The sequence below is a fragment of the Arachis stenosperma genome, chromosome 5, assembly GCF_014773155.1.
Source record: "Arachis stenosperma cultivar V10309 chromosome 5, arast.V10309.gnm1.PFL2, whole genome shotgun sequence".
NCBI lineage: Eukaryota > Viridiplantae > Streptophyta > Magnoliopsida > Fabales > Fabaceae > Arachis > Arachis stenosperma.
The window spans coordinates 128685750-128829928 of NC_080381.1; the positions used below are offsets into that span (position 1 = coordinate 128685750).

At 34.1% G+C, this 144179-nt stretch overlaps 8 protein-coding genes across 13 annotated transcripts in view; 4 read left to right on the forward strand and 4 right to left on the reverse strand.

Annotated features, from left to right (window-relative positions):
• Positions 1-1837: 1837 nt before the first annotated feature.
• Positions 1838-12811, forward strand: LOC130982514 (uncharacterized). 4 transcript variants are annotated; one of them, XM_057906551.1, is made up of 20 exons: positions 1838-2061; positions 2215-2252; positions 2372-2394; positions 4363-4469; positions 4561-4612; positions 4714-4798; positions 4982-5072; positions 5273-5311; positions 5443-5510; positions 5639-5701; positions 5820-5875; positions 5970-6043; positions 6213-6305; positions 6396-6497; positions 6722-6802; positions 6903-6994; positions 7104-7119; positions 7922-8032; positions 8119-8233; positions 12448-12811. In XM_057906551.1, the coding sequence occupies exons 1-19, from the start codon at positions 1936-1938 to the stop codon at positions 8230-8232; spliced, it is 1431 nt and encodes a 476-aa protein (XP_057762534.1). In that variant the 5' UTR covers positions 1838-1935; the 3' UTR covers position 8233; positions 12448-12811. The 4 variants fall into 4 exon arrangements, with proteins under 4 accessions (XP_057762534.1, XP_057762533.1, XP_057762532.1 ...); XM_057906550.1 differs by lacking the exon at positions 12448-12811 and adding an exon at positions 11671-11694; XM_057906549.1 differs by lacking the exon at positions 12448-12811 and having other exon boundaries at positions 8119-8490.
• Positions 12812-20020: 7209 nt separating this feature from the next.
• LOC130979418 (serine/threonine-protein kinase STY13-like) lies at positions 20021-24686 on the forward strand. The gene is made up of 6 exons (XM_057902860.1): positions 20021-20653; positions 22106-22227; positions 22948-23144; positions 23239-23413; positions 23742-23876; positions 24184-24686. The coding sequence occupies exons 1-6, from the start codon at positions 20350-20352 to the stop codon at positions 24388-24390; spliced, it is 1140 nt and encodes a 379-aa protein (XP_057758843.1). The 5' UTR covers positions 20021-20349; the 3' UTR covers positions 24391-24686.
• Positions 24687-45763: 21077 nt separating this feature from the next.
• Positions 45764-50359, reverse strand: LOC130979415 (peptidyl-prolyl cis-trans isomerase CYP38, chloroplastic). Of its 2 annotated transcripts, none has more exons than XM_057902855.1 (7): positions 50053-50359; positions 49008-49295; positions 48691-48890; positions 47660-47895; positions 47184-47326; positions 46418-46489; positions 45764-46332 (listed from the first exon to the last, which is right to left on the reverse strand). In XM_057902855.1, exons 1-7 carry the CDS (start codon positions 50245-50247, stop codon positions 46105-46107), a joined length of 1362 nt encoding a protein of 453 aa, XP_057758838.1. In that variant the 5' UTR covers positions 50248-50359; the 3' UTR covers positions 45764-46104. The 2 variants fall into 2 exon arrangements, with proteins under 2 accessions (XP_057758838.1, XP_057758839.1); XM_057902856.1 differs by having other exon boundaries at positions 49008-49255; positions 50053-50291.
• Positions 50360-50641: 282 nt separating this feature from the next.
• On the forward strand, positions 50642-53938 carry LOC130981379 (uncharacterized). Its single transcript, XM_057904969.1, has 4 exons — positions 50642-50711; positions 51334-51801; positions 52028-53020; positions 53115-53938. Exons 1-4 carry the CDS (start codon positions 50642-50644, stop codon positions 53936-53938), a joined length of 2355 nt encoding a protein of 784 aa, XP_057760952.1.
• A 21227-nt stretch (positions 53939-75165) lies between these two features.
• On the forward strand, positions 75166-80220 carry LOC130982781 (proteasome subunit beta type-3-A). The gene is made up of 6 exons (XM_057906864.1): positions 75166-75461; positions 75561-75668; positions 76353-76442; positions 77511-77595; positions 78748-78842; positions 79863-80220. Exons 1-6 carry the CDS (start codon positions 75274-75276, stop codon positions 79909-79911), a joined length of 615 nt encoding a protein of 204 aa, XP_057762847.1. The 5' UTR covers positions 75166-75273; the 3' UTR covers positions 79912-80220.
• A 23234-nt stretch (positions 80221-103454) lies between these two features.
• On the reverse strand, positions 103455-109443 carry LOC130981380 (bidirectional sugar transporter SWEET6b-like). Its single transcript, XM_057904970.1, has 7 exons — positions 109401-109443; positions 109251-109287; positions 108540-108756; positions 108263-108424; positions 107751-107873; positions 107535-107671; positions 103455-103878 (listed from the first exon to the last, which is right to left on the reverse strand). The coding sequence occupies exons 1-7, from the start codon at positions 109441-109443 to the stop codon at positions 103455-103457; spliced, it is 1143 nt and encodes a 380-aa protein (XP_057760953.1).
• Positions 109444-127752: 18309 nt separating this feature from the next.
• LOC130983188 (bidirectional sugar transporter SWEET6b-like) lies at positions 127753-133144 on the reverse strand. The gene is made up of 6 exons (XM_057907373.1): positions 133102-133144; positions 132949-132985; positions 130267-130483; positions 128279-128440; positions 128065-128187; positions 127753-127986 (listed from the first exon to the last, which is right to left on the reverse strand). The coding sequence occupies exons 1-6, from the start codon at positions 133142-133144 to the stop codon at positions 127822-127824; spliced, it is 747 nt and encodes a 248-aa protein (XP_057763356.1). The 3' UTR covers positions 127753-127821.
• A 6290-nt stretch (positions 133145-139434) lies between these two features.
• The window catches only part of LOC130981650 (probable cyclic nucleotide-gated ion channel 20, chloroplastic), an 8918-nt gene continuing 4173 nt past the window's right edge, over positions 139435-144179 (reverse strand). For both annotated transcript variants that reach the window (XM_057905271.1, XM_057905270.1), the window contains 8 exons: positions 143577-143816; positions 142980-143240; positions 142469-142614; positions 141944-142021; positions 140906-141035; positions 140372-140621; positions 140129-140282; positions 139435-139782 (listed from right to left, as the gene is read on the reverse strand). In XM_057905271.1, coding sequence (XP_057761254.1) covers positions 139674-139782; positions 140129-140282; positions 140372-140621; positions 140906-141035; positions 141944-142021; positions 142469-142614; positions 142980-143240; positions 143577-143816 — 1368 coding nt within the window. In that variant the 3' untranslated portion in view covers positions 139435-139673. The remainder of the gene's footprint in view (positions 139783-140128; positions 140283-140371; positions 140622-140905; positions 141036-141943; positions 142022-142468; positions 142615-142979; positions 143241-143576; positions 143817-144179) is intronic.

Consider the following 144179-nt stretch of genomic DNA (forward strand, 5'->3'; position numbering starts at 1 on the left):
TCCTCTAATGGTTCCATGAAACAAGACTTAGCAATTTCTATTTGTTTAGTAAGATTCTTTTTATCCTTCTTTTTTGGATATTCATTTGCATAGTGTCCTTCTTCTTGGCAATACCAACACTTACAATTTTCTTTTTTATTTGGGCAATAATTATTTTTTTGTCTTTTGTTTTTATTGTTATTTTCCTTCCTAAAATACCTCTTTTTTCTCCAGTTTGGATAGTATTTTCTTTTTCTAAATTGATATTTTCTTTTTCTTTGAAAGTTTTTATTAAGACCATATTTTTGAGATATCTCTTCATTATCCTGACAGCAAATTCTAATTATATTTGCAAATCTTTTTTGAGTCGCTTCTTGCATACAACGTTCTTTTATTTCCTCTCTTATTGCAGAGGTTGCTCCACCAAAATTATTTTCAATTGTCCCTCTATTTATTTCTCTTATAAATCTTCCCATTATAAATTCATTAGTAGGATATGGAAGTTTTGTTATATACATACTAAGATAATGATTTTTATCTTCTTCTTTTAATTTGTAATAATGTATTCTATATTCACATATATAAGATTCCACATTACATAGATCATATATCTGAATATTAGCTAAATGGTTTTTTGCTTCTTGATATTCTTTATTATAGACTTCTTGTCTATGATCTATAATATTTTTTCCAAAAAATTCTTTATATAGAATCATCATTATATATAATATCTTATCATAAGCTGTTGTTTTTGTTGCTAAATCTTCTATTATTTGGTTTTCTATTGATGTCATATAATCTCTTATACTTCCTTTAGTATGAAACCCTATGTAATTCCAAATATCTCTTCAAGACAAATCACTAAACTTTGGATTAGTAAAAGCTTCTAATAAAAAGGAATTCAACCAATTTTTGAAAATTTTTTTTTCATTCTTTTTACAGTCTAAATCAAGCATTCTTTCTCCTTCCATTTCCTGAATTTTAGGAACGTATTTTGATGGTATTTTTGTATATTTTGAATCTTTATTTATAAACCCTTTTTTAAAAGCATAATTATCAAAACATGTTTCCCATTTAAATTGAGATTAATTATCTTTAGATATTCCAGCTTCATTTTTTACTTGTATTGGAATTGCTAGTTCTTCGTCACTTAAATAATCTAGGATGTGTTCTTCATTTTCTATATTTTCAGAATTTACTAATTCTTCTTCTATTTGAAATTCTTGTTCCATAATATTATTTTCTTGAGCCATTTTTAATTGTTTAAAAAGCATTGTAACTTCTTCTAATTTTTCCTCAATATTCATAATTTTAGTGGTGGTTTTACTTTTAAATCTGTTATGTTGATTATATTTTGAAATTTTTCTTCTTTGGGATTTTCTTTTTCCTTATTTCTTTGAAATTTTATGGATACTAATATTTCTTCAAGCATATCTACTATAGAATTTAATTGTGGGTTAAAAGTATGATAAAGATGTGGGGAATCATTTTCATGGTAACATTTCTTAGAAATTCCGTGTGAAAAATAAGTTTTTTCAGGTTTTTGAAATCCTTCAATAAAACTTATAGTAAAATAAAGATTTTGAGAAAAATCATTTTGTATTGATTTTAAGAATTCGGTGTCATTACAGTTAACATTAGTTAAAATCATTAATTTTTGATCTATTAATTTTGATAACTTAATTATTTCTTCTCTTAAATCTTCTAATTTACTTTTTTCCATTAGATGATGCTTTTTTTTTGTAAAGAATTACGATTTAAAATGAAAAGTGTGGCTTTAAAAAGTGTGATGTAAGCAAATCTTTAAATTTGTATGATTTTGTGCTCTGTATACTAAAATTCACCTAAAAACCCACTATTCTGTTTCTTTTCGAGCCACACTCTCACTCTTTCCCATAGACACGGACACGCGTTTGCTGAGTGAGCAAGCAAACAAGAAGAAGAAGCAGCAGCAGCATGGGAGCTTGCTGCAACGGCGATGTTTCGTCGTTGCCTCACTCATACGACGCCGTTTCCGCCCGCGATCTCAGGCCCTCCAAGCATGTCCACGACAATCTCCATGGCAACATTTACCTTGATAACGTAATTCAATTTTTTTTCCCTTCTCCTCTTTTCCATTTTTCCCTTCTTCTTATCATTAAAATTCTTTTGTGATTGAAATTTCGAAAACTAGAAATTCTCCGCCATGTTACAATGCAAAAGGCGTTTATTGTTGTGATTGTTCTGTTTTTGCAGCTCAGTTTGAAGTTCATTGACACTGAGCAGTTTCAGAGGCAAGTTCGGGACTTTGTTTTCTTCGTTCAACTGTGTCACTTCCAGAGTCTTATATTTTTATTTTTTTGTCCCTTCGTTTGTTAATTTTTGTTTATTTTTTATTTGCTTGTATTTGCAGGCTTCGCGAATTGAAACAACTCGGTGAGTTGAATCCCAGTTTATTTAGTTCAATAGATATTATTCAGGAAGTGGTTTAGAAGCTAATTTGCAAATTGGAATTGAGATATGCTTGAACGCTTACATGTTCTGAATTTTGTTTTGGAGCATTATGCATTGTTGTTGAATTTTTTTACTTCTATATGCTAAGATAATCTTTGGAATGGATGAGTTTAGAGAGAGGATGAAAAGAATTGATTTTATTTTATTTATTTAATGAATAAATGATAAGAATCTTTAACGCAATGGTGAAGACTGTAGATAGCTTAGAATTCTTCATGCCGGTGATTGGCGTACTGAATTATCTGCATAGAAGTTATGGAATGTATACAATTGGAAGGGGAAGAGTGTGGACAACGAGGTTAGTTAGATTAGACTGGGCTGGGCATATAAAATTAATTATTAATTAATTATTAACTTGCTTATGCTGTGGCAGTTTGTATCAGTTTATCACTGCATTAAAATGGAATAAATAACAGACTATTAAGTACCAGATAGCAGCTTATATTATATAATGGAATAGATAACAGACTGTTATAACTACTTATTAGGATATATTATATGTCATTATAAATGGCAGTTATGTGACTCTACTTTTGAATAGAGGATAAGTTTGTTTGGTTCTATTATTTCCTCAGTTGAAGAATTGCATTGAAATGTTGATGTTGCTACTGTACTCTTAGGTTTTAAATGTATTATTCATAACCATTAATACCAATTTTCATTAAAGTTAGTGTCTATAGTGAACTGAAGGTCTTTGAGTTAGTGCATGGTGGCTATTTCTATTTTTAAGAAGCTTTATTAGTACTTGTATAGTCGTATATGTTAGCAAGACCAAACTTGGAAGCAAATGATTTTTGTAAAAGTAGAAGTAGAATGGAGTATATGGAACATAAATTAGTGATAGATGCACAAATTCTAATATGGATGAAAATTGGGACAATACCATACCACAAGCCAAACAATTTAAGTATCTTGGATCCATTGTCCAGGATAACAGAATTAGAATCGTAGAATTCAAGCTACATGGATGATATGGAGGATGCTGTAGGCATTATTTGTAATAAAAGAAAAAGTATCTTTCAAGATCAAAGGAGAAATTTCTGCCCACTTATAAGACCAAGGATTTTGTGTGGGATTGTATATTAAACAATAATTAAGTGACAATAACCTTAATCTTGCAGGGTTTAGGATGCTAACGTGGATGGGTGGACATACGATAGACAATATTGTATTAGGAATATTGCATTAGAGAAAAAAACCTAGTTAGTGTCTTTTATGGAAAAGTTGGTAGAAATTTTTGTTGAAGCCATAGTACAGAACGTAACTAAGATGGAGGGTGTTTAGTAGCTAGAGGCAGACAGAGATCTAGATGGTATAAAGGAAATTATTGAAAATTATTAAATATGTATAAATGGTCTCACCCTAAATATGATATATGATAGGGCACAATGGGATAAGTCTTTCTTCTTGTTGTTACTAACTATTAACATTAATTAACATATCTCTATCAATTGGAAAAGGACGGACATTGGCGTCTGTGATTAGATAAGAAAAGGATCTTTAGAAGTATTTAATAGGTCTCTCATGAGAGACTGTCAGCAAAGTGCTTTCTTATATTTTTCCTGTTACCACTAAAAGGAGGACTGTTGGAGTAAGCTAATGTTTGAAACTTCCACCTGGTTTGATATCAGTTTTTTGAATTTTAAGTAATACAGAATCGAAAAGTCAGAGAAGTAGAGAGAGAAAGAGAGAAGAGATTGTTTTTTTTTTTCTTTCTCCTGACTTGTGTAATATGAAGCTGAAGTCCATAATTGAGTGACTTCTCTGTTTATATACTAGCAGAAGGTAGTTACTGCTGCCAGTTCTCAAAGCCTAGCTGAGACTTTCTAGCTTATTCTATTATTAAGTTTGTATGAACTCTTCAATAGATCAATTTGTTTTGTGTTTCAGGTTTGGCAAATATGGTCTATCCAGGTGCTGTCCATTCTAGATTTGAGCATTCTCTTGGCGTGTATTGGCTTGCTGGTCAATCCATTGAAATGCTTAAAAATTTTCAAGTATAAATTTTATTTTCACTGATTTTTGAGAGTATAAATAGAAATTTTTGAGAGCATACTCATAAAGGCATGTGTATTGTGATCTTTTCAGGGCTTGGAACTTGGTATTAATAGATTTGATATGCAAACAGTTAAACTAGCAGGTATGCAGTGGTTCTTAGGACTGTTTATGATTCTTATCCAATATTTAGTTTTAAGTGATCTCGTAATCTTTTTTTCTTGTTTTTTTGTTTGTTTTTTTTAGGACTTCTGCATGATATTGGGCATGGGCCTTTCAGTCACTTATTTGAACGTGAATTTCTTCCCAAAGTTACTAATGGTTCTCAGTGGTACTCTTATTTCTCTCATGTTTATAATTATATGTTCTTGAATACAATAGGCTAATTTAGAGATATGTATTTTATTTGTCTGAAATCCTTAAAAAAGTTATCTGCATTTCATCTGGTTTTTCTTGATTTCATTTCATGATCATCATTATTCACTCAATATGTTCTATATTTTGTATGTTCTAGGTCACATGAACAAATGTCAGTCAATATGGTAGATTATATTGTTAATGAACATCACATTGATGTTGATCCTGAGATGATAAAAAGAGTCAAGGTATGCCAAATGCCAATATTTACAACGGCCATTTTCTTGTTTTATTAGGTGTCTTTGAATTATTATTTCCAAAGCATCATTACGTAAATTAGTATAAAGTTATCTGTATGAGAACATGGTGCATCACTCATTCACTCCAACAAATAAAAGTTTGGAGTAGGTTTGTGTCTTTTTCCTTGATGGGTTGTTACTATTGACAGGAGATGATACTAGCAAGCTCTGAATTTACTCTTCCCCGAGTAAGATTTTTTATTGTTGTATTTTAAAATATCTATTCTCAATACATATTGACTGATTTGTTTCTTATAATAGGTGTTAATTGTGAATCTTTCTCTTTTTCTTGTTATCTTTCCTGTTTTGGGTTATTTAGAGCTCAACTGAGAAAGGTTTCTTGTATGATATTGTTGCAAATGGTCGAAATGGAATTGATGTTGACAAGTAAGTACGCAGAAAAGTTATAATTATTATTATGTGGTATATATACTTTTTTCTATCCTTCCTCTTTAATGCAGTGACTGTGTGTGTAATGGTTTTTCTTTTTGTTAATATATATTATTGATTTGCAGATTTGATTATATTGCCCGTGATTGTCGAGCTTGTGGTCTGGGTTGCAACTTTGAATTTCAGAGGTTTCACGAATTTATTGAAAACAACTTTCATGTCACTTATTAGATCATTTTCCTAGCAAGAAAGTAAACTGAGGTTACATATCATTTCTGGTATCTTAAATTATAATTTGACTTTCAGATTATTGGAGACCATGCGGGTTTTGGATGATGAGATTTGCTATCGTGCAAAGGAATGTTAGTGTATATCAAACATTGTTTTAGTGCCTTTGTTCCTAATTTAATTATATTGTTCTAATTGTTCTGGTCTTTTGGTTGTGTAATTTTGTAGATTTGAGCATCCATAAGTTATTTTCCACTCGAGCTGATCTGTACAGAACAGTTTATACTCATCCAAAAGTAAAGGTATGATATTTTAAGAGGAAGCCAACAGCTATATTTCTTTGTTATGGCAGATATTCTTGCTTTTCTTTGATTTCTCTTGTCCAAGTCTTTAATATCCATAAACATAACCGTATTGGACCGTATTGGCTTTTACTGTTTCTAATCCCGTCTTGATATTTTCACTTTTCAGGCAATAGAACTTATGGTGGTTGATGCACTTGTTCAAGCAAATGATTATTTGGAGATCTCATCTCACATTTTGAATCCTTCTGAGTACTGGAAGGTGAATAAGCCTGTTTTAAAAACATGCATATAAAATCTTTGATCGAGCCATAAAATATAAAATTTATCTGGGAATAAAAACAAAATGCAGCTGGATGACACAATAATTAAAACAATTGAGACAGCACCTAGTCAGGAACTAAAGGAATCTAGAGAGTTGATCCTGCGCATTCGAAGAAGGAATCTGTACCAGGCATGTTTTTACTAGTTAGTTTTCTGTGTTTAAAATTCCATGCAATAATGATCCATTGACGAGTATCTTTTCACATATGTTTTGCACAAACTATGCTAAGTCTTCTGTGTCTGTATCTAAACTTGCATACAGCCTGAACAGTTAGCGTGGATCATCTATTTCTGTCTATTCAATTATAGCTACGTGTTGTTGAAGATCAGGTGCTTATCTTGTTCTTTTTGTAGTTCTGTAATGAGTATGCTGTACCAAAGGATATGGTGGAAAACTTTAAGAAGGTCACTGCCCAAGATATTGTTTGTTCCCAGGTACCTAATCTGTTTCAAACATTCTCATTGGCATATACTTTTGCTTGTTTCTAAATTTCAATCAGTGGACTAAATTGTTTTCATGTAAATACCATGACAGAAGAGTGGCGGAGGTACACTCAGAGAGGAGGACGTCGCTGTTTCTAATGTAAAAATTGATTTAACTCGTGGGAAACATAATCCTCTTGAAAGGTATTCAATGATCAGCAACAACACTTGTCGAAATACAGTTTTTTGTTTAACTTCCTTTTAGCATCAACTAATCTTCGTCTCTACCTTTTGTTGTGTGTTTCTCTTGCAGCATTAACTTCTTCAAGGTACAGCAATGAACCTTATTTTATTTTACCGACACATTTCATCAATAAGCTTAATATATTTTATTTGGGTTTGGTGGTGCCAAGATCTTTGGACTTGTAAACCCCTTGCCTGAAGGCTATTTGACATTTATAATTTATATTTTCTTTTAGTTTTCTTGCTAGCTAATTAGGTCTACTTTGTATGTATTACTAAATCTGTTGGGATATACACCAATTTAGTTATCCAGCTTCTACTTTGCTCTTGGAAGCATTTCTTTTAAATAAATAATTGAAAAAGTAACTTCTGCACAAGTGTCCACATACAAATGTTGCTGTGAGAGCTCAAAAATGTATTTAGTTGCATAATCAGCTTATACTGAATAAGAAGGCTGGACGGACACTTTCATTGTTCAAAGTTGTTTAGCACACTCCTCCCTGAAAGCATACAACTATATGATTTAAAGTCTTTGATTGAGCAAGTTAAGTTGCATATCAAAGCAGTAGGATGGTAGGTGGTGTTTCAGGATTCTTCACATTAATATATTCTTGTACATAGTTTCATGAATGTTTTGTGGGAAAAATTTTTAAGCTTCTGCCAGGACAGAATTTATTAAATAGTTTGGCAATATACTGGATTTCGGCAAACTCTGTTTTTATTATCATTAAATTCTTTTTTTTTTAAGTTTTCGGAGATGAGCAATAGTGTTGTTTAATTGAAAGTTTGAAGTTATACTTTCAAGTATGGAAAACCTGAAGGTGTATTTTGTCTTTTGCCACCTGCTATATTACATTTAGTCATTAACTTGTTAAGTAATCCATTCAGGATTATGATAGTGATGAGAAATTTACAATTTCCAATGACCGCGTAAGCCACCTGCTGCCAACAACATATCAAGATATGATAGTTCGGGTGTATGCCAAAAAGCCAGAATTGGTCAGTGGAATCAAATCCATTTATACTCTGATCTTTACCTGTTCAAATCGGCTGTCACTTATGTTCTGCTTTGTGCAATCCTGTAGGTGGAAGCTATTTCAGATGCTTTTGAAAACTTTCAGTTAAGAACATATGGGATCAAAGCACAAGTACACTCAACACCAGAGAAGAAGAAACGTCGATACACTGCATGTATATGAGGTCTATCCACTTTTTTTGCCTTTCATTTTCCCCCTTTATTTTTGTGAGTAAACTGCTGCTTCTCTTCCTTATTTAAGTTTACAAGTACTTACATTTTTCCACAATCAAAATATAGCTGAGTCAATAGGGTCACTGTATTGTTTGAAAGATGATTTTTAATGTTATTTTCATACAAGAAACGTGTGCTACACTCTGGAGACTCTAATTGAGTTTACAAATTAAAGTGTTAATTAATGTATAGCAGGAAATTTCTTCAATGGTTTTTAGTGTATTACAATTTTCTTTAGCTGTGAATGTCAGTGGGAGCAATCTTTTCTTGTGTTTGTTAGTTGGCAGTTGCAACTTGCAAATGTTACCAACCTTTGTTCCTGAAAACGGCTCCAATTTTAATGAGTGAGAATGACCAAAAAATATCTGATGACCAATGTAGATATGCATCACTACCAGCTTAGGTGCTAAGACTAATTTACAATTATGTCTAGTTGACAAACTTTCGTGTGATGCTATTACTAGGGTTTAAATGTCAGATTTATTTCCTTAGCCCAATCACGTCATTTCAATTCACAAAACAAAATTATGAATTTGATTCTAATGCACTTGATAGGTCAGTTTTTTTGTTTCATTCATTTAGTTTTATACAGAGTAAATTATACTAATCGCTAACACCTCTTTATTTGTATTTAATAAAATTTGAACACTAATTGTTCCTATAAACATGACATGATCCCCCATCTTCTTGGGAGGTTAGTGTATGCATGACAAAACAAAGGGCACTGTATAGAATATAACCTATTATAGGATAGAATTTTGCATAATTCATCCTATATTTTATATTAGCAAAAGTGTTTCACCTTTATCTCTATGAGTGCATTGACAGTTTAAAACATTTTACACAGTTGTCTAATCACATTCATTTTTTTGAGTGACCATTCACTCAATGTAAAAGGTAGTTATTTTTGTTGATGTGGCGTTATATAATTGGATGCACATGTAAACTGTTCTACATTAACAGTCCACTAAAATTAGATTCTTATCTCTACTATCTCATATAGTATAGCATAATATAATATTACATGACATTACAAAAAAAATTTACATTGTATTGCATTGCATTGTTGACTTGTTAAGGCAGATAATCCAATTGCATGTGCGTCCTGTGACCGTGAAAATTGTGGTGCTGAAACTAGACCACAATGCATATCTTACCATATTTGATGTCTGCATACATCACATATGATCTTATGTGAATTTTTTTGTTTTAATTATATGAAGGTTACTTTTTCCTCCATCACTCTTCTGGAGGCGCCATTGTGTGTTTTGTTGTGAAGGGTTTCTTTGCTAGTGTTCGTATTTTTTGAGATCACGGGTGTTAAGTGTAAATAAAAATCTCTAGTGTTTTTCCTTCTATTCAGTTGAAACTTGGCATCGTGATTCATGAGTATGTCGAGGCATCTTTTTGTGGCACATTAAGTCATAAAGTAGGATTTCACGGGCAAGCATGATCATACCAACCTAGAAATAATAAGCGTTGCCTCTATTTTATCTTAATTTACTTGCACTATTAATGTCTAAATCTTATGATTTACCCACAAACCTTTTTTGGTCGACCTTTAAACAAGAGATCGATAAAGACATGAGGCATGCATGATAGATGAACAAATGCAGAACCTGTTTTTCTAAAATATCTTGTTAAAATTTGAAACTCGGTTTTCTGTTTAACAGGATTGTTGACTTCATATGCAAGTTATTAATTTAAGATTGCTTAAATCTTAACCAACTTGTGCATAACTGCATACCACTTATTTTTTATAATGTTATTCTGCATATGTATTTTTTTATACTGTATGTTTGCATAAATTTATAAAAAAAAGAAGTGACAATATCCATTTCCCAAATTTATTATCGATAATTCATTTGGTGATGTATGAAGTTTCTTTGCTAAAGAAATGCTAAATTTGTTATAAAAATGTGCATTACATATTATATCTCTATTCTTGGGCAATTTACACCTTTAAAATAATCAGAGCTTAAATTTACACAAATACAACATTTTCAGATAGTTTATAATTTAGTTCTAACTCTAATCTATGTAAATCACTATAAGCTAGAGAGTTATTACAATTTTTGTGTAAACCGCTATATCCTAATGCGGATTACGTGTGAGCACTAATAAACATCTGCAGCCTAAGCAGGATTAAGCACGAGAATTGAAGTTCATAAATTGTTATAGAAATCGTTACGTAATCTGCTATAGTCTGTAGTGAATTATGTATTGAATATTTTTTGGATAAATTAAATTTTTTAAGTTAAATAATTTCATAATTTTATATTAAATTTTATAGTAAAAAGTTTAAAATTTATTTTTTGTTATCTAAATAAAATTTAAGATAAATATGAAAATTTTAAAAATTCTGTAGCTTATAGTGGTTTATATAGATTAGAGTTAGAAGTGAAATATATTTGTGTAAATTTGAGCTTTAATTATTTTAATTGTGTAAATTACCTTTTATTCTTTTTCTTTATTATAAAAAGGATAATATTCACTTTTCATTGAAAAACATTCTTCATCGTAGCATCCCCGTTAGATTTATGGGAAAAGCTCTACATCCATGTAAAAATTAGATGGATGATATCTATGTAACTTTTATTCTACGCTCCACACTCCCACTTATTTTATACGCGCCTCTTATAATCTAGATAATGAATCCTTATTTTGTCCGCGTTATCAACGTTTTTCAACGTAAATTTTTTCATACAACGTAAACTTCTTTCGCGTTTTTCTTCTTCATGTTCCTTATTATTCTTCAACCTAATTAAATTCCTTGTTTTACTCTTTCGCGTTTTTTTCTCTGTATTATAGATTTGGATTGATTCAACGCAATTATCTTCGTCGTTCATCTTCTTCTTCGTTTTCTTATTTGATCTGCACTTTTGAATTGAAACAATGAATGAATCAACTTCAAATCAATTGAATGAGTGTGATTTTGATGATTCTTCTCAAACGCATCAATTTGATGAGGTTTGGATTATTGAATTATGAATTGAACTTAATGGAATGAAATTTCTAATTTTATTTGAAGTGAATTGAATGGATTGAGGTGATCTACATCTGAATTGATAATATGTAACTATTAGTAATTGTGAGTGTCAGTAATTGTGAGTAACTCTGAGTAAATGTAAGTAACTTTTCGGTTCGGTAAGTACTAAAGAGGTGGTTCATCACTTTTATGTTTTTGGTTCGGTCCGCAAAAAGGAGTCTAACAAAAATTAGACCAATATGTTCTGTTTTCTTCTTAAGCACTATATAATTGTTTAACCGTAATTAAGATTTCGGTTCACCATAACTAAGATTTCGGTTCACCATGAGTACTGTGTTCGGTTCATTCTGCACTATTCAAAACTCTTCTTCCTCACCTTATACTGCTTCTTCACCAGAGAGAGAAGGAGGAAAAGACAAAAAATACAGCAGCAAGTCAGTAACAACAAAGAATGATGATAAGGTTTTAGGGTTTAGAGTTTTAGGGTTTAGGGTTTATGGGTTCAGGGTTCAGTATACAAGGGTTCAGTATGTTTCAAACTTTCGGTTCGCCCCGTGTATTAATTTCGGTTCACCATGTTCATGGTTGAGGGTTTAGGGTTAGGGGTCTAGGGTTTAGGGTTCAGGGTTTAAGGTTTTAGGGTTTAGGGTTTACGATAGGGTTCAGGGTTTAGGGTTTAGCGTTCAGGGTTCAGAGTTCAGAGTTTAGGTTTCGGGTTCAGGGTTTAGGGTTTAGATTTTAGGGTGTAGGATTTAGGGTTTAGATTTTAAGGTTTTAGGAATTTAGGGTTTATGGGTTCAGGGTTTAGTGTTCAGGGTTCTGGTTTTAGGGTTTAGGGTTTAGGGTTCAATGTTTAGGGGTTCATAATTTTTTGGTAAACAGGAGAGCGATTTGGATATCTATGACAAAGTTTGGATTATTCAATTTTGAATCAAATTGAATGGAATGCAATTGCTAATTTGAATTGAATTAAATGGACGGAGATGTACTGAATTGAATTGATAATATGTAAATTGTAGGAAGATTTATTTGAATTTGATTTTATATAATGGATTATGTTTCGTTCACTCAGTACTATACAATTGTATTGTTTTTGGTTCACCATGAGTACTGTGTTCGGTTCATTTTGCACTATTCAAAACTCTTCTTCCTCACTTTCTACTGCTTCTTCACCAGAGAGAAGGAGGAAAAGACAAAAAAATACAGCAGCAACAACAACAAAAGAATGACCATAAGGAAAAAACACGTGAAGAAGAAGGAGCGCGAAAAAGGAGGAGAATGAGGAACGCGAAGAAGAAAGCGAAGAAGAAGAAGAAGACGCTCTGTGCGTAAACGAGCGTGAGAAGAAGCGCGGGAGAAGAAGAAGAAGCGTGGGGGGAAGAAGCATTGAGCGATTTCGTGTGTATTGGACGCGTGTATTTCACATTTCATTTAATGGTATTGGACTTTTTTGGTGTTGGGTCAATTTGGTTACATGGTTACATGGATGTGTAGCATCCATAGATTTATATAGTAAGAACTTCGAAACTAATAAAAGTTGTATGTAATGTTAAGTCATGCTCTCAAAAAAGTTAAAATTTGAGGTTTTTATACTGTGAAGTAATTATCATAATCAAATAGCAATATTGTTGTCATCATAAAAGTAATTCTCATAATCAAATACCTAAAATTTTGTTGGCAAGCAGTACACGAATTACTACTTTCTCTTGGAAATAAATATCATTTTTCCATTTAGTATATTGAAAAATTAATGTTGGTTTCTTAAGGGCATTTGTTCTCCCTATTAGTAAAGAAAACAGCTAATCTTTTATGCATTATTGAATTTTATCACTCAATTAGTGTTATATTCAAAAGTAAAATCCAAATTCTCTTTCCTAATGTGCTTTTGTTAAAAAAGGTGGTTTTATAACTAAAAGAAATCAGCCATTATTAATTTTTTTATACATGTTGAATCATTTTTTTTAACAAATAATCATCTATTCAAATTGTTAAATTTATTACTATACAACTCTTTTCAGCTACCTTTATATTTCAACAATTGATTCTTCTGTTACGTTTTAATAAATGCCGATTTATCGTGAGATTTGAAATGGATACACTATTGAGTGCAATTTATGTAAACTATCGTTGAAGCATAATCCAGTACAGGCTTTATTCAAGTTCCTGATACCTTTTACTCACCCATGATTCCAGTGTGTAAGACACCGACTTAAGTGATCATTTTAAAATTCAAAGCATCTTAAGGGGAAAGGGGAGATCAATTTTTAAAGTAATCATTGGTTATGGTCCATCCACATAAGCATTTCAGCTTTCAATCAATCATGATGATGATGATGATCTAATGTTCTGTAACCAACTCTTCTATCAATGCCATAAAAGTTAGTTTTGATTCTTGCAATTGCAACAACCTATTTCTTTTGAGACCTTGAACTTTATCGTATGTGATTTCACAAGAATAACCTTCCTCTTATTACTAGTATATGATTTTCTATTTCTTAAGCTAACATAGAATAACACATTTAGCGGCTACAAAGTACTTAAGATGCAACCTTCCCCAGATAATTTTTTTTTTTAATCTTGTCATTGAAATTCTATTCACCAAAATAAGGGTTTTTTTTTTAATCAAAGATCAGGTGCCATGTTTCTCTTAAATTAAGCCAGTGCTAGAGAGACATTTGGCATGTGAAGCCAATGCAGCATGATGAATAAAACACACTGAAGAAACTAAAACTGAAATGTACAATAGGAGAAAATGAAATTATGAATAAACAATAATAAGTAAAATAAAAATAAAAAAAATACGAATCTGCATATGTCACCTGAATGGAATCATTATTGTCTGAGAACTGAGGACATTTATATTAGCAAGTGGAGTTTTATTGAAAAATCAATATTAGCAAGTGTACAAGTATGTTACTATTTTGTTTTGTTTTCTACAGATGAATATCATTGATATTCTATTGTTTATTTTATCTATGGTCAGAAACTTGAATGTCTCAGTCAGCAATTGCCCATAGTTTAATGGTGTGATGCCCCATACATATTCCTGAAAGTAATTATCTCATTTCAAAAATAGCTCGTCAATGATTTCAAACAGTGCAATATATACCGAGAAATATCTTAATATGTACTTTTGTAAATGTGTTTCTTTAAAAAAAAAATCTAATAATAGTAGCGCAACGAGTTTTCTTGTGAGGGTTTCCTTATTTGTTAAGAATATAAAAGTAAAATGTTTTTTTTAATATAAGATTTTAGAATATATAAGGATTTTAATACACTAAAATTATTTTTTACATAAAATTTATATTTATATTTATATTCTTAATAAGTACCTTGGTAAAATCCTTTTTATTATTCCCTTAAAAACGTGCCAGTTTCATAACTACGATTTCTCCTTACCAAGTGATACAAATGAGTAGCTGACACTAACTTGTGGTTTATTCTTTACTTCTTTAACCTTTAAGGCTTTAAGTAGGCTTTTTTAAATGCATTATTGTGTTATAATTTTTTGGAATTATTGCAATTAAGACCATATTTCGATATATATTCTAATTCCATTTAATTGGCCCAAACAAAACCGATGGTCATAACTCATAACAAGATAAATATGGGAGTGACACCAACAGTAGCAATGACATTTGTATAAAATTTAATTTTGTCAAATAAATAAAGTGATTACTTTAACCCAGATATCTTTATATAAAAAATAATATTATGAACTGTTAAATAATTTAATATATTTTATTAAATCATATAATAATTCATAATATTACCTAAATATATATGTTGAACTATTTAGGGTGTGTTTGGCAAACACGTTAGGGAGGAGAGAAGTACGTTTAAGTTTCTTGAAAGTTTCACTTTTTTGTTTAGCCATTTTTATCTTCCTGAACGCAGAAGTGATTCTGCTTCTAAACGCACGTTTAGGAGAAGCTAAAATTTGTAACTTCTGCGTTTCACTTTCATGGTTAATTGTTGTCTTTGGAAAATTAGATGAAATTTTATTTCTTTTTTACTAACCCTACCCTTCATTTTCTTCTATAAAAAGATACTAATAACTATTACTTTCATAATAATTTTTTGTAGTTCTTCTTACTTCTTCATAGTTATTTGTTCCAATTTTTTTTCATTAAAATAGTTCAAATTTATTTTAATCACTAGCAAATTGAATATTTCAATTTCTTATTATTTTTATTACTTATTTTTATATTTTAATTTTTATATTTTTTATTGTATTTTTTACTTATATTTTTTATTATATTTTTTATTTATATGATAAATATTTTTATATTATTTGTTAGTGTTCTGATTCATGTTATGTTTTTATGAGTTTTTTTAATCATTTATTATACTATTTTTTATATGTATTTTTTATGAAATTTTTTTATTTTTGTTTGACTTTTTTATTTATATCATTGTATTTCTTTTATTCATATGACAAATGTTGTTGACTTTTTTTAGGATATTTTTATTTTTTTATATGAATTTTTTTTTCTATCCTTTACTGTATTATATTTATGTTGCGTATGAAATTTTTTATTTTTTTAATTTTATTTATACGAATTTTATTTACTTTTTATTATATTTTTTTGTTCATATGATATATGTTGTTGATTTTATGGAATTTTTATTATTTCTTATGTGTATGATTTTTTTCTATTCTTTGAAGTACTCTATTTTTGTTTTGTATTAATTTTTTTTATTTTTTATTCTGACTTTGTAAAATTTGTAATTGTAATTATTATATACTACGTTTATTATCAAAATTTTGTATAATATAAATTATGATCCTATAAAAAAGGACAAAATAAATAAGAAATTAATTATAAGTAACAACAAAAGCATAAATAATGAAAATTTATAGTAAAAAATAATACTAAATTAAAGAGTACTAACAGTACTAAAAAATTATAGAATATTTTTTTTGTTTGACATTATAAAATTTATAATACTCCCTTTTATATTTTTATTTTTTTATTATATTTATTTTATTTATATGATAAATATTTTTATATTATTTTTGTTAGTATTTTGATTTTGCATATATAAAAAAATTATTTAAATTGATGTCTCTTTTAGTAATTTTTCATCTAAAAGTGATTTTGAGTAGTATAATCCAAACAACATTTATTTTACTACAATCAATTTTAATATAAAAATTGCCAAACAAAAATTACGTTAGTCCAAACTTACTTTTCATCAAAATCAATTTTGCAAAATCACTTTTATGCAAACTCCCGTTTGCAAACTGAAATCCAAACACACACTTAATGGTTCATAATATTATTTTTTGTAAAAATATTATCATAAAAATAACCACTTAAATAATATTATTTCCAGTCACGTATTATATTATACTTACTATAAAAAGAAGTGGGGTATTTATAGTTTAGTAACTACTTGTAAAATTTATTGTAAATAGTGTAAAATTTAAAAGTATTAATTTTTTTAACTAACAAGTTATCTATGAAAATAACTTCTCATTGTTCGTATCTTCATATTCAATTCTCCAACCTTCATGGCCATGTCCACATTCTTTATTATGGAATTGAATCCAATATTCAATTAGATTTATTACAAATTTTTCCCGTTCTTTTGGAATTAATGTGTACTTTTTTGGGGGTTGTTTTGTTTTTTTGGTTAATTTGTGTCTTTTATGAGATGTTTGTGTCCTTTATGGGATGTTTTCTTTTACCTTATTAGATTAACACTAATTGTACTCTTTACCCTAATTTGTGTCCTTTCTGAGATGATTTTGTAGCTGATTGCAAGCTGTATTCACTCTACAAACACGAAGAACAAGAAAAAGAAAAGGTAAAAAACAAGAAGAAAAGATTTAAAGTTTTATAAATATTAATTTTCTATAAATTTATATTTTTTTTCTCTGTGAGATTTAAGATTTTGATATTGGTTATATTTCAATTTTATTGGAGAATTTTAGTCTCTTATATTGCTGGTATTAACGTCTTCTTATTTTAATAAATACATCTTATTTTTAATTAAAAATTATTATTTTTATATTATTGTGTTAAATAAAAAAAAAAACAATTTTCATGGATGTTGGTCTGCTAGTTATATTAAAGAGAAAATTAAAAAAAAATTATTTATGTAAGAATTTTTTAACATTTTACAAATATTTTACCCAAACAAAGTCCTTGCTCTGTCCACGTCAGCATAGTAATATGGTCAAAGAGAGCGTTAAACCAAAATAAATTTGATTCTGTGAAGTGTTGGAACACTCTGAGGGGCAGATTGTCCAAGTCACTAATCATATACTCATATGATTACAATTTATGTATTTATTTATTTGTTTGTTTGTTTTTGAGCCTATAACTGTTTGCATGATCACCCATTGATGAAGCCAAAGCTTCTTTGAAAGAGATGGTATTGTGCAAAAAAGGTACAATGACCGTGAATCCCATAAATGTCACTTTTAATTAAAAAATGGAAACAAAAAAGAAAATAGGAATAGTACCACAAAACAATACCCTAAAAAGGGAAGAGCCACATACACAGAAAAGAGAGATGTTTGGTTTCAATAAATTAAAAACAAGAGAGAGCAAGTGGAGGCGAGATAGGTGGAAAAAACCCAACATATTTTTAAAGTAAATTTAATTTTTTTAAAGAATTTTTTTGTAGGTGATAGATAATTTATTTTTTTGTAAATTTTAATGACTAAATTAATTTATAAATTTTATTTTATTAAAAAATTAATATTTACATTAGATTTTTCTAGAGTTAAACCCAAAATGGTCCCTGAGATTGACGTTTTGCACTGAAATCGTCCCTGAGATTTCAATTGCACCAATTACGTCCCTGAGATTGAAAAAAATGCACCATAGTAGTCCCTGACCCATTTTCCATTAACGACGTGATGACATGGCATGGTGACGTGGACTATAAGTGACACGTGTCACTTCATGATTTGGCCACGTGTAATGGTAGGATGATGTGGTGACCAGTGACACGTGGCATGCTGACGTGTATAGTTGTGCCACGTGTCACAATGTTATTTGGCCACGTGTCCAGTTGTGCCACGTGTCGCAACAGTATTCGTCCACGTGTCATCTATTATGCCATCGTTGTATATGCACCAAATTAGTCCCTCACTTTGTATTAAGTGACTCATTTTAGTCCCTGAAATTGAATGTCGTGCACCAAACTAGTCCCTTCACCAAATTTTTCTCATTTTTTTTAAATTTAATATTTTAATATCTTGAATACACTAATTTCAATTCTATTTTTTCATATATCGTTTAAATACAAGTGCTTTTATAAAAAAATTTAAGATTTTAGTTTTAATTATATAATTTTTTTAATAATTTAATATTGGTAAATTTTGTAATATATAAGTATGTTATTATAAAAAAATAATTATATGATTGATTAGACACATTTTTTTCATAAAAAACATGAGTTTTTAACAAGAAATTAATAGTTAAAATAAATATTTTTTCTTATAAAATACACGTTTTCGTTATGTATAAATGAGCTAGATTGAAGGTACTTCAACCACCCTCACTATCACTTTTGATCTCTGCAGTCTAAACGAAAGAGGTCGGAGATGATAATGAGGAAAGCTTGAAATGCCTTCACGTCAACTCCAAGACGGCGGCTATTAGAGGTATCCGCAAGAAAAAAAATATTTTATAAAAGTACTGAAAAAGGTTGGAGATGGTAGTGAAGATGCTTGAAAAGCTTTCACGTTAACTCCAAGTCGGCAAATAGGGTATTCGCAAGAGAAAAAACATTTTATAAAAACACTTTTATTTGAAGAACGTGTGAAAAAATAGAATTGAAATTAATGCATTCAAAAATATTGAGAATTTTGAATTTATAGAAAAAAATGAGAAAAAATTAGTGAAGGAACTAGTTTGGTGCACAACATTCAATTTCAAGGACTAAAATGAGTCACTTAATGCAAAGTGAGGGACTAATTTGGTGCATATACAACGATGGCATAATGGATGACACGTGGACGAATACTGTTGCGACACGTGGCACAACTGGACACGTGGCCAAATAACATTGTGACACGTGGCACAACTATCCACGTCAGCATGCCACGTGTCACTGGTCACCACATCATCCTACCATTACACGTGGCCAAATCATGAAGTGACACGTGTCACTTACAGTCCACGTCACCATGCCATGTCATCACATCGTTAATGGAAAATGGGTCGGGGACTATTATGGTGCATTTTTTTCAATCTCAGAGATGTAATTGGTGCAATTGGAATCTCAGGAACGATTTCAGTACAAAACGCCAATCTCAAGGACCATTTTGGGGTTTAACTCATAGCTAGTAAATTTAACGGAAATAATTCCTATTGCTATTTATAAGAACAAAAATGCTAAATAAATACCAAAAATAAATCACTATTATATATATTATTTAAATATTTTTATTGTATATTTTATATTAACATATAGTTTATATAAATAATTAATTTAATAAATAATTTTATATACAACTAACATCTTATAATAAATTTTAAATTAAAAAATAAAAAATATTAAAATTTATTATTTTTAATTAATAATTTAATTATTTTAATTAATAATCTAACAACATATTTTACATCATATTTTTAAACAATTCAAATAATAAATTAATCACTAGAAATAATAAATTCTCACTGTGGTATAATATTTTTGTAAATTGTTATATATATGTAAAAGAAGAGAGAAAGAGAGAGCAAAGTGGGTCAGAAAACACACGTCGTGTTCAGGCAAAATCCATGTGCCCACATGGATGATTGAGAGAGAGAGAGAGAGACTGTGGTACATGTCTTTGTACACAACACACAGCCCCCATTATTTATATTTATGACCTCAACATCAGCACAACAACAAAGAAGCCAAAGAAAGAGAAGCAGCAGTGGCAGCAAGCACCATTACAACACAACATTCACAAACACACATATATAGACCCAACAAGGAAACACTGCTCAAAAACTTAACTTGATGCCAAAGTTTGTAACTTTTCATTTTTCCTAAGCAACTTTACCATTAAAAACGGTAACGGGTGTGTTGTGATTCTTGCTTTTGTGAGCACTAGTGATAGAGAGAGAGATGAAGAAGAATGAGAGTGGTGGTTATGTAAGAGCGGATCAGATAGATCTGAAGAGCTTGGATGAGCAACTACAAAGGCACCTGAGCAGAGCATGGACGATGGAAAAGAACAAAGAGAAGCAGCAGCAAGAAGATGATGCTGCCATGGCCGCTGCTGCTGCTGCTGCTGAAGGAGCAAGGTCATCATCAAGAACAAGGCAAGAATGGGAGATTGACCCTTCCAAGCTCCTAATCAAGTCTGTCATTGCTCGTGGAACTTTTGGCACTGTTCATCGTGGTGTTTATGATGGCCAAGATGTTGCAGGTAAAAAAAAAAAGGAAAGCAGTGTCTTTCTTAGGCCGTGTTTGGCAAGTGTCTCAAGAGTCATGACAGTAAATGCAAAAACAATGGTATAATATAGGAAGAAAAAGTTTGTGTTTTTTGTTTATATCTTCATTGTCTGCAGTTTTTATATGAACAGAAAATCAGGCTAATTTTGTTAAGAGAGAGATTTTGCTGATTTTTTTTTATATCGGTATCCTCTTTAAAAAACAGTTTCGTGTTTCTCATTATTGCTGTGTTTCTGTTCTAAGATAACTGCACAGGAGAATCTGAAGTTGTAATGTTTGTTCTCATAGTTAACTGTTTCAAGGTAGAATCATGCACAGCTTAGTTCATTACCCTTTTCTGCGTGTTTGTTTTTTTTTTGGGAGTGGCAATTTCGGTATTTGACTTGGAGAAACCTGATGTTTTTTTCAGCTGACAATGTTGCATGTGTTGTTCTAATGTCATCAACCTTCCCTCTTTCCCTTTTAATGAATATGTTTTAGTAGGTTGATGAGTTGCTATGCTCTTCTTTCATGTAAAATGCCAAGATTCCAAACAAAAAGAAAATAAAAAAATGGGGAAATGTATTAATACCTTTCATCAAATTTATGCAGTTTCTAGCTCTAAATTTTATATGAAGTTTTGTTGAACATGATGTTTCAGTTCAAAGTGTGACACCTATGTTACTTAGCCAACAGATCCATTGATTTTCAGCTTTTCTGGTTCTCAAACTTTTTTCTTTATACTTATTATTTCATCAGTTTGTAACTTAATAGAAGTGTTGGACATGAGTCCATATTTCATTTCTTTTTTTATTTCCCTGAGTTCGTTTTTTAACGAGCAATGGAACTTTGTAGATCTAGATTTACTGAATCCGTGATTCACAAGATTGTGTATCTTTTACTTCTTTTTTTATTATTATTTTTGTTATCTAGAATTCACAAGATCCAGTTGACTTGGTAGTTATGTGCATGAACTTTAATATTCTTCTTATCTTTTTTAAAACTTTCATGTGTTCTTTCTTGTTTGTTTCTGATATGCACCTAATTTTACTACTTTGAGTCAATGTAAGGCTGAGAACAAAAGTAATAATAATAATAATAATAACTGAAACTTGTGGATGGTAATGGCCGGTTGTTATGCTGCCACATAATAAATTTCTCTGATTAGAATAATAAAAATAATACATTTTTTTCTCCTTGGAGTTAGCTACAAGTACTCTTCAAGTTAAAGTCATCATTAATGTTAGTGCCCTTGTTTTAGTTTTTCAAATGTTATATTTTAATATGGTGAAGATTTTATCCTTAATGATTCATGTGTGCTGAACTCAACCCTGTAACTTTCATCTGAATTTGAATAAAAGAAAAATTCAAAGTAAGTAATGAAGACAGTTCTCCAACTGATGTAATAACGAGCAATTTATCCATAATTTTCATTTTGTTTTTTCAGTTAAGCTTCTTGATTGGGGGGAAGAGGGCCATCGTTCCGAAGCGGAAATAGCTTCTCTGAGGGCAGCTTTTACACAAGAAGTTGCTGTTTGGCATAAGCTTGACCATCCTAATGTGACCAAGGTAATGTTTAGGTCCTCAATCCTTGGTATGTTCTTTTATGTTAACCGATTCCCGGTTGCTTCCCATTATAGGTTTCTAAAACCATGCCATTTTCTACTATGAATCAAATGAGATAAGAGAGATCAAACAAAGAAACATAACTAAATGGGAAAGATGCATAATGGCATAAGAATTGGATGTTCTAGGAGACGAATATCATCTTAAACTCGGACTATTTGCTCTCGCCATGAATGCATGTGATATCAAAACGATTTTGGTTCACATTTTTATTTAATGAGTTTCATTAATGCTTATTTTCTTTTCTGTTGCTTTTTCTATTATTTTGGGGGTTGGGAGCGGGATTGGCCGGTAGTTGGGTGGGCGAGGGCAACATTATGATCCAAACTGTGGAAAAATATACAGGGCTAAAGAGTGATCCAATCTATGGTACATTAAGTTTTTGCCATAGTTAGAGATACAGAATAAAATTTTCTGTACTTGTATATTCTTCTTCATGGACATTGTTGTTAGTGTAATTACTCATGCATTTGATCCCTTAATTGCTTACATCATTTGATTACATCCTACTTAGCATTGTATTGTATTATGGAAGTTAATTGTGTAAACTGTAAAGTGCTTAAGGCCAGAGGAAATTGCTGTCATTGGTTTTTCCTTCTAGAATAGATTTCAAATAAAAAGCATGGGATTTCTCTTATTCCTCATGTCACATCCATTTTGCAGTTCATTGGGGCGACAATGGGAACATCGGATCTACAGATACAAACAGAGAATGGTCACATAGGCATGCCGAGCAACCTCTGTTGTGTTGTGGTTGAGTATTGTCCCGGAGGTGCGCTGAAGTCTTATCTCATTAAAAATCGGCGAAGGAAGTTGGCTTTTAAAGTGGTTGTCCAACTGGCACTTGACCTTGCAAGAGGGTTTAATCCCTATGCCTAATCTTTGTTATAATATTAGACTGTTCTATAAACTTTCTTTCTGAGTCTGACAACCTTTTTTTATTTTACTTTTTAGGTTGAGTTATCTCCACATGAAGAAGATTGTTCACCGAGATGTTAAAACGGAAAATATGCTTCTGGACAAGACGCGAACCTTGAAGATAGCTGATTTTGGTGTAGCTCGCATCGAGGCTTCCAATCCTCATGACATGACTGGTGAAACCGGAACTCTTGGTTATATGGCTCCTGAGGTATTATACTTAAAAACGTTTCCCACGTGTGTTAAAGGTGCATTTGAAGTATCTGATAGTTGAAAATTGTTAGATGATTTGATATGTTACTAAATTATCATCTAACATTTCTCAACTATGAACTTTACATTAAAACAACTATATGTGATTCTAACTTTGAAGCTACCAAGAATTATATCATTAAAAAATGTGTATATTCAACTTGGAGTTTAGATACATGATCCTCAGCAAATATATCCTGCTATATTTCTAGAATCAATTAACATGTAATGTATCATAATTGGTTCATGTTGAGCTTAAACATATCTGAAGAAACTCTATTGTGCAGGTTCTAAATGGTAATCCATACAATAGAAAGTGCGACGTGTACAGTTTCGGTATATGCTTATGGGAGATCTACTGCTGTGACATGCCATATCCTGACCTTAGTTTCTCGGAAGTAACATCGGCCGTCGTACGACAGGTATATCGAGCATACTAAGTGTGGGCTTTTTTACCAATGTGCCACTTTTTTCCGAAACTTATTACTAAAATGTCATTCTCTTGAAACTAATTACTCAGATGTGACTTTCTATATTTACTAAAAACAACCATAAAATGAAATATCAAATCAGTTATCACTGTGGTAAAAGGGTAATAATTAGTTACAAAAAAGTGACATTTTGATAACAAATTTCGAAAAATGTTACACATTGGTAAAAATTCAACTGTGTCTCTACCCTTTTGTTCCCAATTGACCATGCGTAGTGGTGGACTATATGAAACTGCAGAACCTGAGGCCGGAGATTCCGCGTTGTTGTCCAAGCTCTCTGGCAAATGTGATGAAGAGATGCTGGGATGCCAATCCCGATAAGCGGCCGGAGATGGACGAAGTGGTGTCGATGCTGGAAGCTATCGACACCTCAAAAGGCGGAGGTATGATCCCTCTTGATCAACCTCAGGGTTGTTTATGTTTCCGGAGGTATCGAGGACCTTGAACAAGATTTTTCATACTATCAAGGAATCTAATCGATTGCAAGAAAGGGAAGCTATACAAAATCAGTTTGTAATTTGATTTTCATTCAAAGGATAGAAGAAGAAGAAGAGAGTGAAGAAGAGTGTGAAAGGCATAGGTAAATGAAGAAGAGCTCTAATATATACTTTTTGTAAAGCTAATTTGTGCTCTCCTCATTGCATCCATTTTTATGATATAATTTCTATGTAAGTTCCTCTCATACACTCTTGGAAGTAGTAGCACTCCAACACCAATATCAAGGATGGTTGGTTCAGTTCATGATTTTTCTTTTGCTTGCAAACTGATTTTCGTTTACTTTTCTTATGTTTTTCTCATGAAGACATGTGATAATGGTAATTAAATTAGTATTAAATAATAGAAAATAGAACAGTTTATACATAGCCAAATGCTTAAAGGGAATATATACAATTACTTTTATAAACGTATTGTTAGCAAGATAAGCAAGAAAATATTTTTTTAATTATTTTTTTTTAAAAGAATTTATAAAAAAATAAAAATATTTTTATATTTAGATATTTTATATCAAAAAATATTTTTATTTATTAATTATGTTTGGTTATAATTATATAAAAATATTTTTTTTATTTATTATGTAAAAATTAAATTGTAATTTAAAAAAAAATTAGTATTTTTATTTTTATTATTAAAAATTTATCAAATATGTTAAAAAAATAATTTTTTATTATTTTTTTTATCAAGTTAATAACACTCAAATAAATATAATAAACATGATAATACAAAGGAAAATTTTCTAGTATGAATCACATGAAACATCCTTACATATGAATTTGTTGTGGCAGTTAGCATGTTGTGACGCCTAGCTTTCTTCCTCTGTGGTACATGCGAAATGGATCTTTTCTATTTTTTGTTATTAGAGAGAATAAAGTATGATCTTTTATTTTTAATTTTATAAGTAGGACAAAAAATTAATGAAAAAGATAAAATAATAAAAGGTAAAATTTTTTACTGAATACCATCTGTTCATACCCTGGCCCAATGATAAGGGTCCAAGTTCAACTAAAAGGCCTAATCCGATGGATCAAGCCTAGCTAAGCACCGACCTTCACATAAGAAGTCGGTGTCCACTACGACTTACTTTAAAGAAGTCGGGCATGAGATTAGCTGGCAGATAAACACTCACTCAAGTGAGTAACCGCCCCTAAAATCTCTCTAACCGCTTCATAAAGCCATATCTTAACCTCCCTAAGATAATGGGACGGTTAACACCTTAAAGATACGGCACTACTCCAACGGTGGTTATTGGCTCACCACTATAAATACACTGACACTCCTCAGGTATCTCTAAGCCCAATACTCTCTAGACCTGCTCACACTCTTGCTAACTTAGGCATCGGAGTGTCTTTGCAGGTACCACCCCCCATTCACTCGCGAGCGCAAGTCGGAAGGAGGCTCCAACGTGCCAACCAGCTCGGAAGCCACTATCCGCAGACGATTGGGCCAACCTAAGCCATCCATCTTATTAATCTCCGGTTACCCACCGTAACATTGGCGCCGTTGCCGGGGACCCGAGAGATTATCCATTGATGGCGGACAGATCCCACGAAGAAGGTCATGTGGAAACGGATTCTGAACAAGAGAATCTGGACACGGGCAATAACGATGTGGACCTAGCCCTACACCAGGAAGTTAACAATCAGCATAGAGAGGGCACCTCCGGGGTAAAAAACCCGAAGGTAAATTCCTCAGATGGGCGCGCATCAGAAAAAGAAGGACCATCCCATGTAACTGAACTCATGGGGTTAGTCCACAACCGCCTGGAACAGCTAGAACAAGAGCGGGAGCGGCAAAAGGAAACTGAAAGGTACCTAAAAGAGGAGATAGAACGGCGAAAAGAGTTAGAAAGGAAACTCTTAAAGCTGGAATCTTCCCTCAAGAGTCACAACTCCCGCGACGAACAAGAGGAGCCGCTCTTGGGTGAAGAGGATCCCTTCAGCGAGGACATAATGAGGGCAAAAGTTCCGAGAAACTTCAAAAGCCCGGATATGGACCTCTACGACGGAACCACGGATCCAAAGCATCACCTAAGCAACTTCAAAAGTCGGATGTACCTAGCTGATGCTTCTGACGCTACGCGATGCAAAGCTTTCCCGACCACTTTATCGAAAGCAGCGATGAAGTGGTTCGATAGCCTTCCCCCGAGATCGATCACTAGCTTTGAAGACCTTTCAAGGAAGTTTTTGATGAGGTTCTCAATTCAAAAAGACAAGGTGAAACATGCACCGAGCCTCCTGGGAGTAAAACAGGAGGTCAGAGAATCTTTACGAGCCTATATGGAAAGATTCAACAAAGCATGTTTGGAGATCCAAAACTTGCCCACAGAGGCAGTCATAATGGGGCTAGTCAATGGGCTCAGAGAAGGTCCCTTCTCACAGTCCATATCTAAAAGACACCCCGTTTCTCTAAGCGATGTACAAGAGAGAGCTGAAAAGTACATCAATATGGAAGAAAACGCCAAGTTAAGAGACCTGAGTTGGCGACCTGGACCTCCTCCCTCAACTAAAGAGAGGGAAAGGGAAGCCAAGAAAAAGGAAGAACTCGGTCTCGAGAGGCCAAGGAAATATCACTCTTATACTCCCTTGAAAGTTTCTATAGTGGATGTATACAGAGAGATTTGCAACACTGAAAGACTGCCACCCCCTAGACCCATTAAAAATAAAAAAGGGGGAAGCCGCAGCGACTACTGCGAGTACCATAAAATATATGGTCACTCCACTAACGACTGTTACGACCTCAAGAATGTGATAGAAAAGCTGGCTAGAGAGGGTCGGCTTGATAGATATCTCATAGAAAGGTCGGACAGTCACGGAAAGAGAAAGCGAGATGATATGGATAGAAGAGACCCACCACCGCAGACCCCAGAGAGACATATCCATATGATCTCAGGAGGATTTGCGGGAGGGAGACTCACCAAATCCTCTCGCAAAAGACATCTCAAAAGAGTCTACCAGGTCGGGGAAGAGTCACCCGACCTTCCTACCATTTCATTCACAAAAGAAGATGGGCAAGGAATAATCCCTGGACACGATGATCCAGTGGTAATAACTATGATCCTAGCAAATGCCCATCTCCACTGAACCCTAGTAGACCAAGGAAGCTCGGCGGACATTCTCTTCAAGCCTGCTTTTGACAAGCTAGGGTTAGATGAGAAAGAATTAAGAGCCTACCCCGACACCCTATATGGATTAGGGGACACGCCAATAAAACCACTGGGATTTTTGCCCCTCCACACCACTTTTGGAAAAGGGTAAAAATCAAAGACTCTGAGCATAGACTTCATAGTCATAGATGTAGGGTCAGCATACAATGCTTTGATCGGCAGAGCTACCCTTAATCGACTCGGAGCGGTGGTATCCACTCCCCACCTCTACATGAAGTTCCCGACCTCAGCGGGAATAGCAACGGTAAGGGGAGATCAAAAGTTGGCAAGGAAATGCTACAACGAAAGTCTAAATCTGAGAGGAAAGGGCAAAGAAGTTCACACAATAGAGCTCGGCGGCACAAGGGCCAGAGAAGAGCTGCGCCCACAACCGGGAGGAAAAACCGAGGAGATACAGATCGGTAAAGAGGAAGGAAAAAACACTTATATAGGAGCCAACTTAGGGGAAACTCTAAAACAAGGGTTGGCTGAACTCCTAAGAGATAATTCCGACCTCTTCGCCTGGAAGGCCTCCGACATGCCTGGGATTGACCCCGAGCTCATGTCCCACAAACTCTCGGTTTATCCAGGGTCCCGACCTGTACAACAAAGAAGACGCAAGCTCGGCACAGAACGAGCCCTAATAGTAGAAGAGCAAGTACAGGCGCTCCTGGAAGCCGGCTTTATTAGAGAGGTCAAGTACCCAACATGGCTAACCAATGTAGTGCTAGTCAAAAAATAGAATGGTAAATGGAGAATGTGCGTCGACTATACTGATCTAAATAGGGCATGTCCTAAGGACCCCTATCCCCTACCAAGTATCGATACCCTAGTAGACTCCAGCTCGGGGTACCAATACTTGTCATTCATGGACGCCTACTCGGGATATAATCAAATCCCGATGTATGAACCCGACCAGGAGAAAACATCATTCATCACACCTAGAGCTAACTATTGCTACGTGGTCATGCCATTCGGATTAAAGAATGCAGGAGCCACATATCAAAGGTTGATGAATAAAGTGTTTTCCTCTCACCTGGGGACCCTGATGGAAGTATACGTTGACGACATGCTAGTAAAAACCAAGAAAGAAGTCGACCTCTTATCCGACCTCTCACAAGTCTTTGACACCATAAGGCTGCATAAGATGAGACTAAATCTCGCAAAATGCGCATTCGCGGTGGAGGCAGGAAAATTTCTAGGATTTATGCTAACACAAAGAGGGATTGAGGCCAATCCCGATAAATGTAGAGCCATCCTAGAAATGAAAAGTCCGACTTGTTTGAGAAAAGTCCAGCAGCTCAATGGCCGACTTGCAGCCCTCTCCAGATTTTTGGCAGGATCGGCACTAAAATCCCTTCCACTATTTTCCTTATTAAGAAAGGGATGCCAATTCGAATGGACTCCGGAATGCGAGGAGGCGTTCCAAGAGTTCAAAAAGTTTTTAAGCCAACCTCCTATCTTAACCCGACCAGTACCAGGGAAAGACCTCGTTTTGTACTTATCCGTAGCAAACAGGGCTGTCTCGTCAGCCCTGATAAAAGAAGACGAGGTCGGACAACACCCAGTCTACTTCATCAGTAAGGTCCTACAAGGCCCTGAACTAAGGTACCACAAACTAGAAAAGTTTGCCTACTCCTTGGTAATAGCCTCACGAAGGCTACGACCTTACTTTCAAGCTCACACAATAAGAGTCCGTACAAACCAACCCATGAAGCAAATCCTCCAAAAGACGGATGTTGCAGGGAGAATGGTTCAATGGGCAATAGAGCTCTCCGAGTTCGATTTGAGATACGAAACTCGGACAGCAATTAAAGCCCAGTGCCTCGCCGACTTCGTGGCAGAATACGCAGGGGATCAAGAGGAAAAGTCGACTACATGGGAACTCTATGTAGACGGATCCTCCAACAAAACAGGGAGCGGCGCGGGCATAATATTGGTAGATGAAAGAGGAACCCAGATAGAGGTTTCCTTAAAATTTGAATTTCCGGCTTCAAATAATCAGGCAGAATATGAAGCCTTGATCGCCGGACTAAAGTTGGTAGAAGAAGTCGGTGCTACAAAGGTGATGATATACAGCGACTCACAGGTGGTGACCTCCCAAATAAGCGGAGAATATCAGGCAAAGGACCCTAATATGAAGAGGTACTTGGAAAAAACTTTGGAGCACCTTGGGCGCTTTGCAGAAACCGAGGTCAAACACATAACTCGGGATCTAAACAGCAGAGCGGATGCCCTATCCAAGTTAGCAAGTACCAAACCAGGAGGAAACAACAGAAGCCTGATTCAAGAAGTCCTCCAAGAGCCTTCGGTAGCAAAAACAGAAGATAAACAAGAAGTACTTGAGGTAACCGGTCTGAACCTCGGATGGATGAATCCCTTAGTCGAATACATGAAATTTGACATCCTCCCTAAAGAGGATAAAGAAGCCAAAAAGATCCGAAGGGAAGCACAACATTACACCTTGGTGAGAAATATCCTTTACAGAAGGGGGATATCGACACCATTATTAAAATGCGTACCGACCTCAAGAACCGCCGAGGTATTGGAGGAAGTACATAGTGGGATCTGCGGAAATCATCTCGGAGCAAGGTCACTAGCCAGAAAAGTAATCCGAGCTGGATTCTACTGGCTGACCTTGCAGAAAGATGCCACAGAATTTGTGAAAAAATGTCAATCGTGTTAGATGCATGCAAATTTCCACGTGGCTCCACCAGAAGAGCTCATTAGTATCACTTCTCCATGGCCTTTTGCAAAATGGGAAATGGATTTGTTAGGTCCTTTTCCCCAAGCGCCAGGACAAGTCAAATACTTGATCGTGGGAATAGATTACTTCACAAAGTGGATAGAAGCAGAACCATTAGCCACTATCACCGCTCAAAGAAGTCGCAGGTTCCTCTACAAAAATATCATCACAAGATATGGGATACCTTATTCCATTACTACGGATAATGGAACCCAATTCACCGACGCTACCTTCAGAAGCTTAGTAGCCAGTATGAAAATCAAACATCAGTTCACCTCGGTAGAGCACCCACAAGCCAATGGGCAAGCCGAGGCAGCCAACAAAGTCATACTGGCAGGACTAAAAAAGAGACTACAGGAAGCAAAAGGAGCTTGGGCTGAAGAGCTCCCTCAGGTGCTATGGGCTTATAGGACAACCTCCCAATCCGCCACGGGAGAAACACCTTTCCGACTAGTCTATAGTGTAGAAGCCATGATTCCAATAGAGATCAATGAGCAAAGCCCAAGGGTAATTCTCCATGACGAGGTCGGAAATGTACGGGGACACAAAGAGGAGCTCGACTTGCTCCCCGAAGTCCGAGAAGGTGCCCAGATAAGAGAAGCGGCATTGAAACAAAGGATGACTACCAGGTACAACAAGAAAGTCATTCGAAGAACATTTACCCCCGATGACTTGGTCTTAATCAGAAACGACATTGGAGTCAACAAATCAGGAGAAGGAAAGCTCGCCGCAAATTGGAAGGGACCATACAAAGTCAATGAAGTTTTAGGAAAAGGTTATTATAAAGTAACCGACCTGAACGGCGCTGAGTTACCAAGGTCGTGGCATGCTTGTAATATGAAAAGGTACTACAGTTAAAAGCGAACTCTACTCCCTGATGTACTCTTTTCCCAACTTCATGATTTTTTCCCAAAAGGGTTTTTTCTGGAGAAGGGTTTTTAACGAGGCATCATAGTAGAGGCTAAGGGAAAATAGGCTATTAAGACCCTTAGCAGCAAGAAGGTACATCCTCAATTAATAAAGATCTTTTTTCATCTACAATATCTCTTATAAAATCCTTTTTTCTTTTTCTAAGTCTTCCTACGAAACGCGCCGACTTAAGCTCGACAAAACGTAAAAATCCCATGAACCAACCTAGATGGTCGTCAGGATAAAACGACGAGGTACAAGTCGGTGTAAAGAGGTTATATGAGTTGATCGTAAAAAACTCGGGAATAATCTGACTCACAGGTCAGAACGAAACTCCGAGTAGAAAAGCTCAAAAACACTTCGACTCAAAAGTCGGAATGAAGAACCGAGCAAGAGAAAAACGCATCGCAAAAATAACCTAAGTCATAAAAACCCAATAAAACGTGGTTGGGCGTAAAGAATAACAAAAGAGATCGAAAAACCTAGGAAAAAGTTTAAAGGCTGCCTAAAAGTCCTTAAACAAAAAGGTTCGGAAAAACAGACGAACCAATAGGAAAGGTTTTTGGAAAAAGATCAAGAGGATTTTGAAAAATCAAAATTAGAAAAGCATACACACATAAGGTAACTTAAACCCTTATCAAAAAAAGGGTATTTATTTTGTTAATTTAAACCCTCATTCAAAAAGGGCACTTGCGAAAATATTTTGTTTACGGCCTTAAAAGGCCAAAAGAAATTGTTCAAACTGCACAACCAAGAACAAAATAAATAAAGAGTTTAAAAATGGGGGGCCCATAGGCCGGACCCCCAAAATAGCCAAAGATCATTTTTTCACAGCAGACGGGTCACCACCACCAGAATCGGGAGGAGCGCCACCAGAAGCATCCATGGGAGAAGAGGAAATCGGAGGAACATCTGAAGAACTCGGAGCGTCCTTAGATCGTGGAGGGGACTCAATAATCCTCTGCCCACGAGTCTTCAATTCTGACTCGGAAACAACTACGGGGGCAGGAGGATCCACGATGGCACCATCAATAACAACTTTGTCAGGATGTAAAGGAGAAAGATCCAAGTCGGAAGCAATGACCCTGACTTGCTCCAAGAAAATCCTCCAAGACTCCTCGGCGCCATCAGCAATTGAGTCCTCCAACTCATCATATGCCTTCCGAGAGTTCAGCAGATCGTTCTTCACAGACACAAGGTCCTTGAATAAGCTTTGATAACTGGCCTGCGCCGTTTTCCTCAACTCCATCTCCATGTTGTACTGGGCCTGCAAAGCCTTCCCCTTCTTCCGAAAGGTATCTCTCTCCTCCCTCAGCTTGGCGATTTCTTTCTTCAACTCTCCCTCATGCTCCTGATATGAGCGAAGCCTCCCCTCTAGCTCCTCGACCTTCGAGGTCGTCCCTAAAGAGCTGAGGGGAGCCTTCTCAAAGATATCCAAGAGCTTACCACAAACCCCCGCCGCCTTGAGACTCTCCTCGACCATAGTGGTAAGGTGACCCCGAACAGACATATCATCCATGCCTATACGAACATGGGGATAGATATTCTTTCGGACAAACTCAATGGCATCCGCCTTAACCTCAGAAGCACCAGACTCTAAAGTCTTGCGCTTCTTTGGATCAGGGGAAGGTCGGACGACGGGGAGCGACTGAGGGGGAGCTGAAGAAGAAATTACGATAGGCTTGGAAAGAGTCCCAATGTTCCGAGGAGGAGGAGGAGGAGAGATAATCCTGGCACCACCAGACCGAGCGCGAGACTTAGCTTTAGCTTCCTGGACCCTCTGAAAAGATTCTTGAGCGTTTGTCTTTGCCATTTCTGAAAAAGAAAACAATAGCTAAAGAATCAAACAAGTCGGAATGATCAGTTAACAAGTCGGAAATTTAGTAGACCAGAAAAAACTACCTAGCTGTGATTGGACAAAGGTCGGAGACCCTTGGAGAAATTTTTTAGTATCCAAATATGGGGCCCTCCCCCACACTTCTCGGAGGAACCCCACGACGGCAGCCTCTACTTCATCCAGGTCATCCAGACCATATTTCTCACAAGGGGAGGCCTCCAGCCAGTATAAAGGAAAGCGAGGAAAAGAATTATCATCTAGAAAAAAGGGGTGATGACCCTCTACAGCTTGCACTTTGAAAAAGAAATTTTTAAAGTCATGAAAAGATTCATCAAAAAGGGTAAAAATCCTCCGACCTTGTATGGCTCGGAAGGAAACCCATTGTTGTTTATTATTCAGCCCACTAAAAGGCTTGGTCATATGAAAAAGATGGAAAAAGATTTTCAGAGAAGTCGGGAAATTCAGAGCATGGCTAATAAATTGGTAAATTTTCAAGAAACCCCAGGAGTTGGGATGAAGCTGGGTAGGGGCAACCCGACAATGCTGCAAAACAGACATCTCAAAATCTGAAAAGGGCAGAAAGACGCCCAGACGGGTGATCATGCACTCATACATAAAGAAGAAATGGGGAGCCGTTTCGTTGGCTCTCCCATGACAAACTCGGTCCTCTAAACCGGGAACAAGCAACTCATATTTAGGCTCATCCTCATCCGAAGTATAGAGCCGGTGATGGGTGCGAAGGTGAGTAATAAACTCCGCATCAACCAACGGCTCGTCCCCCAGAACAGTAACGTCAACCCAATCTACGGAGGCCATTTTCTTCCTCTAAGAAAAATGAAGAAACCTACAAAGGAAAAAAAAAGAAAAGGAAAAAAATCAAAAAACAAAGGTCTCTAAAAGAGGAGGAAAAAGAATCAGGCACAAGTCTACAAACCTATTTCTCTACAAAGCAAAGTCATACGAAAAGTGCGAAGAAGGAGAAAGAAACTAACCTCTTTTTGGAATAAGGGTAGGAAGAAGCAAAAGTCTCCGGAGCACAAGAATGTAGTACGAGTGAATACGACACGTACAAAGAAAGAAGAAGTTTGAAAGATTGCAGAAACGGAAAAAGGAAAGAGAGGGAAAGTATTTATAAACATGCTAAGGGGCATAGTGGTAAAAACGAAGCAGTCATTAATGAGAGTGCACCGTTACCAAAGCCATCAATCCCTAAGTGCATCCCTAACGGACACGACGCTTGAATAGACGTAACTGTCAGAAACAAAAGGTCGCGATAATCACGTCGGTTTCAAAACCCGTGAAAGTCGGCTACGAACCCGAGTTAAATACTTGAACCCAAGCCCTAAAGAGATCTTGGGCTCAAGTAGGGGCACTGTTCATACCCTGGCCCAATGATAAGGGCCCAGGTCCAACTAAAAGGCCTAATCCGATGGATCAAGCCTAGCTAAGCACCGACCTTCACATAAGAAGTCAGTTTCCACTACGACTTACTCTAAAGAAGTCGGGCATGAGATTAGCTGGCAGATAAACACTCACTCAAGTGAGTAACCGCCCCTAAAATCTCTCTAACCGCTTCATAAAGCCATATCTTAACCTCCCTAAGATAATGGGACGGTTAACACCCTAAAGATACGGCACTACTCCAACGGTGGTTATTGGCTCACCACTATAAATACACTGACACTCCTCAGGTATCTCTAAGCCCAATACTCTCTAGACCTGCTCACACTCTTGCTAACTTAGGCATCGGAGTGTCTTTGCAGGTACCACCCCCCATTCACTCGCGAGCGCAAGTCGGAAGGAGGCTCCAACGTGCCAACCAGCTCGGAAGCCACTATCCGCAGACGATTGGGCCAACCTAAGCCATCCATCTTATTAATCTCCGGTTACCCACCGTAACACCATCTAATTTTTTTTCTACTGGAGAGATCCACTCCCTGAAAAACTACGCACCTAAAAAGATTGGCAGCGCTGTGGTTGTAGCAAATGATTAGTAGAGTGTGCCGACGGTATACATTAGAAAGATCTATGTGTGTGTGAATTGTGATTGTGGTATTTTGAAAAGTAGGCTGAAATTGTTTGGGTTTCTTTAGGGTTTATGGGATTTTTGGTTTTTTAAGATAATATGAGAAAAAGAAATTGGAGTTGAAGGAAAAAAAAACGTTATGAGAATCTTTATTTTTTATGCTAAATAAATGTATATTATAATTAATCATATAAAGTTGAATGGTTTTTTATTCTGATTCTTGAGTGTGAGTGGTATTTTTCAGGGTGTTAAAGAACATTTAATGATATAATTTAAGTTTTAAGAAATCTTTCATGACTTAAATGTAAGGTGTGTAAGTGTTGATGCATTTTATTTTATTTTATTTTTTTGTCTGCTTTAGACCGATATGATTTTTTTTACATTTTTTTTAGTTTATATAAAATGTTTTAAACTTTATAATGTTTTGTGTAAGTATTATTTTTACTGTTATTATTATTATTATTATTATTATTATTTTAATTTTTGGTTAACGAGTACATATTAATTAATGTTTATCATTGTTAGTGGGTCAGTGAATAAAATGGAAGAGTAAGAAAAAAAAATAGTAGCAAAATTGGGCCTTTTAACTTCCGTTGATATCCTCTGTTTATTGGTCTTTATTATGACTATTTATGGTTGGTTTCTTTATTATGACTATTTCATGTGATCCATATTAGAGACTTTTCCTAACACAAAAGAAGGGCAATGCAAAGTATTTTGGAATATGTAAAGTTCGAGGAAAGGCTCTATTCAAAGGATGTAATGTACTCGACATAATATGATAATTATAGTTTGAATTTGTGGTCTTAAGGTTATACAGAAATAACTATTGTTTAAAGATTTTTTTTGTATTCATATTTTTCTAGGCATTATATTCATAATTACATATTTATTACATCTAATATTATTAAATTATTCTAGCAATAATTAAGAATTATAAAATAAGGTAATTTAATCACTACAAAAAATTATCGGAATAGCGATTGATTTTAGCGACTAAAAAAATTGGTCGCTAATAGTGACTCATTTAGCGATAATCCAATATAAGATTTCTAGGTCCAAAAAAATGTTGATCGCTAAATCGGTCACTAAGTTTTATTCGGCGGCCAATTTTAGCAACCAACGAAAATAGTCACTAATAGCAATCGATTTGGCGATTGATAATATTTTTCTTTGACCAAAATGGAGTTGGTCGCTATTTTTTAGTTTAGCAACCAAAACAAAAAATTTCGTCTTTAGTCACAAAATCGATCGCTATTTTTAATTTAGCGACTGATTTAACAACCAACAAAGAAATAGGCTAAAATTAGTTGGTCACTAATTCGGTCGCTACGCTAAATTAGTGATCAATTTTAGTGACCAATTATAAAATACTATTTTAAAGATGTTGATCGCTAAATTGGTCGCTATTTCTAAATTTAGTGATTGATTCGGTGACAAAAATACGAAAATAGTGTTATAAACTAATCAGTTGCTAAATCCATCTCTAGTTTAAATAAAAGGGAAGGTACTCGGTTAATCTAACCCTATTCTAGCCACATCATCCTCAAATTTTTCACACTTCTCACTAACCCTAATGTGACCACCGCTGGAAGCACAACACCCTCTCCATTTGGGCCGTCGTCTGCTGCCTAAAGCCTTCAACCTTCTTCGTCATTGGCTCACTGTTTCTCACTTTCTTCGTCACTGGCTCACCGTCTCTCACCTTTTTCTTGCTGTCAAGCTCTTACGATTTCTCTCACCTCGATCTCACTCTAAAGATCTCTCTCACCTTGATCTCGATCTCACTCTCTGCTGCTGTTTCTAACTCACATCGCCTTTCTTTATTGTTTTGTCCCAAGAAGGTATTCTCCTTCTCTCTCCGTCGATTTGAGTTTTGTTATGTTTCATATGTTTTCTGTATAAATTAATGTTTCTAATTTTTACTAATTTTAAAATTAAACTTCGAATAAAAAAATAAGTATATAATTGTTGTTGCAGAACTTTGTTCCTTGTTGTTGCATATAATCTGAGGAAGAATTTGGTGCAGCATGGAGAATATGAGTGCTTGCTGAACACTATGAAAACGTGTGTCATTGATGCCTGGCCTAAATTAGTAAGAAGTTAAAAGATTAAGAATTTACTACTTGCCACTTAATACTGATTATTAATTAACTAATTAATTAATTGGATGTTTTTTTAGTTGAGAATGAAGATTGAGGAGTATTATGGTTTGTTGAAAAAGAATGTTGTTAATGTGTAGTTACAAATTTTCTTGATTATTGGTTGCATAATCACCTAATTTTGGTTATACTTATTTTAGTATTCTTTTATTATAGTTGTATGGATTTGTTTGTTGGCCAATACTATGGATTTGTTTGTTTACAAACGACGCGTGTTAATGTGGATATGATAGGATAAAAGATGAACTCAGTGAAAATAGCAATTGATAGAAATTTGTCGGAGACACATGAGGTAATTATATCGTTTATTATTTTTTTTGTGTGAGAGAGAGGAGTGTATCTTACATTGATGTGAGAAGAGATGAGTTTTACTCTGTTATGGTTTGAACAAATCGGTACCTCCGATTTGTTTCATTTTTTAAATCAACAATCACAAATCGGACGGTCCGATTTGTGTTTTTGAAAATAAAAAAAATTTAATGTTAAAATTGGACCGTCCGATTTTTATTTTAAAAAATAAAAAAAAATAAAAAATACAAATCGGACCATTCGATTTGTAGTTTATTTTTTTCTCCAAACAAATCGAAACCTCCGATTTGTAGTTTATTTTTTTCTTCAAATAAATCGGACCGTCCGATTTGAATAAAACACCATATAAAAAAAACACCTAATCTTCCAATATCAATGTATTACACATATATTTAACCAATATAAAAAAATTAGCCTTATTATGTGAGGTGTTAATTGTTTTTTAATTTTTAAAAGAATTGGTCCTTTTTATTTTTTTTGTGAAGGTTGTGTGTGGGCTTTCTTTGAAAGAAAAGTCTCTGTATAAAGACTTCTATATAGTTTGAGCATAACCTAACTTATTTATATCTCAAGACAATCTCTCATAATACATGATAGTCACGTGACACATAAATAACAAAGTCTAATTGTAATAAAATGATTTAACATCTAATTACAAATTAATTATTTGATTATCACAAAATTCACAGAAAATTCCACTGTAGAGAATAAGTTTAACATAATCTATTTTTTAATATTTTATCACAATAATTCAAACATGATTTAATTTAAATTATTTAATTAACATTTTTGAATGTACTGTTAGAATATATTTTTTAAATTATAATGCTTTCAGACTATATCAATCTTATAATTAGTTATAGACAGAGATAAATCCAAAAATTTTAATATGGAAGAACCAAATTTTAGATGAAATATTTTAATATTTTTTTATTATATTTTTTATTCTATAAAAATAATTAATATATAATTATTAAGTTAATTTTTTAAAAAATTTATCAATATATACATAAAAAGTTATAAATTCTTTTTCACATCAACAGTATAAATATAATAACTTCAATAGTATATTATAAAATTATAAAATACAATAATTGATAGTGTGTTTAGTTAAAAAATTATTATGTATCTTATTAATTAAAATTAATTTTTTTAAATTTTGAAAAATTTAAAAATAAATTATAAATAATTAATTATTTGAAAGACACGATACCCTTATAAAATATAAGATATATTTTCTTTTAACAACGTAGATTAAAAAAATGAGTATTTTTTATAAAAAAAGATTATCTAAAATATACAATGTGATTATCAAAACATAACTACGTAATTTATTATTAATATTCTATATAATAATATAAATATTAAATATGTTAATATAAAAAAATTTAAAAAAATAGATATAGAGATTATTATATAAAAACTAATTTAAAAAGTATACAAATTTAAAGGTATGATATTAAATTATTTAAATAAAAAATATTAGTGAGAGACATAAATTTATCACATAGTAAAAAATAATATATATATATATATATATATATATATATATATATATATATATATACTAAATTATACAATATTTTTTATTTCTTTAAACACATATTTTATATATAAATATAATTTTTTAAAATTTTGAAAAAAATTCCTCTAAATCCGTTCCTAGTTATTTTGGTTTCCCACGGTATCCCCCAACCCGATAGGCCAAGGACTAATCTGTCATCGACTACCGCGGTACTGAGCTCTATTTAAGGGTTTGTCGCTGGCCAATGTAATACTTATTTAAGTATTATTAAGTTATTAAAAATTATTTTTTATGTAATTTTTTAATTTTTAGTGTATTTGATAAAATTTAAACAGTAAAAATAAAAATACTAAAAAAATTTTAAAAAAAACTTTTTTTACCTAAAAAAATATTTTAAACATAATAAATAAATAATCATGAGAGACTCTTGGGGGAGCAGCTACATATAAGTTAGTGGAGAGGGTTTTATGGGCTATGCTCAAACCATATAAAGATAATAAGGAGAACTTTCTTTCAAAGAAACCACACACAACCTTACAAAAAAAAAATCCAATTCTTTTAAAAATTAAAAGATAATTAATCACCCAATTCACTTAATTAATTACTCACGTAACTACCTCATGTGTTCCGACAAATTCTTAGCAACTGCTGTTGTCACTCAATTCATTTCTCTTCCTATCACATCAATACTAACCCGCGTCATTTATAATATGTTTTCACATCATTTCAGCATGTGCTGAAAAATTTTTATTTCAGCACCATAGCATGACCCTTGTTTGTTGCGATTGTGTTTATCAATGGTAATTATATCGAGAGTCATGCTATGGTGCTGAAATAAAATTTTTTCAGCACATACTGAAACGATGTGGACACATATTATAAATGACGCGGGTTAGTGTTGATGTGATAGGAAGAGAAATGAACTGAGTGACAACAGTAGTTGCTAAGAATTTGTCGAGACACATGAGGTAGTTGCGTCGGGACACATGAGGTAGTTACGTTAGTAATTAATTAAGTGAATTGGGTGATTAATTATCTTTTAATTTTTAAAAGAATTGGATTTTTTTTTAAGGTTGTGTGTGGGTTTCTTTGAAAGAAAGGTCTCCTTATTATCTTTATATGGTTTGAGCATAGCCCATAAAATCCTCTCCACTAACTTATATGTAGCTGCTCCCCCAAGAGTCTCTCATGATTATTTATTTATTATGTTTAAAATATTTTTTTAGGCAAAAAAGGTTTTTTTTAATTTTTTTAGTATTTTTATTTTTACTGTTTAAATTTTATCAAATACACTAAAAAATTAAAAAATTCAATAAAAAATAATTTTTAATAACTTAATAATACTTAAATAAGTACTACATTGGCCAGCGACAAACCCTTAAATGGAGCTCAATACCGCGGCAGTCGACGACAGATTAGTCCTTGGCCTCTCGGGTTGAGAAATACCGTAGAAAACCAAAAATAACTAGGAACGGATTTAGAGGAATTTTTTTCAAAATTTTAAAAAATTATATTTATATATAAAATATGTGTTTACAGAAATAAAATATATATATATATATATATATATATATATATATATATATATATATATATACATACTAAATTATACAATATTTTTTATTTCTTTAAACATATATTTTATATAATATATTATTTTTTTATTATGTGATAAATTTATGTCTCTCACTAATATTTGAAATTTAAATAATTTAATATCGTACCTTTAAATTTTTATACTTTTTAAATTAGTTTTTATATAATAATCTCTATATCTATTTTTTTAATTTTTTATATTAACATATTAACATATTTATATTATTATATAGAATATTAATAATGAATTACGTAGTTATGTTTTGATAATCACATTGTATATTTTAGATAATCTTTTTTTATAAAAAATACTCATTTTTTTAATTTACGTTGTTAAAAGAAAATATATCTTATATTTTATAAGGATACCGTGTCTTTTAAATAATTAATCATTTATAATTTATTTTTAAATTTTTCAAAATTTAAAAAAATTAATTTTAATTAATAAGATACGTAATAATTTTTTAACAAAACACACTATCAATTATTGTATTTTATAATTTTATAATATACTATTATAGTTATTATATTTATAGTGTTGATGTGAAAAAGAATTTATAACTTTTTATATGTATATATTGATAAATCTTTTAAAAAATTAACTTAATAATTATATGTTAATTATTTTTATAAAATAAAAAATATAATAAAAAAATATTAAAATATTTAATCTAAAATTTCTGAATTTATCTCTGTCTATAATTAATTATAAGATTGATATGGTCTGAAAGCATTATAATTAAAAAAATATATTCTAACAGTACATTCAAAAATGTTAATTAAATAATTTAGATTAAATCATGTTTGAATTATTGTGGTAAAATATTAAAAAATAGATTATGTTAAACTTATTCTATATAGTGAAATTTTCTGTAAATTTTGTGATAATCAAATAATTAATTTGTAATTAGATGTTAAATCATTTTATTACAATTAGACTTGGTTATTTATGTGTCACGTGACTAACACGTATTATGAGAGATTGTCTTGAGATATAAATAAGTTAGGCTATACTCTTTTTTTTTTTTTTGGACGTGGCCTTGGACCAGCCATTCCACCCGGCCCCAGGCACCAGAAGCTAACCGACCCGCAATGAAACCCAAACCCCAGCCCGACTCGGACACAACCTTGCCCAGCCTGGTCTTCTCCCTCCTTCACAACGAACTTTCCACCGCTTTGTTCTACTCCTTCCAACCATGGTGCATGTTCCTGATTCGAACTCCACCTCTCCCCAATGGCTATGGCGTCCCTTATCCTGAGAGTTTTTTGTTGAGTTAGGTCCCTACTGTGTCTTACCTCAGATTTTCTTCCAAATCTGCCTCCCGAGTCCCCCGTCCAATCGCCGACCCGCGCGTCACTCCTCCCTCGATAGCCTTCCACTGGATTTGCCGTGAAGCCTGTGGTGAATCATTGGGTTGACCATCGTTATCACATCTCCGGCGTACCACCATCTGTGACTCTGCCCGATCGACCGCGCCTCCTCCTCGATCCTTGTGTGTCCTGTCGGAGGCTTCTTTGTGACTATCGTTGGTGGGTAGGTGCGCTGCAACAGGGAGAAGCTTCTCCTTGCTTTTCACTGGTGGCTTGTCCCGGGTTTCCGTTCCCACCCCTCCAGGTAACCTCTCTTTTAATTGCAAACCTTGATGGCTGGTTGAAACGGAATTGTTGCTGGCTAGAATCTGAATTACTTGAATCTGTGTACCTTGAATATGTTGACATGATGCGAGACTTGCTTCTGATCTGATTATATTCCTTACTTGATTAGGTGGGTTCGTTGTTCACTGTCTCCCAAGATTATTTCCCGCCGCCATCGCTACCAGTTGGTGAGCTAACTTGTTGCCATCTCTTGGAGTCCATGTAGCTCCCACATCTGGAGCTTCGTCCAGCAGTTGGAAAAAAATTTTAAAAAAAGACCAATTCTTTTAAAAATTAAAAAACAATTAACACCTCACATAATAAGGCTAATTTTTTTATATTTGTTAAATATATGTGTAATACATTGATATTGAAAGATTAGGTGTTTTTTTTTATATGGTGTTTTATTCAAATCGGACGGTCCGATTTGTTTGAAGAAAAAAATAAACTACAAATTGAATTGTCCGATTTGTTTTTTTTTATTTTTTAAAATAAAAATCAAATGGTCCAATTTTAACATTAAAATTTTTTTATCTCAAAAACACAAATCGAACCGTCCGATTTGTGATTATTGATTTAAAAAAAAGAAACAAATCGAAGATACTGATTTATTCAAACTACAACAGAGTAAAACTCATCTCTTCTCACATCAATGTGAGATACACTCCTCTCTCTCTCACACACAAAAAATAATAAGCGACATAATTACCTCATGTGTCTCCAATCAATTTCTGTCAATTGCTGCTTTCACTGAATTCATCTTTTATCCTATCACATCTACATTAACACGCGCCGTTTATAACATGTGTCCTCCTCATTTCAGTTTCATTTCAGCACCATAGTATTGACCATTTATTTTCCTCCGAGAGCATGGTTTTGCAGCGCACATGAATATTGCTCTCATACCATTGGACTGCTTTAGAGTCCACCTCCTTTGCTGTAAAATAATATATCATGATCACAAGACTTCTCATTCAGATTTGAGGTACGTCAATTTCCCCATTTGGATTTTGATTTTAAATTGGTCTAAAAAAAGCCTTTTGGTCTTCTAAGAATAATTTTAAGGTAACAAAATATATCACCTTTTTCATGACACGATTTATGTATTTGATTTTGTTTTTTGTTAGAATATTTGAAAAATTATTTAGAACATTTATAAAAAATAAAAAATCAATCTCAGGATATTTTTCAAGCTTATTTTTAAAGTTTTTGCTATTCACTTCAAAGTCTTTAAAAAAATTCACTCAACATGACATTATCAAATTTAAAAGATTTAATATTTCTTTTTTTTAAGTATACTTATAAAAAACTGCATTTTCCAGTTTTTTTTTTGAATATTTTATTGTATTTAGTGCATTTTTTCAATTTAGAGTAATTTGAGAGCGCTAAATATGAATTTTTTTTCTCTACATTATTTTGTCAAAAATTGAATTCTTTTTCATGGTCAAAATAAATGGTTGCATTCCAACCTTCCTGTTCTTCCACAGGTTCTGACACTACCATTAACATTTTGATAATAGCCATCAGAGTTCAACTTAGGTGAAGTTTGAATGGTTCAGTTATCACTTGGTAGTGACTAATGAGTATAGTTCATCCCATCCTTATTCAAGTTTAAATTATAAGATAAAATAACAACGACCTCCCTGAAGTTAAATTAAATTACAACAGTTGCCCTTGATTTGCCATGTGTAAGTGACTACGTGTCATAATAAAGATTTCAATTTCATTTTATAAAAGGAAAAAAGACAAATAGGTCCCTGACTTTTCAAACTTTTGACAAATACATTCCTGACAAAATTTAAATACAAAAAAGTCCCTGACTTTAACAAACGGAGGACAATTTAGTCCTTCCGTCTATTTGCCTCTCATACACCTAACGGAACTGGCTGACGTGGCTGAAACGGTGTCCAGGTATCCGCTACGGTGCCACGTTGGAAGGGGAAAAAAGTTCAAAGGACAAATAAGTCCTTGACGTCATTTTACAAATAAAGTTCGAAGGACAAATAGGTCCTTGAGAATTTTTTTTTTCAAAATTAATAAACTCATTTCCTAAATTCTCTCATCTACCTCTCTCCATTTTTATATTTCTCTCTACTATTTTTACTCTATATATAATTATCTTTTATATTAGTAATTTGACAAATCAAAATATGTCATTCGATATTTTTTTACAATTAAAATATTTTAAATGTAAAATTATACACATTAAATTATTTTAAATTTTAGATAACGAATGTTAAAATTAATTACTAATAAAAAATTAGACTTTTTCATATAAAAATAATAACTAAAAATCTTATTATTTAATTTTTTATCTGCAGATATCTTGGTCTTCTTAGTCAAAAACTTTTGTCAACTTACGACTTTTTTGTAAAAGTAGTTTGATTTTATAAATCTTTTGTGTCATGCATAATTTATACTGTTAGAACAAAGTGAACTATAATTTAAAAAAATATATTCTCGTAATGTTATTATGCATAAAAATACTAGTTCTAATATAATACACAAATGCACTAATGCTAACTTAATACATGAATGATACACAAATGAACTAATGCTAACTTGATGCATAAATGAATTGATGCTAACTAATGCCACTGGTATGATGAAAACTGAACTAATGCAATTTAACAAATTCTAATATAATACACAAATGCACTAAAACTAAACTAATGCAATTTAAGAAAAAGAGTAGAAACATAACAAGCCCAATTTCTACAATTTTAATACAAATAATTTAAATTGTAGAATAAAACAAGTTAACTAGATTTCAAAATACAAGCATAATTTTATCAGAAATTATTTTTAATATGGAAAGAAAATTGGTGTTTTGGTTGAATATTGACATTTGAAGTGTATTACAGTATTGTGGAAATTATTCAACACGCCCACACGTGTTGGCTAAGATGCTGCCACGTGTTCAACACGTCCCCCACGTGTTGGCCAGAATGATGCCACGTGTTCACCACGCCCCTCACGTGTTGACATCCCACAAAAAAAATTCACCCATCTATAATTACACCACATTCTCCCATTTTCAACAAAAACACCAATATTTTTTTCATACAAAAAAAAATTAGCCTAATTTTATAAACTAAATTCTCATAATAGAAGTATAATGAAAAAAAAAATTTTCAAGGACCTATTTGTCCTTTGAACTTTATTTGTAAAATGACGTCAAGGACTTATTTGTCCTTCGAACTTTTTACCCCTTCCAACGTGGCACCGTAACGGACACCTGTACACCGTTTCAGCCACGTCAGCAAGTTCCGTTATGTGTATGAGAGGCAAATAGACGGAAGGACTAAATTGTCCTCCGTTTGTTAAAGTCAGGGACTTTTTTGTATTTAAATTTTGTCAGGAATGTATTTGTCAAAAATTTGAAAAGTCAGGAACCTATCTGTCTTTTTCCCTTTATAAAATACATGGATACTGAATATCAGAGGATAGCTCATAAGTTCCCCTAAATTTTAAATACAAAAATATATCACATCTTACTCATACGAACAGCTCTGGTACATGGATACAAGAAATTGTATGGCCTATAATTTCCTCATAGAACAATCATTGTTTGTGATTTTTTGAAGAATTGGTTGAAACAAAGCTACAATGGTTTCTGAGAACAATAAGAACAAACTTGGGAGTGAAACTATGCAAATGTTACATCCTGGTTTTCCCTAATAGCCTTGAGAAAGCTAAGTTCCAATAAACACTCATGTGAAGTATTTAATTTAATAATAGCAAAAAGCACATAAATTAAATTAAAAGACTCATTTAGCCAGCAATCTTGTAGCTTGGATTAACCAAATTATCAAGGCCAGACACTACTTGCATTGATTCTATGACATCACCAACCTTGAGGTCCGCCAAGAAATCCTCGTTTTCTGTTACATAGCCGAAGACAGCATATCGGCCGTCTAATATATTGGCGTTGCTAGGAGTTAACTCGCTTTCTTTCAGTAGCCAAAATATCTGGCTAGAGCCCGAGTTGTTCTCAAATTCCTGCTCAACAACACGAAAGGAGTGAATAAAAGTGAAAAGGATTGGAATACTTAAAGATTAGTGATGTTGAAGAATAGATTCTTACATCTCTTGCCATTGCCATTGTTCCGAATGCATTAAATGGAAGCTTTGTTTGAGCTTTGTATAGACCAAGCTCCTGCGCAAACCGGATCATTATCAACAACAAAATATCAAGGTTTCAGCTGTGAGACGTTTTAACAAGATAGTTCCATTTAAAGCAAGTATTGTTAAAGCCTCGATGGTTTCATCTTCTTGTACTGCTTTGCTCAATTTGGGTGGGACTTTTCAACTTTGAGAAGATATGTGAAAGGTTTGAAATGGTTCCACAAAGGGTAATAATTTGAGATAAAAAAAAGGGGGATGCACTTCGGCATGTTATAATTTATCTACACGTAGTAATAAATAAAGGGTTTAGCTAATGTGTCCTAAGGATACATGTTAAGATTATTAGTAAAATTTTTTAAACTTTTTACTTTAATAAATGCATAACAAATGCATTGAAAACTTAACCTTTGTCTATTTTCCATAAAAGCGTTCTCAATCGATAACCTTAACATGTACCCTTAGCTAAACCCATAAATAAGTTAGCTACAAAGGAGCAGATAATTAATGTGATGTGATAATAGCAAATATTTAAGATTATCTTATCACTTAAAAAAATCACAACATTATATTTTAATCCAATGGCCCAAATTCATTTATCCCACTCTCACAATTAGCCACTACTGGACTCACAAACACTTACATCATTGATCATTCCTGGCCTGGCTTCTTAACACAATAATAAACAAGCATATAAAAAGCACTAACATTAATAAGTTTTAGCTTACCTCTAGAGTTGCTCCATAAAATGGTTCCTTTTCCCCATTCACCATAATTTCTAAAGGTATTGTCCTGGTTTTCTCTGTGCTTGGATCAATAAAACCCTCAGCAGGGCCTTCAGGATCACCAGTTTGGACAACGAATCCATCGGCTGCAGCAAAGGGGGGAAAATGAAAAACTTCAATAGCGTCTCTAGATGAATGAAAGATGTAGCAACTAGCAAGACAGAAATGCTCAATTTGAACATCCATGTAGAGAATTTACAAATTCAAGTGACAATACAGTATCCATGCAAGTTCAACAGAAATGAAGTGCTGTCAATAACATTTTTCTTAATTGGTAATAGTGTTAATTTACATAGAAGTTTCTTTTTATGCTTGTGTTTTCAATATTCTAAAACAAAGACCAAAAAGATTTAACATATTCTTACCAAATCACATTCAATTAGAAGGGAATAGTATATGTACAGTAACAGATTTATTACCTCTCTGGATTTCCATGCCGTCGTAGAAGTGCCTTTCTACCAAATCGACAAAATTTCCAGCAGTTACGGGGGCATTATAACCATCAAGAACTATATGGAAAACACATTCCTCAAGATTTGGATTGTCCTTGATCTTGACCTTCATATCCACTGCTGCTCTCCCCTTCAACAATGGCATATTTCGGTATTCCTCGGGAACTTCATATGGGAATCCATTGACCATGTCTTCTTCAACACTGCAGAAACGCAATGCCCCCTCAGCTGCAGTCAATGAAAGGTTATATATGAGAAAAAATCTTTCTCAAGGAGATTAACTTTTCCAAGTCTGCCTCAACTTCCAATTTTTTACAGAGGATACAGGCCACTAAACTAGTTACATATCTGACTGCAGCCATGCCATTCACTTAGTGACTTGATGAACCCGGAGCCGAGGCCAGCCAGTGTACTAATTGGACTGAGATTGCATTCTCCCAGTCAAAAGTAAATCAAAAGCAAGTTTTCATCACCCAAATCAGCCCTGACGGATCATCCTAAAACTCATAGGATATGTTGTTGTCTAAGTTTCTAAATAAAAGAAATGTATCAATATACAGGTTGCAAATTTTGTTTGCAATTAAGGTCACACGCCCTTTTTACATGAAACTCCTCGAGGCCTAGACCGAGAACTCTTTCTAGCAGTTCCTATGTTGGCCCACTGGTTGAACCTAAGGCTCAGCTCATTTACAGGGTCATGGTTTGGTCCGGGCTTAGTAACTTGCCCCATGGACTTAAGCTAAAACTAGATACTAAATAATATAATTGAAGCAACCAACCCTTGATAGAGACCTCTTTTGGAAAGTTAGTTACTATGAATCTATGACCAGACTAGGGAACAAGGAGTGCTTTATGTTGTCATATCATCTATATAAATTTTTGAAATCCTAAATTCTCAGAGTTTCAGATTCTTAATAATGGACAGATAGAGCGAAAACTGATGCTGAAAAGCATCTTGTGGTGAAAACAATTAGTGATACAACTGTGAAGATACTCACCCGCCAACGTAATTAAGTAGCTCCTTCTGTTTCGGTGCAACAGCATCTCGATTCCTATCCTGTATTATCAGTTCAAGCTCATCCATACCAGCTTCCAGCTTATTAAGCAATTCGATTCCGTGTTCTTTCTTTGATTCTGCTAGCCCTGTTACAATTAGGGTCTTCCCTTGCTTGAGAGCTCGAGACGCCTGCCTCACATTCTACATTTCAAGTAATGTGACTCAAATTCTACCCTTAAAGGTAAAAGAAACCAAAAGTTCAAAATCTGAATTAGCATTACATTAAAGATCAAGAGAATAAAAAAAATTATGTCTTACTCTTTCAACAGAATCAAGTGCTTTGACTCCAGCAACCTTAAGACTATCTGTAATATCTTCAAGTGGTTTTTGTACCTCTCTGATTGCTTTATTGTCAATGGGAAGAGCATATCTCAATAATGCCCCAGGATCCTTGATTGGTGGTCCAGATATCAACACAGCCAGATCAGGCAACGCAGGGCTAGCTGTGTGAGCATTGGCAGGCAACCCCAGTGCAGGAACTCCGGTCATCAACCCAACTGCAAGTGCTATAGAAATCGCACACTGCTTTAAGGAAAAATTCCCTTTCTGTAATAAAATGTAACAAGATAAGCATTATGCCCCTAATCATACATCACAACTATAATCATGCTTTCCATTTTTGGTCCTATTTATGTCCTAATGTCTTAAAAATATCTCAGTCTTACCTTTTCGGCATTCAAATTATAAAAGGACAAACTAATATGAAGGTCAGGTTGTAATGTTAATGGTTGTGTGTTCATTATTTATTTGAATGTGATCATATTGAACCGTTTTGAAGACTGTAGGGATGAATAGAACAAATGAAACTGCTAGAACAAGGTCGAAATTCATTATAATACTTGAAGGACATAACTGAAAAGCACATAAAATGTTTCTATTGAAAATTACAAAAATTAAAAAACTAGTAATGCATATTATTCCCAACTATTTACTATGTAAGTATGTAATAGTACTACAGCTACAGGACTGGATACTGAAGCAAATCAACTAATCAAGGTTCATACTCATAAGGACACAAATAAGTCAATTATTAGTACACTTAGTTAGTTGCTTTGAAATATTTGAGTTCAGTTGGGCAATTGCAAGGCCCTTTCAATCAAATTTGGTTTCCAAGTACAAAATTCCAAACTTCTACTTACAGGTTTTCAATAGATGATATACTACACTATATTGATGTGCACATAATAATGAGAACTTCTTGGTTAGAAACATCAATTACGAACAAGATTAAGCTCAGAATCTCAAACAAAATGTTAATGGGGTGCCATATTCTCACTAAAGCTTGGGTTTTTAAAAGACTTACATCTTTACTCTGAAGTTGAGAATAATGGGGTGGTGGTTGGTAAGAGCAACGAGCAGCACTGAAACCTCGGAATCCTCGAGCATTGGTGAGAGAAAGAGGGTAGGTGAGACGCTTGGAGTGTGCATTATTGGAGACGAAGAATTTGGATGTGGTGGCTGCAGAAGCATAGTAGTGGCAAGGAATAGTGGCTGCCATTGAAGTGATTGGAGAGAAATCAAAGGAAAAATGTCATGTGAAAGAGAGAGTAGAAGTGGATGGGAGATAAGGTGTTTGGTTTTGGGAGCGAAGTTTTGAGGTGTTTGTGTGTTGTGTGAAAATGTGACATGATTGGAGAACATCATCATCCATCCATCCGTCTTGATGCTTCGGATAAGATAACATTAAAATGAAGATGGTCCCACAGAAAGTGCACACGTTGTAAGGAATAAGGATTAAGGATGGAACATTGTGGAAATTGAGCGTATGATTAACAAAGAATAACCCGATAATGTTAATTTGACCAAACAAAATATATATTAGATATGTATTCTCAAGAATTTTATAGGCTAAATTTTATCGAAATGAACCTATATGTGAGCTTTTCTCAGATATGGAAGTATGGGGACTACACGTATATGTGGGACAGCTTTTTGACAGTGTGAAGTTGGAGAAATCGGACAGTGCGTTTTCTTTGAAATGAATTCAGCATATGAAATCGCATCGTGCGATTTGTATGATGATAAGAAATGAAATTTTATGCTACTGTAAATCGCACCATCCGTTTCAACTTTGGTTTGTTTTTCAATACGCAACGCCACAACAAGTCGCATGGTCCGAGTTCCATGGTTTGAATATTGGTAAGAACTCGGACCCTCCGTTTTGAGTGCGGATGAAATTTATTCGAGGAACTTCAAGAGGAAATCGCATGGTGCGATTTCAGTTGTTAATCTTTTTTTGAGTCATGTATGTTAACCTAGTCGAAGGGTGCGAGTTCGATAAAGTGGTCTATATAAAAGCGCGAAGTAAGGAGGTAGCTCACTCGCGTCTTCTTCCCCAACTTGAACGGCTGCATATTCTTCTGTTTCTTCTTTCTCGTTTCTTTATTATCTGCTGATTCAAACTTGAAAATCTAGTAGCCAAATCTATCTTCTTTTCTTTTTATATGATTGAGAGAAATGAGTGATAGAGTGTTACTAAAAGTGTATTATTTTGGTCAGATTTTACTACAAACTTCGGAAGGAGTAAAATTTATCTGTGAAAAATCCTTAGATGTTGTTATTCCTTTTATCATCTCATTTGAAGAGCTGAAAGGGGTGATCTGTGAAAAGATTGATTCTAAGAGAGCAAAAAAGATATCATGTATTCTATACAGATATCCCATACATGTATTTGGTGGATTCGTCCAGTTTCAAACCAGATATGTGAAGGACGAAGCGAGCATGCAAGAGATGTTTTCAATGTATATTGAAAACCGGGCTCAGATCTCGTTCATCGAGTTGTATGTTGAGTTTGAACAATCTGAGGCCGATCGAAATATTCTACAAGAATATTATAATAGTGACAGTGAAGAAGAGTTCGAAAGTAACTACGAGTTTGTTGGTCCAGATAGAGATGGAGTTGAAGATCAAGGTGACGGAGCTACGGTGCCAGATGTAACAGAGGCGGCAAATGCACTCGCAAACGATGAGCCGTTTGAGGAGCCATCATTCATGCGAGTTTTGGATTTGGAAGCCATACATGTTCTGGAGTTTCCGGGATATATGACTGCAGGTACGTAAAATTTACATGAGTTTGTAAATATCATTCGCAATTAACGGTTCAAATCCAGTGAACCGGACCGGTTAGGTTCCGGTTCATGTCGTGTGACGGTCGAACCGGCCTGTCTGGTCTAATTTTTACATGTTCTGTTGTTGTTCTTTTGACGTAATAAGGTGTTGTCAGATTTGCAATATATGTGTCTTTATTTGATTTTTCCTATGGTGGTTGTCAAATGCAGAGATTCCTATTGTCGCAGATGGTGAGTTTGCCGTTGGTATGGAGTTCAGTTCGAGGGAAGCTGTTATTAAGGCGATAAAAGAGTATACCATACGACGAAGTGTAGACTACCGGGTGTATGAGTCAGAGCCGTTGACATTTTATGCCAAGTGTACGCAGTACGGATCAGGGTGTGATTGGCTTATCAGGGTTAGCATGATCAGCAGGAAGTACTGTTGGGTTATAAGGAGGTATAATGGTAGTCACACATGTACCCGAGCCACCATTTCACAAGATCATTCGAAGCTGGATTCTCTCACAATTGCAGAAGCGATAAAGCCATTGGTTGAGGCGGACTCCTCCTTAAAGGTAAAGTCGGTTATAGCAGAAGTGCAATCGAAGTTTAACTACACCGTTAGTTATCGGAAAGCATGGCTGGCTAAGCAAAAGGCAGTAGAAAAAATATTTGGAGGTTGGAAAGTATCGTATGAAGCGTTGCCTATATGGTTTGAGGCCATGTGTCATAAGGAGCCATCAGCTGTTGTCCATTTTGAGACTATGCCTGCATATCAAGGCGATGACTTGGTGGGTGATATTCGAGTACTGTATCGAGTATTTTGGAGTTATTACCCCTGTATTAGGGCATTCAGACATTGTAAACCAGTTGTCCAGGTGGATGAGACTCACTTGTATGGAAAGTATAAGGGTTGTCTGCTAGTGACAGTTTCACAAGATGGCAACAACAATATTGTCCCAATTGCGTTTGCTATTGTGGAGGGAGAGACTTCTGATGCATGGCACTTTTTCCTAAGTAACCTTCGTCAACATGTTGTCACTCGGGATGGTGTTGGTCTAATATCCGACCGACACGAATCCATCAATGCAGCTGTGGAACGCAGTAACGGAGCTTGGTCACCTCCTAGAGCTTTTCATATGTTTTGCATCAGGCATATTGAGTCAAACTTTCTGCGAAAATTCAAGGCACCGTACCTCCAAAAATTGGTCGTCAACATTGGTAACCATTTACTAAATTTAGTTAAGTTATTAATAGATTTAACCATCAGGCGATTTCTTTTGACATCTATTTTTTTTTTGTTGCTTTCCTCCAGGATATTCAAGGACGGTGCGGGACTACGAACTACGTTACCAGCGATTACGGGAACGAGGCGAAGCGTATACAAACTGGTTAAACCGAATTCCTCGCGAACAGTATGCATTGGCATTTGATGGTGGATACCGATGGGGTCACATGACGACGAATCTTGTGGAATGCATCAATTCAGTGTTGAAGGGTGCACGCAATCTGCCAATAACTGCTCTTGTGAAGGCAACATTCTATAGGCTAAACGAGTTGTTCACCCGAAAAAGAGCGGAGGCAGAAGCGCGGATTAGTGCTGGCCATGTGTTCTCTGATGTCGCGACCTCGAAGTTGCATGCAAACCAGCTTGCATCGGGAAACATTCAGGTCAGTTGCTTTGACCGCCTGAATGAGGTCTTTAAGGTGCGTGAGATGCCAAGTGGACTGGAGTTTGCAGTCGATCTACGAGGCCTTCGATGTGACTGTGGTGAGTTCCAGGTGGATCGGATCCCTTGCAGACATGTGTTCGCATGTTGTGCCAACCAGCGACTGGATTGGAAACTGTATGTCCATGATGTGTATAAGATGGACCAAATTCGGCGGGTGTACCGTGCAAGGTTTAGGCCACTAGGTAATCCTACAACATGGCCTGCTTACAACGGACCTCGGTTCGTACCGAATCCGTACCTTAGACGCGTCACGAAAGCTCGCCCCAAGATGACCCGCTTCTTGAATGAGATGGACACGCGAATGTTACGTCGTCCTAGGCGATGTAGGCTATGTGGAGCTGAGGGACATAGTCGTAGCAGATGCCGTCAGTCAGCTGGTGCAAATGCCGGCGGAGATGCTCAATAGGTTCACAGTCTCAGATGATATGACATGTGTAGCATTATATAGTATGGCATAAGTTGTCAATGTGATTTAAATTGACCTGATATATCTAACATTGTATAATATCACTCGGAAACTCGTATTTATGTAACATTGCATGACGTTTTTATTTTGCTTTTATGTTAAAATAGTAATTATTTTTAACTTATAATAATGTGTTAAGTAATTAATATGTATTATATTAATATCTACTACAAGTATTTATTAATATGTATTATTTATTAATATCTACTACTTATGCGGTTCAAATTTTGGACCGGATCGGTATATGGTCGTGTTATCCGGTTCTCTGGTTCAACAGGTCGGTTCGGTCCGGTTTTAACAACACCAAATATAAAACACCTGTAGCATGTTAAAATATGATCTCAACTGCCTAATTGAGGTATATTGACATAATATCTGTTATAATAAGATAGTAAGATCATAGGAAACATCATCACATAGTCCACATAAAATATATTTTATAATAAATTCATGAATACTCTAAAGGTACAATAGATATCTTAGCATCCTCCAAGTCATTAATACGTAATGTCCAAAACATACAAATTATTCTAAACAAAGTCGACATGATTAAAACTTAAATAAATACATTACACCGCAACTACTTTCTAATTGCCCACTTTACATCCTTCACCAATTTCTTGCATTTTTTGGCCGCCTTTTTGAAAACAGATGGAGTGTAGCGATTAGCGCTACGACGTGGAGGATCAATCCTAAGGTTGTAACCTTTGGCTTGGTCATCCGGAGTGCGGACCTGACCTGTTCACAATTTTATATACACAATTAAATATAGTCCATTAGGTACTCAAGTCAACATAGATACCACATATTATCCAAGAATAGACAAACAAATATACCATTTATGACCACACAATAAATAACTAATCTATCATGTAAAGCAAAATACTCAATATAAATACCATCATTACGGGACTCTTCGTCCTCATCGAACTCCTTTATTTCATCATCCTCATCATCGTCCTCGTCATCCGGGTTGTCCACTAGATACGCATCGGTCTCCTGCTGGAGTGTGTTATCATTTTCTTCAATGAGTCCCATGGAAACAGCGTACGGATTTTGACTATTAAAAACTCCGCGTCCACCGTCACTCCTACTAGAGTCAACAGATACGAATCCTCCAGATGCAACCGATGAGGTATGGCCTGGATACCTCGCATCCAACGAATGCCTCCCTGACATTAACTCATTTTGATGGCCAAATTGAGACTGTCCTGCTTCTCCAGCCATAAGCCCAAGCAATTGGCTAAAAGAACCGCCTTCGCCTAGATCAAACTGTAACATACCCCAATATTGTTGATGATGTGTAAATGATGGGTTGAAATGTGTCTGCGGTACATACTGGCCTGAGAACTGAGGTTGTTCTTGTGGAAGCGGATTCGTAAGTGGTATCTCAGGCGAATGTGGCTCCTGTTCTTCATTGTCATCATCCATATCCTGACTACCCTCATCCATATCATGATTACCCCCATCCAAATCCTGATTACCTTCATTATTCTCTTCACCCACAAGATTTGACAAATACAAGCGGTTCCCATATTTTCCTCGGTACCAATGCATATAAGTTTCCAACTGATGCTGTGAAGGAATGGGAAGCTCGGAAAGAACGTGATGATACCTGTTGGTCCAATGCATCACCCAACTGTAATGAGTAGGTGCCGTGGCCCAGTTAAAATTCTTAGGACCAGTGAGGACTTCTCCATGCGCCTTCTCCAGATTCCGCACCTCCTGAGGCACTCCCTGAACGAGTCCGAATTGTCGCCTATACCTATCGGTAGCATGTCACTCAATACATTCAAATGACACCAAAGGCACTGTAGCACTCCACACAACCGAGTGCATATAGATTTCAGCAGGAATTATGTTAGGATCCACGCGATCCACAGCATACGCAACCCACACAAACTGAAAAAAAAAATAAAGGAAATTCATGACTACAACCCACATAACAGTCACATTAACAATGGTTCATAAGATTTACACAGGCCCTAAACAGGAAACTAATACTACTTTAATGAAAACTCACCTCGCCTTCCTGAAGTTCATCAAAGGCCTTCCTAAAGTCAGCTAGCTTCATATATCTATATCGTCGGTCACCGCGCTCCCAGTTCCGCCACCTTATACGATACATTTAATGTTGACAATTGAGTTATAAATATAAATAAAGTGGTACATTTAATCATTATATTACCTGTTTGCTAGCGGAAAACTGCGGGGCTCCCTAGGAACCGGCGATAGATATGGCAGCCGGATCCAAGCCCAACCGAGAAGAAGTGTTAGTGGGCCATCTATGCCTTTACAGTCAACTCGAGATGCCCGGCATAATGCCCTATAGAGGTGTGCTAGGCATGCAGATCCCCAACTGTATTGTATAATACTACCAAATTCACGAAGCAATAGTAGAAACTTCCGGTGCACACCTGCGCCTGATTTATCCCCAAACAAGATCGTCCCGATAAGCAACATAATGTGGCATTTGACATACCTCTGTATACCAATTTCATCAGTCAAGGGTAAATTATCTTTAAGGTCCCGCAGCCAAGTCAGTTTAATGCAGCTGCCTCTACACTCCGACTTACGCGGTGCAACTCCGAATTGATGCAAACACTCAGCCTCCAACGCTTCGAAACTACTCATTGTCATCCCTGTAACTGGAAGTCTGTCCGTTGGAAGACCAAGAATTAGAGCAACATCTTCAAGAGTGACGGCACATTCACCAATGGGAAGGTGAAACGTATGTGTGTCGGGGTGCTACCTCTCGATTAAAGCATTCACCAATGTCTTTTGACATTGGACTATCCCAATCTGTGATGCATGGTAAAAGCCAGTAAGTCGTAGATGCTCCTCTACCCTATCGTTGTACCGATCCGGAGGAACAGGATGCTCACATGTCAACATTCTTAACTTCTGCAAAGAACATAACAAAGTATTACTCAACTTCTTAACACTTACTAGCTTACTACTAAAATAAAAATATTTTTACCACGACAACTATTAATAATAATGATAACTAATACATAAATACCTAATCAAATCTCTCTACAATAACACATTTATCTTGAATAATATCTAATACTAATTACATATACTATTATTTAAACATATTTTACTCAATTATAAAAAATATTGATAATAATCACTCTATGCCTAAATTCTTTTTGGAACATCATTCATACCAACTAATAGTTTCCCAAACTAAGACTAATAGTTTCTCACAACAACAACAATAACATTTACCTTCATTCATTACAATTATAGTTAATAATTTAAAAAAAATTATAAAAATTAAACCTATTTTCAATATTAATTACAATTATAAAATTTAACCGTTAGGGCTCCATTTTTTTAATTTGCTTATATTTATATTTAAACATAACTATAATACAAAATATTCAAAGTTCACAAATAAAATTTACGTGCTCTATGAGAAAATACCTAACGGAGTTTACATTTAAAAACGTCCCAAACTAACAAAATAATAATAATAATTTCACTAACAATAATATTTACAATTAAAAATTAATTCTAAAAATTCTAAAAATTTTAAAAAATACATATAAATGCTAAAAAATAGTAATAATCATTCTATCCTATGGATATTTCGAATTTGCACTTCTAATAACAACAATCATAAGAAATAAATATTTTACATTAATACTTTTAAATAAAAAAATTTAAAAATTAAAAAAAAAACTTACATAATCAGAGTGACTGAGATAATGCATAATATGAAGTTCAGGTCAATCAACATCCCTAGTTTTATTTTTTTTTTGGCATTCTTTTATGTATTCAAGCATGCAGAGTTGAGAGGAGAAAGATGAACAACAATGGGAGCTTCAGCTTTGAAATTGCAAGTTGGGAGAGTGATGTTTTCGGATGGTGAGAGGAGTGAATGCATGAGTGAGGGTTTGGTATAAGGGCACCGAATTGGGGAGCTACTGTTACGCAACACGTGTCCTTCAGTGAAGCAATCGGACAGTGAGTGTCCTGCGACGGAAATCGGACGGTACGTGTTGCCATGGGGAACTCGCACGGTGCGAGTTAGGTGTATACTGACACCACACTCTGGTCATGCCCCTCCCTCCCCCATAACGGCGTCTAACTCAACTACGGGTACAATATTAAAATTAAAAAGCGAATTTTATACCTAACGAATTTTTGTCAATGGCCAAAAGTTTCTTATAAATGAAAAAGGTATAAGCATATAGCAATAGAATTTTGTCTTAATTTTTGCATTTATTTTTCGAATAATTATCTAATTAATTAAAAAATCTCGATTACATCCACAGCTAGTGAATTTTTTATTATTTTAATCAAGTTATGATATTATCTTTTAGAAACTTTTTATTATTTTCATCTTTTGGTTATTTTTATAAGCAATAATTTTTCATATAATTTTAATAGTTATCTATAAATAAAGATGTTGAGAATTTTTTATAATTTAAAAATTTTAATTCATGATATTTTTGTGACTATTTATTTTTAAAAATACTAGTAAAATTATTCCAGGAATTTGATGGGATTTTGAGTTATTTGATTTATTCAATTAATTTAAATTAATATAATTTAATCTGTCTCATAATAATAAAACAAATGTAATTTAATTTCAGATAAATCATATTAATATATGAAAATTAGAGTCTTAAAATCTAATTTTGATCTTATCTGAGTAAAAAGATAAAACACACAAATAAAATAAACTCTATATAAATTATTAGAGTTGGTAATATATATCCTACTAGTGAGTATTTAATTTGGACCAATCGATTCGGGTAGGATTGTTTATCCGACCCGTTGCGGATAGAATAGGGTACATTATTCGCATCTCTAATATATTATATAATATATATGTAAAAGTTATCTATGTAGTGAAGAAAGTGAGTATTAAACTTGTAATCTTCTTTTTATAAAAACTTGAAATAACCACTAAACTAGTTGATGATCATATTATTTGTAACTTTATATTGGATTTCTTTAAGATTTTATTGTTTTTAATTTCAATTTGAACTTAGCTTTTTATTTTCTATTTTATTAATTTGTATAAAATTTGAAATAATTAAATTTTATATTGCTTGAAAATATTTTATTTTTCTGTAAGTAGGGTCGAATAAGGCAGGATTTAGAACTTTAAGATGTGAGTAGGGTTAGAGTTGAAAGATTCTGAACCCACAAATAAAATTAGGATAGAATTCAAACCCTACTTGACCCTATCCATTACCAGCCCTATAAACTGCTGAACTGGTAGGGTTTTAACATGTAAACCGCTACGATGAGTCGTGGTTTAATAAAAGCTTGATTACGCCAAAACCCCTTGAACCCATTGCGGATCACATGAAAAATACTGAATAAATACTCATTTTGGTTCTTGAGATTTACGCGATCACCTATTTTGGTCTCTAAAATTCAAAATTATCTATACTAGTCCTTTAGATTCAAGTTTAGGCACCATTGTGGTCCTTTGACTCTTTCTGTTGATGACTAGGCAAACGGAGTGCTTAAATGACACCCTTCCTGCCACGTTGGATGATGGGTAAACGATATCGTTTATCCTTGACACCCAAACAAGTCAGAAATGTCGTCGTTTTGTATATAAAGGGAGAAAAAATGATAGAAACCCAAAATAAAGTATTGGTCTTCTTCTCTATCTCTACTATTCTTCATTTTTAACTTGTTTGGACGCCAAAGATAAACGATGTTGTTTACTCATCATCCAGCATAGCAGTGAAAATGCAATCTTAGCACTTCGTTTGCCTAGTCATCGTCGAAAAGAATTGAGAGACCATATTGGTGTCCAGACTTGAATTTGGAGGACCAACATAGATAATTTTAAATTTTAGGGACCAAAATAAATAATCATATGAATCTTAGGGACTAAAATGAGAATTTAATCGGAAAATACTTGAACCAAAATCGTTGTGGGCTACCACAGCTTATAAACAAAATCATATATTTAATTAATATATATTCTATCCGACAATTATCTAATTGATGTGTCATCTATTTTAATAAATAAAATATTTAAATATATATATATATATATATCAGTTTTAAAAATATAAAACTTGAAAGAAAAAATAAAATTGATAGCACTCCTAATTATTTAATTATTTAATTATTTTCCAAGATTCGAATACCATAAATTTATTTAATGTTGGTTGAATCAATTATCACATTACTACTAGACTAATGTATTTTATGAAAGAAAGAAATTCTCATTTCCTTTTTTTTCTTTTGAAAAATTTGATATTTATAATGTGTTATTGATATTAATTTTACTGCCATACTTATCTAGAGATACACCTACAGAGCTTAGAGTAATTGGAGAGAAGGAGCTAAAAAATCTTAAGAGGGAATGGCACACAGGAGTTAGAAGATTGTCTGACAGAATATATATTAATTAAGATTTAATTATTTTATTGGTTTCTGTAATTTTGTAAAATTTTTAATTAGGTTTTAATATTTTTTTTAGTTGGATTTTTACATCAAAATTTTTTTTTTAATTAAATTTTTCTTAGCAATAATTTACTTAATTTTATAGAGATCTAACTAAAAAAAATTTGGTGCAAGAATCTAAATAAAGAAAAAAAATGTAAGAATTCAGTTAAAAAAAATTTTAGTGCAAGAACTCAATTAAAAAAATATATATAGAAATATAATTAAAAATTTCGCAAAACTATAAAGACGAACAAAATAATTAAACTATTAATTAAATATATAATTTTGTTTATAAATTAAACCGTAGTTGCCTATAGCGAATTAGCGATTCTTATTCAAGTATTTCTCGATGTAATTCACGACGGACTCGCGAGATTTTTGTGTTATTAAACTTTTATGTAAACTGTGATTCATCATAGTAGTTTGTATCTATTTTTCCAAAATTCTACAAGCTAGAGCAGTTTACGTAAAACACGTATAGGATTTCAATATAATTAATTACTAATTATTGTATTTAGGTAATATTTAAAAGAGATTATTTTATTTGTGTGTTTAATCCTGAATAAAATTATAATTCATATAAAAATAGAAATTATAGTATACATTTATTTATGAAGAAAATAGCTCTTATTCCCAAAAGATACATAGTTTGACAAAATGATCTTTAAAAAGTGATAATAATTAATGAGAGTGGATTCTTTTTAGTAGGAAAAAAATTAGATAGTGTTTAGTATGTGATTTCATTATTTATTGTTCTTTCTTTCTTATTAATTTTTGGTCTCATTTATAGAATTAAAAGTGAGAGATCACACTTTATTCTCTCCAATAAAAAAAATGGAGAGAATCCATTTTCATAATTAATCGATCCCAAAAGAAGGTTGTTTTTCGATAGAAAAGAATAGAATGATACTCTAAAATTCGTGGTTTTATTTGAAATTAGGAATAAATTTTTGAATCATATTGTAACTATTGAATTCTTTTTGGATTATATTGTAATGATAAAATGAAATCAACCTTTTTTTACAACCAACCTTTAAACATCTTCCATTTCTTTCATATGTGACTATCGATAATTAAATTAAGAGATAAGTATGATTTTGGTCCCAACATAGAGATTTTTGGCCTTTCTTCGCTCTAAAATGGTTCCCAAAGTTTCAATTTGTTTTAAAATCGTTCTTTTTACTAATTTTATTTTTTTATTACTAAATTACCCTTCATTAAAAAAATAATAAAATAAAATAAATATAAAATAAAAAAAAGAAAGAAAGGGATAGATAGAATCGGAGGAGGAAAGAAGGGGGGTGGGGGGCGAGAAGGGGGGGAGGGGGAAGGGAAGAAGGGGGAAGGGAGAGAGCATCACCGCACCGCCGATCTCGCTACTGCCTGCTTCTTCTTCTTCTTCCTCGCTGCCCCGCCGCTCTACCGCCATGCACCACTGCACCACCATCATTTCTTCTTCTTCTTCTTCTTCTTTCTCGCCGTCCCATTGCCCTGCCGTCCTGCACCACCGCACCACCACCATGTCTTCTTCTTCTTCTTCTTCTTCTTCTTCTTGATTTTTTTGTGAAATTTCTGGATTTTTTAGAAAATTTATTGTGGAATATTATTGTTGTTGCTGAAATTTGAATTTGGAATATTATTGTTGCTGAATTTGTTGATTATTGTTTAAAATTTATGTTGCTTGATTTTTCTGATGATGATGATGATGACCATGATGATAATGGTAGTGATTTTTCTGGATTTTTTTGTGAAATTTCTGGATTCTTTGGAAAATTTCTGGTTGATTTTGGTTAGTTTTGGAAAAGGTTCTGAGAATAATGATGATGACCATGATGATACTGGTGGTGGTGGTGGTTCTGGTTGGGCGTAGGTTTCTGTTCTAGTGGTGGTGGTGGTTGATTTTGGTTGATTTTGGGGTGAAGGGAGAAGGGTATTTTCGTCCGAAGGACGATTTTAAAATAAACTGAAACCTTGGAAACCATTTTGGAACGAAAAAAAGACTGAAGACAAAATAAATTTTCAACCTCTACGTTGGAAACCAAAATCATACTTATCCCTTAAATTAACTTGTTTATTTAGAATGACCCTACAAAACTAGAAGCAACATGATTTGTAGCTATTACACTTGTTAAAAGAAAATTGAGGTTTGAAAAGTCAAAAAGTAGAGTTCAAATTGAACAAATCATGCAAGTGACATTTTTGTTAACTTCTTGCTGCTAATGCTCAGGACAAGTTTATTAGTTGTACAAGCATTTAAAATTTATATTTTTGTTACAAGTTGTATTGTAAATTAGGGATGTGCATGGTCCGACTTGGTTCGAAGACCCGACTCGACCCCGAACACTTTAGGGATTAATTTGGTGTGATTTTACTGGGTCAAGAATTGGGTAAGAATCTCAAAAATAAACTCGGTCATTATTTCGGGTCGAGTCCGGGCTATAGTTTAGGTCACCCGAAATCGGCCCAATGGCCCCGTCATTATACACAATTAATATTTTGTGTTATTAGTTATGGATGATGGCTATTTTCATGTGGAATTTATGTATTGTAAACCTTAATATTTGTGTTATTAGTTATTATAAGACTATAAGTTAATGTTCATGTTTAAAATGCATAAGATTTTAGACTAATTAATGCATAATATTGTGTTATTTGTATTAATTTAAATATTTGGTGTTATTAGACAATATTAATATTGATTATGGTTATGTTTTAATTTTAAATAAGAGTTGGTTCTTATTTTATTTTTCTAAGTGAATTTTACTATGTCAAATCATGGTTGGAGTATTGAAAATTTGAATATTTTCACATGCTAGATTATAAGAAGGTATCAAGGTAATGTAATGTTAACGACCTGGTTTTCACCCGATTTTTATCCGGTATAATCGTAGCCCAAAAGTGTATAGGTTTCATCGGGTCTCGGATCGGGTTCAGGTCTAATAAAAAAGCCCGGTATATATTTCGAAGCGGATCTGAGTCACATCAAACCCGATTTCACCCGACCCATGCACACCCCTATTGTAAACCACCGTCAATAATACCTATAAATTGGTGGTAGTTGTATATTTATAAAATATGTTCCATCGAAATGAAAATGAGCATGGTTTTGACAAATTAAAAACGTTTCTCTGTTCCTTCCTTTTATATTAATGTTAGCGAGTTTGAGTAAAAAATATGATAATATCATTTATCTAATTTTAGGATCAATTAATTGTGGATATTATATTTATATTTAATATTAGAGTAACTTAATTTAGCAGTGTTTGAGAATTTGTGAAAAAAATTTACACATAATTATTTGTTCATAGAATTAGTATGACAAACACTGTTAATATTGTTGTTTAATTTAGTCTCAAATTAGATAAAAAAATTTGATTATAGTTATTAAAAGACTTTGATATCTACTCATTTGAAAACTCTGAATATATGAAACTTCATTGAACCGAATTTAAAAGAAGAGTTTATTCTACCCAACAAAAGATAGATCAATTAAAGCTATCTCAATTTTATCAATGTGTAGATTATAAGGTGTTTGACAAAATAGTAAATGGCAAGAGCATAAAATAAGCATGAAACATACTGAAATTATCATAAAAAAGTGTAAATAAAGTCCAGAAAACAAAGTTATAGTCCTTGCAAAGAGAATATGGAAGATACTAGATGTCTAACTCAAAAACTATTGAACAATATTTTACTCGTGTTACAGATCTTACTAATAAGATAAGAGTCTATAGAGAAGATATTTCTGATAGTAAAGTGGTGGAGAAAATTTATTGCACCATGCCGATGAAGTATGACCATGTGGTGACTACAGCACTAGAGTCTCACGATATGGATACCATGATGATTGCAGAGTTACAAAGAACCATGGAAAGTCACATCAACAGAATATTAGAGAAGTCAGAAAAATCAACCAAAGAAACCCTGAAAAGTCAGATGAATTTAAATAATATTGTAGAATCAAGTCATACACAAGAAGGATGAGTTGTGATTTTAATTATCGAAGTAGAGGTAGAGAAAATTTCAGAAGAAGAGGTTGTGGCAATTACAACTAAGGAAGTTGTACTAATTTTACACCGCCTAATCAAATAAGAGGTGAAACAAATTTTATGCTTGCCAACTGAGGAAGAGGTTGAGGCAACTTTTATAAAAAAAGAACCAAAATCAATTTCAATTACTTTCATTGCAAAAAATATGGACACAATGCAACAGAGTGCAGATTTAGAATAATTAAAATAATCAAGCAGATGTTGCAGAAAACCAACATCGAAATACTAATGATAATCCAAATACCCAAACTTTACTTTTCACAAGTAACTCATGTGGTTAAGATAAAAATATATGGTTCTTGAATAATATCTACAGTAGTCATATGTTTGGTAGAAAAGATTTTTTTTTATTAAGTGATTTAGTTAAATTATTACTGAAGTTTGATAATAGTATAAAGATTTCTATTAAAAGAAAAAGGACAAATACTAATTAGATTGAAGGACGGTTCTTTAAATTATATTTCTGATATTTTTTATACTCCTAAACTTGATTACAATTTATTAAGTATGGGATAATTATCTAAAAAAGGATATAAGATGATAATCTATTATGGATATTACACTGTGTTTGACAACAAAAAAAGGTTCTTTGACAAAGCAAAGATGATTTCAACAGAATATTTTCAATAAAAATTCAATATGTTAATCCCTCTTGCATGAGTTATGCGGTACATAATAATAGCTGAATGTGGCATATGCGATTTAGCATTTTCATTTTTTAGGCCTGAATTATCTGTTAAGAAAAAGACTTGTTTTTTGTCTACCATAGATTCATATTCCTAAATATATTTTTGAGATTTGTCAAATGAGAAAAAAGCATAGAGATTCATTCCATACAAAAAAAGTCATGAAGAGTCAAAAGGTTACTTGAAATTGTGCATTCAAATTTTTGTTCCATTGAAGTTTTAGACAATGTTGATAGCAGGTACTTTATCACTTTTATTGATGACTTTAATAGATATACATGGATACATTTTCTAAAGTAAAAATCAAAAGCATGTGATGCTTTCAAGATTAAGAATTTGTCTAAAAAAAATGGGTGTAAATCAAAATTCTTAGAACAGACAAGGAACAAAATATCTTGTTTGTTTAGATTACTTTAAACAACATAGAATTCAACACCAACTAACAATTAGATATACTCCTCAATAAAATAGAGTTGTTGATTCCATTCGATGCCTTGATATATTTGTTAAGTAATTCCAGGTTTAGAAGGCAAAGATTGGATTGAGGAAACGAAGAAAAAGCATGTAAAAATGGAGAACTCATGAAGAAATGAAAGAATCGCAAAGCTGTCAATCCTGACCTCTTCGCACTTAATCGATCATAACTTGAGCTACAGAGGTCCAAATGAGGCGGTTTCAGTTGCGTTGGAAAGTTAACATCCGGGGTTTCAAAATGATATAAAATTTGTTATAGTTTCTTTGCATTTAGGCGATGCGCATGCGTGGCCTATTTGTGCGCATTGCAGGATCAGCGTGACTCACTAAAGGCAACTCGTGGCCAGCGATTTCTGAAGCATTTTGGGCCCAATCTAACCCATTTCTGATGCTATTAAACCCAAGAATTGAAGGAGGATGAATCAAGTAGTCATATTTTGAGTCTTCATCATGGTTTAGTTTAGAATTCTAGAGAGAGAAACTCTAACTTTTCTCTATAATTTAGGTAGTTAAGGTAAAATTCTCTTAGATCAACTTTCAATTCTTGTTTTGATTTAGTTCTCCCTTTTAATTTCTTGTTGTTACATCTTTATTCTTCTAGTTTTTCTTGTTAATTCTCTTATTTTGCTCTCTTTTATGTGTATGGACCTTTGTTGGATTTCTATTTTCTTTCAATGCAATTTTATATTTCCATGCTCTCTTTTATGTTTATCTTCATCACTATTGTTAATTGATTTCTTATGTTAGTTATGGATTCCATTAGTTATTGCATTTTATGATGTTTACTTTTATTGTACTATAGGTGTTTGATAAAATGTTTCCTTTAGTTTTTTAGTAGTTTTCTTTACTCTTGGCCTAGGTTAAGGGAATTGAGTGACCTTAAGTCATTGGGTCTCATTGAATTGATGATTTGAGAACTCTTTGTGGTCAATTTGTTAACCATTGACACTAGCCTACTACTAAGTCAATTGATAGCTAGGTTAGGACTTATGGATTAATGTTGGTCAAGCCTATTTGATGTACTTAATGCTTTGAAGTTGACATTATACTTACTTCAAGCATAGAAATGGACTTAATGGGTTGGTCCCTCATAATTGTCAATGTATGGTTTGTAGACAAGGATGATAATCTCAATTACCTATATCTAGCCAATAGTTCTTTCCTTTATTTTATTAGTTCTTGTTATTTACTTTCTTGCTTTTGTATCTCCTTGCCAATTATAAATCGAACCCCCTTGTTCTTCATAGCCAATAATTGATCACTTCATTGCAATTTCTTGTGAGATGACCCGATGTTTAAATACTTCGGTTATTTTTATTGGGGTTTGTTACTTGTGATAAACAAATTTTGATTAGGAGGATTGTTTGTTGGTTTAGAACTATATTTGCAATGAGATTTAATTGAGAAATTCTTTACCAACACAACTTATCATCTTCATCATGCAGCCACAGCCGTAGTTGTTTCATGATCCTATGCTCTCGCCTTCACTGCGGTTTTCAACCCCAGGACCACCTCGAATGTTTATTTTCATGCAGATGGAATGTTTATTTTTCATGCAATGGGAAGTTTATTTTTCATGCAGATGGGGATGATTATTTTTCATGCGAGATGGGTTGCTTACCATTACCAGGGGTGTTGGGGACGGCTTAGGGTTGACGACGCGACGAATCCGATTCTGCAGAGCCAACGACGGCGCGAGATGGTTCCTTCCAGGGGCTAATGGTGGCGGCGCCGTCGTTGACGGTAGGGATGCAGGAGGTGGCGCTGTGGATGATAAGGGCTTTAGAAAGAAGGGTGGCAGCACAGCAAAATGGTGGTGTGGAGTGGATGAAGGGTGGTAGCACTGAGATCCAGCACAGCAACAGCGGCAGCACGTAGAGGACGACATGAGATGGTGCTGACGTGTGTCTCTGACGGTGACAACAATGGCGCAACAGAGAAGAAGAGTCAGTAATGAGGTCGAGATGCAATGACGCAATGGAGAAGATGAGTGTGCATTTGGGAGGATGCTATAAAAAAAAGGGTTATGGTTTGATGTGGGTTAGGGTTTTTTATGGTTATTGGGCCTAAAACTCGTTATTCACGTTATTCGCATCTCTCATTGTTCATCTAGCGGGATTGTTATTAAAAAGAACATTAATAATCGTGTGTGAGTAATTATTATACTTTGATTCTAGACATTTAATACCATATAGTACTAGTTGAATAGATATTGGGTATGATTTAAAAACTTGTAGAATTAACGATTAGTCAATAAATAATCCGTCAACTTTCGATAAAAAGTTTGAACTCTATAATTATAATGATTGAAATAAACAAAAACCTTAGTCAAAAGGATTGAATAAATTTAAAAAAAATGAGTTTCTTAGTCATTTACAGTTTATTATAACAAGGTGAATTATAGGGTAGAGAGCAAATTTCATACAGAAATCGTGGAATTCTGTGCGGCATACTGTCTTGTAAACATATGTGTCTGACAGTTTCAGGATTTTAAGTAGCGTTTCACAGAAGAGGGATAGATACTACTGGCTAGGTTGGCTAATGTTGAATGAACCAGTTGCTCAAATTAACGGTGTTTATAAGGTGTTATAGTTGTAGGGGATTGGACTCTGTAATGATGAGTTGGATAAAGGAAAACAGTTGAGTTTATGGTCGTTGTGTTATACTTTCGTTATTATGATTTATAAAATATGGATTGTTTTCCAGATGTCATGCACATAGTCGATGCTTCCGATCGTGTTGGTACAACTTTTCCACCGTGGCTTACACATGCTCTTCTTGTATGCCAAGCAACCCCACACTTAGTGCAACAACGCCTCTTGGGTTTAGGCTCTTCCTCGGAGGCACATACACTGTCATTTTCCCACTTTGGTGCACTCTTTGTAGCTGTCATCGTTGGGTCTCTAACCCCACACTGGTTGAGCAGTACCTTGCTACCATCCTTTTTCACACAACAATGCTGCAGTATCTCAACCAGGTTCAAAAGAGCATCACGTGCAAGGGAAAAATCTTCATTCTCTTCACAACCAAGTGTCACAACATAGCTTAATGTAGAGTATAGTGATTGTATTGAAACAGTCTGGCCTTTTCCCTCGAATCATTCCCCAAGTCAACAATGTACTGTCCTTTGCAATCTTACACCATCACATAAGGATAATAGTTTTTTGGGATTTTCTCCAAACCATCATACTTCATCACACAAAATATATGTGAACATAATATGCCATCACTATCCCACATCTTACGCTCGCATTCAATCTGAAGAAAATCTCATGCCCTAAGCTGTTCAAGCTGTGATGTTGATGGTTTGATGAATCAGAAAGGATTAAGAGAGGGAGAGAGATAGGTTCTTCTCATTATTGGAGAGAATGAAAAATCTCCCTTAGAAAATATTTGTTGAGTTATTACACCTTATATACTATGTACCTTTTTTTTTATGTACTCTCACTAAAAAATAATTACAATGGTAAACCTATTATTGATAAAGAAATAATCTAGGTAACACCCTCCCGCAAGCTAGAATTGTGTAAATCTAACAATCCTAGCTTGGAAACATTGGCAAGAAAAGGACCCGGTGGCAGAGCTTTGATAAGAAAATCAGCAAGTTGATCCTTGGAACGAACTGGCATAAGATGAATGAGACCAGACAAATGCTTTTCACGAACAATGTGGCAGTCCACTTCAATGTGTTTAGTTCTTTCATGAAAAATGGGATTATTGGCAATGTGAATGGCTGGCTGGTTGTCACAGAATAGAGTGATAGACTTTTGAAGCGGCAAGCCAATGAAATCCATTAAGAAAGATAACCAACTAGCTTCACAAGTGGCAACAGCAAGAGACCTATATTCAGCTTCTGCAGAGGACTTGGCAACTGTGGTTTGCTTTTTACTCTTCCAGCTAATGAGCGAGTTCCCAAGCATGAAGCAATAACCGGAAATGGAGCGACGAGTATCGGCACAGGTAGCCCAGTCAGCATCAGCAAATCCAGTGAGATGCAGATTAGAAGTAGAGGAGAAGAAGAGACCAGTTGCAGGTCGGCCTTTTAAATATCGGAGTACACGAAAAGCAGCCTGTAGGTGAGAAGTTGTTGCACAGTCCAAAAATTGGCTCAAACGTCCCACAGCATAAGAGATATCGGGTCTAGTATTTGTGAGGTAAAGGAGTCGGCCGATGAGCTGTCTGTAAACAGTGTTGTCTGTCAAAATGGTTCCTGATTCCTTTGAAAGTTTCTGACTATAATCAAATGGAGTAGAGAGAGGCTTGCAATCTAGATAACCAAAATCTCTGAGAAGGTCCATGGTGTACTTCCGCTGATAAATGTGAATTCCAGAGTTAGAGCGTGCTACTTCCATTCCCAAGAAGTATTTGAGATCACCAAGATCCTTTATTTTGAATTTGTCATCCAAATCTTGCTTGATGGAATTGATTTCACCAATGTCATTCCCGGTTAAAACCAAGTCATCAACATATACTAGAATGGCAGTGAAGCTTTGAGATTATTTCTTAATGAAGAGTGAATGATCATCAAAAAACTGCTTATAACCAGCATCCACAAGAGTCTGAGTGAGCTTAATGTTCCATTGCCTGCTTGCTTGCTTAAGCCCATATAGAGATTTTTGCAATTTACAAACCAAACCTGGTTGTGACACAGCCAAACCGGGTGGTATCTTCATATAAACTTCTTTGTCCAAATCTCCATGAAGGAAGGCAGTGTTGACATCCAGCTGTTTCAAATGCCATTTCTTTGCCGCTGCTAATGCTAACATTACTCGTAGGGTAGTCATTTTGACAACTGGACTAAAAGTATCACCATAATCTACTCCTTGCACTTGAGTGAATCCTTTTGCAACTAGCCTCGCTTTGTGCCTTTCTATGGTGCCATCGGGATTGAATTTTACCCGAAAAACCCATTTGCAACCCACAGCCTTCTTGTCTTTTGGGAGTTCAGTGAGACACCAAGTTCTGTTCTGATCTAGAGCTGTCAATTCATCTTGTATTGCCTTTCTCCAACATTCATGTGCAGCCGCTTCCTCATAAGTGCTAGGTTCTTGGTTTGAGGTGATGGCTAGAGAAAGTGACTTATATTTCGGGGTTAGTTTATCATATGACAAGTGTTGTGAGATAGGATATAAAGAGTTAGAGTTGGAAACATTGCTATAGTGAGCTGTGTGGGTTGTCATACAATGATAGTCCTTCAAATAAGCAGGCGGTTTCTTGACTCTTTCAGACTTTCTAGTAATGCAGTCATGTGTGATGTCAGAGTGTTGTGATGCAGGTGCATTATCAGTGTGTGGTGTGGTAATGGGTGCAATGGTGTGTGAGAAAATTGGTGAGTGTATTGAGCTTGAGAAATGTTCATTTGAATCTATGAGTGTGGTATGTGTGGGTGATTGCAAATGATGTGTGGATGGTGTATCATATTGAAAAAGATCAATGCATTGTGGAGTACGAATGGGCACTACAGAAATGTCAGTGCTAGTGGAATGTAAAAATGGAAAATGAGTTTCATAAAAAATTACATTTCTAGATATGAAAATTTCCTTTGATTTTAAATCAATAAGTCGAAAACCCTTTGTTCCTAATTTAAAACCAAGAAAAGCTGTTTTTCTGGCTCTTGGGTCTAATTTTGTTCTTGAATTTGTTAATGTGGAGGCATATGCAAGAGAACCAAATACTCTTAAATATGAAAGGTCAGGTAAATTGCCATACAAAAGCTTATAAGGACTAGCATTATTCAGGTTAGTGCTGGGCAGCCTATTAATTAGGTGAATGGCGTGAGCAACTGCGTATTGCCAAAAATAATGTGGAATTCCTGATTGAAATAGCAGTGCTCTAGCAACACCTAAAATATGCTGGTGTTTTTTCTCTACAATCCCGTTTTGCTCTGGTGTTTCTACACAAGAAGTTTGGTGTAAAATTCCAGTTGATGCAAAAAAGGATTTTAGAGTGAATTCTGGCCCATTGTCGGTCCTTATACACTTAACTTGTTTTTCAAAATGTACTCTGACGAAATTCACAAAATTAATAACCAATTGTGATGCTTCAGATTTGGTTTTCATAAAAAAAATCCAAGTGAATTTGCTCTTACCATCCACCACAGTCAAAAAACCTATGTCCTTCATTGGAAGGGACAGAAATAGGACCCCAGATATCCATATGAACTAAATCAAAACAATCTTTTATTTTAGTTGTACTAAGATTAAAAGATAATTTCTTTTGTTTTGCAAAATGACATGAATCACAAGGAAAATTTGAAGCAATACTATCTATAAAAGGATAATACTTCTTCAGAAAAATCAATTTATGCATGGGTATGTGTCCTAATCTAAGATGCCAAATGTTGTTGTGCTCACTGTGTGAAGGTGTGGTGGAATGAGTAGTAGTAGTAGTTACCGCCAATGAAGCTTGCTTTGTTGGAAGAGGGGGAAAATGAGAGAATTCTGGTTCTTACTCATTGTATATAACCCTTCTATACACTCAGCAATGCCAATCATGTTTGATGTGGATCTATCTTGTATCTCACAACACTTATCATTGATAACAATTGACAATGTAAGTTTGAGGTTAACTTTGACACGATATCAATTTAAAATCAAAAGAAGGAATGTATAAAACATTTTGAGAAAAAAATTTTTAGAAAATGTGATTGTGCCAATGATGGTGCTAACAGTTTTGGTTCCATTTGGCAATATCACATTGATTGGATCAATATTTTGAAAACTTGCAAAATCTTTTAAGTCAAAAGTCACATGATCTATTGCACCGGAATCAATGATCCATAGTGCAGATTTTGGAGTGATAATGCTCATAATTCTCGCATTAAAATGTAATGCAATGGTTTTACCTGGAGTGGAAGTGTGAATGGAATTAGTCAAAATTTGATTTGCATTATGAGGTTGTTGCTGCACACTTTTATCTTTGATCAACTCTAACAAGGCAAATCTTTGCTCTGGAGTGAATCCAGATCTTGATATTCCAATGTTCTCTTGGAGACAATTGAGCTGGAATTGTTTGTCACTGAGTATATCATCATGCCCCTCAGTGATCACGTGATTGATGGTGGTGTTATGTTGCTGCCATTGGTAGAAGTGGGAGGAGTACCCATGCTTCTTATAGCATACATCTTCTGTGTGCCCTTGCTTGTTGCAATGAGAGCAAGCCAATGTAGCTCCACGACCTCTGCAATGGGAGGATCTGTTTGCCATATTTGCCATTTTGAGAAATCAATGAATCACAGAGTAATAGGGATTCAGATCTTCTTCCTTCCAACTCGTTGATCGGAACAACTATGTTCACCAAGAAAGAATCTTGCGAAATAGCCTCTCATCAAACTCTATTGGATGAGTTTGAAGGAAGAGGTAAGAATGGGGGAAAGAAAATGTCGAAAGAAAAATTAGGGATAGAAAGAGAATGGCAAAATTGGATTCGCAACTTTTTTTTTTTTTTTTGATTCACAGCTTGGTTGCTCTCCACGCTCACCGCACCATGAAGAAAATCTCATGCCCTAAGCTGTTCAAGCTGTGATGTTGATGGTTTGATGAATCAGAAAGGATTAAGAGAGGGAGAGAGATAGGTTCTTCTCATTATTGGAGAAAATGAAAAATCTCCCTTAGAAAATATTTGTTGAGTTATTACACCTTATATACTATGTACCTTTTTTTTTATGTACTCTCACTAAAAAATAATTACAATGGTAAACCTATTATTGATAAAGAAATAATCTAGGTAACACAATCTTTCGGTCATTCAGATCATATAAAACGTTAAATACCCTGTTCGGGTTACCCATTTTACAAAACCTTACACAATGGTCATATTGATGCTCACCCTTTGATTTGCTTCTTAACCTCCCTGAAAACAACTCTTGTATATAGCTTCGGTGCAGACAACTCTATTGCATCTAATACGGTAGTTAACACTAGCGTGTACAATAAAATTGTGTAGTAACCTCGTTGTTCCGATAGTCTTTTACGACCCTATCCAAGTTGTGAACTAGTTCAAGAATGCTATTGGTTGACTTTAGAAATGCTTTAATGAAAGAATTGATTCTTTCACATCTTGATATTGTCTATATCCGGCACAAAAAGTCTCCTTTAAATAGATCATTGCCCAACTCTTTAATGTCATACATCAATTGCACCCACGTATTTTTGCCCAAACTGAGAAACTTGATGGATGTCTTTAAATATCTCTCGAACTCGTCAACATCAAAGTTTGCATAGATAGCCTTCTTGAATACTTTCCGAAATTCAATTTCCTTTACCTGTTGGATATAATTTTTCTCCAGATGCCATGCACATAGTCGATGCTTGGTAGAAGGCATCATCTCCGCAATGTCAGCGTGCATTGCCTTATCACCATCCGTGACAACGAGGTTCGAATTTTTTTTTGTCCAATAACATCCAAAAAGTTTAAAAGAGTCCACCTATAAGTACGGACCTCCTCGTCTTGTAACCATGCAAATTAAAAAATGTAAGTTTGCTTACGATGATTCGTCCTGGAGAACACCACCAAAGATTTCTTGTACTTGTTCCCATGATACGTCGCATCAAATGCAAAGACATCACCAAACAACTCATAATGGAATTTCATGATACCGTCCACTCAGGATAAGTTACCCAACTGATTATTTATAGTTTTTACTGCATTGCCGTCCAAGATTCGTGCTCGTCCTTGACGGTGAACATAGTTGTACAAATCTCTTTTGATAAACCGAAGCATGTCGTAATATCTTTTATATTTATTTAAATTTTTATTTTTATAAATTTAAGAAATAAACAAAAATATTTTTATTAATCATAAAATAAATTTTCTATTTATAATTATATAATATTTATTAATATTAAATTTTTTAACACATACTTAAAAAATGTAATAGTTACCAACTAACTAACGAATTATTAAAACAAAAAGTAATAATTGATTTAGTATAAAAATAAAAATACAAAGAAAATATAAAATTATGTATAATTATTTAATTATAACCAGATTAAATGATTTAATCAGTTATTTAATGATTAAATTAGTAACCATTAATTTTTAATATTCTAATTGGATCGATTACCGATTTGATTTTGATAATTATGATGATAAAAAAAGAAATAAAAACAATAAAAATGAGAAATAATTCAATCATACTGTATACATACAAAAAATCAATAATACATTATGATTAACTTAATTAATTTTGTGTATTCGTAATAATTTGAATATTAATTATCATATAATATCACTAAGGGTCCTTGCCAGTTGCCAAATGTTTGGAGCAGCATTAACTTCAAAATTCCCACCATTGGAGCATTGGGGGAGCAGCAGGAGGTTTCTTTGACGCTCAAGGTGAACGCTGGTGTACCGTGGACGCGCGGGTCTAGCAGTTCATCCAGTTCGCATTGAATCGGACGGTTTTCAACTAATTTGAGTGGACTGGTTTAAGTGCACGTCCGGCTTAATCTAAAATTGAACCGGACAGGCCGGTCCTATACTGATAACCAGAACATTGGCCTCCTAAGTCCTAACTTATTTCATCGTGGCTTGATCCCAAAGAAAAGCACTTTTTAAAACATAAAAAAACTCGCGAGCCGCAACATCTCAGTGTCTCCCTTCTCTTCGTTATTCTTGGTTGCTCAAAGTTAAAATGTCGATCTTCGAGTACAACGGGAGTGCCCTAGTGGCTATGGTTGGCAAGAACTGCTTTGCCATCGCCAGCGATCGGAGGCTCGGTGTCCAGCTTCAAACCATAGCCACCGATTTCCAAAGGATCTCCAAGATACACGACAAACTCTTCATCGGTCTCTCTGGCCTCGCCACCGATGCCCAAACTCTGTACGTGCCAATGCATTTCTCTCTTCTTTTTTTAATCAATTAATTTAAAGTTTTCATTTTGTTTTTGTTTTGGTTTGATTTTGTTTGCTTTGCTTGTAGGTACCAGCGTCTGGTTTTCAGGCACAAACTGTATCAGCTTAGGGAAGAGAGGGATATGAAGCCCGAGACCTTTGCTAGCTTGGTCTCTGCCCTTCTTTATGAGAAAAGGTAAATGCAATTTTAATTTTAGATCTGTTTTGAAGCAAGGTTTATTTAATGTTTTTTAGGGTTTTAACAAATTGGGGTTTTGAACAAAAATTTGCGTAACACCTTGAGAAACTTCACCCAATTTTAGGATAGCAATTTGACCCTTCATGTTAACCCCCGAAATAGAGGGAAGCTAATGGGAAGCCAGGAAATAGGAATTACACTGGCATAGTCTTTTATTTACTAATTTCACTGGTATTCATAACTAATGTCCGTTCCACTATGGTGATGCTGCTTATTGCTGCCTAATTGAATAAAAGTCACTTGGGGGCTGTTAATAAGTTATGAATGAGTCTAGTTAAAACCCATGGTAGAGAAAAACTATAGGACACCTTTTATAGTTAATGTCATATTGAGGAAGTCCTCATCCTTAGTTCTCTTCACTCTGTTACATTAAATATGATTGTCACCATTAAGCTATGAACTTTGTGAATAAGTGATGATTTTATCTTAAGCTCAGTGTGCTTTTTTTGAGTTCCAATTTATGTTTTCTCAGAATATTTGCAGCGGATCATTCTTGTATCTTTACAACCATAGCATTTTGGAGCTTTGCACTATTTTCTAATCTGGATTAACAACTATGATGTTAATAAACACAGTAGCTTGAAATTCTTAATCAAACCATACATTGTTTTGCCTTTTCAGGTTTGGTCCATACTTTTGCCAGCCTGTAATTGCTGGCTTAGGAGATGAGGATAAACCATTCATTTGCACAATGGATTCAATTGGAGCAAAGTAAGTTAAATTGTTTCGAATTATCCATCATTTCTTGGCTTTGTAGGTCCATGCAATAATTTTTTTGCACAATTACTTGTTATTAGTACCTTTCAGAAGCCAAATACATTGTCTGAAGCCAAATTTCTTCTTTGGAAAATTTGATATCTTGTAATGTAATTGGATGGAAGCATAGGGTCATGATCACCTGCAAATGTGACTGTTTTAGAAATATTTTATTCTTGAAGGTTTCTAAAGCCTAATAATCAACAGTTTTGATCTAGATTGAAAATGTTAAAAAGCACATGCATCAAAGATTATATCTATATGTGTTACAAAGTACTACCTCCATAGAGAAGACTTGCTCGCAATGTTGCCATTTGATCTTTGTCTTGAACTCCCACGACTATTCTCAAGCTTCAACAGATTATGGTTTTATCTATTAGGGTCGAATTCAGAGACACATGGGGGAGTATAACTCTAAAAAATGTGCTGTCCATGCAATTGTTTGGTGTATTTAGTTGGAGTATAACTCTAATCTCTATAATAGACCCTTTTGGACAAGTAGGTCTTGTGGGATTGATTATAGATTATGTGTTGTGTCTACCAGCCGCAAGACACATAATCTAATTAGAGGTATCTCTATATTTGATAGTAAACATTTCAGAGCCTTGCTGTTTTATATCTTTGTGTATAAGCTAGTTGGTTTTTGTGATTTTCACATTAATATATACATATGCTATCTTCATATGAGAATTTTTCAAAATTTTTAGGATGGCTAGTGTCCCCGCTCCTCACCACTCTTCCTAAAATCTGTACCTGGTATCAAGTACCTTTGATAGCCAAGCATTAAATTTTGATTTGAATCTCTCCCCCTGCCTACCTCCCTTGTCCCTCTCTAGTGCTCATCCTCCGTCTACTATGTCCTGTAATATGCAATATTCAAAGTTTTTTTTTTTTTTTTTGAGGTGATTTTTTGTTAGTCATGTCTGTTCTTCCTTTTAATTATGAAATAGTATGACTGTTATATGACTTTATTTTGAGCTATCTGTATGTGATGCTAAAAGCATTGCCATCTCTTATATGCAGGGAGCTTGCTAAGGATTTTGTTGTTGCTGGCACTGCCTCTGAATCTCTATATGGTGCTTGCGAGTCAATGTTTAAGCCTGACATGGTGTGTCCCCAAGTTTAACTTGTTTTTTCTTTTATGTGACCCTTTTCTTTGTCTCCTGTGGTTGTTTTGTGCACTATGTAGTCATGCCTATTTTTTTTTTTTTTTTATTTTGTGGGTAGTGCTTTAGTAGGAAATGTTTGTTTTCAACTTATTTATCCTGAACGTCACTTTTTAACTTAAAAAAAGAGAAATCATTTTCCAGATACTTGATAAATAAACTTCTTAACCAGGATTTGGAAAAAACGTTTTCATCTTTATTTTTTTCTTTCCTACTGGATAGATTCTTAAAATAGTAGCCTCTTAGAAAAATTAGTTTTCAACTTTTTCAATTATACAGAAGGTCGTAGTTGTAGCATCGCTTTTTCAGAAGCTGAAACAAATAAACTTTAAAATTCTATAAATGAAAATCACTGGAAAAGAAAACTCTAAATGGGCATATGCAAACTATGACATTTTAAATAGTATAGTTCCTTGTAGTAGATTGAAAAATCAATCATGTGTCTTTTACATTATAGTGCATCATAGATCATAGTTATAGATTAAGCTTAAGTGTGAACGTGTAGACGAAGGATGAAATCATCATAGGTTGTAAAACTGAATACTGCCAAATTAGTTGATGACTTGAACTTGAAGCAGATGATGCGGGAGGTCATGCTAGGAGCGGTGTTTTATAATCAGATATTTATATATGGTAGCATGTGTTCAAACTTAAATGATAAATCCAAGACCAAAATTTTCAATATGTTATGTGATACAATCATTTTGCATTTATTCAATGAAGATATTTTGTCGTTCAATTGAAAAACACAATGCACAGCAAGTGAATTCACAATGTCATTTTCTTCATATGAGAAGTTTGTCTGAATAAAATAGTGTTGCATCTGTAAGTCTGTAACTGTGTAACAATGTCAAACAAACTAGTTATCTAGTTACAAAAACATGACACCAATTTTGCAATAAGATGATATCCAGAAGTTTGATGGTGGAATACAAACAGAAAAATCCATTTAATAGTGGCACAATTTAGTTTCAGAAATCAGACTGTTGCACATTGTAAAACTTTTGATTTAGCTTCAGGTATTTCTTATATCTTATTCTATATATTATTTTTTGAAGATAAGATCTTTTTTTCCCCTCTGTACCATCATACAGGAACCAGAAGAATTGTTTGAGACTATCTCTCAAGCTCTGCTGTCATCAGTAGATCGTGATTGTTTAAGTGGCTGGGGTGGACATGTCTATGTTGTGTGAGTTTGGAATTTTCATTTATAGTAACTTGGTCTTGAGATCTTTACATTAGTTGTCAATCTTGGTTCTAAGTAATTGCAAGACTTTCTATGATTCTTACCATTATACATAGGGAAAGTAACTTTTATTTGGGTTGTGGGGGAGGGGTTCTTTTAAATTGGCCCATTAACTTTCGTGCTTTTCAGTTTATCGTCTTATTAAAAGGGGACGTCATTGGCTTTCATGACATGTCATATTATGAAATGGTTTAGTGACAATTCACATACAGGATTAACAAATGTAATGGAGGATTAGAGTGGTCGACAGATGAGAAGGTTTTGCACTAAACTGAAAAAATAAAAATAAGGGATCAAATTAACAGAAAAGAAAGGCCCCAGGGGGAGGGGGATTGCATTTTTGCTACACAAAACACACCTACAAAAGCATATTCTTAGTTCAGTTTCATGAATCGTTGAGGAATTACATGATTAACGGTTCTGTTTTGTCCTTTCACTTTTGCAATTGTTGATGAAAGTGGTACGAATGGGCTGGCTTCTGATATGATATTGGGTCATGTGGTTTATATAGCCGATGCCACTTAGTGGTATAAGGCTTAAATGTTTTTATGGGTGGGCATGGGAGAGAGAGTGTTATTCTCATATATATATATAGTTTTGGCATTATGATGGAGTGGGCATATGGGGAAAATGGCATGACAAAAAAGTATCAACAATTCCGGGAGGAGTGGCCACTGCCTTGTAAAAGTGACTGTCCGAAACTAGTAAGGAACATAACATGAACATATATGATACAGAGAATTTTAAATTCTGATGTGTGTCCTCCAAAATTCTATCCAAGGGGGAATTTGTAGGACGATACGACTATCACGCACACAAACGTATAGTTATGTTTATTTATTTTATTTACAATTTTAAAGAAAGGGTATATTTGTTATTTCAACTTAATTGTTTATTTCTCTTATATTTCTCTTGTAACTTATTTCATGGTTGCTTATTGTTCATTTGATTTCACTCATGCAGTACACCAACTGAAGTAAAGGAAAGGATCTTGAAGGGAAGAATGGATTAACCAGTTACACTCCTCAGATCACATGTCAATTTAGTTTGGAACTGAATAGTAGTCTCCATTTACCATCCACACTGGGTTTATGGATGCCATTAATACTGTCTTCTGTATTTGCCGTAAAACATAAAAAAAAAAAATTTGAGTTCAATATTTAGATTATCAGATGGAGGAGGTTGGAGTTGGGATGCTTGTCAATTATTGTTATTGTTAATCCTCGAAATGTTTTTGCTTCCAAAGTACAAGAATGATACAGCTAACTTGTTGTCAACTTCGAATTTGCCAGATTTTTAATTAAAGTTTGGGGTTTAGTGATTTCTATGATTTTAAACCCTAAACATAATTATATCTAGGTAATTTGTATGTGTTAAGTTGAGCAAATACGAAGCACCATTGGAAACATGGGGTTAATATCAAATACGGTTTTTGAAAGATTAAATTAGTCACTTTAGTTCCTAAAAAGATAGATTATAAATTAAATCGGTTTTTTCATTAGATAAGATGATATGTTAAGAACCACAAACTAATGTCACATGTTATAAAATAATTAGTTGATGTATCATGTTAATAATACTTGATATGTCGCATGTTATAAATTTATTTAGAGTTAAATTAGTGTTTATAAATATATACATAAATTATTTTTATTTCTAAAATTTTAAAAATTTATTAAATTAATTTTTATATAAATCTCTTTTTATCATAATATTATATTTTTAATATTCTTTAATTTTGCTAATTTTAATATATTTTTATACCTTAATAGATAAAATTTTTTTCGTATAAAATTATAATTAAATTATTATAAAATTATTTTTTAGTTGTGTTTCGAAGGTTATCTGAAACTGAGTTGTCTTTGGGCTTGTAAGTGAGGCCTAAATCTTCAATAGGGTGGATTCTGACTTAATTTACACTCAGATGCTTAAGTCAGTAAGGGTCTTAGTAAGTTTTTAGTGTATTGGACTTAGTTATACCTGAAGGTGAGTAGTTCCATTTTTGGTGGTGGATAACCGTTCCTTGATCATAGGGTGGTTATGATCCCTCTTCTAGAAGTGGGTGAGAGATATTAGGAGAAGTTATAACTCCTTCAGGGGAGAGTTATCTTCTGGTAGTGTTCTTGTTCGACCTCTCAAGAGGTCGGTTACACAGTAGATGTATTTTGGACTTTTATATGCTTTTAGGCTTGGCTTACGTTTTTTGGTTAGGTATGAATAATGTCCCTACTTGAATTCAATCTCTTTTTCGGAGTCGGAATCAAGTATGTGTGAAGTCGGAACCTCTTAGGTCAGTATTTTAGATCACATAAAAAAACCGACGTGATCGTGGAATGGTGAATCGTCGCATTCATTGGTTTTTCTTCTTTGCCACGTGGGCTGCGGTTGCATCTGTAACTGTGCACGTTTTAATGAGTGGGATTGTTTCCACGTTTCTGTCCCTTGGGTCTTTTAAAAACACTTTTTCTCCCTCCCTCTCTCTTCTTTTTGTTTCTTCTTCTGCAAATTAGGTGCACTTGTACTTTTTCAAGTTTTTCTGCTCACTTTCATACGCTGGAACCTTCTTCTTCCCTTACGTTCTTCCACATATAATATTTGGCGCTTTGTTCTTCCTGTGAAGAATTTTGGAGGGTGCACGAATTGTTTTGAAGGGTTTCTTTGCTGCTTTCGTGATGCTGATATAAGGTTAGCTTTCTCTTTCGATAACGTAGTGTTGCCTGTGTAAAGTTTCTTTGTTGTCTTTGAAGTGTCTGTGTTTAAACGCAATGGGTCTCTGTTTGTTGGTGAAACCTTTTAACTTCTTTGATGGTTGGTTTTTTGTTGCCGTGATTCTGCCATGAATGTAGATGCTTTTAGGTAGCACTTGTGATGACTACACCTTTGTTCATTTTCTAATGATGTTTGCTCGTATTTGTCGGATGCTGTGATCTGGAAAGGTGTTTCTTCTGTTTTTGATTAGTAGTGATACCTTCTTTTCATATTGTAGGTGCATCTTTTCTAAATGTCTCGCCCAACTATTTCAAAAATGTCTTCGAGGGTTCCTGGGAATCTGTTGAGATGGGTAGATTCTTCAGTTCTTTGTGCTGTTCCGATGGTAGATAATATTTTTGTAGATGAGTTTCAGAAGTACCATAGATTTTGTAGTTCTAAGGATGATGATGTGAAATACGAGTTAGTTGCCCCTGACGCTGAAGAGCGGGTTTGCTTTGGCCAAGTTGTTAATTTGGAGTCGCAGTTTATCTTCATGCATGATTGCTTTTTCAACCGACTTGGGGTGACGTTTCCTTTTTCCGATTTTGAAACTGAGGTTTTATCTTGCTGTAAATTCGCTCCTTCCCAACTGCACCCAAATTCTTGGGGTTTTATGAAGATATACCAGCTTGTGAGTCATGAGCTTGATTTTTCGACTTCTTTAAAGATGTTTTTCTTTTTATTTCATCTTACCAAACCTTTTAGTGCCACTTCAAATAAAAATAAGCAACAATGGGTTTCCTTCCGAGCCATCCAAGGTCGGAAAGTTTTTTCTATCTTTGATAAGTCGTTCCATGATTTTAAAAACTTCTTCTTTAAACTCCGTGCTGCTGAGGGTCATCACCCTTTCTTTTTAATGAGAATAATGAGCCCCGTTTCCCATTGTACTGGATGGAAGCGGCCCCTGTCGAAAAATATAAACTGACAGACTTGAATGAGGTCGAGGAAGCTGTAGTCGAGTTTGTTTGAGAGGCTTGGGGACGGGCTCCAAACCTTGATACAAAAAAGTTCTTTCTCGGGACTCCAAGTTATGTTCGTACTGAGCTAGGTAGTTTATATTATTATTATTTTACAGATTCCTTTATCAGTTTTTTCGACTTGTTTTTTGATGTCTAATATTATTTTTGTAGAAAAATGGAAAGCGATTCCAAGGCTTATCAAAAAGTTCAAGAGGCCAAGAGGAATGCTCGTGTCTGAGCTGCCCAGCTACAGGAGAGCAGTAAGTCGGACACTTTACCTCTGACCAAGTCTGATTCGGAGACCTGTTCCCAGAGCAAGCCGGTAAACCCTTTTCCCTCCCATCCTCTTCTTGCTCTCGTTCTAGTTCTTACTCCTCCATTTCCTCCTTATTCTGAGCCGAGCTCTAAAAAGAGGAAGACATCAGAATTCGATGCCCTCAATATTAATGATGCCGAATTTGATAGGGTGAAGTTTTATGAGAAGCACATGCTTCCTCATAGCTTTATCGCTATGGATGATGTTTCTATAAAAAATAGCCTCAAAGTCTTAATCGGGGGGAGGGGGGATCTGGACTGCTGGAGTATGCTCTACCCTATTGAAAGAGTTGGAGAGAACCTTTCTGAATGCTACTCAGCATTCTTTAGAGGCCCTTTAGGCCGAGGTGGCCACTCTTCGGGAGGTCAAGAAGGGGTTGGAAGAGGAAAAAAAAGTCTGGAGGCTGAGCTCTTCAAAGCTCGTGATCAGGGGAGGGAATCTGCAGCTTCCTGTGCTCTACCCGAGGGATTGTTAAAAAAGGCTGAGGAGAACTATGTTAGGGCTTTTAGGGAGAACTTGGATTTGAAGAGGCAAATGAATCATCTTAGGAAGGATTACATTGACTTGGAGGAGTCAGTTTTCAAGGGGACGGAGGAGGTGTTTGAATTTTTGAAGAATCAAGTTCGAGTTCTTGCTCCCGGCTTAGACTTATCCCCCCTTCACCCCGACAAGATTGTAGTTGATGGGGAGATCATCTTTCCACCTCATCCTCCTACTGACTCCGAGCTCAAGACTGCTGGGCAGCGTTTAATTGAATCTCCTCCCCAAGAAGTCATTGCTTTCGAGGAGGTGATGCCGAGTTCTTCCTCTCAGCCAGAAGTAGCTCCAATTGAGGAAAATCCTCCGACTTCCTCCGCCGAACCTGATTCCTCTCCAGCTCCTGATCAGAATCCTTTAATTGGCCCTATTTGATATTTTAGTTGCGGCCCGACTTGTGGGTCTTTGTTATGAACACTTTTATCTTGTGTTTTTTATATGCCTTGACTTTGGTCCCTTTTGAAGGACCTTTAACAACTTTTGTTTTACTGTGGTTAGTCTTTTTTTAATTAGGACTTTAATAAATTTTCTTAACTATGAGTAGTTGTAATGATTTTGAAAGGGTTTCTATGTTTCTGAGTTTCCCTTTTGACTTCGGATGACTTGTCTGCTATTTGAGCTATTTGTGAGGCTTTTATGAAAGCCTTTTATGAGTACCTTTTACCTCATGCTTTTAAAGAAAAGTTTATGTTTTCCATTACTTTGGTGCGAACGACCAATTAGTTTTGTTATTGAATCGTTTTCGTAACTTAGGTTATTTTTGCGATACATTTTACTCTGCTCGTCTGCTTTCCAACTTATAAGTCGTTTGGTTCTGAGCTTTTTCATTATCGTCATTTACAACCTCTTTACATCGACTTGTACCTCGTCGCATTATCTTGCCGACCATGTAGGTCGGACAACAGATTTTCGCGCTTTTTCGAGCTTCAGTCAATGCGTATAATAGAAAATGGTAATGGAATAAATGGAAAGAGACATTGTTATTGATGAAATGTAACTTACAAAAATGCTTTGCTACAAAGGGAATAATTTTCTTGCCCCTAGTCATCGCTTTGATGCCTTATTAAAATCTCCTTCAAGAAAACCCTTCTCAGGAAAAAAAACCTTGAAGTCGGGAAAAAGAGTACATCAGGGAGTGAGGTGCGCTACTAGCTATAATATCTCTTCAAGTTACATGTCTGCCATGACCTTGGGAGCTCGGCTCTGTTCAAGTTGGACACTTTGTAATAGCCTTTTTTCCAAGACTTTGGATATCTTGTAAGGTCCTTTCTAATTGGTAGCAAGCTTCCTTTCGCCCGACTTGTTTAACCCGATATCATATCTTATCAGGACCAGGTCGCTTGTGGCAAAGTTCCTTTGTACGGCCTTTTTGTTATATCTGGCCGACATCCTTTGCTTTAGCGTTGCTTCTCTTATCTAGGCTTGTTCTCGAACTTCTAGGAGGAGTTAGAGTTCTTCTCTACGGGCTTGAATATTTCTGATCTCATCATAAAATCTTATCTTTGGACTTTGTTCATTGACCTCTACTAGGATCATGGCTTCTATTCCGTATGCAAGTTGGAAGGGTGTTTCTCCAGTTGTAAAATGAGGTGTTGTTCGGTAAGCCCATAGTACTTGCGGGAGCTCTTTTGCCCAAGCCCCCTTTGCATCCTGCAGTCTTTTCTTTAATCCAGCTAATATGACTTTATTGGCTGCTTCATCTTGTTCGTTGGCTTGGGGATGTTCTACCGATGTGAATTGGCGCTTGATCTTCATGCTTGCTACTAAATTTCTAAAAGTAGAGTAGGTTAATTGTGTACCATTTTCTGTGGTGATGGAGTGAGAAACTTCGAACCGAGTAATAAAATTTTTGTATAGGAATTTTTGACTTCTTTGAGCTGTGATAGTAGCTAGTGGCTCTACTTCTATCCACTTAGTGCAATAATCCACTCCCACAATTAGGTATTTAACCTATCCTGGCGCTTGACGAAAAGGTGCGAGTAGGTCCAATCCCCATTTTGCAAAAAGCCATGGAGAGGTTACACTGATGAGCTCCTCAGGTAGGGCGATGTGAAAGTTGGCATGCATCTGACAAGGTGGTCACTTTTTGACAAAGTCGGTAGCGTCTTTTTGTAAAGTCGGCCAGAAGAATCCAGCTCAGATTACTTTTCTAGCCAAAGATCATGCCCTAAGATGGTTCCCACAGATGTCATTGTGTACTTCCTCTAAGACTTCTTCAGTTCTACTAGTCGAAACACATTTCAGTAAAGGTGCAGATACCCCCTTTCTATAAAGGACATTTTCTACCAAGGTATAATTATGGGAGTTCCTCCGAATTCTCTTGGCTTCCTTTTGCTCCTCGGGAAGGATGTCAAATTTTAGGTATTTAACAAGGGGAATCATCCACCCGAGGTTTGAGCCGGAGACAGATAGTACATCCGACTTACTATCTGACTTGATAACGGAAGGCTCTTTGAGGGTTTCTTGTATCAAAATTCTATTATTTCCCCCTGGTTTGGTACTTGCCAATTTAGAAAGGGCATCTGCTCGGCTATTAAGTTTTCGAATTATATGTTGGACCTCGGTATCACTGAATTGTTGAAGATGTTTAAGCGTTTTCTCTACGTATCCTTCATATTAGGATCCTTTGCTTGGTACTCTCCATTGATTTGTGAGGTTACTACCTGAGAATCACTGAAGATTATTATTTTAGTTGCCCCAACTTCTTTGGCAAGTTTCAGTCCTGCAATAACGGCTTCGTACTCTGCTTGGTTGTTGAAAGCGGGGAACTCAAATTTCATGGAAACTTCTATTTGAGTTCCTTCTTCATTGGCCAGTATTATTCTCGCTCCACTTTCGACTTTATTAGATGATCCATCTACATAGAGTTCCCAGGTCGTGGAGGTTTCAATCTGATCGCCCGTATATTCTGCAACAAAGTTGGTGAGGCATTGAGCTTTGATGGTTGTCCGAGTTTTGTATCTTAGGTCGAACTCGGATAGTTCTATAGCCCATTGCACCATCCGACCTGCTATGTTTATCTTCTGGAGTATCTGCTTCAAAGGCTGATTTGTCCGGACTCTTATGGTGTGTGCCTGGACGTAAGGTCGGAGTCTCCTAGATGCCATGATTAAGGCATATGCACAATTTTTGTAATTTTTGGTACCTTAACTTTGGCCCTTGTTGGACTTTGCTAGTGAAATAAATGGAGTGCTGTCCAACCTTATCTTCTCGTATCAGTGTCGACGCTACTTCCTTTTCAGCGATGACCAGATACAACACCAACTCCTCTCCCGTTTGTAGCCGGGTAAAGATGGGTGGTTCACTTAAGAATTTTTTGAATTCTCGAAAGGCCCCTTCGCATTCAGAGGTTCACTCAAATTGGCATCCTTTTCTTAGTAGTGAGAAAAGTGGTAAGGATATCAAGGCCGATCCTGCCAAAAATCTAGACAAGGGTGCAAGTCTGCCATTCAGCTGTTGGACTTCTTTTAAATAAGTCGAACTCCTTGATACGTAAAAATTAGATTTCACGTACAACCGGCAAGTATACCGGGTCGTATCAAGTAGTAAAACTCACTTAGAGTGAGGTCGATCCCACGAGGATTGGTAGATTAAGCAACTTTAGTTAAATGGTAAATTTAGTCAAACAAACATGGTTTTGATTTTATGAGCATTGTGACTTTTGAACATAATTGCAGGAATTTAAATGGCAAAGAATTTAAAGAACTAGAATAGAGAAATAAAATGAAAGTAAATAACGGAAACTTAAAATGCAAGAAACTTAAATGACATCAAAGATAAATTGCAAGGAATTAAAGGTTGCAGAAATTTAAAGAACATAAGAGTAAATAGCAAGAACTAAATGAACAGAATGTAGATAACAAGAATAGTAAATTGACAGAATGAAAAAGGGAATTGGGTTATGGGTAGTCAAACAACTAGAGGCAAAAGAAATAAGAATTAATGGTGGAGAGGATCATTAGGGATCAGAGATGCAAGTTTTCATGAATTGATGTTAGTCAAGTCCTTCTCAATCATGGGTATAGATCCATGGCAAGTGGGTAATTGAATCCCAATCTCTTGGTGATTCAATTTCTCTCAACATAACCAATTGCCACTCTCGTGATCTAATTGTTCATGAGAAGAGATGAAGCTCAATTCTAATCCAGCCACACAACTCCGATAATCTCAACCAAGGAAAGTTACATCTCACATACTAACCAAGGTGTATTGATTAAGGAAACCATGAAAGGATGAACTCTAAACTGAATTATGTGGCTCATTCCTCAAATTCACCACACAATTCACATAGATAAACCCCTCTCTCGATGGTGGTTGAATCTTTGAAGAACAAGAGTTTCCTCTTTGGATTAACCACATGAATTGAGGAGGAAAAGAGGAGTCATCAATGCATTCAACAAGCAGAGCTCTTCCCCTAATGAAAGTGGGGTTTAGTGAATCATAGCTCCAATTTCAACCATAATTGCCATCAACAAAAATTAAACTAAGTGGAAAGAAAAATGAAGAAGAATAAGAAAATGCTTAAAGCTTCAGAAATGAAGAAGAGAAGTTCCAAGAAGAACCAAAAATGCTCTCCGGGTATCCTCCCGGAAGTGCTAAAGAGTCTCAAAATAAAAGTGTTAAAAGTGTATAATTCTAAGTGTCCAAAAGTCCCTTTAAAGTACAAACTCAATCTCTATTTATATTAGTCCTAAAACTCCTTCAAAGATCTTCCATTGGGCTAGCTATGTGGGCTTTCTCTTTATTGAATTTCTGGTTCAATTGAAGAAGTTGCTGGCCTTTGTGAGGAATAGAGGAAGCAGAGCAAGTTGGCAACAATTCTGGCCCATTGAGGGGCGTTTATTGGCAACAACTCTAGGCTTAATGCACGTTGGCAACGTGCATGGTGTTTTCCTGGAAGTGAGGTTGGAGACTTGGGCGTTGCTGGCCCAAGTTGTTGCTAACAACTTGCTTTTCCTCTTCTTGGCTCTACTTTCATGCTAAATGTAGCCCAGAATTTGAGTGTCAACCTTCTGCTTCAATATGGACTATTATACATCATTGGAAAGCTCTTGATGTCTATTTTCCAATGCCACTGGAATCACCTCAATTGGACTTTCCTAGCTCAAGTTATGCTTCTTCAAAGAAAGTAAGGTCAAGCTGCCAAGTTGTTGCCGAAAACGCACCCATTTTGCCAAGTTGGCAACGTGCCCGTGCCTAGCCTCCCAAAGCAGGGAAATGAGGCTGGCGTTGTTGCCAAAAACGCACCCTTGCTAGCACGTTGGCAACGTGCTCGTGCCCCCCTCCAGGGCTCATCTCTAGCCTTCTTGAATTTCAACTTCATATTCTTGTTTTTAGGGCCTAAAGATGACTCTGGTTTGGCTTCAATTTTGTGCTCCACCATAGACTATTATATATGGTTGGAAAGCTCTGAATGTTAGCTTTCCAACGCAACTGGAAGCATTCAATTTGGATCTCTGTAGCTCAGGATATCTTCCATTGAAGAAGGTAAGGTCAGGCTGCCTTGTTGGAGTTGTTGTGGATAACGCCCCCTATATTCCAAGTTGGCAACGTGCTACCTCCATTCTTCACCATCCAAAGCTTCCTGGCGTTGTTGCCAAACACGCCAATGTTCTCTTGAGTTGGCAACGTGCCCGATGCTTCTTCAAGGCTCTAAACATTGCTTCCCACGTTGCCATTGAACACGCCTATAGAAGCTGGCGTTGGCAACGTGGTTGGTAGCTCTTCCTGGCGTTGGCAACGTGGTTGGCAAGGCTTCCTGGCGTTGGCAACTTGATTGGCAAGGCTTCCTGGCGTTGGCAACTTGATTGGCAAGGCTTCCTTCTTGTTGCTTGGCGTTGCCTTGAATAACGCCTATGGTTCTTGGCGTTGGCAACGCCAGCTTCTTCTCCTCTTGGGCCAAGCTCACTCATGTGCGTTACCTTGAGACACGCCAATGAAGTAGCACGTTGGCAACGTGCTCGAGCTTCTTGGCTGGGCAAATTCTTCTAGCTTAGCGTTGCCTTGAACAACGCCTCTTCATTCCCACGTTGGCAACGCCCTCGAGCTCTCCTTGGCTCAGCTCTTTGCTTGCCTGGGCGTTGCCTTCAAACACGCACCATTTTCTTCAAGTTGGCAACGCCAACATTTACTTCTCCAGGGCTGCCTGGCGTTGCCTTCAACAACGCAGCCTTTCTCCAAGTTGGCAACGCCAACATATGCTCTTCCAAGGCTGCCTGGCGTTGCCTCCAACAACGCAGCCTTTCTCCAAGTTGGCAACGCCAACTTCTCTTCTTCTTGCCCAGCTTGCATCATTCTTGCTTCCATGCTTTCTTGTTTCATCACCTATCATCAACAAAGGAAATAGCTTCAAAGTCTTACCAATTCATGCAAATAAATTTCATGAGATTCATTCATACTCATTCATGTGTGTATTCCTTAAATCATTTGCATGAATTTGGCTAGAATCAACATGTTCCTTGGTATTCTCATGCATGAAGATAAAACTCATAAAAGGACTTGTTTATTTAAAGAAAATGAGTGAAATTAAGCTAAAACCAACTAAACTAACTAGCTAATATAGTAAATATGCACTTGCATCACAACACCAAACTTAAAGTGTTGCTTGTCCTCAAGCAAAATATAAAGGTTTTTGTCACAAGAATCTAAGATGTAAGACTTGAATGTTTTACCAGAGAAGAATTTTTCATTGAACATGTCATCCTCATTTGTGTGGTCCTTGATTCATTGTAAATGAACATGGCTATTCAATTTTTCAATTAAAATGCTTGCTTCAATACTAAATTGGTTAACTTCACTAGACTTCCTTTTTCTATACCGTAGCACATGATCCTTGAACCATTTTTTTTTTCTTCTTTTTTTTTTCTTTCCTTTTTTTTTCTTCAATTAAGCTCGAAATCTTGTCTTAAGGCGGCTCTTTAGCATAAGCTTTCAATCAACAATCCCAAACCAGTTGGTTCAAGTTGTTAAGTGTTGAGACACTCTTAAAGGTTTACTAACTCAAGCCTCTCTCCTTAACACATTCAATCACAGGCATATAACATTGAAATTTTTGTTTGGATAGTGGTGTCCAGCACCTCTTTGGGTTGCTAAATGTTCTGTTATAGAGCTACTCTTGATTGTGAGTTTTCAATCGATAATCCCGAGTTAGTTAACTCAAGTTATCGGGTGATGAAGCACCCCTCGGATTTACTAGCCCAAGTATGTCTCCTAACATCAATCACCACAGACACATATCCAAACTTTGTCATTGATGCCTAGCCTTTCATTCTTTGTCTTCTGTTTTCTTTATTGTCAAGGTTATTTGTGCTATTACTGATAAAGTCTTTGTGATCCTTAACCGAACTAGTCTTGTATAAGCAAGCATTCTTTTGAGTTCATTGAGCCTTGACTCTTTCACAATAAATGCATGTATGCTAGCACTTTTCTCATGGGACAACATGATTCTTTTTAAGCTAGAATTCTCTCTGTTCTTGCTCAAACTACATCTTTTATTCCATTGACAAGTGAAAGTACTTAAGACAAGCAACCATTCCAAATCTGTGAGTGGTGATGCATGGAATGGGCAACATAAAAGACAATGCTTCAAAAAGAAAATGCATCCTAGAAGGTATACCATATTTCAGACATACATCTTCTTTATTTAATAAAATATAAAGAAAAACAAAGGAACTTCACCACCTTTAGTCTTCATGTCCCTTTTCCTTTGCTTGATTCTCCTTGCTTTCCTTTGCCCTTTGGATCTTCTTTCTTTTTCTTCCTCAACTCTCCTTGTTGCTTTGTTGTTGAATCCCCCTTTGGATCTTCTTTCTTTTTCCTTCTTAGCTCTCCTTGTTGCTTTGTTGTTGAATTGTTTTTCCCCATGCACAAAGTTCAAGACTCATGTGACTTTCTCTTCCTTGTGTATCCGTGACCTCTCTCTCCAAGATTCCCCATCACTTCTTTCTTTCTTTCCTGCAACAAAATTCCAAAAGCTTGAGATTCTTAAAGTGACATTACTAGCTAACAACTTATGATGATATTCCTATGCAAAATTGACTAAACTAAAATTAAAATTTATGAATTGATTCCCTAATCTATTTTTTTTCTAGCATTAGTAATGTAAGTAAAGACACCAAACTTAGTTTGTGACTAAGTGTTCTATGGAATTAATTCCAAAGATAGCCACATCAAACTTAGTATTTTACCTACATTATATGCTATTTCACGTTTTTTTTTTTTATATATATATAACTAAAATGATGACTATACTTTCATAGTCTAGCATTTTCGTGTATGTATGGACACCAAACTTAGTTTGTGGCTAAGTGTTGTAGAACACACTTTTGCCATTACTTCAAGATTGGCCACACCAAACTTAGTGCTTTGCATACACCATGTACTAGTCTACTTAATCATTATTGATTACTAAAGTATGAAAATAAAAGACTCCCTGTGCATGGGTTGCCTCCCATGAAGCGCTTGTTTATTGTCCTTAGCTTGACACTGCAGCTTCTTTGCTCATGTTAAGAGTTGCACACTCTCTTCCTTGCTCCAGGGGCCACCAAAATAGTGCTTCACCCTATGTCCATTAGCTGTGAAGTTTGTTTTGAGGCTTCATCAAGTAATTCGACATAGCCATGAGGTGATACTTTGGTGATGGTGTATGGACCAGTCCATCTAGACCTCAGCTTCCCAGGAAAGATCTTCAATCTTGAATTGAATAACAACACCCTTTGGCCTGGTTCGAATGTTCTTTGAGAGATCCTCTTATCATGCCATCTCTTGCTCTCTCTTTGTATATTTTGGCATTTTCATATGCCTCCAATCTGAACTCCTCAAGTTCATTGAGTTGTAGCAACCTCTTCTCTCCTGCTGCTTGAGCATCTAAATTCAGAAGTTTGGTGGCCCAAAAGGCCTTATGTTCAAGCTCCACAGGGAGGTGACATGCCTTTCCATACACCAGCTGAAATGGAGATTTTCCTATGGGTGTCTTGAAGGCTGTCCTATATGCCCAAAGTGCATCATCCAGCTTCCTAACCCAATCCTTTCTTGTTGTTCCCACAATTTTCTCCAAAATCCTTTTTAGCTCTCTGTTGGCAAGTTCAGCTTGCCCATTGGTTTGTGGGTGATATGGGGTAGCTACTTTGTGAGTAACACCATATTTGTGGAGTAAAGAGTTTAGTTGCTTGTTGCAGAAGTGGCTTCCCCCATCACTTATGAGTCCTTTGGGCACTCCAAATCTAGTGAAGATGTTCTTCTTGAGGAATTGCAAGACCACGTTGGTATCACATGTGGTGGTGGCTATTGCTTCTACCCATTTGGAGACATACTCTACTGCTACCAAGATGTATTTGAATGTGTAAGATGGAGGGAAAGGTCCCATGAAATCTATTCCCCACAGATCAAAGAGTTCCACTTCTAAAATGAACTTCTGAGGCATCTCATTTTTCTTTGACAAACCCCCTGTTCTTTGACATTCATTGCAATGGCTCACGAACTCTCTAGCATCCTTGAAGATTGAGGGCCAGTAGAAACCACTTTGAAGGACTTTTGCAGCCGTTCTTTCAGCCCCAAAATGACCACCATAACTAGAGTTGTGACAATGCCATAGTATGTTCTTCGTCTCACCCTCTGACACACATCTTCTTATCATTCCATCCGGGCATCTTTTGAACAAGAATGGTTCATCCCAGAAGAAGAACCTAGCCTCATGCAACAGCTTCTTAACTTGTTGTTTTGTGTACTCTTGTGGAATGATTCTTCCCGCCTTGTAGTTGGCCATGTCTGCAAACCAAGGGACATGTTGAATTTGCAAGAGGTGCTCATCTGGAAATTCTTCATTTATTGATGGAAGGTTGTCTTGGCATGTATCTTGTGGTAGCCTTGATAAGTGGTCAGCAACTTGATTTTCATTTCCCTTTCTATCTTTTATCTCAATGTCAAACTCTTGTAAGAGTAGCACCCATCTGATTAGCCTTGGTTTGGCATCCTGTTTTGACATAAGATACTTAATAGCAGCATGGTCAGTATACACTAAGACTTTAGATCCAATCAAATATTGTCTAAACTTATCAAAAGCATATACTACAGCTAGTAGCTCTTTCTCTGTTGTGGTGTAGTTTCTTTGAGCTTCATTCAATACCTTACTTGCATAGTAGATAACATGAAGCTTCTTTTCCTTTCTCTGCCCCAACACAGCACCAATTGCAAGGTTACTTGCATCACACATGAGTTCAAAAGGTAGTCCCCAACTTGGGGGTGTGATGATTGGTGCTGTGGTGAGCTTAGCCTTTAGAGTTTCAAAAGCATGTTTGCATTCATCATCAAAGAAAAAAGGATTGTCTACCACCAGCAAATTGCTTAGTGGCTTTGCTATTTTGGAAAAATCTTTGATGAATCTCCTATAGAATCCAGCATGCCCTAAGAAACTTCTAACGGCTTTCACACTAGTTGGCAAAGGAAGTTTTTCTATAATTTCTACTTTTGCCTTGTCAACTTCTATACCCTTTCTTGAAATTTTGTGACCAAGAACAATGCCTTCGGGTACCATGAAGTGGCATTTCTCCCAATTTAAAACTAAATTGGTTTCTTGGCACCTTTTCAAGACTAGGGTAAGATGGTGCAAGCAAGCATTGAAAGAATCACCAAAAACAGAAAAATCATCCATGAATACTTCAATAAATTTTTCTACCATGTCTGAGAAGATTGATAGCATGCATCTTTGAAAGGTAGCTGGAGCATTACACAGTCCAAATGGCATTCTCCTGTATGCAAAGACTCCAAAGGGACAAGTAAAGGAAGTCTTCTCTTGATCCATGGGGTCAACCACTATCTGGTTATACCCAGAATATCCATCAAGAAAACAGTAATAGGCATGGCCAGCCAACCTTTCAAGCATCTGGTCAATGAAAGGTAGAGGAAAGTGATCTTTTCGTGTGGCATCATTCAGCCTCCTATAGTCTATGCACATCCTCCACCCTGTCACTGTTCGTGTTGGAATAAGCTCATTCTTCTCATTAACAATGACAGTCATCCCCCCTTTCTTAGGTACTACTTGCACTGGACTGACCCATGGGCTGTCAGATATAGGGTAGATGATCCCAGCTTTACACAACTTCAGGACTTCCTTTTGAACAACCTCCTTCATTGTGGGATTCAATCTTCTTTGGGGTTGTACCACTGGTTTGGAATTCTCCTCTAAAAGTATCTTGTGCATACATACGGCAGGGCTTATGCCTTTCAAGTCATCAATGGTCCACCCTAACGCCTCTTTGTGAGCTTTCAAAACCACAAGGAGCTTTTCTTCTTCCTCTGCATTCAATGTGGAATTGATGATCACTGGGAAGCTGTCCTTCTCACCAAGGAATGCATATTTAAGATGAGGGGGTAGTGGTTTCAACTCTTGTTGTGGTGCCTCTTCTTTCGTAGCTTCACTTGGTTCCTCTGATGCTTTCAATTTGTTCTCTTCTTGTCCCTTGATGTTATGGACTTCCTCTTGTTTCATTTGATGGTTTGTGTCAAGCACTTCTTCAACCAAAGAATCTACTACATCAATCCTCATGCAATTTTCTTTCTCAACAGGGTGTTGCATTGCTTTGAAGACATTTATGGTCATTTGCTCATCATGCACTCTGAAAATCATCTCTCCCTTTTCCACATCAATGATTGTTCTAGCTGTAGCCAGAAAGGGTCTACCAAGAATGACTGAATTGTTTCCCTCTTCATCCATGTCTAGGACCACAAAATCAGCTGGGAATATGAAGTTTCCCACCTTCACCAAGAGGTTCTCAACTACTCCATTTGGTATTTTGATGGATCTGTCAGCAAGTTGGAGTGACATCCTTGTGGGTTTAAGCTCTTCAATCATCATTTTCTTCATCATGGTGAGGGGCATTAGGTTAATGCTTGCTCCCAGGTCACAAAGTGACTTGTCAACGGCCATGCTCCCAATCGTGCAGGGTATGAGGAAGCTGCCAGGGTCTTTGAGTTTTGGAGGTAGCCCTTTTTGAATGATGGCACTACACTCTTGATTGAGAACCACCGTTTCTTTTTCTTGCCAACTTCTCTTCTTGGTGATCAATTCCTTAAGAAACTTTGCATATAATGGCATCTGTTCCAGAGCTTCTGCCAATGGGATGTTGATTTCAAGTTTCTTGAAGATTTCTAAGAACCTTGGGAATTGTTGGTCCTTTGCTCCTTTGTATCCTAGTTGGGTACGGAAGCTTGGGTACATAAGCTTTTACTCCTTCATTTTTGTTTTCTTGTTGTGGATTCACACTCTCATTGCTATCATGGTTGCTTCTTTGTCTGGGTGGGTTGCCTTGTGGCTTGACAACTTCTTTGCCTTTGTTAGATTTTGAAGCCTTTTCTTCATCTTGCCTTTCCACATGTACTTCCACTGTGTCTTGCTCTTTAGGTTTTATTGCTTCTTTATTCGAACTTTCACCAACTACCTTGCCACTCCTTAACTGCAGAGCCTTACATTCTTCTCTTGGGTTGGGTATTGTGTCACTTGGGAGAACATTGGTTGGTCGCTCGGCTTGTTTGGCTAATTGTCCCACTTGTCTCTCAATATTCTTCATGATGACCTCATGTTCCTTGTGTCCCTTAGCTAAGGCTTGAGTGGTTTGAGCAAGTGCTTGCAAGGTTGCTTCAAGACTTGAAATTCTAGTTTCATGATGGTCAATTGGGGATATGATGGGGGTTGATTGTTGTTGAAAGTTGTTGGGTGGATTAGTGTGGTAATTCTGTGCGTTGGATGTTGGTGCAGGAAAGTTGCTTTGGTGAGTTTGTGAGTTATTATGAGGTGGTTGATATGTGTTTTGTGTTTTTCTATATTGGTTAGTGTTGTTGGCATGGTGATTTTGGTTATTTGTGTTGCGGGAGTGATTGTGGTTGTTGTTCTTTTGCCAATGGTTTTCACCCCACTTTAGATTGGGATGATTTCTCCAAGATGAGTTGTATGTATCACCATGAAATTCATCCTGAGAATTTGAAGTATTCTGCATGTATTGAACTTGTTCTTGTGGTTGTTCAACAGTGGTCCCTTCACCTTGGCCCCATTCAAGTGATGATTGATTTGTTGTGTTCACTGCTGCAAGTTGCAAACCATCCATTCTCTTTGTTATCATCTCCATTTGTTGTTGGATTTGTTGGTGCATTAACTTGTTTTGTGCCAAGATAGTATCAACACCTTCAAGCTCCATTACACCTTTCTTTGGGGTCGGATTATGCTGCCTCTCTGATGAGTAATAATATTAATTGTTCGCCACAATCTCAATGAGGTCTTGAGCTTCCTCAGCAGTTTTCATCATGTTGAGTGATCCTTCTGATGAGTAGTCTAGTCCTTTCCTTGCTTCTAAGTTTAAACCCTCATAGAAGTTTTGGAGTTTGACCCAGTCACTAAACATGTCAGGTGGACATCTTCTCATGAGTGCCTTATATCTTTCCCAGGCTTCATACAATGACTCCCCTTCCATTTGCCTGAAAGTTTGTACCTCTGTCTTCAACTTGATGATTCTTTGAGGTGGGTAAAACTTTGCTAGAAATCTGCCCATCACATCATTCCAATTGTTGAGGCTTTCCTTAGGGAATGACTCTAGCCATTGAGTGGCCTTGTCCCTCAAAGAGAATGAAAATAGTAACAACTTGTAGACATCTGGATGCACTCCATTTGTCTTCACTGTATTGCATATCCTCAGAAAAACAGATAGATGTTGATTTGGGTCTTCAAGAGGTCCCCCCCCCATAAGAGCAATTGTTCTGTACCAAAGTGATGAGCTGAGGTTTCAACTCAAAATTATGGGCATGAACATTTGGTGTAGCAATACTGCTCCCACAATGTCTTGGATCAGGGATGGTATATGAAGATAACACCCTTCTAGGTGGTCCATCATTGTTGTTGACCCCTCCAGGAGGATTTTGTATCTCATCCTCCATGGCTTGATCTTCTCCCTCTGACTCCTCTTCACCAACTATTCCCTTTCCTCTTTCTGCTCTCCTTATTCTTCGGAGAGTTCTCTCGTCCTCAATATTACGTCTATTAGTTCCTGACATACACAAACAAAACCAAAATCACAAGTGAGACACTCTAAAACTAGAGTGGAATTGGGGTTAGTGAAACAAAGTATCAAACAGTTAGTAGGCTTAACAAAAACACTAAAAAAAAATGCTCAATCTAAACCACCTTTCACTTAATCATTGTCAATCTAATCAATCCCCGGCAACGGCGCCAAAAACTTGATACGTAAAAATTTAGATTTCACGTACAACCGGCAAGTATACCGGGTCGTATCAAGTAGTAAAACTCACTTAGAGTGAGGTCGATCCCACGAGGATTGGTAGATTAAGCAACTTTAGTTAAATGGTAAATTTAGTCAAACAAACATGGTTTTGATTTTATGAGCATTGTGACTTTTGAACATAATTGCAGGAATTTAAATGGCAAAGAATTTAAAGAACTAGAATAGAGAAATAAAATGAAAGTAAATAACGGAAACTTAAAATGCAAGAAACTTAAATGACATCAAAGATAAATTGCAAGGAATTAAAGGTTGCAGAAATTTAAAGAACGTAAGAGTAAATAGCAAGAACTAAATGAACAGAATGTAGATAACAAGAATAGTAAATTGACAGAATGAAAAGGGAATTGGGTTATGGTAGTCAAACAACTAGAGGCAAAAGAAATAAGAATTAATGGTGGAGAGGATCATTAGGGATCAGAGATGCAAGTTTTCATGAATTGATGTTAGTCAAGTCCTTCTCAATCATGGGTATAGATCCATGGCAAGTGGGTAATTGAATCCCAATCTCTTGGTGATTCAATTTCTCTCAACATAACCAATTGCCACTCTCGTGATCTAATTGTTCATGAGAAGAGATGAAGCTCAATTCTAATCCAGCCACACAACTCCCATAATCTCAACCAAGGAAAGTTACATCTCACATACTAACCAAGGTGTATTGATTAAGAAAACCATGAAAGGATGAACTCTAAACTGAATTATGTGGCTCATTCCTCAAATTCACCACACAATTCACATAGATTAACCCCTCTCTCGATGGTGGTTGAATCTTTGAAGAACAAGAGTTTCCTCTTTGGATTAACCACATGAATTGAGGAGGAAAAGAGGAGTTCATCAATGCATTCAAACAAGCAGAGCTCTTCCCCCTAATGAAAGTGGGGTTTAGTGAATCATAGCTCCAATTTCAACCATAATTGCCATCAACAAAAATTAAACTAAGTGGAAAGAAAAATGAATAAGAATAAGAAAATGCTTAAAGCTTCAGAAATGAAGAAGAGAAGTTCCAAGAAGAACCAAAAATGCTCTCCGGGTATCCTCCCGGAAGTGCTAAAGAGTCTCAAAATAAAAGTGCTAAAAGTGTATAATTCTAAGTGTCCAAAAGTCCCTTTAAAGTACAAACTCAATCTCTATTTATATTAGTCCTAAAACTCCTTCAAAGATCTTCCATTGGGCTAGCTATGTGGGCTTTCTCTTTATTGAATTTCTGGTTCAATTGAAGAAGTTGCTGGCCTTTGTGAGGAATAGAGGAAGCAGAGCAAGTTGGCAACAATTCTGGCCCATTGAGGGGCGTTATTGGCAACAACTCTAGGCTTAATGCACGTTGGCAACGTGCATGGTGTTTTCCTGGAAGTGAGGTTGGAGACTTGGGCGTTGCTGGCCCAAGTTGTTGCTAACAACTTGCTTTTCCTCTTCTTGGCTCTACTTTCATGCTAAATGTAGCCCAGAATTTGAGTGTCAACCTTCTGCTTCAATATGGACTATTATACATCATTGGAAAGCTCTTGATGTCTATTTTCCAATGCCACTGGAATCACCTCAATTGGACTTTCCTAGCTCAAGTTATGCTTCTTCAAAGAAAGTAAGGTCAAGCTGCCAAGTTGTTGCCGAAAACGCACCCATTTTGCCAAGTTGGCAACGTGCCCGTGCCTAGCCTCCCAAAGCAGGGAAATGAGGCTGGCGTTGTTGCCAAAAACGCACCCTTGCTAGCACGTTGGCAACGTGCTCGTGCCCCCCCAGGGCTCATCTCTAGCCTTCTTGAATTTCAACTTCATATTCTTGTTTTTAGGGCCTAAAGATGACTCTGGTTTGGCTTCAATTTGTGCTCCACCATAGACTATTATATATGGTTGGAAAGCTCTGAATGTTAGCTTTCCAACGCAACTGGAAGCATTCAATTTGGATCTCTGTAGCTCAGGATATCTTCCATTGAAGAAGGTAAGGTCAGGCTGCCTTGTTGGAGTTGTTGTGGATAACGCCCCTATATTCCAAGTTGGCAACGTGCTACCTCCATTCTTCACCATCCAAAGCTTCCTGGCGTTGTTGCCAAACACGCCAATGTTTTCTTGAGTTGGCAACGTGCCCGATGCTTCTTCAAGGCTCTAAACATTGCTTCCCACGTTGCCATTGAACACGCCTATAGAAGCTGGCGTTGGCAACGTGGTTGGCAGCTCTTCCTGGCGTTGGCAACGTGGTTGGCAAGGCTTCCTGGCGTTGGCAACTTGATTGGCAAGGCTTCCTGGCGTTGGCAACTTGATTGGCAAGGCTTCCTGGCGTTGGCAACGTGGTTGGCAAGGCTTCATTCTTGTTGCTTGGCGTTGCCTTGAATAACGCCTATGGTTCTTGGCGTTGGCAACGCCAGCTTCTTCTCCTCTTGGGCCAAGCTCACTCATGTGCGTTACCTTGAGACACGCCAATGAAGTAGCACGTTGGCAACGTGCTCGAGCTTCTTGGCTGGGCAAATTCTTCTAGCTTAGCGTTGCCTTGAACAACGCCTCTTCATTCCCACGTTGGCAACGCCCTCGAGCTCTCCTTGGCTCAGCTCTTTGCTTGCCTGGGCGTTGCCTTCAAACACGCACCATTTTCTTCAAGTTGGCAACGCCAACATTTACTTCTCCAGGGCTGCCTGGCGTTGCCTTCAACAACGCAGCCTTTCTCCAAGTTGGCAACGCCAACATATGCTCTTCCAAGGCTGCCTGGCGTTGCCTCCAACAACGCAGCCTTTCTCCAAGTTGGCAACGCCAACTTCTCTTCTTCTTGCCCAGCTTGCATCATTCTTGCTTCCATGCTTTCTTGTTTCATCACCTATCATCAACAAAGGAAATAGCTTCAAAGTCTTACCAATTCATGCAAATAAATTTCATGAGATTCATTCATACTCATTCATGTGTGTATTCCTTAAATCATTTGCATGAATTTGGCTAGAATCAACATGTTCCTTGGTATTCTCATGCATGAAGATAAAACTCACAAAAGGACTTGTTTATTTAAAGAAAATGAGTGAAATTAAGCTAAAACCAACTAAACTAACTAGCTAATATAGTAAATATGCACTTGCATCACTCCTCATCTCTAAGAATGCTCTACACTTGTCGGAGTTAGCCTCAATCCCCCTTTGTGTGAGCATAAAATCCAAGAATTTTTTGCTTCTACTACAAAGGTGCATTTTGTGGGATTTAATCTCATCTAATGTCTTCTTATGGTCCTAAAGACTTGTGAAGGGTCAGATAGGAGGCTGGCCTCATCCTTGATTTTTACTAACATGTCATCCACATATACCTCCATTAGGTTTCCAAAGTGAGGTGCAAACATTTTGTTCATCAACCTTTGATATGTGGCTCCTGCGTTCTTTAATTCAAAAGGCATGACCAGGTAGCAGTAGTTTGCTCTTGGCATGATGAACAATGTCTTCTCCAAGTCCGATTTATACACCGGGATTTAATTGTATCCCGAGTAAGCATCCATGAATGATAAGTACTATGCTGAAGAAGAATCTACTAAAGCATCAATGTTGGGTAAGGGATATGAGTCCTTTGGACAAGCTTTGTTCAGGTTGGTGTAGTCGACGCACGTCTTCCATTTTCCATTTTGCTTCTTTACCAGTACTACATTTACTAACCATGTCGGATATTTGACTTCCCTGATGAATCCAGCTTCGAGTAGAGCTTGAACTTGTTCTTCGACCACTTGAGCTCGCTCTGGTCTGAGCTTACGACGCCTTTGTTGGGTAGGTCGGGATCCAGGATAGACCACCAGCTTATGCGTCATGAGCTCGGGGTCTATTCCGGGCATATCAGCGGCCTTCCAAGAGAAGAGGTCGGCATTTTCTTGTAGGAGTCTTACGAGCTTCTTCTTCAGATATGCTCTCATATTGACTCCTATGTTGGTGTTCTTTTCGAATTCTTCCCCGACTTGGACTTTTTCTGTCTTCCCTTCGGGTTGTGGCCATAGCTCTTCCTTTCCTCGGACTCCTCCGAACTCAATGGCATTGACTTCTTTACCTTTACCTCGCAGGTTCATGCTTTCGTTATAACATTTTCTGGCCAGTTTTTGATCTCCTTTTATGGTAGCAATTCCTTTCTGTGTGAAAAATTTCATGCAAAAGTGAGGAGTAAAAACAACAGCTCCTAGCCGATTCAATGTTGTCCTGCCAATTAGGGCATTGTAGGCTGATGCCACATCTACAACAATATAATCAATATTTAGAGTTTTTTATTTCAACCCTTTTCCAAAAGTGATATATAGGAAAATGAACCCTAATGGCTTAATTGGTGTATTTCCCAGTCCGAAAAGAGTGTCCGGATAGGATTATAACTCTTTTTCTTCCAGCCCCAACTTGTTGAACGCATGTTTAAATAGTATGTCGGCGGAGCTTCCTTGGTCTACCAAAGTTCTATGTAGGTTTGCATTGGTAAGTATCATAGTGATTACCACGAGGTCATTATGTCCTGGTACAATTCCCTGCGCATCCTCTCTCGTGAAGGAGATGATAGGGGAGGTCAGAAATCTCTTCTCCGACGTAGTAGACTTCTTTTAGGTACCTCTTTCGAGACGACTTGGTCACTCCTCCCCTAACAAATCCCTCTACTATCATGTCAACATGTCATTCTGGAGTTTGTGGCGGCTGACCTCTTCGGCCGACCTCTTCGTCATCTCTTTTCCTTTAACCATAATTGTCCGATCTTTTCATGAGATATTTGTCCAACCGACCTTCCATGGCCATTTTTTCTATCACATTTTTTATGTCATCACAATCATTTGAAGAGTGTCCATACAGCTTATGGTACTCACAGTACTCATTGCGAATTTCCGCCTTTTTATTTTTGATTGGTCGCATAGGGGGAAGTTTCTCATTGTGGCAAATTTTTCTGTAGACATCCACAAGAGAAACCCGTAGCAGAGTGTAATTGTGATACCTCTTAGGTTTCTCCGAGTTATACTCTTCTTTCTTCTTAGACTCTTTTTCTTTTTTCCGTGCTTGGAGAGGGTTTCTTGGTTGCCAGTTCAGTTCTCGCAGCCTGGTGTGTTCTTCCATATTGATGTATTTTTCAGCTCGTTCTTCTACATCACTCAAGGAAGTTGGATGTCTCTTTAAAATGGACTGGGAGAAGGGACCTTCTCGGAGACCATTGACTAGCCCCATTATTATTGCCTCGGTGGGTAAATCTTGGATTTCCAAACATGCCTTGTTGAATCTCTCTATATATTCTCTGAGGGATTCGCCGACTTCCTATTTGACTCCGAGTAGACTGGACGCATGCTTGACCTTGTCCTTTTGAATTAAAAATCTCGCGAGAATTTTTCGTACAAGATCGTCGAAACTGGTAACCGACCTAAGCGGCAAGCTATCGAACCACTTCATGGCCGACTTTGTCAAAGTTGTCGAAAAAGCCTTGTAGCGAGTTGCATCCGAGACATCGGCCAAATACACCCGATTTTTGAAATTGCTTAGGTGATGTCTCGGGTCGGTCGTCCCATCGTACAAATGCATGTTCGGGCTTTTGAAGTTTCTAGAAATTCAATCCCGCATGATATCTTCCATGAAAGGATCTTCTCCTTCCAACGGGGTGTCCTCTCTAGTTGTATGCGAATTCTTACCTCAGATGTCGGATTCTAACTTTGAGAGCTTTTCCTCCAGCTCTCTTTGTCGCTCGATTTCTTTTCTCAAATTTCTTTCCGCCTTTCGCTGTCATTCTAGCTCCTGCTCTAGTTACTCAAGGCGGCCATGATGTCCGTGTAGTAATCCCATGAAATCGGTAGAATGGGGTTGTTCTTCCCCTTCAGTGTGGCGAACGTCTGAGGGGATTCTTCTGTAGTGATGATCACCTGAGGTGCCTTCCCCATGTGGTTCTTCCGTTCTTTGAGGAGGTACCATAAGGGCCTGATTGGTTTTGACCATGTCTTGGTGTTCTGGTTCTGACTCAGACGCTGTGCGTCTGTCATGATAGTGATCATCCGCTATAAAGCGTCGATCCCCAGTTCCTGACAACAACGCCAATGTTTCAAGGGTTACCTCAAATTGGGTTGCCTTTGGGCTTGTAAGTGAGGCCCAAATCTTCAATGGGGCAGATTCCGACTTAGTCCACGTCTGGTGGCCGTCGTCCGAGTTATTAGTGAGAAGGTGGGGGTGGTACCTGCAAAACACTCTGATATACTTATATTAGCAAGGGTCTTAGCAGATTTTTAGTGTATTGGACTTAGTTATACCTGAAGGTGTGAGTGTACTAATTGGGAGTGAGCCAATAACTACCGTTGGAGTAGCTCCACTTTTGGTGGTGGATAACCGTCCCTTAATCTTAGTGTGGTTATGATCCCTCTTCTAGAAGTGGGTGAGAGATACAAGGGGAAGTTATAACTCCTTCAGAGGGGAGTTATCTTCTGGTAATGTTCTCGTCCGACCTTATACAGTAGATGTATTTTGGGCTTTTATATGTTTTTGGGCTTGGCTTATATTTTTGGGCCAGATATGAACAAATTGTATTTTTAAATTTTAATTTTTTAATAAATTTTTTATTTAAATATTTACTATCTTATAAATCTTAATATTATAAATAAATTTTATTTTTATCTCTATGAGAATATTTCTTGTCATTTTTTCTTGTAGAGATTGTTTTCCTTTGTAAACAAAAAAAAATATTAAACCAAAATTTTAAAAAAATATAATATTAAAAAAATATTGTTTTCAATGATTCCACTTATTTTAAAGACTAATTCGAGACAGATTAAAATTTCATTAAAGAATTTATTATTGGCTAATAAATTATTATGTGACACTTAAATAACTAGTGAACAAATTATTAGATCCACCTATTTTTCTTCATAATCATTATTATTATATTATTCTACAACGATAACATTCTGACACAAGATTATCAACCTTTAGAGCTGTTAGATGCTCTAGCTATGTGTAATAGATTTTTGTCTACCCTTTTTAATGAGACCCGTCTGATGTCACTCTATAAGATGTAATGATAATCGATTTGACTTCGAGTCATAGAAGTATACTACACCTAAAAGAGCATAATTAAATAGTAATATAAAATATTTTTCTAGGCGTTTAGTATATTTTATAAAGGATTAGAATCTTCAAATAAACTCCTATTTGAATCTATCTTCAATCTAAATAAAAATCTACCACAACTATAAATGAGATTTGTTACTGAATAAGATGTATTCTCTAAATATTCACTCTAGATTAAACAGCAGCTAACAATGTATGCTGCATACACAATACTTAAGGGACAGAAAAATTACATAATGCAATTATAACATAAATAAAAAAATTTTTCAAAAAAAATCACTAGAAGTTACCGCTTGTCTCCTTCTTCCCTAACCTCTATTTTCAAAGTCAAGCTCAGATAAATAATTAATATTCTTGATTAAGGGTTTTGATTATTGGAGCGTTTTTTATTTGCTTCCTCTTAGGTCTTATCTCTCTTCTCTTCTTCTTTCCTTTCAATATGTCTAAGTATCTTCTCCTTTCTTCTCATTTAATTCTCTCTTACCAAGAAAAACAAAAACAGAAAGAGCAACAACACACAGAAAAAGTACGTTTTTCCAAAAGCTTCGTTTTTTTCCGTCTTCTCTCCATTCCAAATGAAAATAATTTAATTATTTTTATAATTTGATGTGAAGAAAATTTTGTTTATTAACATGTGTAAAATTAAAAATATTAAAAATGTAATATTATAAAAAAAGATTTATATAAATATTAATTTGATCAATTTTTAAAATTTTAAAAAATAAAATAATTTATATATGTACTCTTAGATGCTAATTTAATTTTAAATAAATTTATGATATGTTAGATGATATATAGTATATCAAATATTATTAATATGATATTTCAATTAATTATTTTATGATATGTGGTATTAACATGTTATGTTATGTTAATTTGACTAATGTTTTATAATTATTTTAATTTTTTAAATATCAATTTAAAAAATGAATAATTTTTATGAATGAATTTGAGTATTAATTCATTCTTAAATTATTAAAAATAATTTTAGTAACAGTTGCACTTTACAATATGACTTGGAAATGTATCAACTTTTTGTAGTGAATTATAGTAGTGGATGTTCTTAAAACGAAAAATGTATACAATAAGTGAACATTAAAATTTAGTTTGAAAATTGAACACATCAAAATGGTAAAGGGTTATATGAAAATAAATTTAGATTATTCTTTGCTATTTTTTAAATTATTTGACGTAATAGAAATATGAAAAATTTTAAAGAAGATATTGTGATCTCTATTAATAACACAAATACCACAGAGAGGCTAAATGAAAAGAAAGGAAGGTCTTAGGAGCAATGAAACCTAAAGAACAAAGTTCATGGGATAACGCGTTTGATATAAAATATTGGAGTCAAAGTTTTGGAACACAAGGTAGGAAAGAGATGGAAGAGTATGACTATAATAAACAACAATTATTGATTAAAGTAGATCACATAGACGGAATATAATGAGGATTGAGGAGGGAGAGGAGTGAAGTGAGACTTTAAAAATAGAATAATTATGAGCGGTTAACATGATAAAATTATTTGAGAGAAAGAGGTAAATATAATATTTGAAGAGTTTAACAACGTACAAGAAGAAATTTATTTATTTTTTGTCATATAATTTTAATTATTATTTGTTTGAGGGTCTATTGTTATGTCTTAGTTGTTGATTTTTTAGACTATTTTAATGTGATATATATTTTAATTGATTTATATTTATCTTTGATAGACGGTATTGCTAAAAGAGATAATCCACACACACACACACATATATATATATATATATACACGTGTGTGTAAATTTTTTATCTAATTTTTTTTAAATAATATGTAATTTATTTTTTTATGAAATGTTAATTTTTAGTTAAATAATATGTTAGTCATAATAAAATTATTTTATAATTAAATTATTATTTAAAATAGTGATTAGATAAATTTCTAAAATATTAATAATCAAATCCCTTTTTTCTCAAAAAAAAAAATCTTTTCTATATCCTCGTCCTTCCAAGCATCACTACCATTATCTATCTCAATCTCAATTTCGCTACTTATAATTAATTAATTTCATCAATAAAAATTAACTCTAATTAAATCATATATATAACCGTAACACGAAACTAATAAATTACCCTATATATGAAATAATACAAATTGTGCTGAAAATGTCACTTATAATTAATTAATTTTATCAGTAAAAAGTTAACTCTAATTAACTTATATAACTGTACCACGAAACCAATTAATGATCTCATATATGAAGTCAATTGTGCTAAAAATGTTTCTCAATATTTATTTGCTGTTTTTCATAAATGATTCTATAAATGAGTATCAAAAATATTAATTTCAGTAGCTTATTATAAATGAATTACACTAAAATTTTATTTAAATTAGATTGCACCTAATTGTCAATACTGTAAAAAAAGTGGTGGATTACGGTGTGAATTTGATGGTAATCGATTTTATTATTAATATTTTAAAAATTATATAATTATTTATTTTAAGTAATAATTTAATTATAAAATAATTTTACTATGATTAAAATATTATAGAAAATAAATTACATATTTTTTTAGAAAAAATGGGATATAATTTTATCATATATATATTATAGCAAAGTGGCCGCACTATTAAAAATAACAAAGTAGAAAAACAGCAACTAAAAATATTCATAAAAATATTCCTCAATTTCCTAAACCACAAAAATAGCGCTATTAACCGCACTACTACTCCTCCGAGATCCCAAATTTGAATGTTGTTAGGGTCATAGAATGAAGCATCAAACTAACTCAATGTTTCCCTTAGCCACTGTAGTTGACACAGTGTCATCACCATCACCGTTCTTCTCTCCATTATTACAGGAACAATAACAAGCATATAGTATCAGCTGAATCAGTCCAGACAAGGCTCCAATTCCATTACTTACCTGCAGCCATATGTATTACTAGATTATTAGAGACTAATTAAAAATAGATACCATATCTGAAAAGTTAGTTACCACATACCAGGACGTAAATATCAAAAGGATGGATGAGAGCGTATATTGTCCAGCACACTCCATTGAGGAAGTTAGTTAGAGATAGCCAAAACGGCGTATATTCCACACTCTTCGTTTTTATAACCTTTGCCTTTAAAAATATACCGAAACTAACGTCAGTTTTGGATCACAATAAACTTTTGTGGTATGTCAATTTGATGATATACTAAGGTGTACGAGTACAAAAAAATAAATACATATAAATAAACTTAATAAATCTTTTAAAATAAATAGTATTTTTTAACTAATAAAAAATATTTTACGTTAAATTTAATTAATTTTAAATTAAAAAATAAATATTTAAAATATTCTAAATAATCAAATTTAAAATCTTAAATTGGACATTATAATTTTAAATAAGATTTATTCAAAACAACTAAATTTTAAATTAATTTGAATGAAAGAAAACCTTATCTAACTGAATCCAATACAAATCCTAAACGTATGGGTTTAAATAGGAATTAAAAATTGAAAACTTACCATGATTGTAAGAGGAGAGACATACATCATGATATTAAATATATCACACAGTACACCAACCACTAACGATCTTTTGTGAGTGCCATGTAGTACCAGCAACGTTATAAGAGCAACAGCGGCAAAGAACACAGCCTCTAATCCCAGAAGGAGCAGTACCTTCCTCTGAAATTATTATTAGACAATATAATTAATAAGAATAGCTAGATTAACATGATTCAAACTTATAGAAATTAAAATAAAATATAAAAAAAAATAGAAGAAGCATCCATATACAGACCCGTCCTTTGTTAGTGGCATAAATGTAAAAAATGGTGAGATAGACGAACTCGAAGACAAGGCCAACGCTATTGATGGTAACCACAAGAACACTGTGAGGGTGCACGAAAGGAAGCCCATAGAACACCCAAAACGCACAGTTTAGAACCGTTGCTATATATGGATCGGGTTTGAACTCTTCCACGGACTTTTTCTTTATTATCCGATAGAATGTTGGCCTGAAAGAAACATTCATTCAAATAAACAAACATCATTCTAATAGCTATTTAAATGTTGGATTAGATAATGAAACTTTAATTACTTGTTTATATCACGCGGGTTCGACTTTTTCTTTATTTTTTTCATTATTATTATTATTCCAAAATAGCATTTTTCAAGTAGAAATTATTAAAAAACTGAAAAAAGAAATCGAAAAATTATATATATATATATATATATCCAAGGTCCCTAGATAACTTGTTTTTCTGATAATGACAGTGCATGAGATTTCGGCAGTCATCATGAAAGTTTTATCGTTATTTTATTTTTTTTATTTGTATCATAATTAATCTTTAACAATCAAACATCAAACAATGAAGAACAAATAAGCAGAATAACATGATCAATCCACACGGAAATTATTGACAAAGAACAAAAAAAAAGAAAAAAAAAGACGCAATTATAACAAAAACATTATAAATAAAAGTAGATGCTGAGTCTAGAGTTAGTTTACGCTGGGGAGAAAAACAAGCCGAAAGAGATCACATTCCCTGCGCACAGAAGCAATGCAAAAACCTCTCAGAAACTCGCATAAACACGTAAACCTGTGTAAATCTCACTCATTTCTCAATTGAACAAATTGAAGAGAGAAGTATGAACAAACCTATAATGCCGATAACGGTACGAACAAGTGCAGCGCTCACCATCCTTCTTCTTCTTCAATGACAACCAAATAGAGAGAAAGAGTTAAGTAAGCAGAAGAGTGGAGAATTGCCGGCTACATGCATCAACTGCTATATATATATAGATAGATAGATAGGATATAAACTTTTTGGATAATTAACAGAAAAAACAAAAAAGATAAGTTAGTTAATTATCTTCTGATCTATTTTGAATTTGAATTAGATTCAATCTAAACTACCTATTTTTCTGGGGACAATTTTACGGATTTTAGTATTATGAATTTAATTTTGATATAATGTAAAATAATTTTATATATATATCTACGTAATAATTATTTTAAAAAAACAAATATAATTATATTGTATAAAATATTTTATACTATCATCTACTGAAATTAAATTTATTTTATAACAGATAAATTTAATTGATATTTTTAATAGTTAAAGGGTGTAATATTTTCAAAAGATTTTAAATAATTTAATTTAATTTACTAAGGGTGTATATAGTGTACACTATACATCGAGCAATAGAAACAGATCGAGTCCAATGAACTAGTCTAAAATTTAGCAGATAGCCTAAAAAATTATAAGACCAACAAAATAAGATAAAAAAAAATTAAACTACTATTTTTAGTCATAAAAATTAATAATAATAATAAATTTAATTAACAAAATGAACAAAACTAATTTTGTAGGTACAAATTTCGTTCATTTATAATAGATTTATCGATATTCTGAAATTTGATAAATAAACATTATTTTATTTGAATTAATCCAATATAATTGGTTGTTAATATATATAAATTAAAATTGAAAAGTAAAATATTTTTTTCCTCATATTTGAAAAATAAGTTTTGAAATGTTGTTTCAAATGTCGAAATGGATTTTTGTCAAACTAATTTGAAATATATAATTTTTAGAACATTTTTAAATTGGTTAAAATAATTTTTAACTTGAGAGATAAACTTATTTTATCCATACCAAAAAATCTAAAATCCTATACAATTAATATGTTGAATATTGGATTTGATTTTATCACATTTTTCATTGCAATCTGAATTTTATAATAAATATGCCTTGAATTTATAAAGTAAATTATATTCTTAAGTTAAAATTCACTTTCCATTTAGCGTATATTTGATATCCCAATGATAGTTGTTGCCCTTTCACATGTATTTTAATCATTTCACAATTTATTTGAATCTCTTTATTAAACTCCAAATAGTGGAGAGCGTACATATATTTAGGGTAAAAGACAAATATATTTGGATGATGCCTAACAAAATGATGGAAGACTCAATTTAGTTTATTATTGTATCGTTTAAGTATTAATTTGAGATGTTTAATTATTGGAAAATCAAATTAATTAGAGGCGAATGCGGATTAGATATGGTCAAAATTTTGATTCGATTCACACTAAAATTACCGGATCGGATCCATCCGCAGTTTTTAAGTCTAGATTCGATCCGATCCGTACATTTGTGGATCGGATCGGATCGAATATCGGATATATCTGCAAAACACAAAAATATTTTTAAAAGGTTATTTTTATTAAAAAAATATCAATAAAATTTATTTTTCTATTCTTTTAAATATGTTTACTCTTAAAATAATATTAAACATATTTTTCTATTCTTTTAAATATGTTTACTCTTAAAATAATATTAAACATATTCTTAAAATAATATTAGTTGAAATAAAACATAAAAAGAATATTTACTTATTTATTTTTTTATTTTTGCGAATACTTACATAAAATCCGTAATCCAATCCTATATTAGTATGCCGATCAGATTCGATCTTATCCAATAGCCTTGTAGATCAGATTTATATCCGTAATTTTCGGATCGAATTTAGATAAATATTACAGATATGCGAATTGGATCCGATCTATAAACATCCCTAAAATTAATGCACAAATAATTATTTATGAACTAGTTTAACTATTTACTTCTCTCCACTTTGGCAAAGCATATAGTTACTTTTACTTCTATCAATTATGCTATTCAGAGTTTAGATTTTTTTCCCTCACCCCTTGAATTCTAGCAAGAAAATAGAATTTACCTACCTCAGGAAAATGACATGATATGCAATGCAAAGGTATCATTAGTTTATGCTATTAATAGCTTTACGCTTGATTTGGTAAAACTTTTATTTTTTGAAAGTAGCTTATGAGAGATGTCTTTTAAAAGATAATTTATTAAAAACTGCAATATTTGCGTTTAGTAAAATTAAATTAAAAATAACTTTTAATAAATACAAGCACCACAATTATATTTGGTAAAATAATTTTTAAAACTTAAAAAAGTTATAATAAACATATTTATAACAAAGAATAATTTATTTTTTCAAAGTCTTTAAAATTTTATATAATATTTTAAAATAAAATAATTTTAAAATAAAAAATTCATAATATACTTTAGCCAAAAAAATGCGTTTCTTAGTGCTCTGTTAGGGTTTCTTAACGGAGTTCCTATTGCCGTCAAGGCTACATTGTCAACATCAATTAAATCTCAATACAAGTCTCCGTAATCTGCATGGCTGAGACAACGAGGGATGAAGATCGGACCGAGGAAGACAACCGGAAAGGAGGTAGGAATGTGATTCTACTGGAAGAGGCAGACATATCAGAAGGTATTAACGCTTGTTCCAATAGTCTCTATGGCAGACTCTTTGCTTCCAAAACCTTCTCAATTAGAACCATGGGGAATGCTTTAAAGGCTATATGGGGAAACCCAGAAGGATTTAGCGTGAGTGATAAAGGGGATAATTCCTTCCAATTCTTTTTTAATAAAGAAGTGGATGTCTTGCGTGTTGAACGTGGTTCTCCATGGCTATTCAAAGATTATGTGCTCCATGTCAAGAGATGGAAGGAAGATCAGAACTGTGATGAAGAGATTATTTCCAATTTTCCAGTTTGGGTTCAATTTTGGGGTTTGCCAGAATCGTTTAAAACCCTCGAAGTTGGACGTAAATTGGGAGAAAAATTGGGCACAGTGTTGGAGGTAGGTAAATTTCAGATGCGAGGCAGAGAAACTAGGATTGTGAAGACCAAAATCAATATTGATGCTGCCAGGCAAGTGAGAGATCAGTTAATAGTGGCATGACCTAATAAAAAAGAGGTAGAAGTGGCACTGCGCTATGGAGATCTGTTGAAGGACACAGAGAGTGATATGGTAAAAGAGGATGACATTGGCGAATGGGTTAAAGCCAGCCAAGTGGGAACGCGAATCTACTCTGAAGGAGAAAGAGCATTCAACAACTCAACCCAAAACCAGAATAAGGCCACTCAACGTAAGAAAAAACCGGTCTTAAACTACTTATTGGAAGAATTTGCAGGGATGTCAATGCAAGAAGGGAAACAAAGTTTGAAACCACAAGACACTGGTAATAGGGTAGCACTTGAGTCACCTCAATCAGCCAATTCTAGAACAGAATGCATGGAGGTTATCATAGCTGGTCAGTCCAATACCAAGGAGGATGAAGGGCAGCTTATGCAATTCGCTATTGGGCAGTGTCTCACCACAAAGAAAGGTAGGAAGTGGAAAAGGTTAGCAAGACAAGGTGCTGTAGAGTCAGATACTAAAAGTGAACCCAAAAAAGGTTGATGAGCGGTATAGCTGAAGGATCTACAAAGAAAGCAAGAATAGAGGATGAAAATGCAGTTGAAGAGATGGTGGAGGGTGCCAGCCTACAAATGGCACCCAAGGCGCCATGAGAACTATAGTTTGGAATTGTCGGGGTTTGGGGAGACCCCTGACAATTCACACCTTAAAAGGAATCTGTAAATCCCACTCCCTCGAGATTGTGTTTATAAGTGAAACAAAGAACCAATCTCGACAGGTGGAAGCAAAACTTCGGGTATGCGGCTACGAAAACTGGCATATTGTTAACCCGACAGGAGTGGCAGGAGGACTTGTGCTAGCTTGGAAGGACAGCATCAGTGTTCAAATTATTAGCAGTGGAGAATTCTTTGTGGCAGCCGAAATTAAGGAAGTCGGAAGCAGTGAGGTATGGGCGTTCATTGGTGTCCATTTGAGTTGTTCGGAACAAATTCGATCCTTACAGTTTGAGGAGCTTACAACAATGAGCCAACACCTGGAAGGAAAAGTGGTAATAGCAGACGATTTTAATGCTATAACAAGCCAAGCGAAAAAGGAGGGTGGAGGCCAAAAATCAGCAACCACCATTGCAACATTCACTAATTTTATTGACAGTAATGAATTAGTGGATATTGGAATGGTGGGGCACCCTTTCACGTGGACAAATCGAAGACAAGGAGAGGATTTGGTGAAGGAGAGGCTTGACCGCTATTTAGTTGGGATAGAATGGAAATTGAAGTTTCCGAATGCAGTGGTGCACAGACTCACAGAGTCAGGCTTGGATCATGCTCCACTTTTGATGGAAACCGAACCTCAATCCTGGCATAGTAAAAGGCTGTTTAAATACCAGGAACGTTGATGTGGAGAAGAGGATGTCAAGAGAATTGTCAGTGAAGTGCGGAGAATGGAAGTTGTAGGCTCAGCTATGTTCTCCTTGGCCCAAAAGTTAAAAGTTTATAGACATATACTAGTTCAATGGCAAAAAACTCACAAAGTAAACTCTCGAAAAGAAATTGAGGACCTTCAAGCTAAACTAGATGAGTTGCGGGTGGCTGGAATCAATGGGGGAGAGGAGGTTACCAGTTTGGAGAAGAAGTTGGAGCTGGCATATTTGAAAGAAGAGATCTATTGGTGAGAAAAATCTAGAGTCAAGTGGCTAAAAGAAGGAGATCAAAACACTAGATTCTTTCACCAGAAATTTTAATCAAGGATGCGAAGGAACAGAATTTGGAGATTAGTGGGGAGGGACAATGAGATTGCATCGAAACCGGAGGATATTGCAAAGATAGTTGAAGACTACTTTTGCGATATTTTTACTTCTTCTTGTTCGGTTGATCCGAATCCATACTTAAAGGATTTGGAGCCAAAGGTTACAGCTTCCATGAACTGTAGGCTCCAAAGGCCAGTAACTATGGACGAGGTCAAAAGAGCTACATTTAGTGTTCACGCTCAGAGTGCTTCTGGTGATGATGGGTTTACAGCTAAGTTTTTTCACTTTTTCTGGGATATAGTTGGAGGTGATGTTTTTAAGGCAGTAAGAAGCTTCTTTCACAGTGGCAGAATTCTAAAAAGCTTCAATCATACTCAAATTTGTTTGATTCCAAAGGTGCCAGATGCCAATGACATGACTCAGGTACGACCGATCAGCTTGTCTTCAGTTATGTATAAAATTATTTCTAAAGTTATGGTGCATCAATTACAAGGTATTATGAATAAAATTATAAGCCCAAATCAGAGTGCGTTTCTCAAAGGTAGACTCATTTCAGATAATATCCTAATTGCCCACGAATGTATGCACTATTTGAAAAATAAGAGAAGTGGGGCAGAGCATGAGATGACTATTAAACTAGACATGAGCAAGGCTTATGATTGGGTCGAATGACATTTTTTATGGTATATTATGGATAAGCTGGGCTTTGATGCTAAATGGATTAACTGGACTAAGGAATTGGTAACGACTGTTTCTTACTCTGTCGTTGTGGAAGGTCAACCTTTTGGCTATTTTAGGCCAAATAGGGGCATCCGACAGGGTGACCCCCTATCTCCATATCTCTTTCTTTTTTGTGCAGAAGGGCTTTCCTTCTTGCTATACAAGGCAGAGCAAAATAGATTAATTCAAGGAGTTCAAGTTAATCGGAGATGCCAAACAGTTAATCACCTTTTGTTTGCTGATGATTCAATCCTTTTTTGCAAGAGCGCACCTAATGCAAGCCAAAGTATTCTAGAATTGTTAGAGACCTATGAGGGTTTCAGTGGGCAAAAAGTCAATCTGAATAAGTCAGCTACCTTTTTCAGTCACAACACACCTCATAACACAAGACTAGCAATTGCTCAGACACTAAATATTGAACATATCGGAGCACAAGACAAATACCTGGGACTGGCCTCTATAGTTCAAAAATCAAAGAAAGCAACCTTTGGAGCTATCAAGGATAAAGTTCAGAAGAGGATTATGGGTTGGAAAAGAAGTCTATTGTCATCAGGTGGTAGGCACACGCTATTGAGAGCGGTGGGGGAGGCGATTCCTATTTATACACTCTCTTGTTTCAAGCTCCCGGACACGCTGTTGACTGAGATTCATAGCATGCTCTAACAATTTTGGTGGGGTCAAAAAGGCGCAGAACGAAGAATGGTTTGGATTAAATGGGACACAATGATGAAACCGAAGAAAGATGGAGGGCTGGGGATCAAGGACCTAAGAGCACAAAATTTGGCTTTATTGGGAAAACAATGTTGGCGTCTAATGAAATACCCTAATTCTACTCTATCAAGAATGCTCAAAGCTAAATATATCAGATATACAGATTTCCTACATGCAGAGATAGGAAACGTATCGTCGTGGGGCTGGAGAAGTGTTCTTGAAGGGCGCAAGGTGATCGAGAAAGGCTTGTTATGGAAAATAGGCTCTGGCACTAATATTCGCATCTTCCATGACCCCTGTCTCCCACCACCAGTGCCCTTTAATGTCCCTCAAAATGCACTCACAATCCCGCCAAATCTGCAAGTGTATTACGTTAGTGCGTTACTAAATCCTGATAGAAGCTGGAATAGAAATCTGATTGAGTCGATTTTTTCAGTTGATATATGCAATAAAATTTTTTCAATCAAACCAACAGAGGAGGAGGATGAAGTTAATTGGTGTTGGACAAAATCTGGTATATATGAAGTTGGGTCAGGATACAAAATTGCTTATGGATTCTTTCATTGTCCTACTTTATTGAGGCCCTAGAACATACACAACAGAGTCTGGAATAGCATTTGGGAGTTGAAATTACCACATAAAATTAAGATTTTTCTATGAAAAAGTCTTCATGAAAAGCTTCCAGTGTTGCAACAAGTCCACAGCCGATTCACATCCACTCCTGCCACTTGTCCAAGATGCATGTTGAAGGCTGAATCAATTTCTCATGCTTTGTTCCAATGCCCCCTATCTTCAATAATATGGAGACTAAGCTTAATAACCCCTGACCTATGGATGAGAGAAGAAGAGACATTTTTCAATTGGTGGCAACGAGTCTTATCCTGGTCAGCGGCTCAATTAGACGGTAGACAAAAGACCCTCCTCATAGCGGCGCTGTGTTAGAGCACTTGGAAAGCGAGGAATCGGTGTGTTTTTGAGAAGGTAATAAGTCCGGCACCAGAGATAGTGAAAGAAGCCAGCAATTTAGTGCGTGAACTCGTGAGCCATACCTGATAGATGCTGCTAATTTTCTTTACTCTTACTTTACTCTTCTTTAAGCTCTTAGTCTTTCAGTCACAGTTGGTGATAAATGGGAATACCCAATTTTTTTGTACTTCCTTATGGAAACACTTTTATTTTATATTAATAAAATAACATTATCTTTGAAAAAAATAAAAAATTCATAATAAACATAAATATAATAAATAAACTCTTTTATTTTTTAAATTTAGAATTTTATGTAAGTATTATAAAATTTATTTTATCCAAAACATCATTAAAAATACTAAATTACCTAACTCAAATTTTAGAGACTAATAGTTTAAATATTTACTTGATTGTATTAATATAAATAGGGTTATCATTAGTCAATAATAAAATTTGTATATAGTCCAATGTTAGCACTAGTACGTCCATTACCCACCTATATATATCGACTCACCTTTACATATCACAAAAAATGGGACACATATCTCAAATAAATTACTCTTATAATTATATATTTGTATTTACATATGTATATACATGTTATTATTATAATTTTGACTAATGTGCATACAAGAAAAATTTTATGATTGATTTTCATAAACCAAGTCAACCTCTTCACATTTCAAAGAACAGATAAAAAACAAACAAATATAATAGATCTACTGAAAAAATACAAAAACAACGCACAAAAAAATATTATAAATAGATAGAAGTTCATACCTAATATGTGATAGAGATATATTTGTGTTGAAATTTGTGAAGATTAGGTTGAAAAATAAAAAATATATGAAGACTGTGTTAGAATTTGTAAAGGTTGGAATGAGAAGTTAGAAATATACGAGGATTTCTATGGCAATATAATAGCAAAAAATATGTGAAAAAATAAATAAAATTTGATAAGCACAAGCCAGTTTTAAAAAACTCCCGTTGAGGTACTTTCAAAAGCACCCATAACTTTTAAAAGTCGCAAGCACAAACACTTGGACTTTTTAATTTACCAAACGCAAAATGAAAAAGCACCTCTTCAAAAAGTATTACCAAACCCAGCCTCTCCATGATAGAACTTAAAGCATTTAAATTCTACTTCAACCTTGATTCATCGACCTTGATAGATAGAGAATTACTAGAGAAACTATACATGTTATTGAGATTATGTTTTTGTTCTTTAGACTGCATAAATTCCATAATTGATTATGCTTTGAAAACAAATTCAACTAGAAGGGTAAAAATAATATAACTTCAACTTTCAATTATGCCGGAATGAATTCTATAAAAGCATAATCAAATTAATTAAGCTTTGTTGCGGATGCAGATGGACAAGGCTGCATTACTAGGGAGTGCAGTAGATCATGTGAAGGATCTAAAGTTAAAAGCGATGGGTGTGAGCAAAAGCATCACAATTCCAAGTGAAACTCATGAAGTAACAATAGAGAAGATACAGAAGCACAACATTGTAATTTCAGTTTGTTGTGATGATATACCAGAATTTTTCGGTGAACTCATTCAAGTGCTAAAAGGGTTGAGGCTCACAGCAGTTAAAGCTGATATAGCGGTGTTGGTAGCATATTAGTAAAAAGTATCAGAAATTCTGGTAGATCTAAAAAAGAGAGTTAGAAGCCAGAGAAAAAGGGAGTAGAGAGCAGAGAGATGAGAAGAGAACGAGAAAATAAATTCATTGATTCAGAAAACTACTTTGTAAAGGAGGTTTTGTCTTGCATTTGCAGTCACAGATGAAGTAGATTTTTTTAACAACTAATTACTCTTTTAACAAATTTGACAGCTCACCATAACTAACTTCTAATCATACGCTTCACACTACAGTTAATTTCATCTCTTATCTCTATTTATCCTCAACAATTAGTGCTATGCTCTAAGGAATATGAAGGAAGTGGTGGTGTTTGCCTGAACACTCAAACAATCACTCAAATCTGTAGTTAACAAAATTGCTTCATCATCTATGACATCAACTTGTCCCACAAGAAGTAAGAGGCAAAGGTTCTTCTTGCCTTCACATTTCATACAGTGATTTTTATAATTTTTTTATTTTATTTTACTTCTCACTACACCAAATTAATCATATACCTACACTTATTTACGATTCTTATTTTAAGAGTTTCTATTCTTTATTCTTATTTTAAGAGTCTCTATTCTTTAATACAGTGACATTTATGAATATAATTTTTTATCTGTCATTAGAATTGTTTGTACGTTATTTTTAGAAAAGATTTTTTGTTTGATGATCTTTCTTTAAAAGAACTTTTACAAAATTAAAAGAGATTTTATGTTTGAATATCTCGTGTAAAAAGATTTTTTTATTTATCAATTATGTTTGAGTGAATTAAGATAAAAATATTTTTTTATATATTATAGCTTTTGAAGTCATGGGCTTTAATTTTTACTGTAAACACTGGTGAAAAGAGAAAGCTTAACTAGAAAAAGGTGCAGCATGCATTAACCAGAGGCCTGTTGATTCTGTGATTTTTAGCAACTTGTGTGGATACTTATTAATTGTTCCATGAATTTAATCCACCAAGTGCAAATTTAATGCCAAATCACAAAAAGCTTTGAGACAGTGTCCTGCAGGCTAGATTAATTATCCGAATATTTCCTCCCTTAAATATTTGTTGTCAAGTTGTAAGTGATATTGCTTATTTTCAATTAAAGTTTCTAAAATTGGATAAGTCAAGTTTTTAAGAGTTTTACACTTTTACTAACATAACAAACCTTCTTGTAGAGTTGTAGTATTCTTATTAAAAAGTACGTATTTGAATAATTTGCTAAACCTCCTTTTTAATACCATTGAGATATCATTACACCTTGATCATGATTCATTTAAGTAATAGCATTTTTCGTTTGCACACCATTCTAGACATTCTTAACATAAGTTTTGCAAGTACATGCGAGGAGATTATCTTTACATTAACCAAAGTTTTATATAATTTTGAGGTGGGTTCAAACTAAAAAATTACTTTTTTTTTAGTTAATGTCAGTTAATTTTTTTAATTATTTATTTTAATTTTAAATTTTAAATTTTGAATCTTAATTTTTATACATAAAAAAGATTTTTTTCTATCTCTAACCAGTCGTTTCACACATTAACTCAATCACATAAAAAAAAAAAGGCGGGCAGATGATCATAGTGCCACACATGAAAAAGAAAAACAAAAACATTTCAAACAAAAATAGGGTATATTTTAGTTGCCATAAATTCTTTTAAAAAAGTTCATCTGTATGGTAAATGATTATGTTGAAGCCTATAAGTGTAAAAGAATTTTTTTTTTTTTTTTTGGACATGAAGTGTAAAAGAATTGAAAGCCCTCATGTATGTGACATTATTGACACAGCCATTCGAAAAATGATATGGGCCGGGGTAACCTTTGCTTTTCTTATCTTTTACATGTATGCATAAAGTTTTTAAATTTATGACCACCTACACATTTTATTTGAGCAAATCCTTACCCCAGCTCTTTCTTTTCTTCTCCAATAAAAATAAATCAATATATAATTATATTACAAGAAAAAAGGTCTATAGTTACTCTTTCATTTTTTTTTTTGTTACGCTTTAAAAGTATGGTTAAAACTAATCAATGGCCTTATTTTTATGAGGGTGGCAATTGAATAGAAATTTGGCCACTTTTTTTTGCTACGCTTTAAAAGCATAACGAAAGAGGTCAATGACCACACTTTTATGAGATGACAATTGATTCAAAATTTGGCCGCACTTTTTTTTGTAACGCTTAAAAAGCGTAGCCATAAAGAGAAACTGACATGCTTTTAAAGCGTGGTGACAGAGTTTTATTCAATCTTCTTTTATGAGCAAGTTATCATTATTGGTTCAATCTAAGCTTTATCTTGTTACTTGTGCAAGTAATGCTTGAATACTAATTTTAAGACTTGCACAAGATTAAAAGGGTTGCACAGTGACTCCATGCTTTTATTGCTCTAGAAAAATATTAATTAGAGATAAACTTCTCACTGCTGAAGTCTTGATACATTGCTCTTGATGCATTGGCTGAAGGAAGATACTACTCCACTCTGCATGAACTTGGATTTCTTAAATATTGTGCCCCTTAGCACATTAAGACCAATAATAATTCTTATTATCTACATATTCAATGGCGAGAGTGGAACAGGAAAGACTAAGACAGCAAAGATAGCAATGCAGTATTTGACTACCGTTGGTGGTGGAAGTGGAATAGAGTATAAGATATTGAAGACTAATCCAATACTAGAAGCCTTTGGTAATGGAAAAACATTGAGAAATAGCACAAGGGAAGTTCACTAAGATTCACTTCAGTGAAACTGGTAAAATATGTGGTGCTAATATCCAAACATGTAAGTCTACTACTTAATTGTGATTGAAACTACATTTCTTTACTTCCATTATAAGTTTCTAACAAAGAGTTGAAAATGTTTGCATCTATATGCTAACTGTTGATCTGTGGTGCTCTTAGCATGATCATACCATAAACAATTCTTCTAGAAAAGGTAATGATGCCATCTTCTGAACTAGTTATTCTTTTCGATTTATGTTTATACTACATTAAGACACCTTAATTTTATTTGATATTTGAACAGTCTAGAGTTGTCCAATGCAACGAAGGTGAAAGGTCCTATTATATATTTTATTAGCTATGTGTTGAGGCACCACTATCTCTATGGCGTAAATTTTCTTGTGATTTGTTAAGAGATTAATTTCCACTCGGTTTTTCTACTGAGGTAAGATAAGGATATACGTTATACTTAGTTTTATGGACTTGCTTACTTAATTTTCATCATCAACAACTTCTTCTAAAATGATTATAGTTTGTAATCATAGTCTCTTATATAACACTTGTTGATTTGTTAAGTATCCTTCTAAAATATTCTCTAAAATATTTTTTAATTTTTAATTGTAGGTTGCAGATTTTGAATCACCGACACAAGACAATATTCTTTGTCTGTCATAAACCTCAACAACATAGACCATATTCTTTGCCTTTTATAGACCTCTTATATAACATTTAAAGGAATTTTATGATTGAATTGTTAGTTTTAAATGTTTGGATTACGTTAGAATTTTTTGAATTTACATATTATGGATTATAATTATGTAAAACTTGTTAAATTCAACTTTTGAAATACATTGTTGCTATTTTTGTAAAATTTGTGGGATTGAATTTCGATTTGTTAAAATACAATGTCATTCCTGGAGAATTCAATTTTAGATAATAAAAAGCTTTGATGTTGGAGAGATTATGACAGTTTAAAATAGTTACTAAATACAAGAAAAAACTGTCACAGAAATTAGTAACTTAGTGGCGGTTTTAAATAAAAAATTTGTCACTAAAAATATTGTGACGGTTTAAATAGTCACTAAATAGTCTTAAAAATTGTCGTAAGAACTAATAATTTAGTGACAGTTTTAAATCGTCGCTAAATATTGTGACGGTTTAAAATAGCATTGAAATATAAGAAAAAACTATCATAGGATTTAGCAATTTAACGACAGTTTCAAAACGTCGCGTAATATAGTATGAAAAACACCTTGACAAGTGTTACAAATTAGTGACGATTTTATACTTCAAAAATTGTCACAAACAGTTTAGCAACACTCCTTACTAATGGTGGTCCAAAACCGTCACTATGTTAACTAGTGATGCTCAAATCTGTGACACTTTTTTTAATCGTCGCGAAAACATTTAGTGAGGGTTAAAACTATCGCAAAACATTAAAAAAACCATCGCAAAATGCTTTTTTGTTGTAGTGTCCTACGTAGAGAGGGTTAATTTCAGTAGGTGAAATAATTTGTTTTTCATTTTTGAATTTGTATACCTAGTAGCAGTGTTTTATAAAATGAATTGGACTAGCCGATTCGACTGGATTAACTGAGAACCGGTCTTTTGGTCAGTTTGGTTGATGTATAGAACTGTTTTACAAAAAATCGGTTAGAAAACTAAATGAACTAGCAGTTAACCGATGAACTGATAGAACCGGTCCAGTTTATATACACCCCGGTTTGCTCTTCTATCCATCAAACGACACCGTTTGATTCTTAAAAAAAATAGACACAGCTAATACTCTCTCCCTTCTTTCTCACAAGCAGACCAAACCCAACCCTAAAAAGTAAAAATCCTATCAGAGCAGAGTAGCATCTAGGCATCATCACCACTATTGGCACCGTCGTCGCAACTTCTCCTGCCGTAGTCTCCACTGCTCAAGCTCCTTTCCCCCGTCGCAACATGTCTCGCTTAGCAACTTGTCTCTGTCTCTTTCCTTAGTCGCTGCATGACCCTGTTTTGCTGGTCCCACTACTCAAGCTCGCCTCCTCCATTGCAATGCGTCTTGCGTCGCAACTTATGTGGCGTCGCATCTTGTAACGACCCACATTTTTTAAAATATAAATATAAATAAGTTAAAATTTATTTTTATAAATTGGAGTTCCTTATTTTTAAAAATTACTTTATTATAAGTAATTTAATTAATTTTATAACTATTTGAATTTAACCAAATTCATATTCTTATATATACATTTTATGATGATATATTTTACATAATTAAAAGTTTAAATCTAGTAATTCATAAGTAATAAAAATTATATGTATATTTTAATTTACGTAATTTTATTTTTAATGAATATTATCTGTTGAAATTGCCGGGGAGCGGGGAGTAAGTCTTTCCACTCTCTTATTCGGGATATGTGTAAAGAATACTCTGCTAGTTTCATTATTTTGCTCGAAACTCATGTGAGCGGTATTAAAGGAAAGAACATCAGGGATAAGAATAGATTGAATGGGTCCTTCGTGGTGGAAGCTACTGGTCATTCTGGGGGCATATGGTGTCTTTGGGATGATAGGATTTGGAATGTTTGTGTTTTGGAACATAATAATCAACTAGTTTATCTTAAAGTCTCTTGCAACAACTCTGATTTTTTGTTGCTTTCTGCTTGTTATGGGAGTCCGCAACGGGTTAATAGGAGAGCACTGTGGAGCAAAATCCGATCCCTAGCCGATAACATTAATCTCCCTTGGTGCCTCTTGGGGGACTTCAATGCCTTATTCCATGATCATGAAAGGCAAGGAGGATCGTATAGAGTTAATTCGGGTGCTTGCAATGATTTTCAAGAATGTGTGTTTGATTGTGGCCTTATGGACTTAGGCTTCATTGGCTGGCCTTTCACTTGGAAGAGAGGCAATCTTGTGAAAAGATTGGATAGAGGTATGAGTAATCTTAATTGGCAACTTATCTTTCTTGAGGCGCATGTCAAACACCTTCCTCTTCTCAAGTCAGATCACTCCCCTTTATGTTTCAACCTTGCTGTGAGTCCGGATCTGAATAGAGGGAGAAGGCCATTCAAATTTCTTGTAGCTTGGCTTTCGCATCCTGATTTCAACAATCTGATTCATCAATCTTCGCGTATGGAGAGTTCTTGGTCAAATGGCCTGGTAAATTTCAAGAACTCTTTGAAGAACTGGAACTATAATATTTTTTTGTAACATTTGAAAACGTAAAAGCAGAATTCTTTGGAGACTTCAGAGAATCACAAATAGCTTAAGTCAGGGCAGCAGCTCTTTCCTTAAGGATCTTCAAGTGCAGCTTTGGAAGGAGTACGAGAAAGTGTTGGCACAAGAAGAAATTTGTTGGTACCAGAAGTCAAGATGCAAATGGGTTGAGTTTGGTGATAGGAGTATCAGATACTTTCATGGTTCAACTATGGTGAGGAGACGAAAAAATAAAATCCACTCTTTGCAGGACTTTGGAGGTAATTTAGTTACTGATAAAAATGTCCTCGAAAGTATGGCTTTCTCTTTCTACTCAAACCTCTATACAGACTCTCTTCCTGTTGTTCCCTTTGTTCTTAATAATGCTTTTCCCTATTTAAGTATGGGTGACTGCAACATAATAGGGGGAAGTATCTCTGTTAAGGAGATAAAAGAGGCCGTTTTTGCCATGGGTAGTTTCAAAGCTCCTGGAAGAGATGGGTTACAAGCAGTTTTTTTATCAGAATTAGTGGAATAGAGTTGGGACTAATCTTTGCAACCTTATTCAATGCATCTACGTAGAACCTCAGAGAATTCATGAGATCAACGAGACTCTTATCACCCTTATTCCCAAAGTGGAACCTGTCACTAGCCTCAAGCAGATGAAACTGATAAGTTTGTGTAACGTCTCATATAAAGTTGTTACTAAAGTCTTAGCGAATCGTATTAGAAATCTTATGGAAAAGCTGGTGAAGCCTACGCAATGTAGTTTTGTTTCTAGTAGGCATAGCTCGGATAATATTATTATTACTTAGGAAGTCATACATTCCATGAGAACTAAGAAAGGACCGAAAGGTTGGATGGCTGTTAAAATTGATTTAGAAAAGGCGTATGACAGAATGAAGTAGAGTTTTGTGCAAGAGCCTCTTGAAGATATTAGGTTCCCTAATCAGGTTACCAACCTTATCATGGCCTGCGTTTCTACGGCTAGTATGTGGGTCCTGTGGAACGGGTAGGAGTTGGATGAATTTAAGCCGTCCAGAGGCATCCGTCAAGGAGACACTATCTCACCAAACATTTTTGTTCTGTGCATTGAGCGTCTTTCACAGTTTATCAGTGTTGCAATTGACCATGGCTTATGGAAACCTATCAAACTGAATAAAAATGGTCCTAGTCTTTCTCATTTGTGCTTTGCGGATGATCTTATTCTTTTTGCTGAAGTTAATCTCCAACAATTTAACACCATCAAGAGATGTCTCAATGCGTTCTGTGACAGTTTTGGGCAAAAAGTTAATAATGAGAAAACTAGGCTCTATTTTTACAAAAATGTGGGTAACCAAGTCAGAACTGAGATCAGTGAAACCCTCCAGTTTGCAAGGATGGATAACCTTGGAAAGTACCTAGGAGTTCCTCTTTTGCATTCCAAAGTATCCAAGCACACTTATGATGATATTATCAACAAGTTTAACTTCAGACTCAACTCTTGGAAAGCCTCTTCCTTGTCGCTAGCTAGGAGAACAATTTTGGTGAAATCTATCATTTCTTCTATTCCTCTTTATACTATGCAAACTGCGTTATTATCTATGTCTACTTGTAATGCCATTGATCGTAAATGCAGGAGCTTTATTTGGTGTGATACAGAATGTCAGAACAATCAAAGAAAATTCATCTCATAGATTAGCACAGAGTCTACCTTCCCAAAAAAGCGGGTGGACTTGGCATTAGGCATGCAAGTTTGATGAACCATGTGTTTATGATGAAAGCTGAATGGGGCCTAGTGGAGAAGAGAAACTCCTTATGGGCCAGAGTGCTTCGTTCTAAGTATAAAGTCGGGAATGATATTATTCCTATCGTGGATATATAGAAAACCAAAGAGCTCTAATATTTGGAAGGGAGTTTGTGAGGCATGGCCCGATATCTTGCAAAACCATATTTGGAGGATAGGAGATGGCACTGAGATAAGTTTTTGGAAGCATAATTGGTCTCTAACTTGGGCAAGCTGGAACAATATGTTACACAGGTAAATAACTATCCTTTAGATACATCTAACTCTCTTATGCATTTTCTTGATGTTTCAGGAAACTAGGATGTGAACAAGCTAAATGGTTGGCTTCCAGAGGATGTTGTAAAGAATATTGCGGCCATCTCTCTGCCTTCTCCTTGGAAAATGCCGGACCAAGTGGCATGGAACCTGTCATCGGATGGTTCTTTCAACTTCAAACTGTTATACCAAGTCCTTTGTACTAATCAGCCTCCTCTCAATGACACGTTCGATCTTGTTTGGCGTTGGAGAGGATCCGTCGAACATATAAGGTATTTCCTATGGTTAATTGCTAATAATGCAATCCTAATAACTAATGCGGAGAGACAGCGTCGTCACTTATCAAACTCCCTCCTTTGTCCAAGATGTAGCAATCACAGTGAAACTACACTTCATGTTCTAAGAGATTGTGCTTTTGCGTCTAACATCTGGAATGTCCTTTTGCCCCCGACGTAGAAACAAGGTTTCTTTAATTCAAGCTTGCATGATTGGATTAAAGCTAACTTCTTCGCACACAGCAACTAGCAATGTATTTTTGATGTTGCTACCTCCTCAATTTGGTTCTTCCACAACAAGCTGATTTTTGAATGTCTAAGGTAAAGACAGTCCTGCACCTTCAGTCCTAGCTCAAATCTGAACCCGAAGTGATGAATTCAGCTGGTTTACAAGAAATACGACTCATTTAAGCACCTATAGTGCTAAGCATGATCGTCTAATATGCTGGACTCCCCCTAGTAAAGGTGTTGTGAAACTGAATGTTGATGGCTCTTTTTTGGCATCTATAAATAATGTGGCGTGTAGTGGAATTGTTAGAAACCATCTTAGTGGCTTTGTGAAAGGCTTCTTTTGTAACTTTGGAAGTTGCTCAATTATGTATGCTGAGTTTTGGGGTATAATCTATCGCCTTAAAATTGCCTCTAATCTTACTCAATTTATTGTTATCGTAGAATTTGATTTGGCTGCTGCTCTAAAATTTATCTCTTATGGCTGTCCTGCGGGCTACCTGTGCTCTTTCTTTGTTGAAGAGATTAAACTCCATGCCAACCGAATTTCTCAAGTGTATTGGAGTCATGTTTTCAGGAAAGCAAACTTTGCTGCTCACCATTTAGCAAAGGACAACACCTCTCTTTTAGATTGAATACTTTTTATTCAGCCTCTGCTGAGATTACACACATTCTTGTCACTGATATAGCTGTTGTTCCCCTCTTTAGAAGATTTATCTAATTGTTTTTTTGTTGTTCTCTCTGGGGTCTTTGAACCCCCTCTCTCACCAAAAGCAAATTACAAATTTACAACTCACTGCGTATAACACACTGTTTGACTTTTTTTGAGAATTTATCTTTAATGGCCCAACATAGAAAAAAAAGAAGTTTGTAACGACGATCATAATAATTGATAATTGATGACAAAAAGACCCCAAAAAAAAGTACTGGTTATTCCTAGTTAATTATTCAACTATTAAAGGGACGATGATGGATTTGATTTTCCATATGTTACATCAACAGTAACTAGCCAAAACATGTAACAATAAATAAAATATAAATTGCTACTGTCTTGATCGAAAATTAAACAACAGAAAAGAAATAAAAAAAGCAAAAGGGTTTGATATTGGAGTAGTTGTCATTATCAAACTTAAACTGCAATCCTTCCATTTGAAGTAGCAGAGAGCTGAACCGCAGCGTCTGGTTTTGTGCCATTGCCACTCTCATCATTGTCCTTGTCTCCCTTGCAGGAGCAGTAGCAAGCATATAATATCAGCTGAACAAGTCCAGACACTGCTCCAATACTGTTGCTTATCTACGTATACAACAAAGGAAACGCTTAATTTAATTTGTTACAAATATTTATTCAGAAATGATATGGTTAATTAGTTACCAAGACATAAAGATCGAAGGGGTGGATGAGAGCATATGTTGTCCAGCACACGCCATTGAGGAAGTTAGCGAGAGAGAGCCAGAATGGCATAAATTCCACACTCTTCGTTTTTATAACCTTCGCCTACAACATGCATGGTTGTGCAATACCATGAATTGAATAGGATTCAATCAAATATATATATATATATATAATGAATTGAATGATGACTTACCATGATAGTGAGAGGGGAGACATACATCATGACATTGAATATATCACACAGTATACCAACCACTAACGACCTTTTGCGAGTGCCATGCAGTGCTAGCAACGTTATAAGAGCAATTACGGCAAAGAAAATAGCCTCAATCACAAGATAAATCGCTACCTTCTTCTGAAAATATATACACAATCAATAGAGAATAAATGAGTTATGTTAAGTAATTAATGACTTTTTTGAACAACATGAATAATGGATTCTAAAATTTGCCCAATTCAAGTAAAACACAATACATTTTAAATTATTCACCTAAATTTTAATATTAGAATAATCATCCACACACCTAGTGAACATCCGATATATCTATTGTTCGTATTGTTTAACATTTTCATTATTTACCTATATTTTTCCTGAATGTAAATAATAAATAACATGATACTATTGCCAAATGGTGGATTCATGTATGCTAGTTATGGTATTTAACAAGAGTTTAGAGAGGAAAATATACTGTATTTAATTCAATTTGGTCATTCTCTACCTATGGATTATTGTCATATATTTTTAACCCTTTGTCTAGTAGTATTTAATTTTCTTTAACTTTTCTTATTGATAGGACATATATGTTGCTTTTGCTCTAAAATAGTTGCTGCCTAATTTCTTTAAACTTTGGCCATGTTGTTAACAAAAAATATGATATTATATTCTATTTAGTCTAGCATACCTTAAACACTTAATTAAATAGGATTAAAGTTTTGGCACAATAATGCTTCAAAATATAAGAAAAAAATATCACTTTTTTATCCTAAGAGATGTCTACATAATACTTTTTTTTTTTCCTTCTACTTACAATATAAACTTATACGATTAAAAAAGAAGTTACTAATTAATTTAACCTGTTTAACTAAAATATATTTCAATAATATTATAATATGTAAATTTGTTTCTTTTTTTTTTTTTTGCTTATTGAAAGTACATTAATATATATAATGATTACTAATTATCATTCATGTAAAAAAAATTGACTATATTAGTAATAAATATATTTTATATTATTATTGTTACTTAAATCAAGCAAATAATTATTACTAATTTACATATATATAATTATTATATTAAAAGGTATTTTGATCAAATGGTTTAAAGAGTAGTTTATTTTAATCTTGTAAAACAAGATATTGCATATTTATAAATAGAAAAAGTGTTATTTAAGTATCTCTCGGAAAAGGAAATAATATTTTCTCAAAGGTAATATTCAAATAATGGACATATGTTTCAAAATAATAAAGATAACAACATCTAACATTTTTAGCGTATGCTTAAGAATTGTAATTAAAATTGGAAAATAAAGAATATTAATTATATTTTTATTTATGTTACAACTTAATGACATGAAACACAGATAAACATTAAACAATCTAATGTAGTGTGAATAGCATGACCCTGAAATTAGTCAGTGTTGCTTTGTTTTAAATTTTATGCCCCTGAAATTGGGTGGTAAAGTCGCAGACTTGTTGAGAGGCTGAATTGGGCTTTTTCCCTTGGATTCGATCCCTCTTATACTAAACCAGTAGTCAAGAACAATTTTGTTATATACTTTTCTCTTCTTTTCATAATAATAGCTGTATATATTTCCTTATTTCTTATCAAAAGATTTTATTTTATTTTCTATATCTATCTGTGATTTGCTTTTGAAAAAAAAGGGGATAATAATATAAATCTAAGTCTTTATCTCTATCTCCTCATAGAAAAGAAAAACGCTATTAACACGTGATGTATAAATTAATTATTGGCTATCTCAATCTAGAGATTATGTATACATGTTATTATTAACTTACCTTTTTAATATTACAAAATTATATTCTAGGACGTAAAAAATTTAATGAATATTCATCTTTATTGCATTAGACTAATCTTAATTTTCATTAACACGGATTTGTACACCAGATGAATATGAATTAATGACGTATTAATTAAGTGCTAGAGAGAAAGAGTATACGAACCCGTCCTTTGTTGGTGGCATAAATGTAAAATATGGTAAGATAGACAAATTCGAAGGCAAGTCCAATGCTGTTGATAGTAAGAACGAGAATACTGTGAGGGTGAACAAATGGAAGCCCATAAAACACCCAAAACGCACAGTTTAGCACCGTTGCTATGTAAGGATCAGGTTTGAACTCCTCCACTGACTTCCTCTTTATAATTCTATAGAAAGTTGGTCTGAAATATTTCATTCAAACAAACAAATGTCAAATTTCGAATTACTGTGTACGTGTGTTTGTGTATAATTTGAACTCACCTGTTTCGAATTATTGTGTGTATTTGTATATAATTCGAACCCAACTAGTTCGAATTATGTAGAAATGGAGTTCAAATTTAGTTGGTTCAAACTACATATAAACGTGCATTAGTGGATTCATGAAGCAGTTTTCGTGTAAAATTTTGCTCCCCTTAACTTATTATTGTGATTTGTCCTATTTTTTAATTGATTTGGTTATTTTAAAAAATTAAAATGATAAGCAATTAATTGTAAAATAGAAACACATAAAGGTTAGCTCAATTTTTAAACATGAGAATTTTTATCCAAAAGTAATAAGAGAAACGAACAAATAAGTCATTAAATTTTTTTTTTTTACGAATACACATGATTTTCTATCTAAAATTAATTAATTAGACATTTTAGAATATTAAAAATATGCAATACATAATTTTCTGTTTTTAGTTAGTTACCCTACTAGAAAACTCATCTATATCTCCTATTTTTAATGGCTAAAATGCTGAATATTAAAAATACTTGACACAGATTTTTGAAGTTTTAACTATAAACGGGCTTAGTTGTAGTATGACAATAAAACATGTGTTATAAAAATATCTCCTACACACACACACACAATGCTGTTAATTAAGAATAATAATTATATTCCTCTCACAATTTTAACATAGCATCATGGTACCCATAAGAACACACTGATTTATACACGCAAAGGAAATGGATACATTTATAATGTGAATATTAAAACAAGAGGAAAATACTAGAATCTTTGTTTTTGGTAATGATAAATACGAGCAATATGTATATTATGTGAGCAAACTTATGGATAAGCATAAAAGGAAATGCGTATATTCAACCGTTTTTCCTTCAATAAATATTACTATTATTATATTTAAAAATATTATTTATATACTAAAATTAATTATTAATATTAATTATTATATATTTTTGTATAAATATATATATTTTTTAAATTTATTTTTAATGTATATTTTATATTTTAATATATATTTTATATTAATAACTGATTTTAATAGTTAATTTTAATATATACATAATATAATTATATTATATTACTATTATAAGGCAAGAGAATTGATAATTTTTTTTACACTTTTTTACATCTTTCTTTTTTATAAAAAGATAAATTCTTTTAATTTCTCTTAATTTTTTTAAATTATTTTTTATACCAAAGATGAAAAGCATACAAAACATTTACACATTTAATTTCTCGTTAATATCATTTATGGGCATAACTTCAGCATTTATTTTGACCTCTATTGACTTTTTCAATCATATAAACAACAAAACAGGAAGTAAATCATTCCTTATGGATATATTAAAAAAAGAGAAAAATACAAGCATCTTTGTTTTTGATATTGATAAATACAAGCAATTATGTGAGCAAACTTATAGATATGCATGAAAGAGAAAGGAAAATGTCGTATATTGACCACTTTTTCTTTCAATTATTATTATTATTATTATTATTATTATTATTATTATTATTATTATTATTATTATTATTATTATTATTATTATTATTATTATTATTATTACGGAATGAAGAGGATTGGCATTTTTCTTTTTCACACTTTTTTTTGGCATCTTTATTTTCGTAAAAGGTAAATTATTTTATTTTTCCTTATTTTTTAAATTATTTTTTATATCAAAAATAAAAAACATACAAAACATTTACACAAAAACATCATTTATAATATTCTTTATTTGATTAATATCATTTACAATTATATTAGGTATATATTAAAATTAATTATTAAAATTAATTACTAAAAAATATATATTAAAATATAAAATATATTAAAATAAATTAAACTATATATATATAAATATATAATAATTAATTTTAATAATTAATTTTACTATAAAAATATTTTTTTATCATTTATGGGCATAATTTCAGCACTTGTATTGATCCGGATTGACTTAGCTTTATATTTATATAAAGTAACATAAAATCACATTGTTTAATAAATCAAAACAAGAATTTAATTGTGATGAAGGATAAGTATAAAACAATTTTACATACATTTAATTTTATAATAACATATTAATAAAAATAATAAATTTTTTATTAATTATATAAATAATTATGTAAAAAAAATAAAATTAAGTGACCGTGCAAAATAAGTAGATTATCAGTACATTAAAATTAAACTGATCGAAACAAATTATTTCTTATTCAGTCTGCCTTTGGTATAACTAATTAATAAGTATCACAATATAATGTGAATCTTTTGAAATAAATAAAGATATATATAGAAAAAAACCATCAATAATGAGAGCATGAAAATTATCCAAATACATAAAATTATTTTGAAAATCAAAAAGTAAAAGAAACGCTTAATATGAAATTTGCGAAAATAAAAGAAAGATAGGAAGAGAGTTTTACGCCGGTGAGAAGAACAATCCAAAAGAGATGACGTTGCCTGCACACAGAAGCTAACACTATCACTCTCAAAATTCTCAAATTCACATGAATGAGTAGAATAATTAAGAAGGAGAGAGAGAGAGAATGAAGCATGCAGAAATTGAAAGAACGAACCTATAACACCGACGACGTTACGAGCAATTGCAGCGCTTACCATCTTCTCTTCCTCTTTGTGAAGAGTCAGTTAATGAATGTGTCTCACAAATTACCACACGAGAGAGAGAGAGAAGTATTGGATGCGTGAGTTTGTGTGAACGCAGCATCAAGTGTTGCTTATATATATAGTTTTTTTTTTCTTTTTCTTTAAAATTGTTTGATCAATTTATGAATGATTCATCAATACATCATGATATACGATTTTTTTAAATAAATAATTTAATTATTTTATTTATATAATTTATAACATATTTATCTATTTGTATTAAATAATTTATCTCAATTTATAATGTAAACAAGATAAATTTATGGATATCTTATTCATACAGTAAATGAGATAAGTCAAATTTTATTTTGCAAATAAAATATTTAGAATCTAAAAAAAATACATATCTTTTTTAGTGTATAAACAAGATACATTCATAATTATCTCGTTTAAATGAGATATGTGTATTATTATAAAAAAAATTATAATTAAAATAATCTTAATAATCTAAATTTTAGTATGCAATTGATACTTAAAAAAGTTGATAAAAAATTAAAATAAAAGATATATTTAAATAATTAGTATTCAAAATAATATATTAAAAATTTTAAATTAAATTATAAACAGAAGAATATGTCTCCTACGTACAAAATAAAATTTGACTTATTTTATTTATATACAAATTCATCTTATTTATACGATAAATGAAATAAATTATGTGATGTAAATTGATAATATATTATAAATTATATATTTTAATAAATAAAATAATTAAATTATTTATTTTAAAACAATACTCATGATATACGGTGAATAATTTGGTAATTAATATATTTCCTCTTTTGTGAATAAGGAAAAGTGAACAAGGGTTTATTACGTATGAATTATATGAATTATAGATGTGCTTGCAGTGCAATTTGGATTATTTTTAAAAAATATATTAATTTAATTTGAAATGTATAATTTGTTAAGATTTGGATTAGATTTGTTTGATTTTATGTCTAAATCTAATCCAACCTAAATTATTGTAGTTTGGATTGAATTAATTATTTAAATTTTAAAAATAAAATTTTAAGATTTTATTATTGAAAAGTAGAAGTTATTTTATATCGGTAAAATAAATAAATAAATGAATCTTGTTTTATATTCAGAAAATGCTTCCTAAATAATAATAATAATAATAATAATAATAATAATAATAATAATAATAATATAAAAATGTGCAACAAATTAAACATATTATAAATAAAATTTAAATTTAATAATAAATTAATAATATTATATCATATTTTACGATTTGAATTGAATTTGTTTGATTTAAAAAGTGAAACTTAAATCTGATTCAATTCATATAATTTGCTAAAAATAAAATCTTATAATCTAATTTAAATTAATGAGTTTAATCGGTTTTGGGTTTATATTTTATTGGATGAATAATTTTATTTAAATCGGTTTAAATTTAAACACAATAAATTATATATCAATATAGAAAATATATAGGAAGTAATTTTTACATTATTAGTATTAAAATTATTTTTTTTTAAGTTTAAATTTTAAAGTGTAGGGTATCACCAATAATGGTAGTAATTGTCGGCATCAAAGGTAAAATTGTAGTGTTATTACGGGTGGAGGGGTGGTATTGCAAAAAAGGAGAAAGAAGTGAAAAGAAATAAAAAATAAAAAAATTTACACTAATTTAAATTTTAATAAAATATGATGTACAAGTGAAGAGTTTATTATTTTTTCAAAAAGTTTTAGTAAACCAAATCTTAATGAATATATAGATGCTAGACATTCTTTTAATATAGGGATTAGCATGAAGCGTATCCATAGTATGGATTCACGGTGATAAAATAAATGGTTAGATTTAATGTTTATAATATTTTATACCAAAAATTAATCGATTTATTTCTTCTTTGTTGGGTTTCCCTTCTTCTTGATTTTTCTTTCGATGGCAAAAAGTGAGAAGAAAAAGATATCAATCGTTGATTGCATCAGAGTGAGGTGTTATGCATGGACAATCAATTTAAATTTAATCGTAAAAGGTAATCATTCATTAACGTCAGTCCCAAAACAAAATAATTTATATTAGCGAAGTTAAAATTAATAATTTATCTTAATAATGTAAAAAAAAAGTGACACTTGGTTATTTTCTTAATATTACTTAATTATGCTTAAATTATAAAAGAATATCATTATGGAACGGATGATGTAGTAACATCTTAGAAACTCGAAGTAATTCTAAAGAAATTAGCAAGTAAAACTTTAATAGAAAATTTTTTATTTTGGGTGTGTTTAGCTTTGTTTTTGAAAACTTTAATTCCTTTTTAAAACAATTTTGTCTATTAAGTAATTTTATATTTGATGCCTACAAAGTATCTTTTATTTTATAGATGGTTCAGTGAAACTTTGTTAAACTTTTGCTTTTAAGAGAGCTTAATTAAAGAAATACCAAATACATTAAAATTATTATAATTTAATTAATATATATGTGTTTTAAAAACACATCATAAGATTATTATTAGTAGAAATTTTTAATTTTTTAATAAATATATTAAAATTTTAAATATTTTATATTTTAATAAAAAAAATTTAATTTATAATTTTAAAATATATACTTTAAGATACATGTTAGCTAAATTAAATTATTAAATTTTTTTAAATAATAAAATAAATATTAAATTTATAGACATAAATACAAAATAAAAAGTTTATATTTTTAGTGAAAACTCAGGTGTAATTCATTTCACGTAAAGTTAATACTTAAGAGTTGTTAGATGATTTGATTAATTTAACTAAATTTTTATTTAACGACTCTCAAATATCAACTTCACGTGGAGTCGACTTCACCTGAATTTTTATCTATATATATATATATATATATATATATATATATATATATATATATATATATATATATTTTACTTATCTCTTTCTCGTAAAGGATGAGATCGTTATGCACATATTCTATCCCCCGAAGAAAATGCCATCAGTAAGGACGCGTTAATGACCCATCTCATTCGCAAAATAGATAAAATAGAAAATCTACGCTAAACGTGTCTTATTTACAGTGAGAATGAAATACATTTATAAATATTTTATTTTCAATTTTCATTGCAAGCGAGATATATTTAGTATAGTCCATATATATAGATTTTGTGTGGGAATGAGTTGTAGCCCCTTATTTTGTCAGTTTGCGTGTTTTTGAAGTCCTTTGTGAGATTTAGGGAGCTTTGGAGTGATTTGGAGAGATTTCAAAAGATTTTAAGTTCTTGGTGTTGGGTTAATTGAGGAATAGATTTTTCATCTTATAAACTCTTTACTCTTCCTTATTTTTTTTAATGTGGGACTAACTTCAACACTCTTCTCATTTTTATAACGTAAGTACACTCCTTAAACTTTAATAGATTGAATGCGATCTGATACATTACGAAAACGTTCAACCGTGAAGTTAATATAATTAAATTTTTTAAATTTTATTTTAGTTTTTTTTAACTTAGCTTATAGGTAATAATTATTTTTTATTATTGTACAGAAAATATCTGATACAAGTAGTTTGGTAAGTAGTTAATATTTTATTTTATTTTGTACATCATTACATTAGTATTAGATAAGTATAAAGTTTACCAAACTTTTGAATCTCCATGAAGTACAACATAACCACAAACATGTAACGTGTTCCTAAATATCAAAAACCTTCATTTCTAAAAACATAAAGTGTGACTAATCACTACTTATCAGTAGCCAAGATTTAATTTTGTCTCAGTGAGACGTATTCTTTAAAGACACCTAACTGAGTTCTGCTTTCATCGACAATAATATTTTAGATAATCAGACTCCACAGCTCCATATGCACAGCTTTTCTGCTCTTGAATCGGTGGCTTACCTTAAAATTAATGAGCCTGTCTATGTTGTAATTATCTCCTACACCACCAATATCATAAATTATATTAATTGATGAGTTATTAAATTTTACAACATAGTTAATTTAATAAAAAATAAAACTAAAAAAATATTTATTATAAACTAGGAAAATAAAATAAAATTTTATATAATTATTTAATTATAATTGGTAAATCAATTTAATTTATGATTCACTAATAAAATTAATAATTCGATTATTTAATAGTTTGACCAATTTATTGCTAGTTTAGTTTTTTTGAAATAAAAAGTTTAACACAGTAAAGTTGAGCATTTAGAAAGTCCAGAATTATAATACAAACACTAAATAAAAAATCGTAGTTATTTTTGTCATTGCCATCAACAACTAGACGGAACAAAACCAACCCACTCTTTGTAGCTCCTAATCGACTTGGTAATAACTTCCGCAACGCATGTTTCTTGATTCCTGAAAATCTTGGCATTCTTTTTCAACCATGTATTTCAAATGATAGTAAAAAAACCAATCAATCACTTGTTACGTTCGACTTTTCTTATAGGAGCTCCTGTCCAACTCTCAAAGTGTTGCTTAATGGTTCCTGGAATAGACCAAAATTTATTATAAGCGTATAACCAAGTACACCACACCTACCATGTGAACTCACAGCCAATGAATAAGTGGAAATCATTCTCAGTTTCTTTTTTACATAAAACACAAATCATATCCCTGTAATCAATAATACCCAATTTAATCAATCTTTCCTTAGTATTGACCCTACCAACTAATACAAACCAGGTGAATAGTTCAACTCTTGGTGGTACTAGTCCTCTCCATATAGATCTAGTAAAACTATAACTCGTAATGTACTTCGGGAGAGTCTCGGCCTGCAAAACCTGCACAAATGAGTTAGTAGAGTAAATTTCTGATCTATCAAATTTTCATATTATTCTATCCTCCTTCTCCCTTGTTAACCTGACAGTTTGTAGAACTCCATGAAATTGGTTAACTAATTCTAACTCCCATTGGAATAGTACCCTTCTCCAATGAAAGATCCATATCCACTCCAACCCATCCCAAAACCCACAGTACCCTATTACAGATCCGACTTGATTTGAAATCGAAAAAAGTCTTGGAAATACATCCTGCAACACACCACATGATAGCCAATTATCTTCCCAGAAACAAATTCTTCTACCATCTCTTAACTCTAATGATAACCTTTTGATCATCTTATCTCTCGCTTGTTGTTCTCTTATCTGCAATTGACAAATGTCCCTTTACGGACTCTTTGTGTTAAGAATCAGCTAACAAGAAAAAAGGATATTTAGATTTAAATCATTGCAGAAGCACACAATTTTCTTTCATAATCGACAATCCTCTTTTAAAAACCGCCATCATTACTTGAACAACAATACTATATTTCAGAGCATTGCATTATCCACGCCTAAACCCCTGAAACATTTTGGAGCACAATACTGAAAACTAGCATATTATACGGGACTTTTTTTCAACAATCTTCTAGCCAGTAGATAACGAAGAATTATTCAAGTGACACATTCAAAAATTAAAACACAGATTAGGTGCTTTATTATTGTTTCAGCAATTTATGATATGGATCCAATTAAAATCAATAATCATTTTTTAAAAAAATATCCTACATATATATTTCTATTCAGTGATGACTGAATTTTTGTATGTATATAACAAAATTGTTATCCAATTAAAATTATTGTTTTTGTTCAAAATGGATCAAAGGTCGGTGTTCGTGATATGAGAAAGGTAATCAATTATTAGAATTTTTCATAAAATTAAGCTAAAATAATATCTAATTAATTAACAATGTCATTTTCCGAATACAATATTATTTACATGTCTTTTTTCTTAAAATAGAAAATCGCAATGAAAATAATTTTTTTTTAACTGAAAAACAAGTAAATTGCACCAAGAAATTCTGATTTAACTCTAGAAACTAAAGAAATTGCACTAGGGAATAAGAAGTTTAAAAACGTATCAGAATCTACCCGATAAGTGCGCTTTATAACAAAATTTGAATTCAACAAACACCTCGCAGTACACTTTTTAGCATTAGTCATAAATCGCAACCATCTACTGCAATTTATGCATTTTGGATTAAAAAAAACGAACGAGTCCTCGCAATGAGTCATAAATGGCAAGTTGTTTGTGACATAAATTACAGGGTTTTCATCCTCTGATGCATTTATCTGGATGAATCAAGTGTTAGCTATTTGCAAACTATATTCTTGAACTATATACATTTGAACCTAAGTAAAAATCATATGAATGCTTTAAAAAAAAATTAAATATGATATAAAAACATGCAAATTAAAATTATTTTTTACTTACCAATTCATTTCCATAAAAGCTGTAGTCAGTTAACCTTCGGTAGAAAGAGCTGCTATAGTCATGACTGATGAATCATGATAGTTAAATTTTGCTTGAAAAATGTGGCACGAGTTCAATGAATTCAACATACATGATCAGACCCGTCTTAGTATATTATTTGGATATCCACATCTCTTGTTTTTAGAGATGAATTTCTTCTAGTTATACAAGCAAAAGCAACACTTGTTATGTGTTAATATGCAGCACATATTACAGTTGCTACATATAATATTACAGATATATTACAATGCAATCTAGAACCTAATTTGTTTGTGAGGCAGCACGCTTACGATTTAAACGGTTCTTCCTGTTTCGCCACGCCATCTGAATCCGTGTTGCAGCAAGGGATCTCCAATAAGATGATTCATACCTAAAATATCACAAATTACCAAAAAATTATTCAGACATGTACATCGAAAAAATGAAAGAAAATAAAATACTTTTATAGTGAAAACCACAAATATGCTTATTCTTACTAGTTCCATGCACATAATGACATTTTTTCACCTCCGGAGGTGAAAATATATTTTGGTTTTACTCCCTGTTCTAAAGGGTTAGGCCTGGTGAAGAACTTCCACACAAAACCTTCATTAAACTCTGGACTCAGTGTATGTAGAATTATAATTTTTGATTAACTAACATACTTTTAAGTCATAAGGAAGATGATTATGCTGAACTGAAAATCAAGATATAATGAGAGAAAGGGAACAACTGACCTTAGGGCTGCTTGAACACGTGGTCTTTGAAATAATCTTGAGAAACGAATTATTACTTCTTCAAGGTCATCAGCTCGGAGTGAAAACACCTCCACATTTGTTAAGGCCCTTACTGTCCTTTTACTACGCAAGACTTTTTCTGGTTTTCTGCTTGCTACAGTAGAAATCATATTGTAAATCATGTTGTTGAATGATAGAAAATATTTAAGAGGCACATCATCACATCATTTAATATTGTTGTACCTGTGTAGAGTAATGAATTCTCCAAACACCACTGCAAGAGTTCTTCACCACAAGCATCCCCTTGGGTTAAGATAATTCTAATTCCATCTTCTCCTTCGATGCTCTCCAATTTCCCATGCATAACAAACACCATCTTCTCCACTAGACCACCATTATACAAGATATTGCTTCCTTTGATGTATATCTTGTGTCTTAACTTCTCACAAATGGCATCTAAAATAGGCTCATCCATCATAGAAAAAATTCGAACCTGCATGAATGGTACATCCTCAGACTCACCATTATCGAGAATTTTCAAGGTTGTTCAGCATATGTCAGCTTCTTATTAAACATTTGTTTGATTCCATTTCCATCATGTTATGAATAGAGAACCTTAGGCAAACAGAAATTCATATGAAACATAGTGGCTGACATTGTGTACTTCATCTAATATGTAAACCACATAATTATGATCCACTCAAAGTGTAAACAAGATGAGTTGGCATAAACATAACTAGAAAGATACCATAGATATTCAAGATTTTTGGTGCCTACTTTCTTAATGAATCTGAAGAGATGACGCCTTATGTCTCTTTGGAGATCTTCTGGCATATTCTCCATAAGCATTTCTGCATTCACCCCTATTGTTGCAGCCCAATTATACCGTTCAACATGTCTTATTTTCCTGCATCATAGAAATCCTATCTCACTTGTGTTTATGTTATCCACAATTTAATTCAACGTACAGCCTAAACAAAATTAAAAATACGAGGCATACTATATTTATTGCATTCAAAGCTCATACATGCTCTATTGTACAGTAAGAAGTAGCTGCTTATATATTTACAGTTTCAGCATCAATTCAATTATGGCAGAAAGGAATTGATCCATGTGAATATGATGATTGTAAGCCAGATGAACAATAAATATTGTAGACATTTAGAAAGTTATCATATAAAGAGTAGTAAATAATTATTAAACCCTTTAAAAAAAATAAATAAAATAACGGGAAGAAGAAGATTATTAAACCAAAAACCAGTTATGCAACACAAAGCATTTACACTGACAAACTAAGAAAATTATTACAAACATGAAACTTCTCATGTTCATCAAGACTGCATTTGTTTACAAGTACGGAGCACTGAGACATGGACATAGAAATACAAAAACGTGTTTGGTAGATGAGATATGGACAGAAATATTGGTGTATTTAGTGTCCATCGTGACAAGAAAGACATAGAAACACTAACAAGATACGACTTATTTTTATTTTTTTTTCTTTTATTATTCTTATTAATTTTTCATAATTATATTTTTTATTATTATATTTTTCTTCCCAAATTTTTCGAATGAGAAAAAATAAGAATGGATTAGATTTTGATAATTAGTTTTAATTTATTACCAAACAAAATACAAGAATACTAATTTTTGTGTTTCTGTCCTTTGTATCTTGTTCTTAGTGTCTTGTCTTATCCTGTTCTTATAATCAAACGGCAGCCTAAGTTAATAACCAATGAATCACATCAACCAATTGGAAAATATGCATGATCCAATGTGGAAGCGATTCATCAAGAGAATAAAAGCATTTCAGACCTTCTAAGATCTTCTGGTAAGTGAAACTGGCTCATCCATTGCTCAACATCACGGCCTCTAAGTTGCATTTCTAGTGTCCTGTAAGCAATATGGAAGAAAATACACTGACCAAACTGTAACCCGTAACACAGTAGAACTTCACTATTAAATCTCAATTAAGATTGGCAATGTTAGAAAAGTTAAACCGACCAAGGAGAACAAAATAATGCAATGACAAACTACAATATTTATAGCAGACTTCTTCATTATCTATTCAAAATATCTCAATGAAAAAATAGCAAAAATGTTAGCTACATATCAGCTACAGTCAAACTTACAGGAATATTGATGTGGTGATAGAATTTAGAGTGATATTTATATACAAATACAATTACGCATTAGGGTGCCTATCACTCGCCTACCTGAGTTATTTTGAAATTTTTATATACAAGGAATTGTACAACTAAAGCATTACAGATGAGTATGAAAAACATTGTCATAAAAAAGTTTAGGATGGACACAGCATGAAAGAAAACAAAGTTCTACCTCTGACCGAGAGCTTGAAGATAGTTTTGTATGTTTCCGATCAAAAGTGCAAAAAGCAAGAGTCCTATTCCTGTGATTGCCATTATGAAAAGGACTTCGAACTCAAAATCACTAGGGGTTTGATTACCAGCAAGAGTACTGATTTGCTGTATTAAAGATAAGAAAGGATATATAATAGCCTAAGTTAGTATTATTGGTTTACTATTAGAGTAACCATGAGCATGTGCTAATAAATTCAAGCATTATCTTCCCCATTCATATCATTAAATAATATTTCTAACTCAAGATAAAGTAGGAAAGTGCTTAGTCTACACTTGAAACCTAAAGGAGTTACCAATGATCCATTTTGGAGAAAGATCAACCATAAAACTGACAATAGGAAAGAAAAGGGATTGGTTTACAAACAAGACTATTTTTTTCCTCCAATGGAAGAAAAATGAGATGTGCAATTACTAAAATGTAAAAAAAAAAAAATTACAAAATAAACAGAAGGGAAGAATGAAACGCATACTTGGAAGCCCCAATACAGTGCATACAGATACTTCTTGACTATTTTAGGATGCGTAGTAAGTTGTACAACATTGGCGTATATCCCATAATCAAAAGCACCAGAAGAGGAATTCAAACAAGCAGTTGCATTTGCATTGTTTCTCCACATTTCTGAATCTGATGATGTATAGTGTGAGAAACAGTCATACCCACAATTAATAATCTTCATGCATTGAGTAACAACTGAATTATGGCAGGCATCTCGCAAACATTGATTAACCCTCTAGAAGAAGGATGGGGAAGAAAAGAGTAACGTTAATAGTTGAATATTATTTAATCTTCATTTGCATAATCAATTTGCTTGTGTCTAAAGTTATCCGAAATTTGTAGTATAGTTTTATGATCAATGATAATAAAAGAGACGCACTAAGATACAATTAAGGGGGAAAAAGGGTGCAATAAATTTCCATGCAAAAGCACACACATATTGACAGAGCACTTTATTTTGTAAATATTTTAGACTGCATTACCGTATTACAGACAATTATATGAAGATTCGAGGAACTCAATTGAACCAAGTAATACTAAAGAGGTATCAACAAGAATGTTTTTCACTCACCTGCAAACCAAAGAGGTACCAACAAGAGCCAACGACATGTCCAGATAGTATAAAAATGAGGATATTTATAAAAAAATTTGCCCATGCTGACTCAAATATGAATCCTTCTGGAGACTGGACAATTAGCAGAGGCAAAAATCGGAATAACCTGGGGATATACTGCACAAGGATCACTCCACATAAAAGACTCTCAGCATGACTCGCTCCGAAATATCTTGGCAGCACAAACAATACTATTATCTGCACATTTGGCAGCAGAAACAATACTGTGATCCGCACATAATGTACACTATTTATATAACCGAAAAGGAGTTTGATGGGTAATTGAATATTATTCTATAAAAAACATCGAAGTTGTTAGAGATAAAATCATTTCTAGCATATAACTAGGTTGATTTTTTAGGCTACTTGGTTTCAGACAAGTTACAAGGAGCATCTATTGCTAAAATAAGAATTAGTAAATTTTTCAGAGATTGTCTATAGAGAGTAACAAGTAATAGAAAAATAAGAGAGGAACACTCATTTTGTGTGTTTTATTCTAATTATAGAGATCCATAATTCCATATACACAGCTAAATTCATCAACAGTACCAACTTCTCACA

What these genes read in the sequence shown, in the direction of transcription:
- LOC130981379 (XM_057904969.1), top strand. Translation starts at nt 50,642, where the DNA reads ATGGAAGTATGGGGACTACACGTATATGTGGGACAGCTTTTTGACAGT. An exon ending in GAAGTTGGAGAAATCGGACA is followed by an intron (nt 50,712 to 51,333) that starts GTGCGTTTTCTT and finishes TCTCATTTGAAG; the next exon opens with AGCTGAAAGGGGTGATCTGT. An exon ending in TCCGGGATATATGACTGCAG is followed by an intron (nt 51,802 to 52,027) that starts GTACGTAAAATT and finishes TGTCAAATGCAG; the next exon opens with AGATTCCTATTGTCGCAGAT.
- LOC130983188 (XM_057907373.1), bottom strand. Translation starts at nt 133,144, where the DNA reads ATGGTAAGCGCTGCAATTGCTCGTAACGTCGTCGGTGTTATAG. An exon ending in ATGCCACCAACAAAGGACGG is followed by an intron (nt 128,441 to 130,266) that starts GTTCGTATACTC and finishes ATATATTTTCAG; the next exon opens with AAGAAGGTAGCGATTTATCT. An exon ending in TCTCCCCTCTCACTATCATG is followed by an intron (nt 128,188 to 128,278) that starts GTAAGTCATCAT and finishes TGCATGTTGTAG; the next exon opens with GCGAAGGTTATAAAAACGAA.
- LOC130982514 (XM_057906551.1), top strand. Translation starts at nt 1,936, where the DNA reads ATGGGAGCTTGCTGCAACGGCGATGTTTCGTCGTTGCCTCACTCATAC. An exon ending in ATACTCATCCAAAAGTAAAG is followed by an intron (nt 6,044 to 6,212) that starts GTATGATATTTT and finishes TTCACTTTTCAG; the next exon opens with GCAATAGAACTTATGGTGGT. An exon ending in GAAGAAGGAATCTGTACCAG is followed by an intron (nt 6,498 to 6,721) that starts GCATGTTTTTAC and finishes TTCTTTTTGTAG; the next exon opens with TTCTGTAATGAGTATGCTGT.
- LOC130979418 (XM_057902860.1), top strand. Translation starts at nt 20,350, where the DNA reads ATGAAGAAGAATGAGAGTGGTGGTTATGTAAGAGCGGATCAGATAGAT. An exon ending in GCACTTGACCTTGCAAGAGG is followed by an intron (nt 23,145 to 23,238) that starts GTTTAATCCCTA and finishes TTTACTTTTTAG; the next exon opens with GTTGAGTTATCTCCACATGA. An exon ending in TTGGTTATATGGCTCCTGAG is followed by an intron (nt 23,414 to 23,741) that starts GTATTATACTTA and finishes TCTATTGTGCAG; the next exon opens with GTTCTAAATGGTAATCCATA.
- LOC130979415 (XM_057902855.1), bottom strand. Translation starts at nt 50,247, where the DNA reads ATGGCAGCCACTATTCCTTGCCACTACTATGCTTCTGCAGCCACCACA. An exon ending in CTACTTAATTACGTTGGCGG is followed by an intron (nt 47,896 to 48,690) that starts GTGAGTATCTTC and finishes GCGTTTCTGCAG; the next exon opens with TGTTGAAGAAGACATGGTCA. An exon ending in TTTATGGAGCAACTCTAGAG is followed by an intron (nt 46,490 to 47,183) that starts GTAAGCTAAAAC and finishes CGGTTTGCGCAG; the next exon opens with GAGCTTGGTCTATACAAAGC.
- LOC130982781 (XM_057906864.1), top strand. Translation starts at nt 75,274, where the DNA reads ATGTCGATCTTCGAGTACAACGGGAGTGCCCTAGTGGCTATGGTTGGC. An exon ending in GCCCTTCTTTATGAGAAAAG is followed by an intron (nt 75,669 to 76,352) that starts GTAAATGCAATT and finishes TTGCCTTTTCAG; the next exon opens with GTTTGGTCCATACTTTTGCC. An exon ending in CAATGTTTAAGCCTGACATG is followed by an intron (nt 77,596 to 78,747) that starts GTGTGTCCCCAA and finishes ACCATCATACAG; the next exon opens with GAACCAGAAGAATTGTTTGA.
- LOC130981380 (XM_057904970.1), bottom strand. Translation starts at nt 109,443, where the DNA reads ATGGTGAGCGCTGCACTTGTTCGTACCGTTATCGGCATTATAG. An exon ending in GGCTTGTTTTTCTCCCCAGC is followed by an intron (nt 108,757 to 109,250) that starts GTAAACTAACTC and finishes TGTTTCTTTCAG; the next exon opens with GCCAACATTCTATCGGATAA. An exon ending in GTGGCTAAGGGAAACATTGA is followed by an intron (nt 103,879 to 107,534) that starts GTTAGTTTGATG and finishes AGTGTTTTGCAG; the next exon opens with GTACCACCCCCACCTTCTCA.